We start from the raw sequence: 143867 nt of genomic DNA, 5'->3' as shown, positions 1-143867 counted from the left end.
ACTACATCAACCAGGTGACCTTGAACTCACAGTGATCCACCCACCTCTGCCTCCTGAGTGCTCAGATTAAAAGTATGCACTACAATGATAGGGGTGTGTGTGTGTGTGTGTGTGTGTGTATGTGTGTAGCACCTGACACTTAATACCAATTTTTATCTCAAGTCATAAAGTTTCTGGGTGGGGTTTTACACAGCAATAGATTAAACAGCATTGTCACTGGTATCAGAAGTCATAGCCTGATGCTGAGGATGTAAACATCGGGCCAGTGAGATGACCGAGATCGGAAGGGCACTTACCATCAAAGCCTGATGACCGGAGTTCAACTCCTGGGAGCATTCGTGGTGGAAGAGGAGACCTGACTTCCACTCCGTGTCCTTTGACCTTCATGTGTATTCACCTAGTTACACACACAAGACAGACCTACATGTGTGAGCTCTAAAGCAGGCCAGGCTCGCAGTGTCTCCAGTGTTACAGATCACTAAAAGAACAGTGACGAAAGCTATGGACTGAAAGCTGAAGAAAGGATTTGCACAAGGAGGTGTGGAGATCTCAGCAAAGCTTTGGCGAACAGGAACTAGGAATGCAGACAAAATCTGGTGAGCGGTGGGTTTGGCTAATGAGTTTTGGGGGGAAAATGTTAGGAAGTATTAACTGCTGCATTTCATATTAAAGGATGGGTAGAAACAAGTGGACAACATTATAAATAGGTCTGCTTGGGGCTGGAGAGCTGGCTCAGCAGTTAAGAGCACTGACTTCTCTTCCACAGGTCCTGAGTTCAATTCCCAGCAACCACACAGTGGCTCACAACCATCTGTAATGAGATCTGATGTTCTCTTCTGGTGTGTCTGAAGACAGTTACAGTGGACTCATATAAATAAAATAAATAAATCTTTAAAAAAATTAAGTAGTTCTGCTTTCCAACACACTTTAAAGAAAATATCCACAATGGAGACACCACTTTAAAGTTTGCAGGCTCCATACCGTCAGCCTCCCAACGGAGCAACTTGTCCTCAGCATAGAAGGCCTGAAAAGCAAAAAGGACTCTCTCAAGATGCAGCTCTATTTTAAGGCTTCCGAGAATTTGAAGACAACCTCCACGGGCCTCTCAGCAGGTCAGAAGACTTCTCAGACCCTTAAGGCTGTCATTACAGCATCTTCTGATCTCAAGCCAGTAAGACAGGGCCCTTGTCTCAGAAGTGCTCGAGGGCGTGGCTTCTGTTAGCTCCAGATTGATGCCCTAGGAATCCGAGAGTGTATGAAATTTGAGCAGGTGCACCCTCAGCCTGCTGTGAGACGGGTGGTTCAGAAACAGGGAGAAACACTTGTGACTCTTAAGTTTTTATGGGTGGAAGGCAAGACAAAGAAGTTATTCACCAGCATGCATGAGCTGCTCTTATAACAGGGCAGAGCCAAGGACAACAGAGATGAACTCCCTAGAGCAAGATGCTCCCCGACTTGGAGCTCAAGCACATGCCTGACTGGATTTCAGGCTTGCTATGAGGAATGACTGCTGTGTGCCTCCCGCACTGCCTCCCCCAGCCCCATGAATGGGAAATGTCTGTTATGGTTACCCTGCATACCACCCCCCCCCCCGCCCCCGAGTGTGTTGGGTGCAGATGGAGAGAGAGGGCCAGGTAGCCGGTCCTTTTCATTTCCATTCCACACAGCGAAGGGAAGCCCTCTGAGGAGACTCATTTGCATCTTGGCCAGCTTTAGAAGACAAGATCCTGGCCTTCCAACCTCATTCCCATAAGGCTTTGGAAATATGACAAGATGTGACTTAATCATGCCCAGAGGGCAGACTGTGATAGTTTGTATTTTCCAAATATAACCATCACAGTATGGTTATCTCTGATGCTTCTGCATTGTCCCCCCCCCCCCGCCCCCCGCCTCTCCTTCATCACAAGGCGGTTCGTAAGCTCAGTAAGCTAATAATATCAGGGTGAGCATGTTTTTCAAACCCCCTCCTCCTTTCTGCTCCATTATTCCTGATTGTGTGTGTGTGTGTGTGTGTGTGTGTGTGTTTAATTTTCTCTTTGCTTTCAGGGCAATCTTCTCACGGTTCTAGGATGGCGGGCATCTGCAGCTCCAGACTTCATATCTAGCAGCCATAGGTCGGGCATGGAGAGAGTACCGCTTTTCAGTTTTACTTTTAAAGTGGTCAAGATGCCTCCAGCAGACCACTGCCTCCTTGAGGAGAAGAGCATCTCAGCTCCATTCATAACCCAGAGCTTGCCGCAGGGGTCTCAACCTCGGACTCCAGCCTTGCCCATGGGAAAACATCTCTGGATACAGAAACAAACTGGGCTTTCTTTAAACTGGGAGGTTAGCAACGAAAAGAGGTGACCAACAACCAGGAGAAACCACCACGTGGAAAGAAAGTAAGGAGTAAGCGTTAGGTTCTAGCTTGTCAGTCAGGAACGTTCCTTCCCATTATATTTTTTTTCCCAACTAAAACTTTATGACAAAAAGCTTCTTGTCCGCCATCTTTACCAAGCAAGCCTAGCATGCCCAGAGGTGCGGCTGCCTGTCTTATCTTAACCCTTTGTATGCATGCTCTATGACCTCGAGCTAAGCATGTTCCAGAAATGTATCTCTCTGATTCCCTTCTTCTACCTTAAACCTCCGTCTTTGCTCAGGAGTGTCCCTGCCCCTGGAGTGCTCTCTGATGTGAGCACAGAGAGTCCAAGCCAAATACCAATAGTCCCCGTGTGTTGTTGAGAACGACGCTCTAGAAACAGCTATCACACCTCTCTTCTCACGGGTTGGAGCAATGGCTCTTTCTCCACTGGTCTTTCTTGGTATTGTGCTTGTCTTGACATTTTATTCACAGGAACAAGACCTCATTGCATTAGGTTACAGCAGAGTATGTGTGGTGGTGGTGGCTTTAATCCCAGCACTAGGGAGGCAGGGGCAGGTGGATCTCTGTAAGTTTGAGGCTAGCCTGGTCTACAAAGCAAGTTCCAGGACAGCCAGGGATACACAGAGAAACCCTGCCTCAACTAACCAATAAATAAAATAAAATAAATAACACCAGAGTTTTGTGGTAGACTGGGCCAAGAACTGCTGTCAGTCTCCAAACGGAGCAGGGAGGAGAAAGTGCTAGAGTATGCACTTCCTGTGACTTGGTGTCTCCTCCCAAAGCTGAGAGGAGAAAGCCTTTTGCCTGAGGAACAATAGTAACCTTAAGATGCAAGCCTTTAGGGAACCTGCGGCTGAAATAAATTTACATTTTCTTTCATTGAGCCCCAGGCATTCTGGGACTCAGAGAGGCCAGGGTAGCATCTGGGGAGGTGGCAACTGTAGCCCCAGGGAGGTCAAACACTGAGGCTCTTTCTAGCTGACTGGGAATTGGCGCAGCTGGATCCCACCCTCAGGATATTGGAGGAGGTTGGGCCTCCGTCCAATCTGCAGGAAGGACTGGTTTTTCTCAGATGAACACAGGTGTGTGGAATTTTTTGTGCAAATGATACCAGGCGGTTGCTGTGGGCGTGGTTCGTCCCTGGTGGCCTTTGAAGTCCATGCTAAACCCACAAATGCAGGGAGCGTTGGCCTTGCTCACAGCAGGTATCGCTAAGGGCACTGCTTGAGGTCACTTTCTTCTCAGAGACTGGGCCACCTCTCTTCAGACTACTTGCTCTTTTGGTCTCCTCCTTTGGGGCACCATTGGCCTGCATTCACAACCAAGCTCTGACTTCCTCTGGGCGACATTGTCAGTAGCCATTTGTTTCCAGTTCTCCAAAAGCTCACGCCTGAATTCAGTCGGTCCCAGGATGAGGCAAAGTCAGCCATCCCGTGAGGGCGCTGTTTTTACTGTGCCGCTTTTGCTGAGCGGCGTCCTAAAGATGGCGCATGTGTGTCCTAGAAGCCGAGGAAGGTCAGGTTGCTGCTTTTATGCCAACCGAGGTCAAAGTGGAACAGTGTGTATTGCTGGACTTTCGTGGACCAGTCAACATTTGAATAAAGACACAGAGACATTATGGTTAAAAAAAGCTTAAACACTATAGCAAGGTTACCTCCCAGCTAGCTCTAACAAACCATGTTTATTTTAGTCCATGTCTGCTACGTGGCCTCTCTCACAGGAGGCATGTCCCATCTCCTCCGTGTGACACTGGTAAATCCTCCTGCCTCAGCTTCTTCTCCCAGAGAGCCTCTCTTAGACCAGAACTCCCGTCTTCCCTATCCTGCCCAGCTATTGGCCGTCAACTCTTTGTTGAAGCCAATCAGAGAATTCCTTAGACAGAGACACACCTTCACACAGTGTTCCCCCAACAAGAGTCATTGCCCTAGCTCTTAGCTCCTCCTACCTTCCTTCTCACTGACTAGAATTCACACATCCTTGGTCTATGGTTCTTCAGACTGCTTCTTGATTGGCATCCATCATTCTGCGCTTGCTGTGCCCAGCTAGTTCTGTCTCCTCACTCTGAGATGTCACAAGTACTCCCGGAATAAATTCTAAATCTGTTACCCGGGAGAGCACAGCTTTAGTGAACAGAGAGATGCTGGTGGTACAGATATTATACACACATGCCTGCAGGAACACACAGTTTAGTGGCTCCAAGATCAGCTTGTTGGATAATGTTGGAGTCTCTATTCTCTAGGCTTAATGTCTTCCCAGATCCTCCTGAAACTTCCAAAATCTGTTCCAGCACAGCTTGGAACCCTTGCCAGTTTCTGCCTTTGTATCCATCTTGGTGGCTCCGGAGCCTGGTTGGCTTGCGCCTCTGTCTGCATGTCTATGTCCCACTGAAGACCTCTCTGGGGGCAGAAAACAATTGCACCTTTCTCCATGATCCTGGCTTTGCTGATACCCCTACCAAACCCATTCCATGGAGGCTCTATCACCAAGGCCTTAGTGAATAAGCCCCTGGTCTCTGTGGCTCCAACATCACTAACACACTGGACCAGCCAAGTGTCATTGACTCTCTCCACTTCCTTTTTAGGTAAACAACATTTCATGGTTCCCTCCAAGATACACAGTTCTGGGCCCAGTGCCTAAGTGGTTTTGTGTGGCAGACAGATGAGGTCCTGAGTGAGAGAATATTGACTGGAGCCCAGCCATGTCAAGGACTCCAGTGCCTCAGACCCCTGGGGGTGACTAGGTCTTCTCCTGGTCCAGTACAGATGTGGACAGCATGCACCATACACATCAACCGCAGCTTCTTTCTCCAGAATGACTGCAGCCTGAGGCTACTCCCTACGGAGACCTCTACAGAGATTAGCTAACCTGCTCCTCAGGATATATAAGAAACATACTGGGTTTCCTGGCCATTGATACAGCTCTGTTAGTGCCCAGCACCCACCCGATCTCAGTGTGGCTTCGTTCCCTGTCACCCCTATAAAGGCGATCCGAAAGCCCTGCATGTTGTAGCAGTCCTGGGCAGGTTCTTCACTCTCCGGTGGTCCGTACTCTCTCCTTAGAGAACTAGGGAAGGCAACACTGGTTTATATGAGAAACATGTTGTATACCCCCAGCATGGACCAATCACTGCCACCCACCTCTCCCCAGGCCAAAGGAGCGGTTGTCATAGAGGTGTGTGCTGGGTGGCTCCCATGGCGCTGACAACCTGGCCAGCACGTGCACCACACAGCAGTGCTTGCTTTCCAGTGTCAGCCTGGGAGTTTGAGTGTGTAAGATTTATTTGTGTTCCTTTATACTGTAGCCCCTGACATTTGGGTCTTGGGGTATTATTAGCAAAGAACATGATTTCCTCATTCCATCTGAATCATGAAGGAAGCATTTCTCTGGGTCTGTCCCTACTAGGCTCTGCTGATCCTGTAGATTTGACTAGTCACGGAAATAAAACTATCTACCCAACATCAGCCCAGGACGATAAATCTTTCCAGAGGGCATTTTTTTTTCCTCAGTGGAAAATTTCAGAGGAATCCATCTGTGCTGCAGGGTACTCACACCATCTCCCCCCACTGAGGTCACACCTCCCCATGCCCAGCCACGGTCCCCCTGTGGTTTAGGCCCCACTCTGTGCAATTACAATGCTTATCTTTATGGTCCGTGCATGTGTTGTATTGATGCTCTGGGCCCATGATTCCCAACTCTCCTGCAAGCCCATTAAGGACCAAACTTTCATCCTTTTTGCATCCCTAGAATTTAGTATCTGGAACTGTTTGTGACTGAGTTTCTATGTGGAGACAGGCACAGCGTATTTACTCATATGACCCAGCTGCTAGCTTGTCATGTGACTTCTAGGAAACCATGCAAGCTTATTCTGCCAACTCTAAGATGAGGTGAATAAGCTTCACCTCCCAAAGAAAGCTATTGCATGGTAGATGTAGCTGTGAGCCCTCTGAGATGTACAAAGTCACTGATGAATTCTTTCCAAACTGAGCAGTCTGCATGCATTCACACTATAGGAATAGCCCGAATGCAAAACAAGCCAGAAATAGCCTGAATGGGAAGCTGGTTAAATAAGCTGTGCTGTATCTATACAGCAAAGAGGAGGAACGAATTATGGATATCCATACAACATGGGTGGAAATCCAACTGCTGAATAAAAAACTGCTCTTGAAAGATAGCACTGAGACAATGTGGATGCAGGAAAGGCAACACTAGTGAGGAGTTTCTGGGGATTCCTGAAAAGGTGGGACGCTAAAGGACAGTGGGAGGGATCCTGGATGCTGGGATACTAACTGTACAATGAATGGTAATATCTGGTTGTGGACGGCAATATATGGGTTATCAATAGCAATATCCCAGGCATTGTGACATTGATCCCTCGGTATTATTTCTTGCAGATTGCAAATTTGTTTTTTAAGCTTTTTAAAAATAGGTTTATTTATTATTATATCTAAGTACACTGTATCTGTCTTCAGACGCACCAGAAGAGGGCATCAGATCTCATTGTGGATGGTTATAAGCTACCATGTGGTTGCTGGGATTTGAACTCAGGTCCTTTGGAAGAACAGTCAGTGCTCTTAACTGCTGAGCCATCTCTCCAGCCCCAGATTGCAAATCTGTACAAGTTTCAGAACTGAAACTTTAATTCAAAGAGACACAGAGGAGTTATCTGATCAGAGCAGAAGTTATAAATCACCAATTTAAGCTTATTGATTCCCCAATCATACCAGCTCATCTATCTGCTTTAGTTTAGTTGCTTTTACATGTCACAGTTCTCATCTATGACTGAACTGGACACTGGGAATCTCAAGACCACAAAATGGGAGGTAAAAGAACTGAGGTTTGGATTCTGAGGCACAATCTACTCCAGTGTGACAGTCAGGATTTGGATGGAGACTCCTCTGGACATGATACACTACTAAGTATCAAGAGCATACACTGTCTAGGGTTCCTTTGGGGGCAAGGGAAATGTTCTGGAATTAGATATTGGTTATTGTTGAAAAGGATCTGTGGCTATTCAGCCATCCCTCCACATCCACAGATTCAACCAACCACTGTGCAAACATTTGTATCGAGCATTTGCAGACGTTTCTCTTGTTATTAGTCCACGAACAAAAGACTGTACGCTTAGTAGTCCCGCTTCATTAGGCAGTGTGTGTAATCTGCAGATGATTTAAGATCTAGGAGGGTATGTGTGCATCAGCTCTACGCAAAGAGCTGGCTGTTTTTTAATAAGGAGCCTCACTTTATTGGATTTGGGTACCATAAAAGTTCTAGAACCAATCTCCTGAAAATAGCAAGGTACAATTGTACTATTAAAAAAATGCATTGGAAGGATGAATCTCATAGTGGGTAACTTCCATCTCTGTCCCCCCCCCCCACTTTGGAGGGGGTGTGATTTCGGGGCATGGTTTCTCTGTATAGCCTCTGCTTCCTGGAACTCACTCTGTAGACCAGGCTGGCCTTGAACTCATAGAGGTCCACCTGCCTCTACCTCTCAAGTGCTGGGATTAAAGGCGTGCGCCACCACCCAGCCCACCTCCATTTTTAAAATCCCTCCTTCTCCCATGGTCTGGAAGTAAGCAATGGACCTCTGACTGGGGCAAGAAAGCCTTTAAAGAAGAGTTGGCTAAATAAAAGTGGGGATGATGATAAGGATGCCAGGTGACAGGATGGTCACTCAGGAGAGGACTGTCATAGGCGTTGAACCTGCTGTCACCGAACCTGAGGTGACAGCAGCTCACAGGGAAAGATGGATTTCATGCTGGAGGCAGGGCCACAGGAGACGAGCTAGCTCAGGCCACAGGATAGAGGCATGCCACTCATTAGCCAGGGACAACGGGAGGCTGGTAATACGGCTGTCACCCCTGGTACACTGATCCTACAAGCTGCCTTTTCTCCTTCCAAGGGTGAAAGGATGATAGAAGAAGAAGATTTTTTTAAATGTGCCCAGGGAATTACACAGCCTACTTCCCTCTCTCTGCCTTTGTCATATAACACTCCTCTCCTGACCTAAAAGCACAGAGAAGATGACTTTGGTGTAAAAATTAAACTTCAAAAACTTTAAAGCCATGTAGCCTAAAATCCAAATTTTGAAAAGTTTTAAAGTTAAACCATGAAGATGTGGCCCATAGGAAAATGGCAGTTTATAAAGGCAAAGGGGGAAACCCCATGTGTCTTCTTAGGTTTTCCATTGCTGTGAACAGACACCACAACCAAGGCAACTCTTATAAAGAGTTTAATTGGGGCTGGCTTACAGGTTCTGAGGTTCAGTCCATTATCATCAAGGTGGGAGCATGGGCAGCATCCAGACAGGCATGGCGCAGGAGATGCTAAGAGTTCTACACCTTGTTTCAAAGGTAAACAGATGACTGTCCCCAGGAAGCTAGGAGGAGCTTCTCAAAGCCCACCCCACAGTGACACACTTCCTCCAAGAAATTCACACCAACAAGGCCACACCTCCTAATAGTGCCAGTCTCTGGGCCAAGCATATTCAAACCACTGTACTGTGTTAGAATGAGGTGTTTAATTTTAATTGGGCATGCTAATCAGGTGAGCCAAAGGGGCTTTTGATTGCTGGACTCCAATACTTTGATAGCTGGACCTCGGTGGTCAGCCTCAAGAGGAGGAAGTGGTCAAATAAGGGAATAGGCCTTGGGGGCTAGCTTTAGGAATATGATCTAATGGTTTCTAGCAAGGCAGAGGGAATAGGGGAGAGTGTGGGGGCAAGGCCTTTGAGAACCATGTCTTCAGTGCTTAGGCTGGTTGGGGTCCCTTCAAAACCTAATAAATATTATTTTGCTTGCAAATCTATTCATGGTGGTGTGAAGGAGAATGTCCCCCATAGGCTTTTATATTTGACCAGGTTGTCTCCAGTAGGTGGCACTGTTTCAGGGGGATGCGGAACTTTAGGAGGTGGAGCCTTGCTGGAGGAAGTGTGTTCCTTGGGGGTGGGCTTTGGCCACTTATAGTCTTGTCCCACTTCCTGTTGGCTCTCTGCTTCAGGCTTGTGGCTGAGTAGGTGAGCAGTTTCCTGCTTGCTACCGTGCAGCTGGAGTCACGAGTCAACTAAACTCTTCCTCCTCTCGGTTGGTTTAGACGGTCTATCTTTATCGCAGCAACAGGAAAGTAACCAACATCCCTGTGTAAACCCAGACAATCATTTGTCAGAGGGCTTTAGAACATAGCTAATTAGCTTCCCTCGAGCATTCCAAAGCACATTTATAATTAAAACATGTTTAATTCTCCTCTTAAGCAGTTTGGCTATCCAATGAGCATGAACTCCTCAAGTGCTGAAATAATGTCCCCAAGATGAATAGATTAACCCTTTCACAAACAGTGAGTCTCAAACGCCTCTTTCCAGCAGCCACTGCCTTCATCCAATGATCTCCTAGCGTCCGGCAGGTTGTCACATCACATGCATTTTGATTCCCATGAAAAGCAGAACAGAAGCCAGGTAGTGGTGGCACACACCTTTGATCCCAACAGTCGGGAGGCAGAAGGAGGCAGATCTCAGTTCCAGAGTGAGTTATAGGATAGCCAGGGCTACACAGAGAAACTCTGTCTTGAAAAAACAAACAGCAAAACCAAACCCAAAAAGGCAGAACAGGCCTGATGGACCAAAGGCATCATACACAATGTGGGGAGATTCCAAGCAGAACCCGTGTTTGCTACATTTGATCCATTTCAAACCTTAGCAGCAGGATGCTGAGCAGAGCAGACCTCCTGCTCAGTTCATCCTTCCATCACTGTGGGGTTGACTGCTGCAGCAAGCGGTGGCAGGGGACAGCAACATCTGCAAAGCCAAATCCTAGAAATCACTTTTAAAAGAAGATATGGTTTTTTATTTTATGTATATGGGTGTTTTGCCTGTATATATGTGTACTGGCTGGTTTTGTGTGTCAACTTGACACAAGCTGGAGTTATCACAGAGAAAGGAGCTTCAGTTGAGGAAATGCCTCCATGAGATCCAGCTGTAAGGCATTTTCTCAATTAGTGATCAAGGGGGAGAGGACCCCTTGTGGGTGTTGCTATCCTTGGGCTGGTAGTCTTGGGTTCTATAAGAAAGCAAGATGAGCAAGCCAGGGGAAGCAAGCCAGTAAGTAACATCCCTCCATGGCCTCTGCATCAGCTCCTGCTTCTTGACCTGCTTGAGTTCCAGTCCTGACTTCCTTTGGTGATATGTGTCTTAGGGTTTTACTGCTGTGAACAGATACCATGACCAAGTCAAGTCTTATAAAGGACAACATTTAATTGGGGCTGACTTACAGGTTCAGAGGTTCAGTCCATTATCAACAAGGCAGGAACATGGCAGTATCCAAGCAGGCATGGTGCAGGCAGAGCTGAGAGTTCTACATCTTCATCTTAAGGCTGCTAGCAGAATACTGGCCTCCAGCTAGCCAGAGTAGGATCTTAAAGCCCATGCCAACAGTGACACATCTACTCCAACAAGGCCACACCTCCAAATAGTGCCACTCCCTGGGCCAATCATATACAAACCATCATATTCCACTCCCTGACCCCCATTGGCTTGTTCAAACACTTGAGTCTATGAGGGCCATATGTAGCCATAGCATAATAAAAAAGTACATTTAGTCCAACTTCCAAAGTCTCCATAGTCTATAGCAGTCTTAACAATGTTAAAAGTCCAAAGTTCAAAGTCTCTTCCGAGATTCATCCAATCACTTAACTGTAATCCCCAGGCAAAACAGAAAACCAGCTGGGCAAACTCCAAACTCTGCATCTCCATGTCTGATTTCAAGGTGATCTTCAGATCTCCAGCTCCTTTTTCATCTTTGTTGACTGCAACAAACTTCTTTCTACTAGGCTGGTTCCACTCCCTGTTAGCAACTTCCTTGGCAGGTATCCCACAGCTCTGGCATCTTTAACATCTTTGGGTCTCCAATACAACTTCAGTGTTACAGCTTCTTGTTTCAATATCTGGGATCCACACACGAACTTCTGGGCTCCTCCATAGGGCTGGCATCACTTCTCCAGCTCCGTCCTCTGTAGCACTCTAAGCTCAGTTTGATCTACTTCACTGCTGCTGCTGTTCTTGGTGATTTTCCCATGGTACTGGCATCTCCAATATGCTGGGGTCTTCTGCTTTATCAATAGCCTCTCATATGCTCTCTTCATGGTGCTAAGCCTCAACTTCTTTGCATGACCCCTTCAGTTCTGGGTCATCAACTACAATTGAGGCTATACCTTCACCATTGGCCTTCCATGGTCTCTCACAGTGCCAAGCCTCAGGTGCTCTTCATGACACCTTCATGCCTTCAAAACCAGTTCCACCTGGGTAACTCTTACACATTACCAAGTATGGCTGCAGCATGAGGTACAATCTTGGGTATTTCTGGAAGACAGCTTCTTTGTGCCCTCAGAAAACACTTCCCAGAAGATTTCACCTCAGCAATGCTGGTCTCTTCTTAATCACCACTAATTTCTTAACTCCAGCTAACCAGCATCAATTGTCCCAGCACTCCCTTCTTTTATTGACTCTTGAGCAAGAGGCACATGGCCAAAGATGATGAGTTCTCCTCCTTGCAGGAGCTGAAACATGGCCCCCTTGTTCTATTACATTATCATTAGCTTTCTGTTTTCTAACTCCTTCACTGCCTAAGCTTGGCTGCCCTGGATCTTGCTCTGTAGATTGACCTTGAACAGAGATCTGCATTGCTTTGTCTCCTGGGACTCAAGGTGTGTACCACCGTACCTGAGCCTAAATTTAGCTTGGTAGGATCTTACCCCAAAGTCTCTTAATCTGTTATCTCCTAGAACACAGTATTCAGTTCCATTTCACTTCCTGGTGTCCCTTTAATACTTGAGTCATGAATTTTATATATTTCCTTTTTAAGCTTGCTACTCTTGTTCAAATGCTCTTCATGAGACTTAACCAGAGAACAAAGTCTATGATGGACTTTTTTTTTTTTTTTTTTTTGAGATTTCCTTTGTTAATGCAATTAATATTACTCTCTTTACCTTAGCCTCAGGTAGACTCTTCAGACAAGGACAGAAAACAGCCACATTCTCCACCAAAATACCACAAAAATAGTCTCTACACCACATACTGAAATTCTCTTCTGAGACCTCTTGGGCCAGGTCTGCATAGTTGAAATCACTCACAGTAACAGAGTCTTTCATATTCACTAGGGTAGCTCATTAAGCCCCCACTTAAAAATTTCACTTCTTTTCAAATCCAAAGTCCCAAAATACACATTATTCCAGACAAAAGCATGATCAGGCCTTTCACAGCAATACCCCACTCCTGGTACCAGCTTCTGTCTTAGAGTTTACTGACTCCCAGGCAGCTAGGATGAGGGTCTTAAAGCCTATACCCACAGTGCCACACCAACTCCAATAAAGCCATACCTCCTAATAATGCCACTCTCTGGGCCAAGCATATACAAACCATCACAATGTCTGTGTGCCACATGAATACAGCATCCACGAAGGCCAGAAGAGGGCAACAGATCTCTTCAAACTCGAGTTACAGAAGGTTGTGAGTTACCCTAGGGCAGAATCAATAGTAGGGATCACAAACATTATTTTGAGTGGCTCACAAGCCTGATCAGTAAAACCTAAAAAACAGGAAGTGTTACACAAGTTGCAAATAAAGCCTCCTGGAGTTCATTGGCATGATAGCAGTGTAAGGACGGTAGATGCAACAGGTGTTAACATCTCACACAGGACTTGGAACCTGCTCACTTCTGGACAATTCTGGGACCCTTGTTGCAAAGCCTGCAGATACCAATGCTGATTTTCTTTGATATGAAATATGACATTACACAACTCTTCCTAGGCCTTGCTCTTGCTGTACTTGAGTGGTTCCTATTCCTACGGCGCTGGCGTACGCAGTCAGGATCTCCACTATCTGCTTAGTTTCTAGGGTCATACAGGCCTCCTTCAGCCAGTCCTGTGCCACTCTTCTGGACTCCCCTTTGAGCTGATTGACAAACTTTGCTGCCAGCTCCAGGTCACCATGCTCAAATACAATAGGAGGCATATGAGAACAATTTAAATGCATTTATATCTTCAGGGTAGAGCTCCACCGGGGGCTTCAGTTGCTTAGGTGGGAACAGGAGTAGGGACTGTAAGTAGGAAAGGAAATATTGGTACAGGCTTCTGGAAGAATAGTCAGTGCCCTTAGCCTCCAATTTACCTCTTCAACCCACTTTTAAAATCTCTCTCTCTCTCTCTCTCTCTCTCTCTCTCTCTCTCTCTCTCTCTCTCTCTCTCTCTCATGTGTGTATGTGTGTGTTAAAACAAACCAAATCAACCCCTGCACTTGGTCTTTATAGTAAAAGGTTCATACTGAGGCACATATACCTAACAAGAAAGGGCTCTGATTAAAGCAATGGCCCTCTGTTCTAGAATCAAATCCCATTGCTTCTGCGTTCTCTTATGCAGCGTTACAAGCAAGTTCTCTGAGCTCTTGAAGCTTAGGGAATTCTAGCTCATGGCGTTTGTTAGGAGCAGAATAGAACCTCTAGAATAGTCTTGATATTTATATGGGCCTAAATCATAAGAGCATCTTGTTAGAGGGCAGGGTGCTTTCCGAGGTGTGGGTGGAGCCTGGGAGCCTGCATTTCTAACCCTTCACAGAGCCATTGACGTAACACATACATGGATCTCACTTTGAGAAACTGATACACAGAGATCTGCCTTATGTGTCTTCATAGATGCTGCTCCCCGATGCAGGAAGCACCTCATGGCTCAGAACAATACCAGGTGTGTGTGTGTGTGTGTGTATGTGTGTGGTGCCTGTGTACAAGCATACACATGCAGACATACGTGTAATGTGTGTAATATATTTCTTGAAATGTTGATCAGGGTGCACAGGAGCTAGTCGGAGTTAGGAGGCTTGATCCTTGGGTTTATCCTACAGTCAGCGATTCTGCATTCTTCTCCTTCAGATATCCTTGCACCAACAACTCCTGGAGTGACCTGGGTCAGTACTGGACCAGATCCTTCCTGCCTTTGGGCTTGACCAGAGGTCTTCGTGCTGCCCATAGGTGTGACAGGATATTTGAACCTGCTTCTACTTAGGGTGTGGCTCAACTCTTAGCACACATCTTTAATCCCAAACACTGAAGCTAAAGTCAGTTTGTAGAAGGAAGCACCCATGTTTGAAAGAGATGTCTGAGTGGCAGACAATGTGATGAATCAGAGAAAGATCTGACAGAATAGGATATGCCCAACTCTCAGGAGAAGAGAGGAAAGGGAAGCTACTTAAAGGAGAGACAGACAGGACAGGAGTAAGACAGTACAAAGCAGGAAGTCACTAGAATCGGTGGAGAATAGTGCAGTAGAGTTGAGAAGGAAAGTGGAGCAGCACTGAGAGGGAGGAGGAGGCAGTGTTACTGGGAGAGTTTTACAGAGACAGATTGAAGAGAACAAGCTAAACACAGATAAAGACAGAAGGAGCAAGAGAATGAGAAGGAGCCCAAAGATTAGAACAGATTGCTAAAGTTAGTTCAAGGCCAAGCAGAGCAATTCAGAGACTAAGAGAAAAGCCAGATTGAATAAGTCAGCTGGGAGAGGAGTTTGAGCCAGAATAGCCAGAGCTCAGAAACAACAAGAAAGGGTGAGCTTATTTAGCAGCAGGTCTCAGAGGCTGAAAACCTTCCAGGCCTAGATAAGATTGTACAGAGGCTAGAAGCTTCCAGGACTAGGCCTAGGTTAGCAGAAGGAGGCAGGAACCATAGAAGACAACAATTACATCGGGCACATAATAGATACTTTTACATATAAGTAGCTTGTAGGTATTCCATCTGGTCCCAGGCATAATGGTCCCCTTCTGCTGTGGTGCCTTAGACTTGGTTTCCCATACCTGGAGACAGGTGGGACATTCTGCATGTGCTCCCCTAGCAGCTTGAAGAGCAACCATCTGGGGAGCAGGGAATGTCAGAGGACAAAGGGAGACCATGCTCTGCTCCAGAGTGGGTGGCAGCTGCGTGGGGTCATTCCTTGCATGGAATTGAGCAGGGCACAGATGCCTAGGACCTGATAGAATTAATTTTCACGGTGGATTTGTTGTTGTTGTTTGTTTGTTTGTGAGACAGGGTTTCTCTGTGTAGCCCTGGCTGTCCTGGGACTCACTTTGTAGACCAGGCTGGCCTCGAACTCAGAAATCCGCCTGCATCTGCCTTCAAAGTGCTGGGATTAAACGCGTGCGCCACTACTGCCCGGCTGCACGGTGGATTTTGGGGCTTACTCCTCTGTGGGGAGTCGGGGATCTTTGTGTGCATGGATGGCTCTGAAAGGAATATGCAGCTCTCCTATGAACAAGCCATCCTGGAGCATGAGGCCCCTACCCTGTCAGAACTCTTCTAGACCCGTCTTGGGACAGTGATGGAGGGGGCTTCTCCTCCTTGGAACATCACACCCATTTCAAAGGACCCCTTTTTCTAGACCTCGAAGATGATGGCAAAGATGCTCCTGTCTTAAGCATGCTTGAAAACACAAAGGCATTTGCACAAACAGCACCCGGAATAAGCGCCAACAGCTCGTGACCTTGAGGGCGGGGCCCAGCTCTTCCTGCAAGGCGCCATCAGTGGTCAGTGGCTCCTTGTTCTCAGAAGGCGTGGCCAAACTCTTGCAGAGTACAGTATCAGGAAAGACCTGCTCCAAGTGGGTCTAGTCCTCTCATTTTTTGGCTGCACAACCCTTGGGGCCTCTAGCTGGCATCCATATCTTTATACTCTTGGAAAATCAATACCCCCCTTTTTTCTTTGTTCCCAATGAATGAATTTGGGGGAAAGCACCAGAATCAGAAAAGTTTCTGTGAATTTCTTCCAGACTCCGAGTCTGGGAATCCTCGTGGGTGGCCGGGGGCCTGCTCTGAGTATTTTTCAATGCAGAAAAGGGCGTATTTGAGCAGCTGGCTCAGAAATAGACTAAATCTGTCTATAGCGTAATTGGTGCAGAAAGAGCTGGAAGACAAATTGAGAATGGTGGGTGTAAACAGAAGGGAAAGGTGGCAGAAGGGGAGCCAGATGGATGAGCCCAGACACAAAACACACACAAACAAAGGCTGCTAGGGACACCAGGAGGGCGCGTTCGCATGTGGGGACCAGAACTGGACTCCTTGGTTTGGAGGTTTGCGGTCCTAAGTCTTCTCCTGGAACCCTGCGAAGTCAGGCTCTGCAGAGGGCGATCGCTACGGCAGGTGGTCCAAATGGCCTCATTAGTGAATTCAGAATCTTGGTCTAATTATTCAATTCCTTAAAGAATTTAGTCTGCTAAGAGCCTAGGGTGCATGTGCGCGCGCGCGTGTGTGTGTGTGTGTGTGTGTGTGTGTGTGTGTGTGTGTGTGTGTGTGTGAGAGAGAGAGAGAGAGAGAGAGAGAGAGAGAGAGAGAGAGAGAGATTTTGGTTACAATGTACAATTTTTTTCCCTTTACATAGCTGCATTCCATGGCAGCCTGTATCTGCTTTGCAGTGTGACAGAGGACAAGGGCACCTTTCTTGTGATAGAATATATTACACATGTGACACCCACCCACCCCCAGTGCCAACTCTGTTGACAAATTTTGCTGCTTGACCAAACCCTCTCGAAGCAAGGAAGAATGGGTAGTCAGAGTGTCTGCTGCAAAAGACTTTAGCTATCTTGTCAGCAGCAGATGGACCCGCTGTCACCAAGCAAGCGACAGGTCAACGTCTGTGCAACTTCTGTGTCGGCTCAATACATACTTATAATTAAAGAATAATAAAATTTGCATTTGCTTACAAACAGGGAGGATCTTCTGTACAGCAGAGACCATCACAGTGAGAGATGCCAGTGAGCCAGGTGCACGTAACAACGTAACAACAAGTAATTACATTGCCCTTTTCAGAGGCGCCATGCATGGCCCACCCAATTAAGCCTCCCAGAGTAACTTCCTGATGGCCCATCGTTCCTAACATCCCTTCCCCATTTATCATATCAGTGTTGCTTTCTGCATCTGCTTTCTTTCCTAGTCTGCGCCCCCCCTCCCCCACCTCTGCCGCCACCGTCAAATTTCACGGTTCCCCAAAACGAAAAACAAAACTGCCGGTTCTCATTTCTTTGGGGGAAATTAGTCTTGTTTCTTCCCATAAATCATAAGCATACTTCAGCTGTAAACAGCATTAGCAACCGTGGAAGTAAATTGACTGCAGTGCTCCGAGAGACCGGAGGGTGCTGAACAGACTGTTTGGTGATTGTGACTTAGGGAGGGGTGGTGGCCAGCTGGGGGACTGGGGAGAATCGTGGGTGACTCTGTTCTTCTCTTTGAATGTGGGGATGGCCTCCCTGGCTGGACATGGGTAGCCCTAGGCCGTGGCATAACAATTATGAATAGCATCTTTCTGGAAATGTTGCACTTTGGGTGATAAATTATTTGGTAATTCAAATTAAGGTGTAAACAAGATAGAAACAAAAGCTTGTTTCGTAAAAGAAGCCAGACCAAAAGGCCACCTATTATACAGAATGTCTAGAAAAGACAAGTCCATAGGAAAAAACATATTAATGGTTATAAGAGGTCAGAGATAGGGGATTCCCATTAATCGGTAGAATTTCTTTTTTGGGGTGTGTGTGTTAGGATTTATTTAGGGAAGAGGGCAATGGTCTTACAATGGTGGTATGCCTATGCCAATACCTACATTGTGCACTTTAAGTGAGTAAATTAGGGTTCAACAAAAGTGTTCTGTTAAAACAGAAGTTTAAAAATAATTAGGACGGGCTGGAGAGATGGCTCAGAGGTTAAGAGCACTGACTACTCTTCCAGAGGTTCTGAGTTCAAATCCCAGCAACCACATCCATCTCACACAACCACAACCAGCTCACAATCATCTGTAATGGGATCCAATGCCCTCTTCTGGTGTACTCATATAAATAAAATAAATAAATCTTTTAAAAATAATTAGGACACAGAAATCCTGCAAAGAAAAAAACTAAAAAGTTTGCTTTCCATCTTTCTAACGGTGAGCACTGCTTCTCATACCCTTACGAATTGGCTTGGTGAAGGGGTTGTAGTGACACCTGTTGGCCTCCAGAGGGCGCCTCGAACACAACCCGGTTTTTATGAACTTGGTTGGGGCAAGAAAAAGCAATGTTTCTCTATGGTCATTGCTAGGAATCAAAGGTGGGTTTGCAGTTTGGGAGGGGAAGAAAAGAGCGGTAGGACAAGGGAAGAGAAAGGTAGCGAGCTTAGGGTATTTGCTCCCACCCCCCACGCCCGAGGAGCTAAACCCATTGTGTAGCACTGCATTAGAGTCCAGCCACTGGAAAGCAAAATATGACCCCCAAAGTGAATACTTGACACTCAGACCCCTTGTCCTTATTCTTCAGAAATTTCTTAAAATGAGACTCATTCCAATCCAGACACCAACCAGCACTGGTATCACCTTTTAAAGAAAAGGAGTTGACCAGAATTCAGTTTCCAGCAGCCACACCAGGTGGCTCACAACTATGTGTGACTCCAATTCCAGGGGATCTGTGTTCATATGCGCAGACCCACACATAGACATACACAAACACAGATAATTAAAAATAAAACAATTTTTTTTGGGTTTGGGTTTTTTTTTGTTTGTTTGTTTGTTTTTTTTTTTGGTTTGGGTTTTTTTTTTTTTTTTTTTTTTGAGACAGGGTTTCTCTGTGTAGCCCTGGCTGTCTCGGAACTCACTTTGTAGACCAGGCTGGCCTCGAACTCAGAAATCCGCCTGCTTCTGCCTCCCAAGTGCTGGGATCAAAGGCGTGCGCCACCACCGCCCGGCTAGAACACATCTTTAAAAAATACTCAACAGTGAAATATATATATATATTTTTAAAAAGCATTTCATTTTGTGCGTTCTTATATCTTGAACTTCCAGACAGATAGAGCCTGGCACTTAGCAATGGGCAATTGGGTGAATGGGTGAAAGGTTAACACATACACCTGGGGCATTTAGCCTGGGTAGCCAACAGAGGGCGCTATATACCTAGAGGAGCAAGGCGAGCGCCCAGCGCAGGACCTTTCCGGGAGACAAACTCAGATTTCTTCTGCTCTGCTTGTAACAAAGGCAGAGATCCGCGCAATTCAACCTGGAGCTGCGGCCAGCGCAGAATCCCAACATCCACATGCAGGCGGCAGGGAAGAGTCAGGCATTTCCCTTGCTTAGCCGTCCCCTCAGCATCAAGAAAGGAAAACCAGACGGACTGAGTTTTTGTACAGAGATGATATTCAAGAAAAGGAATGATTCTGGGAAAGCCCACTGTGAGCTAGACCTTAAGCTCCATCTCCAGCCTTTGCCTGGCGTGTCTCAGAAGCCAGAGTTAGACATAAATCCCTGTAAACTCTCCAGCAGAGTCTATAATGGTGCTGCTGCCCAAATGGACAGAGCTGAGCGCTCTCAAGGATTAGCCTTGCACGGAACAGTATTTCTGGCAAATCAATGCTCTACCCACTCCCTAAACAGAGTCCACAAACACCAGGATAGGTAAGGAAATAAGAGTGCTCTCCCGACCACTGGGCTGCACTGCCTGCAGGCGTGAGTGAGCTTACCCTGATACCCTAGGAGTCTCAGACCAGACTGTTGGGTTTAGAAGCAATAGGAGGAATGGAGTGGTGCCAGACACACCTGCCGTGGAACCATTTTATCTGATTCTTTTCCAGCTGTACGTCTGTTCCTTTCATTAGTTCTTGAACTTGTGTGTCTCTCTGCTGTGATCAGAAAGTCTTCCCAAAGAGAATGGCAGGCAGGAATCGATGGGAATGGAGGGCAGAAAGGGAGGTTCTTCTTCAAAGCCCCCAAAGAAGCTCTTGCCCTGAGTCCAAGAGGGAAGCACAAATCCACCCTCAGGCACGACCTCGGTGTGTGGCCATCTTGGCATCTAGAAGGCTGCTTAAGGACAAATCAAGAAAACTAGCCAGGCAGTGGTGGCGCACGCCTTTAATCCCAACACTTGGGAGGCAGAGGCAGGTGCATTTCTGAGTTTGAGGTCTACAGCCTGGTCTACAGAGTGAGTTTCAAAACAGCCAGGGAAACCCTGATTCGAAAAACAACAAAACAAACAAACAAAACAAAGAAAAAGAGAAAGGAAGGAAGGAAGGAAGGAAGGAAGGAAGGAAGGAAGAGAGAGAGAAGGAAGGAAGGAAAGAAGGAAAGAAAGAAAAGGAAAGAGAGAGAAGGAAAGAAAGAAAACGAGTCATTTGGTCGGTGTGGGATTGAGTTGTTCGTGTGGTGAGTTCCATGGGAAGGATTAGGGGAGGGAGCCTGAGAATTAATGAAGAGAAAGCTCAGAAAAGTTTCTTATTTGCCGTGGTGATCACCTGCTGTAGTCATGCGTAGCCTTTGTGTCTGGCTATGAGTGAAATGTTTCAGCAAAGCTTTTGCTATGTTGGGGGTTAATCAGGAGAGGCTGAGAAATTGTTCTGAGTCTGTTTGAACCTCGAGGAAATGTTTTCTTCCTGGAGAATCCACACTTGGTGCTACACAAGAGCTTGTAGCTGCACCAACCTTTGTCCTAAGACACTCCTGGCAAACCTAGAGTTCTTCCTTCTGATTCTGGCTCGCCATGGTCGGAAGGGACTGAGCTTTGCACGGGCGGTCTGCACTCTCTCCGACAGCAAGGGAGAGATGACTTTGATACTTGCAACCTTTCCCAGTCCAAATTAATTTTGTGTGATTAGTGAATAAAAGTAACTGGAGTGAGCCAGTCTTTTCCAAGAAGGCTTAGCATCCTGGTGAGCTCTCTCTACTGAGGCACCCATGACCACCACCTACCATCACCCATAGACGGTATAGTGGGATCTCTGAGCCAAGGGAGGGTTGAAAATAAGATCCAGGATGAAAGGCACACATAATCTTTGTATCTATCATAAGCCTTACACAGCACAAAAGCTAGGCAGATACCTACCCTCTATGCTGCTAGAATCTACTTTCCTATTGATAGTTATTGCTCACTATGTTCCATCTGGGCTGTTCTTAACTTCCATTGGCCAGCCTCCAGGGCCACAGTTTCTTTTCTCGTAATCCACTGTAGCTTCTCCCTCTTTCTCCTGCACTCTTGCCCCCTCCTGGTTCTTCTCTGAACACCAAGCCTGGGAAACCTAAATTCTGCCTATGTGTCTTCTGCCCACCTATTAGCTGTCCACATCTTTATTTACTGGTCAGAAATAACCTGGGGGCAGGGTCCTTAGCGTCTTACGTGTGGATTCTCGGCTCTGAGGCAACCAGCCTTGGGACTCAATTATTAGCATTAGAGTACAAGCAGCATTGGGCCAACCCACCACACTGCTTCATAAAAACGGTACAGGCTACATGATGTAAAGTTGGCTACCTCATCACCCCAGCCCTCTCAGGGGAGAGACAAACCCTTTCTCCTTTCCCTGAGATAGAGCATTTAAAACGGTCATGTGTCAGTTGGCCATTGCTGTCTGCCTGATCCTTCTGGCATAAATAAATCTCCTTTGTGCTGAGGGTTTGGTGTCTGGGTGTGTTCTGTGCCAACTCCTAGGACCCTTCAAAATCTCTCTCCAGAGGTAAGCTACCCACTGGCTAGTGCCTTATATTCTCCCAGTATGAGATCTCTGGGGAAATTCCCATTTTTCAGGGGTCCACTGTGTCAACAATCTGACAGATCGAGACACATAAGTGACTCTTTAGAATTTTTATGGTTGCTGGGCCAGTTACACCACCACAGGGGCCCTGTCAAGCGTCCTGCTAGTGGGTGTGGAGTCCCAACCGTGGGATGCTTATTCTGCTGGATATGGTAGAATGGTGGCTCGTGTCCAGACAGACCACACCAGAACAAAGCAGTTCCACATAGCAGAGGTTTATTGGAGACAAAGAGGGGAAAGAGAGAAAAACAAAGGAAAAAAAAGGGTCGAAGGCGAGGATGGGTCTGTCTTTTCTTTAGGCTGTGATGTAAGTAACCTGTTTGCAGGTAAGTGTGGAAAGTGGATTCTGGGAAGGTATGTGGTTGCCCTGGCAACAGATGCCACCTATGTGCGACATCCCTGAGTTTGGAGCAGATCTGCCAAGCTGGTTCTTGATACCAACACACTGATCATTGAAAACTTGAACATTCTTCTTAGAGGAAAAACTAGAGAGTTCTAACCATAAAGCTGGGATTGGTCACGTTGGGCATTGTGAAGAATGGTTGGTAAGCAGGTGACTAAAGAGATCAGAATCATCTAAACCCAAGGGGGCTCAAGAAGGTAAAGTGGTCTGTGGGAATAATGTGGTGTGTGGAGTCCTGAGGTCATGTCCTGTTTAGAGAATGGTACCCTATAAGCCCAAGATGCAGCGATAAGAGAGGGCTTGTGCAAACCAACTGGCAAGGAATGGGGGCACAGACTTTGCCCAGCACATCCCCAGGGTGAGCAGGACTCCTTCTCCCACCCTAAGACTTTCTGAATATCTCTACATTACTGCTTGCAAAGAGAGCCTCTCTGGGCCCATTATTCATGTCCAGAGACCCCTGCACCTATCTGACCCTAAGTTCATAATGGCCAATTCTAGGTTGGGAACAGAGAAGTAGGTGTAGCAGACAGAACAATGGCCCCCTCTGCTCCCCCTGGGGACACTGTAATGAATGATAACACACTGGTAGCTTCAAACAATAGAAGTAAGTTTTTCCTACGCCTCTGGAGGCCACAAGTCAGAAATCATCAGAGCTACTTTCTCTTGAAAGGTTCCAGAGAGAATCAGTCCGTTTGCCTCTTCCAGCTTCTGGTGTCTCTAGATGTCCTTGACTCTGTTCAATGCTTTGACTCTGACTTTCCATGACTGCCTTCAGGGTGTCCACTCTTGAAATGTTTTGGGGTATCCATCAGAGAAGACTACCTGCAAACAGTCTTAAGCCAATAGAAGTCATTATTAGCCAGCCAGTGACTATACTGGGTCCCAAAACAGTGTAGCCCTGAGCCTTTCTCAGGATGAGCTTATTTTAAGCACAAAACCCACACCCTGGGCTGACACACTTCAGATAGCAAGAACAGTTAGCCAGGATCAGGACTGCGGAAGCCAAAAAGCAAGGCTAGTACATTCAGGGGCTTTCACAGAACTGTGGATGTTGATGGATTCGGTCTTTGCTCTCATTTGGCAGGTGTTGCTGCATGAACACTGAATTCTGTGCCCTGAATGAAACTCCCATCATGGCGTCAGCTGTGTTACGGTCTGGGACCTGTAATAAAGCCTCCCCTTTTCCCTGGTAAGGGCCACTTGCCACACATGTCCCTCGCTGTCACAGCTTGCTCTTCTGTGAAGAAAAGCTGATCACTTTGTCCAGTTGATGACTCTCAGTCGCCTGTCTGCACCAGGTCTTGCCTGCCAGCTAGGTACTTGCAGCCTTGAGCTGGGCATCACCCAGCAGGCGGAGATGACTTAAGAACAAGTGTGGTTTGAGGCCAGAGTAGTCAACAATTTGAGTTCCAGGACAGCCAGGGCTACATAGAAAAAAAACCACAAAACCTGTCTTAAAAAAAAAAAAATGCCAAGCCAAGCCAAACCAAACTAAACCAACAAAAACAAAAAGCTAAAAACAAAAACAAACAAAAAGTTTGGGAAATCCCCCTTCTGAAGTTGTTATCTCTTATCAACCTAGAAAGAATATCCCAGAGAAGTTGGGCACACACAGGCATGAGTCAAAAGCAGGCTGGGCTACACACATTTTGCCCAATGTACAACTTTCTCATCTTTTTCCCCTAAAGGGAACCCGTGGCAGATTTAGCCTGGGTCAGCTCATCCTGCATCTGCTGTCTGCTTGGCTTTCATTCTCTGTTTTTGTTTCATTTCGGGTCTACTGAGTGCTGAGATTAAAGGCCTGCTCCACTCTCATTTCACTCAAAACAGATTGCGCTCTTGCTTAGGCAGGCCTCAGCCTAGAACAGCTAACTGCCAGGCTGGGAAAAGCTCAAAAAAAGCAGTAGCCAGCTTTGGAGCACCTGGGAACTTTGGAGTGAGCAAGGAAAGGGAAGTTATCCAAGGGTTTAGACCAGAGATGCTAGAGTCTGATGAGGTCTGAACCTTAGCTCTCCCTCTGGGCATGCACATAATTAATGGTGGGTGTGATAGTTGGAATGAGAACGGCTCCCATGGTTCATGTGTTTGAATGCTTGGTTCCCAGTTGGTGGAACTGTTTGAGAAGGATTAGGAGGCGTGGCCTTGCTGGAGGAGCTGAGTCACTGGGGTGAGTTTTGAGGTTTCAAAAGCCCAAGCCATTCCCCATAAGCCCTTTTGATCTGCCTCCTACCTGTGGATCAGATGTAAGCTCTCAAGCTGATGCTTCAGCGCTCCTGCCTGCTGCCCTGCTTCCTGCCTTGCTGACCATAGACTCTGCTACACCGTCCTCTAAATTAAATGGTTTCTTTTACAAGTTGCCTTGGTCATGGTGTTTCTCTGCAGAAGAGGAGAAGTAACCAGGGCAGTGGCTAAATTGCTAACCTCCTCCAACTTCCTTTGAAAGACTCCCCTAGCATCCATCAGTGGCTGGGTTTGTTCTCCAGCACTGTAAACAAACAAACAAAAATAGATACAGGGACTGAACAAGTATCTGGGTGAACTGTAACATTCTGAGTTGGGCTCACAGTGTATGCTCTGAAGTGTTCATTGTCAAGGAAACTCGTTAAGATGATGTTGTAGAGGCTAGAGAGATGGCTCAGCCGTTGGGAACACTGGCTGCTTTTCCAAAGGACCTGGGTTAGATTCCCGACAACCTACATGGCAGATCACAACTCCAGGTGATCTGATGCCCTCTTCTGGCCTCCACAGGTACTGCACACACACATGGCACGCTGACATGCATGCTTGTAGAACACCAATACACATAAAATAAAGAAAATACTGGCTTTTCACACCCATGATCTGACCCCACAATACTCAGCACGAATGAACCATAACCAGGACTGTGAACTATTCGCCTCTATGGGATCGACGTTTCCACTTTTTACCCTATATGTCATCCCAAAGGCCTTTTAATGCCCAGTGAAGACTTTCTCCCGATGATCTAATTAATGCAAAACGCAAGGTTGGGTTTCTAGACAATAGGAACTGAGCAGAAGGAATTTATTACCATGCTCCCTGCCATTGTCTCTAGACAGTCATTCTGGGCCGTGGAAGGATTTCCCACATAGTACCTCAATGTGCAGCTATCCACACTGTGTCCTGTGAACAGGAACTCATTTTCCTTGCAACAAAAATTTCCAGTAAGGTCCATGGAACATTGGCTGGCTTTAAGGCTGTGGTCGAGAAGTCTGACTGGCTCTTGCAAGTGACTTCCCAATGACTTCAGCAGGATAACCTGGCACACAACGCATCTGCTCCCATCCCTATTCGGTCTGCAAAAAGGAAAGCCATTAATGACACTTGTCCCTTTCACCTCCCACACTGACCTGGGACCTTGGCCATTTTCTTGTGCTCCCCCCACCCCCACTCCCGATAACACCATGCCACCTAGCTGACTCAGAAAACCAAGGGTATATAGTGTTAATGGTGCACACAGCAGTTCACCGAATGCCGAGGTGGGAGACAGAGTGGGAGAGATTTCAGGGGTGCCGTGCTTGTTAGATCATGGGCAGTGCTTGCCTAGCCGAGGCTGGAAAGAGTATTTAGAAGAGGCAGCCAGCAGCACTGTAGGTACTGAGAGTTCTGCCAGTGCTTAGCAAAGGAAATTTGCTCTTTGGCTCCAGAACCTTCCTTCCCGAGTTGTCTGCCAAAGGGCAATGGGAACAAACTCGAGGAATGTGCTCCGCAAACCTGGGAGAGGCCAAGGAATAGCACCTGGAAGGAGAAGAGCCCCTGGGGTCATGGCTGCGTGTCCCAGCACAAACCCAGGAGCAGGAAGTGAATCAATGGAGGCTCCCAGGGATGGTGGGCAGGAGGTGCCCGGGGTGGTGGATGGATGGGGCAGCCTCTGAAGTGATGGCCTGCAGCAAAGCTGCAAGCCCTGACTTCAGACAGGCAGGCAGCATTTAATAACCGCCTGCTGACAGGCCAGTGAGTCAGTCTAAAGGCACGGGAGGGCGAGCATTGCAGCTTCAAGGCCCAGCCCACAAGCTTCGCTTTGCTTGCCCCATCTGCCAGGAGCCTAGGGCCTGGGGTGCCTGCTGGCTTTCTGCTGCAGCTCAGAGCACAGGCATTCCACTCTTCAGGAAGCTGCAAGGGTTATCTTTAACCTGAGCTCTTGGGCCATCCGTGCAAGAATGTGGCTTTCTGGGTTAGCGCTATTACACTTCACATTGACATGGTGATCGATGCTCTTTTGAAACCCTTAAGGACTAGCAATGAAGATGGGGAGGGTTTTCTACTCTATAGAACAAATTTTTTCCATTTAAAGTTTATTGGTTGATTGATTGAGCGTGAGTATTGTGTTTACACACACACACACACACCACACTCACCCTACTGAGCCTGTTTAGTGTTGCTCAGATATACATAGGCTTAGAGCTAACCACTGGGCTTGGATAACCTGGGGGGGGGGGCTCTTCCCTGGAGAAGACTGACCTTCCCTCTTTCAGCAGCCATTAACCATTTATTGGTTGTAGCTGTTCATCTAGGGGCAGAGTTTGTAACATGTCCCCCATCCGCACTGGCACTCACCCGTCAATGCTTCATTGTGCAAAATCTTGTGTATGCAGCCATATTGTTGAGATTTCATGAGTACATTCTCCTTCCAAGCAGACTTCTTGGTCCGTTGACTTTTAAAGTCTTCCTGCACCCTCTTCTGCAATGTTCTCTAAGCCATGGATTGTGTTGTCGATGCATTAATCAGGGTTGGGACAACTTTTATTTCTTATTCCTCCAAACACAAAAGGTGAGCCAGAACCTTGGTTAGGTCTTAAATCTGGGACAAATGGCTGATGTACCCATTTAACACTTCCAAGTGGATGCTGGCTGCCAGGTTCTCTCTGTACCCCTCAGTCCCCTGTTACAGGGACCTCCTGGCTGGCATACCCTGGCCTCTACCCCAAGCTTTTCCAACAAAAGGGCTGTAGAGTCCAGCCATTGAGATTATCTGGCCCTTCCATCTACTCTCCTGGCCAGGCTCGTGGCCCAAGCTGCCCCTCTCAGTCGGTGGGGCTCTCCCCTCTCTTTCTCCCCTCTCCTCACATGGCTCAGGGTCATGTCCACTCTCCCAGATGTCCCTCTGTCTGTGTTCTTTCTTTTACCTACAGCTTTGTCCTCCACCATACCTGGGAGCAGCCAGGTCCTTTCCTTTCTTAGTTCTTTTTTTTTTTTTTTTAATTCATCAACGATGCTCACTTATCAGTTGTTAATCTTTTTTTTTTAAAGATTTATTTATTTATTATATGTAAGTACACTGTAGCTGTCTTCAGACACTCCAGAAGAGGGCGCCAGATCTCGCTACGGATGGTTGTGAGCCACCATGTGGTTGCTGGGATTAGAACTCTGGACCTTCGGAAGAGCAGTCGGGTGCTCTTACCCACTGAGCCATCTCACCAGCCCAAATCACAACATTCTTGATATATTCTAAAGATAGATTATAGATAGATAAATAGATAGATGATAGGTATATATATATGTGTATATATATATACATATAGTGCTTGTGCACATATATAGTGTTTTCTCAATCTATAACTTATATTCATTTTCCTAGCTCTTTTTATTGACAAGCAGAGTGTTTAAGTCCAGTTTATTACTGTTTTGGTTTTGTTTCACTTGTGGTCCAGGAGCTTAGTTACAGGGCCTCATAATGCTTGGCAAGTGCTCTTCTGGGATCTATGAATGCCCTTCAGATGGTTAACAGTCTTCCTGTCCTACTGGAGTGAATGCTTTCTACTCTAGCTTTATAAAGGAGACCTTCTCTGGTGCACACTTTAGAGTTTTAGCTTTATAGTTACATTTATAATCTATGCAGAATTAATTATAGCATACAGGATGAGGTAAGGGATCAAGATGCACGTTTTTCTATATAGAGATCCAGATGATCTAGTAATAGCTGTTCCGATGTCTTCGTTTACCCTGTTGAATGGCTGAAGCAGAGCTACTGGGCATAAACTGATCGTGTAAGTATGGATCTGTATCTGGAGTTGTATCCCAGACTCCTGAGCTAGAAGGATTTGCTTAGGTCAATATTATGCTTGCTTACTTACTTGCTTGGCTTGCTTGCTTGCTTGTTTGCTTCCTTCCTTTTGTTTTTGTTTTTGTTTTTGTTTTGAGACAGAGGCTGACTATGGCTGGCATGGAATCCGAGATGAAAATCAGGCTGGCCTCAAAATCAACAGCAATCCTCTGCCTTCCAAAATTCTGGTATTAAAGATGTGTGCCACCACACCCAACTGATATCATCCTTTCTTAATTACCTTAGTAGTGGCCCTCAAAATGTATTATTACTCTAGAGTTGATTTATATATTTTGAATCTAGTTAAAACTGCTTAGTAGAAGCCGGGCGTGGTGGCACACGCCTTTAATCCCAGCACTCGGGAGGCAGAGGCAGGTGGATTTCTGAGTTCGAGGCCAGCCTGGTCTACAGAGTGAGTTCCAGGACAGCCTGGGCTCTACAGAGAAACCCTGTCTTGAAAAACAAACAAAAACAAAAACAAAACAAACAAACAAAAAACTGCTTAGTGCTTCTTAATTCTTTGTCATTCCCTATCTTTTGGTTTTTTTTTTTTTTTTAAAGTTTATTTTACGTATCTGCATGTATACCCACGTGCCAGAAGAGGGCGTCAGATCCCATTACAGATGGTTGTGAGCCACCATGAGGTTGCTGGGAATTGAACTCAGGACTTCAGGAAGAGCAGTCATTCTCTATCTTAAGGCCAGCCTGTTGGTTTCTATAATAGGTTGTACTTTGAATGGGACTGCATGGACTGTGTATGACAGGAGGAAGAACCACTTGACAGAATTATCTTCTAACACATAGATCTGCCCCACTCTTTTATTCACTTAAACCCTTTTAAATCCTCTCAGAAGTTTTTGGGCCTCTCAGTATAGACATCTTGAACACTCTTTTTAAATTAATTTTGATTTTTAGGCAATCCTAAATGGTTTCATTGAACCTTAATTTCCAACTCTGCATTTTTACTTTAGAAAATACATTTGATTTTGTTGTTAATTTTGCATCCCACAAATTTAGTAAATTTGTTTATGAGTATGAAAGATGTTTTTTTAGGTAGGTGCTTTGTCAATTCTGGGGGGGAGGGGGGGTTCTGTGTGCGCAGTCATGCTGGCCTGGAGGAAAGGCAGTTTTACTTGTTCCCACACTGTGTTTTCTCGTGTGCTGTCCACATCCTTCGTCACAGCACTGAACAAAAACAGCAAGCCCAGATTCCCATCTTAGGGAAAAAGCATTCAGTTTTGCCTGGCAAGTACAATAGTGAGTAACTTTTCATACGTAACTTTTCATTTCCCATACTGGGGAAAGTCGTTCATGTTTCCTTCCCCCAGTTTAGAGACAAATTATCTTTACCTTTACTGTATGTGTGTGGGAGTTGCGCCTGCATGTACGTCTGTGCACTGCATGCACATGGTACCCATGGAGGCCAGAAAGACATGAGACACCCCCCCCCCCAACAGGAGTTACAGGTGGTTGAAAGTCACCATAGAGGCTCTGGGAACCAGATCTGGGTCCTCTGCAAGAGCAGCCAGTGCTCTAACCACTGAACCATCTCTCCTGCCCCAAATTTGTGTATGTTTTTCTTTTAAATTCATCAATATTTTGTTTGTTTGTTTGTTTGGTTGGTTGGTTGGTTTGGTTTGGTTTTGTAGTCCTGGCTGTCCTGGAACTCCCTCTGTAGACCAGGCTGGCCTCAAATTCAGAGATTCCCCTCCTCTCGCCTCTGTTTCCCAAATGCTGGGATTAAAAGAGTGCATCACCACCACCACCCAGCTCAAATTTTGTCACTATTAGAATTTGAGGGGAGTCTATCCAAACGCTGGCCTCTTTCTCTTTTGTGAATGAGGGGATTATAATGCCCACTCTCCTCATCCTTCCTGGGCTAAGCTTCAATCACCATCCTTTTGTAGATGACTTAAGCCTCTTTCCTATTACACTGCCCTGAGGTTTGTGTGTGTGTGTGTGTGTGTGTTTATAGTGGCTATAGGTCTGTCATGTATTTCTCAGTAACATTATAATCTTATCTTAATAATAGTATATACTCTCAGGCTTGGATTCGAAAGGTTTAGCCAACTGGAGCTATTTAAAAGGACTAATTGGAGGCAGTGAGGCTGCTTAGGACGGAGGCCCGAGGAAGTGCAGATGGGACTCTTGAGCAAGACTGAAGCTGCTGTGTGTGCATAGGTGGAGTTCTTCAGAGGAGCAAAGCTAAGTCTGGAGTTTCTACACCATGTCCCTTCCTTAATGTCAAGCATCTGCCCCGAGGGTGTGGCCCAGCACACACAAGGCCCAGATTAGATCCCCAGCCATGGAAATGAAAAATGCTGAATGTATGTAAGTAGATGTGTGCACTGCACATGTTCCTATGTGCACATGTAAATGCGTGTGCATGGATGTGAGCATTCATGTGGAAGCCAGAGGTCAGCCTTTCAGAGCGTTCCTTAGAGGCCGTCTGCCTTGTCATTTGAAGCAGAATCTGTTACTGGAATGTGACACTCCTTGGCTAGCTAGGCTGGCTGGCCTGTGAGTTCCAGGTATGCACTTATCACTGGTTGACCAGCGCTGAGATTGCAGGTATGCACAACACCTGGCTGTCCACACAGATGCTTGGGACCTGAGTTTAAGCCTTTATGTGTCCGTAGTGAGCCATCTCCCTAGCCCCAAATTCACCATCTAAACTCACTGATTTACCAAAGATGTGTACACACTTGTGCGCTCCATCGCCATTACTAATTCTACAACTCTGTAAGGATTTATTTTGTTATTTTAAATTATGGGTCTCTGTGTGGGTATGTGTGTATGTGTGTACAGGTGCCTAGGAAGACCAGAAAGGGACATCAGATCCCTTGAGCTAGAGTTACATGGTAGTAAACTCCAGTGACCTGGGCGCTGGGAACTGAACTCAGGTCCTCTGGAAGAACAGCAAGAGCTCATAACTGCCGAGCCCTTTCACCCCTCCCCTGGTTCTTGGCAACCGCCAATCTATTTTCTCTCTATATGGATTTGTCTGTCCTGAATGCTTTAAAGAAATAAAATTATGGGATGGATAGCCTTTGGCTTGGGTCTTTTTTGTTTGTTGCTTGTTTATTTTGTTTTTTTAGAGACGGTTTCTCTGTGTAGCAATGGCTGTCCTGGGACTCACTCTGTAGACCAGGCTGGCCTTGAACTCATGAATATCTGCCTGCCTCTGCCTCCCAAGTACTGGCATTAAAGGTGCGCACCATGCAACTGCCCAGCTGACTTTGGCCTTTACTTGACCAATCATGATGTCGTCAAGGTTAGTCCACCTTGTAACAGACTTTCCAAACCTTCTATGGCCTAACAACACTTTATGGTTATGCCAGTTTTGGTTTTCCCAGTGACCAGCTGATAAACACTTGGGTTCTTTCTAATTAAATAAATTATGGTATTGGGAATATCTGTGTGCCATACATGTGTGAACCTAAAATCAAAACCTTCATGAGTCAAAGTCTGATGGAGAAATTGGCAGATATATAATTATAGTTGGAGACTTGAGCATGCTTGTTTATGTAAACCTTAGAGCAAGTCAGCAAAGATAAGGATCTGAGTATCTACCAACCAATTAAAGTTCAACAAGGAACTCATCCCTGAAATATTCAGAGTATATGTTATTTTTAGGTGTATATGAACAGTCACAAAGACAGACAAAAAACAAGTCTCAGCAAATTTCAAGGCATTGATGCCAGATATAGTCAACGCTGTGTGTGAGGTCTGTTCCTTAGTATATAGAACTAAAGGATTATCAATAAGTTAGCTAAAAAAAAAAAAACCCAGATACTCGAGAATTGAATAACATTCTTAAACAGAACTCATGAGCCAAAGAAAAATAACAGGAGAAATTTTCATTTGTTCGTTTTGGTTTTGGTTTTTCGAGACAGGGTTTCTCTGTGTAGCCCTGGCTGTCCTGGAACTCACTCTGTAGACCAGGCTGGCCTCAAACTTAGAAATCCACCTGCCACTTCCTCCCCAAGTGCTGGGACTGAAGGTGTGCACCACCACTGCCTGACTTGCAACTCATTCTTTAGACCAGGCTAGCCACAAACTCACAGAGATCTGCCTGCCTCTGCCTTCCAAGTGCTGGGATTAAAAGCGTGGGTGTGCCACCATGCCAGGCGAAATGTCTTAATTAAATGATAATGACTGCAATAAAAACTAGTTACTATATAATATCAGAACTTAAGCTCTTATCCCTCCCTCCCTCCCTCCCTTCCTCCCTCCCTCCCCCTATCCCCTCCCCCCTCTCCAGTGTATCTCTCTCTCTCTCTCTCTCTCTCTCTCTCTCTCTCTCTGTTGCCTTGGCTGTGCTGTAACCCATAGAGCTTTCCCTGCCACAGAAAGCAAACTTGGACAGTAGAAAGCAAATGAACAGCAAAGTGGGAGCACAAAAAGAAACAAAGCCATACTCCTTAGAAACAGGAAGACTGATATGTCTCTGGCTACTTTGTGTTACAAGGAAACGAGCCGATAGCACAGCTGCAGCAGGGAACAGTGCATTCCCATTGCCAGTCTCGTATTAGGAGGAAGACAACCAGAAAAGGCCAGGAAGAAGTACCTACTTAGGGTTCAAGTCTTGTCAGGTACCTCCACCAGGCAGTCTCTCCCTCTTTCCTTGACAGTTTTGACCACCTCTGCTCAGATATTTGATAGAACATCCCTCAGTTTGGCTTTCCTCAGGGTTAGACTGAGATTCGGCTTCAGCCTCATCCTATTTTCTAATCAGACATCTGCCCGAGTTCACCCTCAGTGTTTCAAAGCTGCGTCAGAGGTGGAATCTCCTTGCCTGGCTTCCTTAGCCGAGCACTTCTGTTGGCTCCGAGCAAGGCAAGGGCTTAAAGCCACCCAGGGGAAAGACACAGGGCTCCCACTGGTCAGCTTCCTGATAATTGGAGCCTCGTAAAGGGATTCATATGGCTAAAAGAATGTCATTTGGCTTCATGGTTGCCAAATTGTTTTTGCTGAAGGGTAACGGCTTTAAGTGACTGGAGGGACTAGCTGTGAGCTAGCCTGGCACGTGTGTGAAGCCTGGGTTCCTTTCTCAGCCTTGCCAAAAAAGTAAGTAAAGAAGTGAGAGACAGGGTAGGGGAGAAGAGGAAGAAAGAGGGAGGCAGAAGGAGGGAGAGAGAGGGGGACAGAGAGAAGGAGAGAGAAACTTACTCTTTGTCTGCCTCAGGAATCAACAAACAGGTAAAAAGTCTGTTCTGTGACTTGGGTGAGGTCTACATTGTATCTTCTCTCAGACTTTCCGCTAATGGAGAAGCATCCCTAAAAGCAGGGAGGACCACCGAGACAGCAGAGAAAGGCAGAGAAGACTGGCTACAGGGGTTGCTTAAAGTCACCCACTGCCTGTGGGGCACCAGTGGTGGAGATGCAGGTTGGAAAGGGCTGAGCTGTGGATCCTGAAGGCCACACCAAGCTGGGGAGTGTGGCATTGACCTGTGGGAGATTTTAAGAAGCATCTTAAAAAGCAAGGTCATCTTGATATTTTTTGAGTAACTCTGGAGACCTTACAGAGGAAAAGTGAAATCGGGGAGGGACTGGAATCAGGGTGACCAGCCAAGACTCTCTGTCACTCAGCAGCTTGGTGAAGAATTAGCAGGAAAGAGGCCTTTCTCAAGTGTAGCAGCAGCATCGGGCATCAGATGCTACACTAGAAAACCCCAGACTGACCATGCGATGCTCAATTACGTTTGAATTTTTATAAATGCAGCGTGCTTTTTTAGTGTACGCCCCATGCAAGGTTTCATTTGTTAAATCTAGCATCCTCAGGCCCCCAAAGGGCTCAGGGGTCATAGCCAAACTGCAGGATGAATGTTGGGCTTAGCTTTGCCCCTGCCTGGGCTTTGCAACGGATGCAGGTTTGAGCAGGTAGGATTTCAGTCATCAGAGAGAACATTCCGAGGAAGGACCATCTCAATGAAACTCATGGAGCCTTGCAGGCCGTCTGAGGTGTACTTAAAACAGGCCTGCTAGCCTCCTAGATGCAGGTTAACACTCAGAGCAAATTCCATGCCCATGACTCAGTTAACAAAATCCTCTGGACTGTGAAGCTTTTTCTGCCCTGAGGGGTCAGAGCCGTTGTAACAGTTTCCAGCCCCCCAGCCGCTGTCCAATGGGACTCTGTAATTAGGTACTTATTCAGGTTGTATGTGCAGATAGTGCCTGCCTGTTGCTACTGGCCTGGAATATAAAACTCCACCGAAACAGAACCATTTGAACAGGTTTCATGAGATTTTGCCCGAGATACAAAGTACTACTGAGCTTGCAACGAGCACGCGGTTCAGATGCTCAACAAGTGCATGCTAGAGTCGGGCAGCACAATGGGCGACTGATGAGGACTGTATTTAAAAGACAAGCGTTGAAAAAAATAGACCCAGAATGATGCGTGGATGCTTTGCAGAAGGGGCGCGGTGGAATCAGCCGGCTGAGGGCTGGAACTGTCGCGGATGTAGAGAAAGGGAAACACTTATTTACTGTTGGTGGGAGTGCAAACTGTGTAGTCACTGTAGAAATCAGTGTAGTGGTTCCTCAAAGAGCTAGACATATATCTACCGCATGAGCCAGCTACACCACTCCCAGCAGACTCCAAGAGGACTCGATATCCCACTACATGCAGAGAGAATTGCCCGTTCATATTCATTCACAGTAGACAGTAGTTGGAAACAGCCAAGTGTCCATTCACTGATGAATGGACAACAAGAATATGTTGCATACACATAATGGAATATTATTGAGCTATAAAGAAAAGAAAGTGAGATTCGCAGATAAATGGATAGAAGTGGAAATAATCGTTCTGAGGGAGGTAACCCTGCTCTGGAAAGAGAAACACTTTGTGTTCTCTCAAGTATGCAGGTGCTAGCTGTTAACCTTTAGATAAATGTGTTTAAATCGATAACAGAAGGCAGGTAAGTCATAAGTAGCCAAGGAAAGGGGCATGGGATGCAGGTGGTATGTAACTTTAATTTTTTCCAAACCCATTTTTTTTTTTTTTTTTTTTTTTGGTTTTTCAAGACAGGGTTTCTCTGTGTAGTTCTGGCTGCTGGAACTCACTTTGTAGACCAGGCTGGCCTCGAACTCAGAAATCCGCCTGCCTCTGCCTCCCGAGTGCTGGGATTAAAGGCGTGCGCCACCACGCCCGGCTCCAAACCCATTTTTAATGATGGTTCTTAAACGCTTTACCCTCCCTTGTAGCCCACCACCCACCAGAGGTAGTGGGAAAGAAAGAATATGGGGGTGGGGTGGGGTGGGGGAAGTGAACTTGTTTAGAAAGGTTCTTTGGAGCAACTCCTGTCTGTGTTGTCTGGAATCAGCAGTCCAGTTCACAGTTTAGCAGGCAGCTCGGTCCACTTACCTTCCGCTAAAACATTCCTTTAGGAGTCAGCCTTAGTCTTTCACCTTTGTCCACTTCGGCTAAATGTTTCTTCACCTGTTTGCCCCAGCAAAATGCCATCCAACACATCCAACTTTCCAAAGAACCCTGAAGTTTCCACTTCAGTGGTATGAAGGGGGATATAAAATAATGGAAAAGGAAGGGTTAAAAGAGGTAGTTAGCAGATAGAAGAAGGAGTGTGGAGATGGACAAAGAACATGGAAGACCTTCTGAAAAGCCATTTCAAACCTACAAACGGAGACTAAAATTTGTGGGATTTCTGTTTGTTTGTTTGTTTGTTTGTTTGTTCTTTAATAAAAAAGCTATGACTCCATAAATCCACATCACTGACTTGGCACAAGCATTTTAGGGTAAAATTCAAAGCATTTTGCTTCTAGTAAGACTGTATTATTTCAACTAGAAAGGGTGCCATTGTTTTTGGACCTCTAGTCCCGCTGCATGCATGGATATACTTCCAGCTTCCAATATAAATATAGAATCTATTTCTTACTGTCAGTTGTGCTACGAAGGGAAAAAAAAATAGCAAACAACTGTAGAACTGTCATGATGGCCTCCTAATTGGTCCTTTGCCTGCAGGCTCCTCAATCCATCTTCCTTCTCGATGCCAAAAAGTTCTTGGTAAAAATAAAACAGACATACCATGGTGCTTACAAACCTCTAATGGCTGTCGGTGGCTGAGCTACATACTCAGTTTGCCCTTCCAAATTTAAGTCCACCTTCCCACCCACAACTGTCCATTATGCAGAGCCTCAGCCAGGCTCCTAGACTATGCTACTTCATTGCATAGGTTATGGGAGGCAGAAAGAGATGGGGATGGCTTAGAGCTATTTTCCCGTAGTTTCTTTACCAGACCAGGCCAGGCCCATCGGTGTCTAACCTGCATAAAGGTCTGTGCCTCCCTTTCGGGTACTCACTGCTCAGAAAGGCTCTGAGCTTAATGCGCTGCCTCCTGCTCTCTTGAATCCTCTCTAGTTTCTTAACAGAGAGGCCACTTTTCCTTCTGTGCAGTGGGCCTGGTAAATCATGTCACCAAATCTGCTGTCCAGGGATGGTGGCTCTCTGCAGTTGTTGGCTCAGGATGTTTCACCATCCTGTGTTATTCCTCTCAGTACTGCCCAATTTTAAATTTTTATTGTAAATGAAACTAATTTCATTCATTTTAAGAGTGTACCTGTGCTGGGCAGTGGTGGCGCACGCTTTTAATCCCAGCACTTGGGAGGCAGAGGCAGGTGGATTTCTGAGTTCGAGGCCAGCCTGGTCTATAGAGTGAGTTCCAGGACAGCCAGGGCTACACAGAGAAACCCTGTCTAGGAAAACAAAAAACAAACAAAAAAGAGTGTACCTGTTTCCTCTGTGGGGCCTTGAACAGTAGTAGTAAGGCTAGCCTGCAGGATACATAGTATCCAAACTCACATTGTACCAACATCTACCCCTCCAGATCTTTCACCCACCATGTGACCCTGTTCTTATTGTAGTCCAGGCTCCCTACTGTTTCCACAAGTATACTGTACCTCTCATCTATTCAAATAGTCTGCCATTTCTCAGGATGATGGGATATATGTGTTCCTCTTCTTCTGTGGTGTACTGGTTAGTTTTTGTCAACCCGACACAAGCTGGAGTCACTTAGGAAGAGGGAAGCTCAGTTGAGAGAATGCCTCTGTCTGAATGGCCTGTGGGCAAGTCTGATAATTGATGTGGGAGGCCCACCTGACCACTGCAGTGCCACCTTGGAGCAGGTAGGTCCTAGGTTGCATAAGAAAACAGGCTGAGAAAACCATGCGGAGCCAGCCAGCACTCCTCCACAGCTTCTGCTTCAGTTCCTGCCTCCAGGTTCCTGCACTGAGTTCCTGCCATCTGTACCCTCGGCAATGAGCTCAGAACATGTGAGCTTGTTAAACCCTTTCCTTCCCTGAGTCTCTTTTGTCCACGGTGTTTATCACGGCAATAGAAAGAAAGCGAGGACACAGAGTAAGAACATATTTGCTGGACACTTTGCTACTGTTAAAATCAACCTGTTAACCAGGAGACCTTGAAGTTAGGGTAGGGGCTGGGGTGGGGTTGGGAGAATTCTAGTGAGCTGTCACAGCTGCTAGCCAGAAATAAAACACTGGCCCTGAGACAAATTCTCTAAGCCACCAGCCGTGCAACTAGGCAACAAACTGATCAAAACACTTGTTGAGTGTAATAAGTTAGAGGAGTTTATCATGAAAGTTTGGGAAGAACGGCTTATATGAAAACTGAACTGACGCAGATAAGGGGGGAGGGAACAGTGTGAAGTTCTTGGCTCTGGTTGGTTGATTCTGCAAGTTCAGTGGGGTAGAGGACAGATAGCTAATCCGCACACAGGAAAGGAATGTGTGGCCAGGAACCTCTTCTCTCTGTTGGTTTAGCCTAAAGCCATCAGTTAAAGGGGCTCTTTTTGGCCTCTGGTTTCCATCCTATGACACAATACACCTCACAGTTTTTTTTTCTAAGCATTGCTTTGATGAGGTCAGCCTATCCCAGATTTCCCTGTGGGAAGTATGGCGGGGTGGCTGAGATCTGGCTAATGATACACACTTAGAAGTGCTGTATACAGAGTGCATGTCAGGGCCTTCCTTAGAGAACTGCTTCCTAGATAAAGCATGACATCTTCTCTGTCCCTTCCTCCCTTATGTAGCTGGAGACTGAGCCATCCTGGACCAGGCACATGAGGTGTTTACCCTAGGGATGGTGATTGTATGGAGCCAACTATAGACTGGAAGCCTAAAAGCTCTGGGGCACGTCCAGTGGAGTTTTTGAACTACCAGTTTAAGCCTTTGATATCTGGGTTTTATTTACTTATTTAGTGGAAATGGGCATCACAGCACACGCGTGGAGGTCAGAGGACAACTTGTCTCAGTCACTTCTCTCCTTCTGCCATATGGGTTTCCACAGACTGTATTCATTACATCCAGCGTAATAGTAAGCACCGTTACCCAGGGGTTCTTTGCCAGATGTATGGTACCAGGCGTGTGTTTCCTCCTCTGAAATCCAATCAGAAAGTGGCTGGTTACCCACATAACATTTTCACACTATTACACATGAGCATATCTTGCCACAATGCTTATTATTGTAGCTCCCAGGGTTCATAGCTGTGTGAGACTCTTCCTCAGTGTCCTTCGTAACACACACACACACACACACACACACACACAGTACTACAAGAGCTACACAGTAGGAAGGAAGCTGCCTGATCAGTACCAACTTGATTTCCCCATGGTCACAACGTGTGGTGTCTTTAGAAATAGGGCTTTACCGTCAAGTACTGGTGGGCAACTTGTATTGTTTTAGGTGGATTCTGGGACACCTCTTGACCAACACCTGGCCTTGGGCTTTTTATTTGACCACCTATGGCTTCTGTGATGAAGATATCCCTGTGGAGGATAATTCCAATTAAGCACTTTATTTGAAGTATGGGACTATGCAATATCTACCTATCTACTTTATCTATCTATCTATCTATCTATCTATCTATCTATCTATCTATCTATCTACTTTATCTGTCTATCTACTACCTATCTGTCTGTCTATCTATCCATCTATGTATCTGATAGGATAAGGGAAACAGGGTCTCTGATGGGATAGTTAATGTTAAAGGGTGGGGTCACAAGATGAGGTGGCCAATAGAATTGGATCCTTTCAAGGATGACTGTGGGCAGAGGGACTGTCACCCAAGGACAGCCATGAAGTAGCCACCAGCAAGCCAAGGCTAGAACCCTCAGGAGCAAGCTTGCCCCAACCACAGCTTTGACTCCCAGCTTTTAGAATGAAGAAAGTTAAGCTGTCCCATGCTGTGGTGCTTTGTTGTAGCAACCCTACCTGATAGATACAGGAAGTCACAGTATTCTCCACTCACCAGGTGGAAGGCCTGGAGGATAATACTTAGCTCCTGTCACTCAGGCATCCTAGAAGACTCACCCATACCCCACAAGGTAAGCAAGTTAAGAAAAAGTTCATAGAAGCAACATGTTCAAGGTTCTACGACACAGGACTCTTGACTCAGAGACCTCCAACGCAATGGCAGAACCCCCAAAGTTTTCAGTTAGATCAATGGCTCTCAACCCTCCTAATGCTGTGAGCCTTTCATATGGTTGACCCCCACAACCACAAAACTACTTCCGTTGCTACTTCCTAACTGTAATGTTGATACTGTTATCAATTGTAATGTGTATTTCTGTGTTATATGATGGCTTTAGATGACTCTTGTGAAGAGATTATTTAACTCTTCTGAGGGGTTGTGACCCCACAGGTTGAGAAGATAATTCACTGCAGAATCTTCAGAGCTTAGGAAAGTTTTAAAGGTCTCTCTACCCTACTCAGGAGCTGGTGAGAGCAGGATCCACCGTCTTCGTTTTCCCAAAGCTCCCGGACATGCTGAGTCCTGATACTGCAGTCGTCCTTGGGGCTGCAGGAAGAACGTTTTTTCTCCTGTTTGGTTGATTTTTCACTATCTGTGAGGAGACAAGTAGCTGTCTGGGATTAGAAAAGCAATTTATCGTCTGTCTTAACCTCTCAGCTGTACGGGGATTCCGGAGAGATAGTTTTCCTCCACTGTCATGACGACGTTTCCAGCCATGTCCATTTCAAATACAAAAACATCAGTTCTGATCATGGGGCGTCACCGGCCCATGATGCCCTCTGTTCCAGAGTGCACCTTGCCTCACACATAGAGATATCTGTCCTTGAAAAAATTAAAATTCATAGCCTGGAAGCCTCTACCCTTTCCAGTGTATTCCTCATGAGCTCCACCCAATGTGACATTTCAGCAATATAGAGAAAGCACAGGTGCTTTGGAATATGAATCTGCATTCCTTTGTAATGCTTTATTAATTTGGAATTAATTGTGTTTACTTTTTTTCTCATTTCTCTATGATCATCCATAGAGGTTTTGTTAGTTTGTTTATATTTGCTTTTCTCTCCCTCCATTCAATTACCAGTCTTAATAGGAAATCAGACAAACACCAATCCCTGTTTCCTGAACTGTCGGATAATCTTAGGGAAAGGGGATACTTGCATGAGCCATTCATTCATTATCTTCGTGGCATCAGAAAAGATCCTTTTTCAGCATGTGTCTTACCCTGGAGATGCAGATCTGTCCAGTGTTTCAAGAGCAGGCGGGAACACAATTTGCTTCTCTTGTGATGGTTTTATTTATTTATTTATTTATTTATTGCTCCATTTAATAAAAAACCCAAACCAACTTTCTTCTATTTTAAGAATGCAATAAACTCAAGAGCTTAGCGGAGCTTTAAGGATTGTTTGCTAGTTTTCTACCTGTTTCCCCAGGGGAAGAAGAAGAAGCAAGAAGATGTCAAAAGTCAGTACAGGTTGCATGAGTTAGCTCCTGCCCACATCCTGTCCCACACCAGGAGGCTAGAGTGTACTTTCTGAATAGAGGAGCCTAGAGGCTGGGAGTACCAGCTCCACTCCCGCATCCATCCCAGGCAAGAGATGGTTATCAGCTGGAGGTTGGGACAGAGGCTGCTGTGGAATAAAGAGGTCATTCTGGTGTGTTCCGGTTCTTCTGTGCCATCAGGAAACAAGGAGAAGAAGGACCCTGCTCTCCCAGAACCTTGATGGTAAATAGTCTGCAAGCCCGAGAAGGAAGGGAGCTGGCAATTAAGGGACAGCCCCAGAATGCACTCCTTAAAAGGGTGGATCTTATGACACGACAATTATTTTATTCCCATTCTTTCCCCCATTGAGGTCTCCCTGTCCTTTAAATCAATGAAGTTTCATTTTAAATGCTTCTATCTCACCCAGACAGTAGTGGTACATGCCTTTAATTTCAGGCAGAGGCAGGCAGACCTCTGAGTTCCAGGACAGCCTGGTCTACAGAGTGAGTTCCAGGACAGACAGAGCTACAGACAGATAGAAAACAAAAACAAATTTCTGTCTCTTATGACTTACGACACCAGTCTTCACTCCCATGACTGGTTCTCATCCCTTGCTGACCTTCAAAGTGATCAACACCAGGAAAGATGTCAAGGGTATGACTGACTTTGCATTCAGCCCTAGACAGCACAAGGTAAACATATGCTTGTCAGAACACAGAGAACTGTCGGTAAAGGTGTTCACTACCCCAGACTGATCGTCTCTGGGACGGAAGTTGGAGGAGGGCACCCACAAGGAAATGAGGATTGAACCTTACAAGTTTTTTAATGAATGTCTTTACAATCTTTGAAATACCAAGAACTATTTCTTAAGTGGAATAAAAAAAATAATCAAAGCAGGGCTTCTCTGTGTAGTTCTGGAACTCACTCCGTAGACCAGGCTTGCCTCAAACTTACAGAGATTTGCCAGCCTCTGCCTCCCAAGGGTTGGGATTAATGGCATGTGCCACCGCTGCCTGGCTAGAAATGTTTAATTGCCTGAAATAACTCTAGCATGGAGATTTTTAAAAAGTACGGAGCCACAGATCATTCAAGAGGCTTGAATTCATCTGAAAAGCTCTTATATCCGAGTCTACTTTTCTCAAAAATTAGTACTCTATGCAATAATTAAGATTCTTTTACAGGAGGAGTAAAGAAAATACAATGGCATTGTCACCTGCCACCCCATCAGCTCCCTTAAAACTATCATTGCCAGGCATCCTTTCATTCAGAAGGCAGGTATATTTCTGTGAGTTCAAGGCCAGCCTGGTCTACAATAGTGAGTTCCAAGCCAGCCAGAGCTACAGAGTGAGACCTTGTTGATTGATACTGATAGGTTATTTTCCCCCCTGGTGGAATGAGCCCTTTCAAGCCAGATTAGAATATATTAAAGGCAGGTTTATTGGGAAGATGCTCTCGAGTGAGTTCACTGACCCAAAGGAAGGAGGCCGGGGAAGTCGCTACGGGGAAAGTGGGGAAAGAGTAGGGGAGAGAAAGGGCACACACATGCAGAGAAATGAGGAAAAGAAGAGAGAGAGAGAGAGAAGAGAGAGAATACAAAATGCCTTTATTATATAGGGAGGAGCCTCTAGGGGAATGACAGCCCAGTCCCTGGGCTGGAAAGTTCAGTGTTGAGGGAAGGAGTATGCCAGGGAGGGACTGAGGGGTGCTGAGAAGGAGCTGGAGGTCAGATCTGCTTTGATTATGTAAAAATCTGCATCTCAGTCCCTTGCCCTGGTCTAAAACAAAACAAGTAGCTAGGTAGGTAGGTAAATGATAGCCAGATAGACAGACAGACAGATAGATCACAATGGGCCTAGAAAGATGGCTTGGCGGTTAAGAGCACTTGTTGCTCTTACAGAGGACCAGTGTTCAGTTCCTAGCACCATATGGTAGCTAATAACTGTCCACCACTCCAATTCCAGAGAACCTGATGCCCTCTTTCGGCCTCTCCAGTAACTACATATGCATGATGCACAGATACATGCAAGGAAAAAAAAAACTTTACACATACATAAAAATAAAGACATCTCTGTAATTTCTAAAGATTGGTCATATCAAAGTTCCTGGTTCACGCCTTCCAGCTGGCCCCTGATTGGTTGGTTCTCCTCAGTAACTACCAGGGAAACCATGATTGCTCCTCATCCCATGGTCCACAGTCAAGGATGGAGTCCTCTAAGATTCTCTAGATGTGAGTTCCAGAAAATGCCTCTCAGGAAGCAGGAGCTTGAGAAGTACTGCACTGATGGTTGGGCATCTTGATTTCTCAGTAGGAAAGTCCCTGCCAATCACATAGCCGTGTGTAAGGAACTAGATTGGAAAACTTGTGGTCCGATCAGGTTTACAGGCGTACCAGGCTTGTCTTCAGGACCCACTCCTGGCAGCAGCAGGTCTGAAAAGATGTCCATGAGAAACGACGTACCTCCTCCGTCCTCACTAGAGAGAGTAGTGCTCACATCAGGACACAGGATAGGCCTTTGATGGAAACGTCAGGGAGTGGATTTCACAAGAGAAGTTCTTTTCCCTTAATGCTGTCCCGTAGCAGGGAGTTTACCTTGGAAGGTTGAGAAGACAGAGGAAGGGAGACGGAGAGCTGGCTCAGTGGTTAAAAACACCAGCTGCTCTTCTAGAGGACCCTCAGTACCTAGCACTCACATGGCAATTCACACCATGTGGAACTCCAGTTCTGGAAGATCTGCCACCCACTTCTAGCCTCCATGGGTGCTGCATACACGTAGTACATATACACATGCAGGCAAAACACCCATATACATAAAATAAAATAAAAAGGAATTTATAAAATCATAATACATGCATATAGGATTATATATCATTAATATATTGTGTAACATGCCAAAATTCAATGTAGATATAACCAAATATGTTTTAAATCTCAAGTGACAGTTATGGTTTCAAAATGGCTCCTTTACCACCCTCAGATCCCCAGCTCCAGCAACCAGGGATGAGCAGGAATGATGTCCCCACACAATTATAACCATTTCCCTCTTTCATCGTGCTTACTGAGTGTCTTTGATCTCTTTCTCAGTCACAACTTCAACTACATTTTATCCTGATGTAGTCATGGCATGTGTCCTAACACATCAGGCATATAATCCACAATGCCTTTGGTCTCATTTTACAGATCGAAGGGAAAAAAACCAACAAGGCCAGGGTTGCTAGGACATGCTTAGGAATTGTTAAGTCACTGGCGGAGTCAGGTTTGGGATTCAGAAATCTGTCTCCAGGGCACGGCTCTCCTCTTGTAGAGCATGCTGTCTATTACAAAGGAAGGAAGAAGGATGCTAATTATGATGATGCTGTGGACCCAGAGCAGTGAGAAGACCTTGGCATTAAACAGGAAGTGCTAAGAGGAGACAGGCCCTTCATAGGTCTCTTGTCTGACTTCAAGCATCAGTCAAGCCATGTTCTTGCTTTTAGTAATATTCAGGGTTTTTTTCATTTTTTTCATCTTCTTGCTTTTTGCATGGTCAGGTTTTGGTAACATACAAGGATTGGCACTTGCCGCAATGCCTGTTTTAAAGAAGCCCAGGTAACCTGAAGTCTTAGGGATGTGCCATCAGTTTCTCGGCATGTCAAGCCATGTGGTGATCAGCCAAAAGGAGGGAGATGCTCTGGCAGAATCCAATGCCCTTGGCTTAAGTCCTATTTCCTGGGAGTTAATATCAGACTCCTTTTCTTCCTGGCCAGGCATGATTAATTCTTGTAATGATTCAGAGTGCTTTTGCCACAGCTTGTCGAAAATACCTTTCGTGCATATTCTTCTGTCAAAACCCTTCGAGTTGAAATGCATACAAAGACAGCATGTGAGCATAAGTGGAATATTTCATTGTTTCCACAGATTCCAGGACCCAGTTCGTCTCCCCATAAATTATCGAGGTAAAACTTCGAGCAAAGCAGGGCTGTCTTGTTTCTCCAGGAGGGTCTGTTCCTTTCTGTTTGCAGACAGCAGTAGGAAGCAGCGGCTGTACTCTATGCTTGATGTTCGCCACATGCAATGGGACGATTGATGTCAGGAAGACTCATAGCTCCTACTTGGATAGAGCCACTCCAAGCTGCACTGTGGAAGATAGCTCATGAGTTGGGCACGTGATTCCTCGGCTTTAAGAAATGATGGGAGGAGAAGGGTCTGCATTCTTGTCAGGTCTAACTCATCTGGTCCAAATAACATCCGACGGTAGGGAGGGGTCAGGGCAATGCCTTTTGTCACTGGAAGACTTGCAGAGCTCCTAGTGACCCTTGGGAGGCCAGGTTCTGAACTCTGTGGTGCCTTCCCTGGACTACAGTGTGGATGTGGGGCGTTCCTTTGTGAAGGTTCCTTTGGTGCAGAGACAACAAACACAATATGTCCTCAAAACAAACAAGCAAACAAACAAAGAAACAAAGTCTGAGGCTCCAAGGATGTCAGTTAGTGGCAGGTCTCCTGTCTAGCTTGTGTGGGGTCCTAGGTTTGGTCCTCAACATTATACCTCTGTATCTAAAAGGAAGATGCGGGGAAGGAGAAGAAGAAAAGGAAGAGGAAGAGGAGGAGGAAGGAGGGACCACCACCAGCAGCAATAGTGGTGTGGATGGTTTTGGCTGAGAAATGGAGAAAGGCCATGAGTTTACAGATTGCTATTCTACCCCAGTTATCTAGATGATGGGGCTTAAGGAAATACACACACACACACACAATGTTTAATTATGTATGTGCGTGCTGGCCTATGTACATGTGCATGTGCTTGCACATGCACTTGAGTGTGGATCCCAGACAGAAAGCAGAATGTGGCAACAGATTCCCTGAGCTGAGGTCTCTGGTGATTTTGAGGCACCTGACATGGGTGCTGGGAACGGAATCTGGGCTAGCGAGCGAGTGAGTGCTCAGTGAGTTCAGCAAGCGCTCGTAACTCCTGAGCATCTCTCCAGACCCCTTCAGGAAACGTCTCACACCGGGTACAGCAGAATACTTTGTGATAATGAAAAAGGAAATCTGTTCGCAGCCACCACGGCTTGTTTTGCTCTCTAGCTTCATATCTATAAAAGATTGATTGCAAGGTGGAAATGTGGCTTCATGGTAAAGAACATGCTAGACATAGGATGTCTTCAGTTTGGTCCCCAGCCCCAAGAAGAGCAGGAGGAGGAGGAGGAGGAGGAGGAGGAGGAGGAGGAGGAGGAAGACACCAGGCGGTTGGACACTCTCCCTTGGGACCCAGGCTACCACTGCAGCCTCTGCTGAGAGATTGCTGGCTATCCAGCAAATGGGGGAAAAAGAAATCACACATGGGTTCTGAGAGCACCTACCTGGGCACTTCTGCTCATGTTTCACAATCCGAAGCAGCACACGTTGCCCCTGTGGGGATCGGTTAAGTGGGAAAACATAAGCATTCTCCAAATAAGGTTAGTGGATATGTGTAGACATTAAAACCACCAGTAATGATAAATCAGATGCTTTCACCACCATTTTAAAGCTCTGGTTGTCCTGGAACTTCACCACCATTTTAAAGCCCTGGCTGTCCTGGAAGTCTCTTTGTAGACCAGGCTGGCCTCGAATTTAGAGATTTGCCTGCCTCTGCCTCATGAGTGCTGGGATTAAAGGCCTGCACCACCAGGTTTGGCCTGCTTTAGTTACTTTTTCTGTGTCTCTTTCGGACAGTATCTATGTATACTTAGTTTCCATTTGCTCTTAGTTTACAAATGATACATACAGTGCATTCTTGTTGCAAAATAGTCCAACAACAGAAACAAACCCAGCTCGCAAAGAATTAAAAATAGAACTAAACCTCTAACCAACCTAGCGCTGCCATCTCCCCAGTGGCATTAAAGCGACATCTCTGTGCCTGGGTCCACAACAGCAGTGATCCTCAGGAGCGGAAGGAAGGTTGCTGCATCCTGCATGGCTTGGTCCTGGGAACTTGATTAGCGAGAGGAATGAAAGACATTGAAGAAATGGCAGATGTGCATGCAGAAAGGCTGGTATCAGGTGGGCTGTGCTTGCACTGGTGGAGGCTATGCAACTTGGAGACTTGGTGAATTTGCTACCTACAGCACAGGGAGAATGGGTTAGCGGGGCTCACTGGGTGTCTCTTTAGGGGAGCAGTTTCAGGCTGTGAGCAATGAGGGGAGGAAGCTGTGGTTGATACTCTCTGTGTGTACTGGTAACATTCATACCTGGACCAGGGGAAGGCCTTACCATTTCCATGGGTCTGAAGCATTAGGGGTCCTTGGCATGGCCGTTCGTATCAATAATACACATTTACTCAGAAACTTCATCTATTTCTTACACCTCCACTCAGGGCACACTCTGCTTCCCACACAGAGGATGCAACCCAGGTGTCTAGATCCGTGAGTAAACAGACTGTGATGTCAGCACGCGATGCACACTCCTCGCTAACACATGCCACCATACCGGTGAACCTCCGCAACAGCAACATAGGCCAGATGTTATATCCAAAGCTGCAGAATGAATCTGCTTGTACGGGCATTAAGAGGGTCAGGTGATAGAACACAAAATAGAGTGGGGGTCAGCAGGGCACGGGACGGTGGGAAATTAGATGTTGCTTAATGGCTACAGAGTTACTGCTGTAGAACAAGGAGATCTGGTGATAGGTACCAAGATTGAGCCCCCGCAAACGCCAGGTCCAACAGAGGAGTTAAGTGGGCATTGAAGGAGGAATGAGTCAGGCATAGTGGGGGGGGGGATCTTGTAGTCTGCCTGACTGGCCATCAGGGCATGTCTTAGTTAGGGTTTCCATTGCTGTGAGGAGATATCGTGACCCCAAGTCTGCCTGCCTTTCTTTCTTTCTTTCTTTCTTTCTTTCTTTCTTTCTTTCTTTCTTTCTTTCTTTCTTTCTTTCTTTCTTTCTTTCTTTCCTTCCTTCTCTCTCTCTCTCTCTCTCCTCTCTCTCTCTCTCTCTCCTCCCTCTCTCTCTCTCCCTCCCTCCCTCCCTCCCTCTTTCTCTCTCTCTCTTTCCTTCCTTCCTTCCTTCCTTCCTTCCTTCCTTCCTTCCTTCCTTCCTTTCTTTCTTTCTTTCTTTCTTTCTTTCTTTCTTCCTTTCTTCCAAAGATTTATTTATTATATGTAAGTACACTGTACACTGTAGATGTCTTCAGACACCCCAGAAGAGGGCATCAGATCTCATTACGGATGGTTGTGAGCCACCATGTGGTTGCTGGGATTTGAACTCAGGACCTTCGGAAGAGCAGTCAGTGCTCTTAACTGCTCTTAACTCCAGCCCCCAGGCAATTCTTATAAAGGACAACATTTAAATTGGGGCTGGCTTACAGTTCAGGGGATGGCTTCAGAGGGTCAGTCCATTATCATCGTGGCAGGAAGCACGGCAGTTTGCTGGAGGAGCTGAGAGTTCTACATCTCGGTCTACAGGCAGCTAGAAGACTGGAATTACACATTGGGTGGAGAGTGAGCATAGGAATCCTCAAAGCCCACCCTCATAGTGACACACTTCCTCCTATCAGTGCTACTACCCCCTGTGGGCCAAGCATTCAAACACGTGAGTCTATGGGGCCATATCTATTCAAACTTCTACAGGGTTTATTTGTTTCTTCTTTATTTATACAGAACTCATTAGGCAGGGATGGATTCCTGTTCCAAAACATCGATCTTAACCATTTTTGTCTCTGGGCATGTGTTTTAACTTCCTCTTGGTCATAAGTTTAGTCCTCATTGATAAACCACGACAGAACAGTTACAATCATTTTCCCTCATCCACTCCATAATCCAACTTTTAAGAATCTTGCCGTTTCAACGGCACTGGACAGAAAGAACATCTCCAAGCCAGCCTGAGCAGATTGCCAGGTCCTCAGTATATATACTATCAACTTTCAATGATCCGAGTGTTAATTATCATTGGGCCCAAGAAAAATCATCAGGCCAAAGCTGCTGTGGTTATTATTCAATTTCTGCCATAAGGCGATGTTTATACCTTTGTAGAATTATTTATGTGTCTGATCTTGGTATTCTTTTGTTCCTTGGTCATAGAACACCACAGTGGACCTGCACAAGCTCATTTTACTAAGGACTGTCCTGACACCTTATTATTTTATCATCCTCCTGCACCATTCTTTGTCCATCTATGTGTAGCCCCTGTGTAAGACAGAGATACTTTGTTGCTGTACCACATACAGCCTCCAGCCTTATATGCCACATATATGCCTGAGTGTAGAGTAAAATGAGGGCTTTCGTCTGATCTGCTGCCAACTCCTCTAGACCTCTGAATCTTTGATTACCTTTTTAAAGTTCACTTTGTTCTGATTTTCTGGTTCCTGAGTAAGGACAAGGGCAGAGGTTCCAAGAGTATCACGGAGCCAGAGCCTCACAAGATCTCTGGCGTCTTTATGAGTCACAACCTTCAGGGCACAAGGAAGGCCTTCAAGTAGAGCCAGGTAAGAATACTTCCCTAAAAGCTTCGAAGGGGAGCATGCTCGGGACTTTCCTGGTGAAGCTGAGAAGCAGCACTCCTGGGAGAAGGCATAAGTAATTCATAAGAATTTTCCCTCATCAATCTAGTAGCTCCAAGTTGTACAACAATTAAACCCCCACTCCAAGCATGCAACATGTGGAGATCAAGACTGAAAGTGAAAGACACAACAGCAATTGCATCATGCAACTCAGCTTGGATCCTTGCCAAGTTGCTTAGGACTTTCGCTGTTCCCATTAGATGGCGTGCCAGAAAGGTTTACAATAGAGTGAAGACTGAACTGGCGTGTATGCCTGACAGGATGGTGACAATGGCTGCGTTTGTCTTTTTGCACCTATGTGACAAAGTTTTTGAGGGGTGGAGTTTTGTCTGCCTTCAAAGAGTTCAGGCTCCATTGCCTCTGGGGCAGCGAGGAGGCAGGTGTCATGGCAGATTACCGTTGCTCAGTTCAGGCAACACAAAGGTAGGGTGAACAGAGAGGAAGGGGACTGGGGACAAAATGTATCTTTCCAGAGGCACACTCTTATCATGCTGCTCCATCCAGTCTCTCCCCATCATCTCCCAGCAAGACGTCAGATCAGGGCTGCATCAGTGGATGAATCTATTGATTAAGCCATGGCCCTCATGGTCCAATAAATGATCCATTTCACCAGCCAGGGGACCCTCAGGATATGTTTGGTTGTTGGAGATTGGTTCTAAGGCTTTGATTCATTCTGGAATCTGCATGTCCAGACGTTGAAGGTCCTTGGACCCAATTGGATTTTGATCCATCAATAAAGATGCTAACAGCCAATGGCTGGGCTCAGGGTGGGACACTTAGCGTTGCAAGGGTGAGACTGCAGAGAGGAACAGGAGAGAATAGCCAGGATTCGGGGAAGAAGGCTGGGATGCAGGAGTGGCAGGAGATAAAGCCAACCAGCCATGTGTGACTTCTGGTAAGTGGCCACTGGCCACTTCCCCGATTGGGCCTGGGGTAGCAGGAGAAGGTTTAGGACTGCCCAGCCTTTGAGATAGCCAAGACATTTTAAAAATAAGCTAATGTGTGTGTGCACATTTTATTCCCAGATCCAAAGATAGCTCCTGAACGGTGTGCATGTGCAATCTGCCAGGAGGCAAAGCTATGTAGCCGAAACTCACCGATACATTTTAGCAGATACTAAATTTAGGTTAGCAATTTTGTGGTGTTTCTTTAGAATATATCATCCTGAGGCTGGAAGTGTAGCCCAATGTAAAACAAGAGCGTAGTATCGTAGTATCCTGTGGGAGGCTCTGAGTTTGATCAGCATTCCCCCCCCCCAAAAAAATTGTCATGACCCAATGTTTTCTATGGAAATCTGGAAATGCTTCTGTAAAACAAATTATGTGCACAAGTGTTTGCACGTATGTATGTGTACCGTGTGCATGCAGTGCCCATGGAGACCAGAAGAGGGCATCCGATTCCCCTAGAACTGGAGTTACAGTGGTTGTGAGCTACCATGTGGGTGCTGGGAAGCAAACTCAAGTCCTCCACAAGAGCAGCCAGTGCTCTTAACCACCGAGCCACCTCTCCAGCCCCTAGAACACCTTCTTAATGTAGTTTCCCCCTGTAATATGTTTTTTTTTTTCTTCCCCAGCTACTTCACAGATTTTTTTTCTTTTGACTTCCTGCAGTCTGACTAGTGTGTAGTTTGGTTTTCTGAGCGTCTTGGATCTGTATGTAGTTCTTTTTCATCATCCTTAGGAAGGTTGGCGATGACTTCTGCCGATGTCTTTTCTGCAGTGTGTGACTTTTGGATAGAAGCAAGTTTATCTTCCAGAAGCACATAGCTCTGGAGGACCTGGGCTGTGGGACCTTCTCTGGGTGGCTAAGGCCCTTTGGACAAATCCTTTAAGTGTTTACACTTTCCATTTGCAGTTCTACATGAGGAGAAATTATAATGTCCTCCATTGACAATGAAGTAACATGGTGCTTACAAAGGATTTTGAAATACATGGTGGGCACTGTTTTATTTAAAACATTTTCCCAGGAAGTTTCTGTTAAAATGTACCTCAAAACACTGATTGGCCATTGAGGGCTCTAAAGTCTCACTTATCGTGTTACATGGCAAAGAGCAAAGTCCCAAAGGAAGATGGATAGATAGGTAGATAGATAGATAGACAGACAGACAGACAGGCAGACAGGCAGATATATGGCTGATGGTGGGTAAGTAGTTTTGCCCCTGTTGTACTTAGAAGTAAAGAAAAAGAAGGAGGCCAACTCCTTCCGTTTGTTCTGAGCGGTGGATGAGGGTATGGGACAGAATGACTGGCAAATCTGAGCCCACACAGTTTTGCTAGCCAGTATTGATCAGCCGCATGCCCCTCCCAACTGCCAGACAGTGTTCATCTTATTTTCAAATGTGAACCATACACAACAGAAGGTGGCACTAGCAAGGCTGACACTATAGGATCGTCTCTGCAGGAACCCCAAAGTATCAGGTCTCGCTGTTAGAATCCTGGCCTAACAGCGGTGTGCTCCACCACTGTGACGCTCTACCCTGATCGGACAGCCTTTTGTGTATTTTCACACACATGTGTGGATCTTCAGCAGAATGGAGATTGAATCAAACCCGCGATCCCACATATATTAGGCAAACAGTCACCTGCCAAGCTATGTCCCCAGCCGCTTTAAAACTTTTAGTTGGAAACAAGTTCTCTCCGTGTAGCCCAGGCTTGCCTTGAACTCACGTTCTGCCTGCCTCGGCTCTCATTGATGAGATTACAGAAATGGTGTTGAGATGGCTGCGGATAGCTTCACACGCCTGTGAGAGATAACTGAGGTTGTCAAATGACCTTCGTCCTTCCTTGCACTAGTCAAAGAGCTTCTGGCTAAAGACAAGGCTCCTGGGTGGCTTCCCAGGAGTCATTGCATGGGGCTGGAAGCCCGCAGGCTCCTCAGCTCCTCACAGGTGAGCAAGGCCAAGCTGGGAAGCTGCCCACAGTTTATAGCCCACAGGGTGTTGCTTTTGATTAGGGATACATCCCAAGTATGGGAAAAATGTCGGGGCAGCACTGCAAACACACTTTAGGTTACAGTAGCCTAGGCTGAGGTCTCGATCCCTCGAGGTTTAAGGTTCTAACTGTAGTCAGCCAGCGTGATAACAGATACACACAGAGTGACTTATTTCAAGCTTTCAGAAGAAAACTGAAGATTTCTTTGCTTCTGTTTCCTTTTCTTTTCTTTTTTTTAATATTGGTTGCTATGTGTTAGGTCTCAGGCAGTCCGAATATCCAGAAATGAGCTCAAAAGCCAGTATTCCTCAGGAATTTGTGAAACTGTTTCCTATCTTCCAAAAGGAATCATTTTCCTTACCTCTGACAGAAAAGACACATGTCCCCCACTGATATACACCTGCATCTGCATATCAAAACCCACGGGGACCCCAGGCTCCCCAGTCCCTGCTCATAAGTGCCTGTCACACATCTTCCTCCCAGATACCCATTGCCTCCTGCTCCTCCCTGTGCAGGCATGAGCGCATCCTCTCTCTCTCCCCCTCTCTCTCTTCCCTCCCTCCCTCCCTCCCTCCCTCCCTTCATCTCTCTCTCTCTTGTCCCTCTCTCTTCTCTCCCCTCCATCTCTCTTCCCTCCCTCTCTCTCTCCCCCTTCCTTTTATTCCCCTCTCCCTCTCTTCCCCCCTCTCTCACTCCCTCTTTCTTCCCCCCCTTTCCCTCCCCTCTCCCTTCCCCCCTCTCTCTCCCTTCTCCTCTTTCTCCCCTCTCCCTCCCTCTCTCTTGTTATGCACTATTTGCTTTTCTTATGCTGTTCTCCCTTTCCTTGTAGATAACCCTGGCCATGCCCAGTCTGCTTTCTCTTTCTGCTCTAGACTCTTCCAGTTGCCTCTGATTATATCTTCTTGTTTACGTACAATAAAAAGCTTCCCCTTAACCATATCGCTGATTGCCAATACCCTTTGCAAACAGTGTGGGTGTGGGGATTCTTAGCCCCAGCCCACCTCCAGGGGCTGAGTGACAGCAACTATGCCATCACCAGCCACTAAGTGTGAAGCCTGTGCCCTTTAAAAGGTGCCTGCCATCAAGGCCTGATCTCTCGCTCTCTGTCTTTCTAACTCCCGATCTCTTGCGCTCTTTCTATCTCTCTGTCTCTTGCTCTCTCTGTCTCTGCGCCCCACCCCCAATAAATTTCTTGTGTGAGATCTGTTGTATGGTGTGATTTCTGCAGCACTCCTTGGCTCTGATCACCAATGTAGTCCACCGCTAAACCTTAATAGCGATGTTGTGATGTGTGGTGTATACACTTGCTTACACGGCTGTGTGTATGTATGGAGCTCATGCGCACACGTGTGTATATCTCTGAGAAGGCCAGAGGTCAGTGTTTGGGGGGGGGGGTCTTTCCTTGATTGCTCTCTACCTTTATTGTATTTAAAAAGGCTTTAAAAACACATTTATCTGTTTATTTATACGTGTGTGGATGTGAATGTATGTGGATGAATGCGTGCTGGCCACAGTGTGCACGTAGAAGTCAGAAGATAACCTGTGGGAGTCACTTTCTCCTTCTGCCCTCTGGGTGCTGGGGATTAACCTCAGGTCATTAGGCTTCCCAGCAAGGGTCCTTCCCCCCCCCCCCCCCGCCCCCCCCCCCTGCTGAGCCTTATCTCAGCCAGCCCCTCCTCACATTATTTTGTGGAATCTGGCTCTCTCAATGACTTTAGCTAGTCTGGCTGAACAATGGGCTTCAGGGATCTGCATCTCTACCTGGCACCACCAGCCTTGATGTTAGAGGTGTGTGCCCCTGGGTGTGTCTTTCCGCCTGTGATGTCATCTTTGTACTGTTTGTACAGATGATGGAGGCAGGAACAACGCGATAGACCCGAGGGTTAACAAGCTTTTCTGGACAACTAACTGAGAATTCTAGCCAGGGAAAACTCATCCAGGAACTCTAGCCAAGAGTAAATTAATCCTCCTGAAAGCCACACAGCAGCAAGTTCAGTCTGTATGTCAATGAGTTGTCTTGCTTAACCCGGTAGGGGCGTTTAAAGAGCGTGGGGTTGGCCTTGCCTAAAGTGTGGTGGCATGAAAGACAAGGGAATTTTCCAAGAAGGAACTCAACACGCAGGATGGGTCAAGGCCAGCATTAAAGGGGAATGAGGGTATTTTGAGACCTAGCTCTGCAGATCATACGGAGTCCGCCCATCTTGTTTCCAGGATCCCATGGAAGAGGAGGCAAGAAGAAGAGAGGGGAAAACATGTCTTTATATGGTAAAAGGCCAGGGCAGTGAAGTGTGAGCTTCTGTATCATGCATTAAGTGTATTTGCTGTTTATGAGCAACACTACCCACAACGAGAAGCAACTGGAGAGATCACAGAAGCTGGATGGGATTGTAACACAGACCCCCTGGGCCCACCCTGTCCGAGCAGGTAACTAGACACAGAGGGAGGTAAGGATGTGTAGTCCTTAGGGGTCCCCCACATGTCTTTCCTCTGGGAGCTGCCTCTGCCTCTGTGATGCTGGAGGACCCACCATTCCACTCCTTTAGATAGGGGATGGGATGGGGGAGACCCTGAAGAGGTGAGCCTGTGACTCCGAGTAGAGAATACCCTTCTATGGCATCATCCAGGGGCACAGAGGTGAGCAGGGATGGCCAGGCTTTCCGCCGCGGTGAAATCCTGCCTGGGAATGGGTTTCTTCTGGGTTGTAATACACAGACACAGTCATTTCTACCAACGGAGAGACACAGAGCACAACAGACTCAGGAGAGCCGTGAGGTGGATTCTGAGGACCCGGCTCCGGCTGCATGTCCACCTGCCCCAAACATGACAGTGAGATTTGAAAATGTCCAAACCGGGCTGGAGAGATGGTTCAGTAAGGTTAAGAGCATTGGTCTTCCAAAGGGCCTGAATTCAATTCCCAGCAACCACATGGTGGCTCACAAACATTTGTAATGGGATCAGATGCCCCCTTCTGGTGTGACTGAAGACAGCTACAGTGTACTCATAAAATAAATCATGGAAAGAAAGAAAGAAAGAAAGAAAGAAAGAAAGAAAGAAAGAAAGAAAGAAACAAAGAAAGAAACAAAGAAAGAAACAAAGAAAGAAACAAAGAAAGAAACAAAGAAAGAAACAAAGAAAGAAAGCAAGCTTCCAAACCTATGCCTCCCCAGGAAACACTTCATCAGCTTAGCCATTACCCCAGCCCAAAGAATGGAGTTATTTCTATTACAGAGATATTTGAGGGGATGGGAGAGATATCCTGAAAACCCACTTTGTGAAAGCCAAGAGTTCTGTTTTCATCTCCAGTAGAGTGGAACCTTCTGAAATATGACTGGGGAAGTGGGGGAGGGGTAGTCATGTGTAAAAGGACCGCAAACTCTCCAAGGCTGCGGGTGAAACACATCACCAACTAACACAACAGACGCAGCACCTTTGGACTAACCATCTTGGACAGTAACTATCACCTGGTTTCTTTCAGCTGCAACCATGCATTTTGCTGTCTCAGAGTTAACCTTCCATTTCCACGGCTTCAAAGACCCTTCACCCAAAGGCTCACCACAACACACACAGGACCATGGTCTAGTATGGTGGTTTGAATGCTTGACCCACAGGCAAGGCATTACTTGGAGGTGTGGCCTTGTTGGAGGAAGTGTGTCACTGTGGGGCTGGGCTTTGAGGTCTCCTATGTCTAAGCTCTACCCAGTGTGGAATTCCAGTCTCCTGGCTGTCTTCAGAAGACAATCCCCTTCTTCTGCCCGTGGATTAAGATGTAGAACTCTTGGCTCCTTCTCCAGCACCATGTCTGCCTGCACTCGGCCATGCTTCCTGCCATGATGATAATGGCAGGAACCTATGAGACTATGAGACTGTAAGCCAGATCTAATGAAATGTTTTCCTTTATAAGAATTGCCTTGACCATGGCATCTCTTCACAGCAATAAAATCCTAAGACACCAATCAATCCAGACATATGGCCTATGGACAATGGTTCCATTAACCTGGTGGCATCCCACAGACTCAGTCACTAACTCAGCCCTGCCTGAAGAGCTTACTTTTTTTTTTCTCTCTCTCTTATAACCGATACCCAATGTTTATGACAAGACAATCAGGTATTCCTCCAGTCCAGTGGCTCTCCATTAGGGGTGACCTAGTTTGCTTCTCTGTTGCTCTGATAAACACCATGACCAAAAGCAGCTTTAGGGAAGAGGAGATCTCTTTGACTTCTGAGTTGCAGCCCATCACTGAGTGAAACCAAGGGACTCGGCAGGAACAGAAGCAGAGGCCATGAGGGAACACTGCTCACTGGCTTGTTCCCCATGACTTGCTCAGCTCCCTTCCTTACACAGCCCAGACCCCATCTGCCCAAGGCTGACACTGTCCAATGCGTTGGACTCTCCTGTATCAATAGCAATCAAGAAAATGCCTCACAGTCATGCCCACAGGCCAATCTGAGGGAGGTCATTCTTCAGTTGAGCTTCTGTCTTCCTAGACATGTCTACATTTGTGTCACGCTGGCAAAGGTAACCAAGACGGAGGGAGGCATCCTTTCAAAGCGATATTAGCAACACCCCCCTTTTAGTTGTGGTGGGTACATGCGGTACCCATGGACTAAGACCCAAAGTCCTGCAAAGGATCCTACGAAGCTCAGGGCAATTACCTCCAAAAGAGGCTTCTTCAGCCCAAATGTGGATGTTGGCCCGTCTGAGGAGCCCTGCTACAGGTGACCCCTGGTCTAAGCCCCAGTGGCTGTGATGGCTATTCTTGGCTGTCAGCTTCACTACATCTGGAACTAAACCCCAAAAATGTAGGGCACGCTTGTGAGGGATTTTTGCTTAATTTGAAGCAGGAAGATCCACTTCTAATTTGGATCTCTGAGGTAGGAAGAGCTTCAATCCAGATCGAATCTGACTCATGCCTTCTGCTGGAAGCCTACGTAAGGGCATGGAAGAGGGAAGGCTTGTGCTCTTTGTCTGCTTGCTCTCACCTTGTGTTCTTCACTGGCATCAGAGCCCATTTCTTTGAGATTCCAGCATACACTGAAGACCAGCTGAGACATCCAGCCTCTTGTATTGAGCAACCACTAGATTCTTGGACTTTCCATTCATAGACTGCCATTGGTAAACCAGCTGAACCTCAGCCCATAAGTCATTATAATAAATCACATATAGAGAGACACACAGACACAGACACACAGATACACAGACATATTGAGAGAGAGAGAGAGAAGGAGAGAGAGAGAAGGAGAGAGAGAGAAGGAGAGAGAGAGAAGGAGAGAGAGAGAGAGAGAGAGAGAGAGAGAGAGAGAGAGATTGAGAGATTCATTCTATAAGTTGTTACTCTAAAGAACCCTGACTAACATCGTGGCCCATGCTTTGAATTATAAGCAGCCACTTGTAGATGGCTGCGGTGGTCTGCTGGTCAGTGGTGGACTAGCTGTTCATTTACAGTGGAAAGCTGGTTACAAAGTCCAGCACCCCATGATTGCTTCTGCACGACACACTAGCAGCTGAAGGATGAATACTCTAATCCCCGGCAGTTTACTGGTATTTGCTCATAGCAGAGGAGTATACATTAGGAGAAAGGTTTTTTTTTATGACTGCGATAATAATAAACGGTAACTTTTATAGACTCATTATTATTCTGGCTGGGCAATGCACATGGCGCCTGCTGGCTTTACCTCAGTCCCAACGGCAGCTCATTAATCGTCACATGTGTGTTGTAGATGAGGCTGAGAGGGGCTGGTCACCTGTTGAGAGCCACACACTTGGCCGTCTCTACCATCCGTGTTCTCAGCCATGGCGCTGCACGGTCCCGCTTGTCCACACTTGCAGCAGGGATGTTTGATGTAAGAAACAAAGACAAGGGACTTCATTCTGAGGCTGAGACACAAGACCAGCTTAGAGCAGAAACGAGTTGTCTAGGCCTGGGCACAAACTGGAGAAATCTGCAATGGTTATTGCATAAAGATTATAGTGTTGAACTGAGTGTAATCCCAGACTTGCAAGGCAGGAGAATGCTGGATTTGATGTTAGTCTGTGGTGTATAGTAAAGATCCTGCCCTGTTGGGGGGACGAGGGAAGGGAGAGAGAGGAGATTGGGGGATTGATTTTTTTCACCAAGTGAATCTGGAGTTTTAAAAAGAACTGAAATACCTATTTTATTTTATTTACTATAGAATAAGTTGATTAGAATTTAAGTTTTTTGTGTGTGTGCTTCAGTGTGTGTGTGCACACGCCAGTGTGTATGCATGTATGTATGCATGCCTTGTGTGTGTGTGTGTGTGTGTGTGTGTGTGTGTGTATAAGATAAGCATATGTTGGGGGAGACAAATGTAGAAGTCAGAGAACTTTTGGCGTGGGTTCTCTTCTTCCACTGTGAGACAGCCGTCAGCCTCAGACCCTCTCAGGCTTGTTTGCTTCCTGAGTTCTCTCAGCCTGAGAGCTGAACTCTTGAATGCTTTGTCTGTCTTCACGCAGCCTTGTGGCCGGGTGTAGCTGCAGCTGACACACTTGCTAGAGAGCCCAAGAAGAGAATGGCTTCTGTCAAGGCACCCACCTGCAGATATTAACTAAGCCCCACAAAAAGAATACAAGCTGGTGAGTTAGTCCCAGGTGCCAGGCAGAAGGCTGAGAAGGGCCACAGGCAAACGTCCCTGGCTCAGTCATTTCAGTGAAGACAGAGGTGGAGCCCAGGGCCTGCTACCTTGTCTTCTGGCAAAGAAGAGAGGAATGATGCCAGAAAGAGGGTGGGTCAGAGCTCCTAAAACTGACCCTGAGTTGTGCACATTATCTAATCGTCAAAAAGAGTCAAACGGGAATATTGTTGTCTTCCTTTATGACTTAAGTAACTTGACCAAGGTTCACCATTTGATTGCTACTGACGTCCAGGTTCACACCCACGCCTGCCTGATGCCAAAAGTTCCACTTCCCCCACTCTGCTGTTGAGGGGAGACAACAGCGGCTGGGCTGATAGCATTGTGCTCCTGTCTGTCCGGGGCAGGACCAATGCTTGGCTTGGCAATGCATCTATGCAGTGACAAGTGATGCTGGCCAGGCTGATGGGCAGCTTCTCCATGGCTTTCCCAGATTTCCTGTTAAGTATGCGGGCCAAGAAGGGAATGGTGGCTGTAGGAAATCCCTGAAGATCCACCAACTGATTTAAAATAATCCTGAGTGGAGCTGGGCAGTGATGGCGCACGCCTTTAATCTCGACATTCAGGGAGGCAGAGGCAGGCCGTTCTCTGTGAGTTCGAGGCCAGCCTGGTCTACATAGTGAGTTCCAGGACAGCCAGGGAGAGAGAGGGAGAGAGGGAGAGAGGGAGGGAGGGAGGGAGGGAGGGAGAGGGAGAGAAACCTTGTCTCCAAAAATAACAACGAAAAAATATAAATGAATGAATGAATGAATGAATGAGTAGAGAGACTAATTTTCAGTCTGAGGACTTGGCTCTCTCTGTGACCTTGACTGTTTACATCTGCTTCAGCTTCCACTGTCGACACTCTTCTTAAATATTTCCACCAAGTTAACTTCCTTGGGCTATCACAAAAACCCCATGGACCCTGGGGCCGGGGGGAGGGGAGTAAACATACAGATGTTGGTGGTCTCAGGGGCCTAGAGGGTGAGCATTCAAGGTCAAAGGGTGAGTGGAGTTGGTTCCTTTGCAGCCTTCTCTCATTGATTCCAAGGCAGCTGCTCTCCCTCTGTTGTGTCACGCGGAAAGGAAACACCGACCCTGCCTCCTCTCCTCATTATGTCCTCATCTCTTCTAAGAGCATCAGTAAGATTGGTTAGGGTCTTCCATAGCAGATGTCCTTACTTTACTAAGTATTCCAGAATGTTCTCCTATGTTTCCCCCTCCATTTTAAATTATGTATACGTGTCTAGGTGTCTGTGTGTGGGTATGTATACATGAGTGTGGGACCCACTGAAGGTGGAGTTCCGACATGGGTGCTGAGAACGAGCTCAGGTCTTCTGCACGGGCTCCATCTTAACGGATGGGTCATCTCTCCAGGGCCGTCTCTCCAGGGCCTTGTTTGTTTGCCTCCTTGATTGCTTTTCTCGAGACAGGGTCTCACTGTGTAGCCCAGGTTAGTCCCGAAATCACCAAAATTAGTCTTCCTCTGCTTCCAACTGCTGGGATTAAAGGCATGGCTCACCAGGCCTGGCCAATTCTCCTTTTCTTGGACGTAAATGCCAATGGGCATAGTATTAATGTGTTGAAGAAGACAGACGGGGCTGAGAGATGGCTCAGCAGTTAAGAGCACTGACTGCTCTTCTGAAGGTCCTGAGTTTAAATCCCAGCAACCACATGGTGGCTCACAACCATCCATAATGAGATCTGATGCCCTCTTCTAGTGTGTCAGAAGACAACTACAGTGTACTTACGCACAATAATAAATCGAAGAAGAAGAAGAAGAAGAAGAAGAGGAAGAGGAAGAGGAAGAGGAAGAAGGAGACAGGTGACGCTATTGAAAAATTAAAGACTCATATAGGACACAAAAAGTCTTGTAAGCATCATGAAATGACCTTCAAGTTTAGAAGAGAGTTAAGCTGAAAACAGAGAGGAGGAGGCAGGGGGAGGAATCTTCTCCAGCCATGACCTGGGACAGGGTTCAGGTTCTGAATTATCTGCAATCAGTGCCTAAGGTGCTGTTTGAAAAATAGGCTGTTAAAGAGAAAAAAAAAAAACCCAAAACCCTAAAAACAAAACACAACAACAACAGCAACAACAACAGCAACAACACCACCCAAACCAAACCTAACCCCTAAGAGCACACAGAGGGGACTCATGGCAGCTTGTTGAAGGAAGCACACAGCTCTCCCTTCCCATGCTGACTTTAGTGTGTTTTCCTTTAATTACTTCCTGGTAAGATGAGAGGCGCAGGCTATCTTCTCAGCACTCCTGGCCCTGGTTAGCTGGTGCTGATTAGCCTAAAGGCCGAGTCCGTTTCATACCCCAGGTTAGAAATCTTCTTTACTGACAAACAGAGCTGACACCGGGAACTAGGTGAAAGCTCAGAACATACTCCCTCTCTCTTCAAAATAGAATCGCTGGACATTGACATTTAAAGTAAGGAGACAAGCAGCCTGGTGTGGGGCTGCACACCTTTAATCCCAGCACTCTGAGGCAGGTGGATTTCTGTGAGTTCAAGGACAGCCAGGGATACACACCAAGACCCTGTCTCCACCCTCCTGTCTGAAGAATTAAGAATCATTAGAATGAGTGTTCTAAGATATGTGGTGTGCAGATAGTACCCTCCCACCTCCTGCTAATTGTGAGTAACAGTCTGGATATAGATTTAGGGGGCAAGGAAGAAGTTGACATAAGATCTAATATTTTGGTATGATTCTGATTGTCTATGAGCTCTATTGAGTTTGTTATGAATTTTCAGTGTAAGAAGTTGAGAGTAAGAATTAAAACTCAGGGGCGGAGAAAGGACTCAGCAAAGCTAAGTCTGCTTCTGCGCACTCTACTGGCCGCTACGGGTACTGCATGCATGTAGTGTACATACATACATACATACATACAGGCAAACACTCCTATATAGAAAAATCTTTTTTCTCCTATATGTATAAAAAAGATTTAGGGCTCCCTTTAAGGACAGGCCTGGCTGTCCTGGAACACGCTCTGTAGACTAGGCTAGCCTTGAACTCAGAGATCTGCTGGCCTCTGCCTTCCAAAGGTTGAGATTAATGCCATGTGTCATCTCCGCTTGTCTTGGCTTAGCATTTTAAAAGTATTTATATCCTGGCTACACCCAACATTTATGCATATACAAACGTAAGTAAACATGTACACGTGGGTATGTTCGTGAACATTTGAGAACATACAGTCACGTGTGGTGTAAGGACACTTGGACTACATATATGATAGTGGTCCCTCAGGAGTATATTATCTGGTGAGTCTGTTAGTGGGCTCAGTCTGTGCGCGGTTCACACAGTGCAAGCTGAAGGACATCTTTCTGAGAAGGTAGTGAGTTCTTTAGGTTAGTGGTTCTCAACCTGTGGGTCCTGACCCCCTGGGGGGTGTTGACTGACCCTTTCACAGGGGTCACCTAAGACCATTGGAAAACACAGATATTTACATTACAATTCTTAACAGTCGCAAACTTACAGTTACGAAGTAGCAATGTGCTATGAAAATTAACCACACACAGCTCACATAAACCTCTCTCAGCTTCCCTCTTGGTTTCTGCATAGCTGGATTTTCTTTCGTGGGTTGTGAGAAGGACCCTTCCTCTTGACAGTTGGCACGTTGCTTTTGTGGAGAGAGGGGACTCTACCAGGACACATGCTGGTGGCTGTTTTTAAAGTCTCTGGATCTGGGCAGCGGTGGCGGACACCTTTAATCCCAACAGGCAGATCTCAGTGAGTTTGAGAGCATCCTCATCTACAGAGTGAGTTCCTGGGCTACACACACACACACACACACACACACACACACACACACACACAGAATCCCTGCCTAGGCCCTTCGTTTAACAACCAGCACCACAAGAAAGTCGCCATCAAACCCAAAGTCACCTAGATTTTAGCACGTGCTGTCTCCTGGGAGTTTTAAGGTTTTGTGTTTGAAGCTTAGTGTGCTATTGATTTTTCTGTGCATTGGTGTTTTGCCTGCATGGATGTCTGTGCTGGGTGTCTGTGTGAGAGGGTTGGATAGCCTGGAACTGGAGGCACAGTCAGTTGTGAGCTGCCATGTGGGTGCTTTGAGAGATCAGCCAAATCTCTCCAGCCCCATTAGCTCATTAGTCAGTCTCTCTCTCTCTCTCTCTCTCTCTCCTCCTCCTCCTCCTCTTCCTTCTCCTCCTCCTCCTCCTTCTCCTCCTCCTCTTCTGCTTCCTTTTCCTCCTCCTCCTTTGTTGCTGTTTTTAAAACAAGGTTTCTCTGTGTAGCCCTGGATGTTCTGGAGCTTGTTCTGTAGACCAGGCTGGCCTCGAACTCAGAGACTTGCCTGCCTCCTGAGTGCAGGAAGCAAAGGTGTACACCACCACCACCACCCATTAGTTACTTCTCTATTGCTGCGATGAAACACTGTGGCCAGAACAATTTATAGAAATTATAAAACGCCCGTCCTGACATACTTCCTCTTTCAAGGCCACAGCTCCCACATCTACCCAGAGAGTGAAGCCACCTGGGGACCAAATATTAAACTGTCTGTGCCTACGGATGTTCTCATTCAAACCACCGCAGTTTGTTTGAATTTTTTAATGGAAGGTGGTTATGTTCTGTTTCTTTTCCTTATGTTATTTATTTATTTTCCCACGTGGAGAGCCATTATTCTAATAGTACTCATTGAAGAGACTTTGCACTTAAAACATGATTTTCCTCTGGGCTGAAGAGATGTCTCAGCACAGATGTTGCTTTTCCAGAGGATCTGAGTTCAATTCCCAGCACCCATGTTGGGTAGCTGAACTGCCTCTAGCTACAACTTCAGGGGACCTGTCATACTCCATGGGCACCTGTACATGTGGTACCCACTCACAAAGACACACACACATGATTTTTTAAAAAAGCAATGAATTTAAAAACTGTATGTGTATTGGTGCTCAGCCTGCATGAATGTCTGTGTGCTAAGTACACACCTGGCGCTTGAAGAAGCCAGAAGGGGGCATCAGATCCCAAGAGACTGGAGTTACAGACCATTCTGAGCCTCCATGTGGGTGCTAGGAACTGAACCCAGGTCCTCTGGAAGTGCAGTCAGTGCTCTTAACTGCTGAGCCATCTCTCCAGTCATATCTGCACCTTTATCGAGGATCGGTGGACATGTGTGTAAGCCTGTTTATAGGTTGTCTAATCTGTCCATCTTTGGATCTGTCTCTCATATGTGCCATGAACTTTGTAACGCTATGCAACTAGCGTGATCCCTACTGGAAATCAAAGGAACCAAGGATTACAGTAAGGCAGTACATTCTCCTCAGCTGTTAGGGGGTGGGTCTGAACCAGCCTGCATCTGCCTTACTGATTCAAGGTCCTTTTAATGCCTTGTGCTGCCTGATGGTCCTAGACAAGGATGTGACTTACAAGACGTCCGACAGGGGCTAAGACCAGCAACCTCTTTCCGTGAGGGTTTTTGGAATCTTGGCTCAGCTCTCGATGATGGAGACCTCTCAGTCACGGTGCCTCAGGACCTTTGCTGTTTGTCATGGTATTGAGCCAGGGCTACCAGCATCTTCTGTGTGACCTTGACCACAACTGGGTTTCTCTGTTTCAAATTGATTTTTCCCCCCTCTGAAGTCACTTCATTTTAGTTTAGAATTTTATCGCTATAATACCACATCCATGGCAACTTTTTCTACCCTGAGACAGGGATAGCTTTGGCTATCCTGAAATTGACTCTGTAGACCAGGCTGGCCTCAAATTCATAGAGATTTACACATCTCTGCCTCCCGAGTGCTGGGATGATACGTGTGTGCCATCTTGCCTAGCAAATAACAGAATTATTATAAAAGAAAACATTGAATTGGGGGTGGCTTAGAGTTTAGAAGTTTTTAGTTCATTGTCATCATGGCAGGAAGCATGGCAGCCTACAGGCAGAAGGAGCTGAGAATTCTACATCTGGGGGCTGGAGAGATGGCTCAGCTGTTTCCAGAGGATCCGAGTTCAATTCCCAGCAACCACATGGTGGCTCACAACCAACAGTAATGAGATCTGATGCCCTCTTCTGGTGTGTCTGAAGACAGCTACAGTGTACTCATACACATTAGATAAATAAATAAATCTTTAAAAAGAGAGAATTCTACATCTGGATCAATAGGCTGCAGAGAGAGGGGGGAGGGATGGAAGGAGAGAGAGAGAGAGAGAGAGAGAGAGAGAGAGAGAGAGAGAGAGAAACACTGGGCCTGGCTTGAGTGTCTGAAACCTCAAGGCCCACCCCCAGTGACACACTTTCTCCAACAAGGCCACACCTAATCCAACAGGCCACAGCTTCTAATAGTGCCCCTCCCTAGGAGGGGCATTTTCATTCAAAGCACCGAATACTTTTCATGGGCCCTGATTCTGAGGGATTCCTCTTGTCAATCTGAAGGCCAGCTGCTTCGTGGGAGGCCAGCTGCCTAATGGGGTCGCTGAACTGGAAACTGTGCTAAAAAATCTCCTAGGAAAGATGGAATCTAGGTTGGCTCTTCATGTGGAATATCTTTAAGGTTTGGAAGCTAAGAGCCAGTTTGAAAAAAACAAAACAAAACAGGGCCTGGAGAGATGGCTCAGTGGTTAAGAGAACTGGTTGTTCTTCCTGGGTTCAGTCCTCAGCACCCACATGGTGGCTCACAATCACCTGTAACTCTAGCTGATGCTCTTTTCTAGCCTCCCTGGTCTCTGGCACACATGTGGTGCTCCTAAAGTCATGCAGGCTCACACACATATACATTTAACAAACCCACAATTGTGTTTCAGACATGAAAGGGTTGAACCTTTTCCTGAGACAGGATTTCTCTGTGTAGACACGGCTGTCCTGGAAATCTCTTCATAAACTAGGCTGGCCTCAAACTCAGAAATCTGAGTGTTGGGATTAGAGGGACGTACCACCATTGCCCAGCTCAAAGGGTTGTCTTTCGATCAAAATCACAGGGGCTGGGGAGATGGTTCCATGGGTAAGAGTGCATCGCATGAAGACCCGTTTGAATCTCACACCCACTTTACAAGCTGGGAATGGCTGCATGTGCCTTTAACCCCCAAACTGGGAGGCAGAAATGAGCAGATTGCAAGCATTCGATGACCAGGTAGCCTTACCAAAAAGTGATGAGTTTGGGGGCTCATTGAGAAATCCTGCTTTATGTCAGTAAGGCAGACAGTGATAGAAGGATACACTTGATATCATGCTTTGGCTTCTGCATGTCTGAACACTGACATGTGATATGTGTGCAACACACACACACACACACACAAATTGTCAAATAACAAAACTATGGTTTAAAGATCTTAATTGTAGCCAGGCTTGGTGGCGCACACGTTTAACCCCAGCACTGGGGGAGACAGAGGCAAATGTGTCTCTGAGTTCGAGGCCATACTGGTCCATAGAGAGTGAGTTCCAGGAGAGCCAGGGCTGCATAGTGAGATCCTGTCTCAAAAAACAAAGCAAAACTAAAGGAGTAAAGCTGAAGTTGGTCTTCTAGATAGGAAAGAGTTGAAGAAAGCAGGTAGAAGTTACTGTCTCTGCATAGTAGAGGCAGGGAGAAGGGGCAATAGAGAAAAAGCTGCCTGACATCTGGTCGATCCAGCTTGCTCTTTTTGTTTAAGGGTTTATGCACAGAGAATCATTACATAAACTGGCCATCCCTAATTTCTTGAAAGGTCAGTTTAGCTTCAGCTTATTGGCATGGGATTTTATTACCCGTGACTCCGTTTTTGATTTTCAGCTTGTTTGGTGGGACCTGTATCACACGAAAATCCCAGACAAGGACGGGGCAAGCAGTTTTTAAGAGAACGTAAATTTTCATAAGCAGTGGTGTGCCGATTTGTGGAGGACACACAGTGAATAGCAGTCATAAGCAGTGGTGTGCCGATTTGTGGAGGACACACAGTGAATAGCGATCGAATATGGAGTCAGATACTCATCTGGTGCTGAAGGCAAAGCTGGTGGGCACAGAAAGATGGGAGGTTCCTCTCTGTGAGAAGGGGGCACCTGGTAAAGATTCAGGAGAACTCCCTACTAGATTGGCAGGAGTCAGTTCATCACTGCATGATTGACACTTACTTCTGTTGGCTGTTTGAAAACAAAGCATGTTGGATGCCTTGCTATTATCCCAAACGCTGTTAGAAGTGCTTTAATGTTATCTTAGAAGTGTTAGAAGTGCTTTAATGCTATCCACCTCCCTCTACGTATTCATTAAGACTTTTTGGCTGGGCAATATAAATTAATACATCGTTAGTTTAATTCTACGGGAGTATCAACAGCTGTGGCTGTCAATGAATCCCTTTACTGATAAGGCACACTTGAGAACACGCATAGCATCCACCTTCTCTTTTCTCTTTCTTTCTTTCTTTCTTCCTTCCTTCCTTGTTTAAAAAAAAAAAAAAGCAAAAAAAAAAAAAAAACAACTCAAAAAAAACCAAACCAAACCAAACCAAAACAAACAAACAAACAAAAAAATCAAAAACAGGGTTTCTCTGTATAGCCCTGGCTGTACTGGAACTCACTCTGTAGACCAGGCTGGCCTCAAACTCAGAAATCCACCTGCCTCTGCCTCCCAAGTGCTGGGACTAAAGGTGTGTGCCACCACTACCCGGCTTCGATATAATTCTTTATAAAAACTTTTATCTTATGCATATTTGTGGTTTACCTGTGTATGTCTGTGCATCACATTCAAGACTTACAAATTAGTTATGAGCCCCCATGTGGGGAATCAGAACTGGGTCCTCTGAAAGGGTTGTCAGTGTTAACCGTTGAGCCATCCCTCAGCCCTATAGATTGTAGTTCTTGATTTTGGAGCAGACATCAGAAGGAACCCTGAAGACTAGATTTGGGTCCTAAACTTGGGGAGAGTCCCTCGGGTGTGAACTGCCTGAACTGTCCTGTTGGCCATGTGGAGGAAGTACCTTGTATCAAAGGGAGGCTTGCAGGTTCTGGGGCCCTTCCTGACCAAGGCGGAGGCTAAGGCATTAGCTAGGGCTCAGCCGTAAAGTAAAGTAGTCCAATGTCAAAAGAAGATTTACAACTAAGTCCAAAAAAAAAAAAAAAAAAAAAGTCTTTAAAGTGTGTCTTACATCCAGTTTGGAGCAAGAAACCTGGTTGTCAGCTGTCCGTGGTTCCCCAGGAGGGGGCTCGCACCCCTCAGCCTGTGTCATCAGCTCTGACTCAAGCTCAGTTGCGGCTGCGGAGGACCAAGGGCGCGCGCGGGAGGCGCCCAAACCGGCGGGGAAGCCCGGTCTCGGGTGTCCCCGCCCACAGGGGCGCGGCCGCGCGGCGCTGTCATTGGTGCCCGGGAAGCTGACGCGCAGCACTGGCCGTGGCCGTGGGGCCCGCGGAGGGCGGCGCGCGGCTGATGAAACCGGCTCGGATTCCGCCCGCGTGCGCCATCCCCTCGGCTAGCAGGTGTGAGCGGCTTTCTACCCGCGGTCTCCACACAGCTCAACATCTTGCAGCCTCCTCCGTGAGTACGCGATCCTTGTGATTGCCCAGGAAGCTCTGAAAGCCTGAGTCACCTCGGTGTGCGTGTGTGTCTGTGTGTGTGGCCTCGGGTGGCGGCTCAGGCAGGGCGAGGGTTCTTCTTATCCTCTCCATCTCCGGGGGATGGGTGCGTGGGGCGGGCACCAGTGCTCCGGTCGCCTCCTCCGAGTCCATCTTGGTCCTTTGCAGGCGCGGCGTGGTGCATGATGCAACAGCGGGAGGGAGTGAACACGGGCGACCCGAGTGACGCCCGCCACGCGTGGCCGTGTGTAGGCTCCACGTGGGCGCGGGGACTCGTCTACGCAGGCAGCCCCGGGTGGCATCCGGAGTCACGGCTGTCTGGGAGACCTTCCCTTACATGGCGCGGTGCGCGGCACCCCGCCCCGCCACGCGGTCCCGGGCAGTGTCGTCAGCCGAGCCGCGCGCAGGATGGACTCTGTCAGGTTTCACCGGCATGACCGGAGACCTGAGATTCCCGTCCTCCGGGTCGCCTCATAGTCTCCAGAGGTCCCTTTGGAGGGACTCCCTCTTGGGTGGGTTTTCCTTGTGACCCGATTCGGCCTGCACAGACTGTTCTTCCAGATGGTGTGGAGTGGGAGGAAGTTCTTCCGGCTCCGTAGACAACCTGTGCTCCGTGTGTTTCTCTCTGTCTTGTGGAAGACTTCCTGGGCACGATCAGGTCACCAGCCAAGGGTGTCCGCAGAGCAGTCCAGTGTCGCTCGCTCCAGCCCACTGCTGTGTGGACTTATGTGTTAAGATAAGATAGCCAGACATGTGCTGGGATAGGCAGACATGTGCTGTCAGGAAAACAAAACAAACTAAAAAACTACATTTCCCAGCACCCACAGTTATACTCTCACGTGCAGGAGGACAGGGTTTCAACCATAGGTGTATTTCTTCAAAAGGTAAGTAAACTTTCACTAGAACCCCGAGCGTTATCTTCTGCGTTATCTTTTGGTTGACTGTCTTAGCTGTGATGGAGTCAGCTGGTAATTGGGATTTTTATAACATTTCTTGCCCTTCGTGTGTGGTTGAGATAATAGGAAACCTCGTTACAGTCATCCCCCCTGGTATTTTTAGTTGGTCTCAATGGAAATTATTATTTTGACTCGAGCACACCCTTCTGCCACTAAAACAAAAGGGCGTGAGTCACGGGGTCAGAATAGACATTTAGAGGGGGAGAGTCACCCCATGAATTGAAACAGCTCTGAAAAGTTTAGCGTTTTGAGATCATGTTTTACTTAAGGGTGAAATTTAGAGGGTATATAAGGGAGGGTGGGGGTGAATAAACAAAAGGAACTAGTTAAGTAGAGATAAGAGATACCCCAGTGGCTAGGGCTGAATCTCACAGCCCCGGGGCTCTTTCTTGGCCCATAATTACAGGTTTTAGATTATTATTATTTTTTAAAGGTATGAAGACAAGCTGGCTCCCTTCGGGATTTCTCTTCTAAGACACATGGCCATTATTATATTTGGTAGATTAGTTTCTTCCCACCCCCACCTCACCCTGTGCTCCACCCACAACCCCTGCTTCACGCTGGCCAGAATGGCCTCAAACTTGCTACTTTGCCAAAGATGACCTTGATCCTTTGGCCTCCCACTGCGTCCCAGGGATTACAGGCATGTGCGCGGATCCCAGTTCATGCAGAGCTGGAGAGCGTACCCAGGGTCTCCCGCACACTCAGCTGCAGATTTGCACAGTGGGCACCTGACAGGCTGGGTTATTTTTTCACAGGCCCCAGGTCACGGTTTTTTTTTTTTTTTTTTTGGATGTAATTAAATGCATTTATTGCTGTTTAAGCCTGCGTTCTTTTCATTAGACCCGCCCGGCAAAAATAAGTAACTACATACATGGTCGCATTATGCTCAGGAAATTATGCCTTTCTCCAGAGTTAGAGGTATTTACTAATCCTAGGGGGGGAGTATGAAGAAGGAAGACATGGTTAGGGGAAGAAATATCCGGTAACCTGGTGCTGTCTGGATATCTGTGCTGTGTTACCTACAGGCATCTCCTGAAATGTCTTGGTATTTCATCTGGCTCTTAGTCATCACTCCAGGCAGGACCTATAGATAAGACCTTTGAGCGGTGGCTCTCAACCTTTCTAGTGCTGCGACCCTTTAATATAGCTCCTCTTGCTGTGGGGACCGCCAACCATAAAATGATTTTGTTACTACTTCACAAGTGTAAATTTGCCACTGTTATGAATCATAATGTAAATATCTGATATGCAGGGTATCTGATATGGGACCCCTGTGAAAGGGTTGTTCACTCCCCAAAGGGTTGGGGAACCACTGCCCTAGTGTTTTCTTCATAGTTGGCCCCTTGGGGGTTGGGTGGGGCTGGGGACATAGGGAGTGGGTATTTGAGATGCGTGTGTGTGCTTGGGATTAATACCAGGGCCTCCAACATGCTAAGCATATGCTAGGGACTGTGTCCCCTGGCCCACTGCCTGGATACATTTTAACAATCCATCCAGTTAGATTGGCTAGAGTTTCTGTGTGAGGAGAGAGCAAGATGCTGTACTGAGGGAAATGGGTAGGCTGGTCAAGAAGCCTGTTGGGTGGAAGAGGGACATTCACACTATTCATTTATATCTAGTCTAAAGGTTTACTTTTATTTATGTGGATGTGTACCCCTAGAAGCCAGAGAGTGTTGAATCCCTCGGAGCTTGGGTTACAAGCGGTTGTTGACGTCTGCTATGGGTGCTGCTTATAAACTTGGGTCCTCTGGAGGAACAATAGTCTCTCTTAAATGCTGAGCCATCTTTCCAGTCCCGGGAGAAAAAGATTTTGGCAGACACAAAATAAAATGGCTAGTATATTCTCACTCACTCATTCATTCATTCATTCATTCAAAGTCTTGCTGTATAGACCAAACATGAGATCCTGCTGGCTCAGCCTCCAGAATGCTGGGGTTATATGTACACACTACCATGCCTGTCACTGCAAATAACCTTTCAAAAAATTTCATTTATTTAGAGACACTGTCTCAGTGTTTAGCTCTTAGCTTCCCTGGCTGGGACTCACTATCTAGGCCAGGCTTGCCTGGAATTCACAGAGATTTACCTGCCTCTGCCTCCCGGGTACTGAGATTCAAGGTGTGCACCACCATGCCTGGCTTCATGTTTATTTAAAATTTTTACATATGTGTATGTATGTATGTATATCTCTTTCTCTGTATGTGCACCATATATGTTCATTGCCCCCCCAGCGACCAGAAGAGGGTGTCTGATCCCTTGGAGCTGGAGTTACAGTTAGCTGTGAGCCCCCATGTGGATACTGGAAACCATCATCAGGCCCTCCTTAAGTGTTCTTAACCACTGAGAATTTCTCCGAGTAAATGTTTGGATACCTTCACCACCAAAGGACAGGCTTGTTCTGATGGGCTCTCTTGGGGCCATTGAAGCTACCTGTTCTGGGGTTTGTGCAGGCCAACCCAAAGCTGGGGTCACTTTCTCCTCCAGGTGTTAGTCTGGTGTTGAGGTTGCCCTGTGGGTTAGGGACCCTCTGAAGTAGAATCCTAAGGCCTTAGGGTTCTCTGGACCTTGAGCCAGCAGCACGAGACCCCAGGTGTGATGGCTATTCCTGGTTGTCAACTTGACTACATCTGGAATGAACTACAATCCAGAAATGGAGGGCACACCTGTGATCTAGATCTTGCATCTGGAAGACAACAGCTTCTGACCTGGAACTTGACACGGAGTAACGCACGCTTTTGATCCTTTGTGGGTTTTGAGGCATAGTGGTCATGAAAAGCTTAGACCCAAGCAAAGGCGGTGCTCACTTTTAATATCAGGAGACAGAGGCAGGCAGATCTCTTGAGTTCAAGGCCAGCCTGGGTTCAGAGCAAGTTTCAAGTCAAGCTTACGTTCAAACACAGCGGTACACGCCTTTAATCTGGGCCACAACTGCTGCTGGAGGCCTTCGTAAGGACAGTGGAAGAAGGAAGATTCAGTCTTTGCCTGCTTGCGCTTACTTGCCAGCACGTCTGTTGGAACCCACTTCTTCAGGATCCCAGCTTATCCAGAAGCCCAGCCGACACACCCAGCCTCGTGAGTCTGATCAACTTCTAGATTCTTGGATTTTCTATTCACAGCTGCCCATTGTTGGGTTAGTTGGACTACAGACTGTAAGTCATTCCAATAACTTCCCTTAATATATGGAGACATTCCATAAGTTCTGTGACTCCAGAGAACCCTGACTAATAAACCAGGTCAAGGTGTAGGCATCCTCCTTCTAGAACATGGACACCCCAACCTCCACTGCCCCCCCCCCCCCCCAGACAGGGTTTCTCTGTGTAACCCTGGCTGTCCTGGAACTCATGCTATAGACCAGGCTGGTCTCAAACCATGTTCTGTCTGCATGTATGTCTGCACATCAGTAGAGGGCACCAGATCCCATTGCAGATGGTTGTGAGCCACCATGTGGTTGCTGGGAATTGAACTCAGGACCTCTGGAAGAGCAGTCAGTGAGTGTCCTTAACCTCTGAGCCATCTCTCCAGCCCAGGACCTTTTGTTTTGAAGTACATGGAGTAGTGTTCAGGGGGCCATCCCACCACCAAGCTGCACACTTCCTGCCTTGACCTGCTCCAGTTTCTTGCCAGCCTGGGACTGCAGTCTTCCTGGCACAGCTGGAGCTGGGGTTTCCGAGGCAGCTATGCAGGGGCTGGGGGGCCCTAGAGTTGACATGAGTGGCAGAGACTGGGCCATACGCTTCCTACGTTAGTAGCTGAGCATTCTTTCATGTCACCAGTGTCTGTATGGACACCTGCCCCAGACCCAGGGGTACATGTGTGCTCTGTCCCACATCGTGTCTCTGCAGGGGGTTCCTGGGATCAGAGGCCAGTGACAACTGTGATCCTGACCCCACCCCTGCTCCTGGCCTTCCTTTACTGCCTTCTATCATGTGGTGACATGGGAAGTGTCCCCTTCCTTTGAGGCCTTTGATGCCCCCAGAAAGCCTGGAACAGGAGCTGGTGGCCAGGGCTTGCAGAAACCTTCTTGACCCTCCGAGCGAGCAACTCTTAGGGTCACAGCATACACGTCCTTCCTGGGAGGGATGGAGCCAGGGAAACTGGGTACCCTTGGGGCTTCTGGGAAGAACCACTAGTCAGGAGAGTCAGAAAGATGTGGTCCCCACATTTCTCCATGTTTCTTTCAGGTTTTTTTGAGGAACACTTGAAATTTAATGTTGTAAGAGTTGCGGGAGTGCCTAGGCTGTCTTTGCTTCAGCCCTCTGGTGGGTTGGGTTTCCTTGACTTCTTTCCTCCATCCCTGCTCAGCCCTCTGAGGTGCCCATAGGTACATTTACTCCTTGTTATTCAAATGTAGTTCCCACAACAAATATGGCCTCCTCTGCACCCTTGGCTTGCTATCTTTGTTTCAGGTTTGTTTGATTTTGACTTTTTTTTTTTTTTTTTTTCTGGGGTTGAGCTAAGGGTCTCAGGCAGACTATGTCAGCACTCTGTTAAGGAGTCACACCTCAGCCTAACGGTATAATACCCAAATCAGGATGGCATTACTGCAGACCTGTTATTACCTAGCCTAGAGACCACATGCAGCTCTGGATTTTCTACACAGCATCCCCTAGAGCTGTCTAAAACCCTTCTGGAGAGCTCAAGGTAAAAGCTCCTATTGAATGCACTACCTCTAGGCCCTTTTAAAACATGTTTCTCTAAGTACGAATGTTCCTCTGCAGTAAAGTGAGCCAGGTGGCAATTCCCACGCAAAGGCTTGGCAGTCACACCAAGAAGGGACCTCTGAGAGGCTCTTTAGCCCTGGCTCACCTGACCACCCAGACCTGTTTCCCAGCATCCTCACACGAAGAAGTCACGTGTGGTCCAGTCTTCAGGCTATCTTTTATGACTTCGCCCACCCCTTGGGTGGCTGCCCACCTGTGTGGGCAGCCTTCACCACCTTTGATGGTGCATGTGTCATCCGTATGTATCCTCGGGGCAGGGGATGTCTAATGAGTGTCTAGAACGTATCTGAGACCTGTGGTGTTGCCAGCCCTCTCTCTTCAGCACTGAAGAAACCCTTGCTTTCTAGAGCTAGCAAGAGTTAAGGATGCCGCATGCCGCTTGGCTGGGGGCCATGGCCTTGGCCTTTTGCTGGTTATATATCTTGGCTGTTTCATACGGCATTTAGGGTTGCCTTTGAGTGACCCCCTTGCATCTTTTAGATGTCCCCCACCCCCATCCCCCAAGCAGTAATAGACACAGTTCTAAACTGAAGTTCCAAAGGCTGATGACTGCTACGCAGACTCAGTTGGCAAACAGTTTCAAAACGTTCGGCCATCCTGAAGTGCGAGTCTTACTGTTGATTCGTGCTGGGTGAGCATCCCGGTGTCCTGACCTAGAAGGAGGATTCGGGAATAATGCTTTTTTTTTTCCCCATTGTCTGAAATTTGTACCTCAGTTTCCCCAGATGTAAGCCCACAGCTGTGTGTGAATCGACCTCTGAAGGTCATGATCAAAAGCTTCTAGTATTTTTCCATGTGTTTGTTTGTTCTTCTCCAGCCCCAGACCCTCTCCTTGAAGGAGCTGGCCTTGACAGTGACTCTAGTGGGCAGCCGCCCAGAGTCGGGGTACCCTGCTGAGCCCAGTAACTCTAACCTGGCCGGGCCAGCACCAGAGGGCCACTCTTCAAAGAAGCCCTTTGAAGCGCAAACATTTCCTTTCCTGAAAAGAAGGGAAATTGCAACCAAAAACGTATTGTTCTGTGCGGACAATGTTCCCTTCGATCAAAGAGGGAGTGGGGCTTATAAAGGTAGATTCACAAATTAGACCTGGGCGCCATCCTGCGTGTGTGACTGTCACCGTGGAAGGGCTCGTTGTGGATCTCTCAGGTTGGTAAGACTCCATTTTCCCTTTTTCCTTAGGATCCTGGGTCTAGGTCTACTAATATATTGGACTGTGTCTCTAGCATGTTCCTGACAATGTCTACTGATAAATTACAATAGTTTCAAGTTAGACTATTACTTAGCCACTAGAAATGGTGTTTTCCAAGAATATTTGATATTAGGGGAAATGTTTAACATTAAAGGTGAAAAAAATCTGGATATATTGCACAGAAAAAGAAAAAAGATGCTAAAATTAGATTTTAGGATCTGGGTGGGAGTGGATCCCAGTGGTTAGGACGTGTGCTCATTAGCATGTGAGAGGCTCTAGGCTCTCAATAGCAATATAAATAAACACTGTTCTGATTGCTGCTTATAGATCCTAAAATACTGTTCAACAAATACTTACTGAATGTTTATGTAATTGGTAAAATATGTTTAAAGGAATCATGTCTCTGAGGTGAACAGTAATGCTCTGGCAGGTGGGCGCAGCCATAAATTAATTTTAATTTCTCAGTGATCCTGCCCTGGCCTCTCAGAATGGGGTCTGTTTTGTTCTTCGCTGCACACACACCCTGTGTTTGGTTCCTGGGTGCAGACCACACAGGTGTGGGTGGTTCAGCTTTCCCAGTTAGTGTCACAGGATGTTTGAGTTTTTGCTAGATTTGCTCATTGTTGTCAGAAAGGGTCAAGCAGCAGCTGGGTTCTCCTAGCAACTCCCCACCTCAGTGGAGAACTTGACCTGCCCTCCATTTGTCACCTCTGAGCACCGGTTCTAGCAAGATCCTCTGGCCACGTTCCGAGTGAATAGTTTTCTGAGAGGGACCTTTGTCTACCTGCAGCATCTGCTGGCTCTGAGGTGTATGTCCCTTGGTCAGGGAAGGCGCCCAGTGCCATCCCCTTCATCCTGTTAGCCACTCTATCCCTTTGCCTGATGGTGCAGGTCTGCAGTGGGTGTGACCTTCTCGAAGGCTGGTCTCAGAGAATTTTTCTCTGGTCTGATAGTACCCATTCACTGGACAGAGTCTTTAAGCTTCTTTGACTACAAATTGAAGTAAGAACTAAATTTACTTGGGACCAAGTCCACACAGGGACACACTGACTCATAGATTGGTATAAAGTCTGTGGACTTTTCTTCAGCTCTACCCACGGGGCGCACTATGGGTGTGTGTTTCCTAGAAATGGATGTGTATTTATTCACTTCAGTGCTTCGAGTTGTTCTTGGGTTCATTTCCTTCAGTGGGATTTGAGGAAGAGCCCATCTAAAAGGTTAGAGACCTTGTCTTTCAGAGTTAAGGACTGTGGGAGGAACTGGGAAAAGTTGCTCACAGAAAGATAAATTTGAAGTTGTGGAGTCTGATGGCTTGAAATCGGAATACAGGAAAAAAAAACCAAACAAACTGCTAACTAACATTAGCAGCGGCAGCCATGCCCTGAATTCTAGGGTTTTGCTTAAAGGGTTAAAGTTTTCCTTGCACCTTACTTAGCAAATAAATACCTTGTCTGCATACACCATTCTTAAAATAATCCTAACTGGTGGAATCTGTTGTCTCTAAGAAGGCACACAGGCTAGTAGACATAGACAGGACAGCCCAGCTTAATGAAACAATGTACAATTATCTGTCCTTGTTCATTGGAGGCTTAAAACAGAAACATGTTTCTCAAGAAATGTCGTTTTGGTAGGAATTCAATGTAGTTTATTTACAGTGTCCTAAGGGCGGTGTGTAGAAGTTCTAAGTATTGCCAACACTGTGGGCCTTGAAAAGAAAGTCAGGGATTTGTTGTTGTTGTTGTTTTGTTGTTGTTGTGTGTGTGTTTACATGGTTCTCTCTCTCTCTCTATACACACACACACATATGGGATAATATATAAATTAGAACACTTTTCCATATATTTATTACCTCATATTAAAATACACACTCATTTTTTTAAAACATTTATTTAGTGTGTAGGAAGGCACTCACATACAACATTCCTGTGGAGGTCAGAAGAAAACTTTCTGGAGTTGGTTCTCTCCTGCTATGTGGGTACTGAGCCTCGAACTCAGGTCAGCAGGCTTGGCAGCAAGCACCTTCATCCCCTGAGCCATCTCACTAGCCATGACCTCAAAGTCTTAGCATCGTGTTTGGTTTTGTTGAATAAACTTTTGCTAGCAGACACTTCTTTTTTACTTTCCCCCTAAAGGGCCATCTTGAGAGGTCCTAAGCAAGAGACCTGGTGGATCCTTTGAATAATTGTGTTGAGCTGGAAGGAAAGGATGCCTCATTGGCAGCAGAATTTGATGAAATCGGAATTTTACAAAGTCCGTGTCTAATTTGTCTGTAGTGGCTTCATGCCTAATTGCTAACGGCTTTTTTTGGGTTTGTTCTAGCCAGCAAAGTGTAGTGCCTTGCCTTTTCCGGATGATTTATGTAGGGGACGGTGTTAGGGGGAGCAACACTCCATACAATTCCCTTTCCAAGCTCCGACATTTGTCCCTTTCTGTCCTGTAGTGAATGTCTTCCGGGAAGACTTCTAGAGTTACTCTGAGCAGCCTCTGAGTTAGTGAGAGTGTTCGGGGAGGGTCTTCAGACTTCTGTGAGCCTCCTTTATCCAGCCAGGTGTCCAGAGATGACGAGGAAGTGGCATTTTATTCTGAGAAGCCCTGGGAACTGAACAGTGGTGGACAGATCCTCTGCACAGCCGCATTGGAGGAGTACAGACCCAGGGTCCAGCATTTTAGTATGTCCCTTCTAGCAGAGTCTATGTGACTTTGCTGTGGGTATGTCATGAACCCTTGCCTACAGCACATGGACAGTTTCATCCTTGCTGGCTCAAGTCCCCAGGAAGAGCCTATGCCTACAGGTACAGCAGTGTGCTAGTGAACATGAGTGCCCAGGGACAAGACAGACTTTATAGAAGTGTAAGGAACATCACGGAAGCGTTTCCACCATCAAGACCACATGGTTCACTCCTTCAGTATTTCTGCTGATTTTCCTCTATCTAAAAAGAATACGAACAGGGTCATACAGAGCAATTGGATGGCTCACTGTGCCAACGGGGGCCAGCAATAAAAAGGGAAGAAGTCTACAAACATGAACTAAGAATTTTGCATAAAGTGCTTGAACCTTTTATATCTGGGAAGTCCTGTTCTGAGTATCTTTAGCCGTGCAGGCATCTGTGTGAACACACAAACCCTTCCCTGGGGACCTTGTGAACATCATCCCATTCCGGAGGTCCTGGGTGGGTCTGCAAGGTTGCATTTCTAACCAGTTTTTACTAATACTTGGAGGAGCAAGCCCCCTAGAAGGTGCTGGATCCTGGATGATTGCAGGAGCTCTGTTGTGAAAAGCTCACTGGTACAGAGTCAAGGCTTCAAAGGAGACCTTTTCCCTGAACTGGAGGCTTGCTTGCCTTACCCTCACTGACTGGAGGCTCCTAGCCTGGGCTGTGCAGTCATTTCTATTCCGGGTGGTTATCTATTCTCAGCTGATGTGCAGATGGGACAGAACTTCTGCAGAGGTGGGGCTCCTGGCAGCGTAACCAAAATGATAGCTAAGGGCCTGAAGGGCAGGAGGCGACAGAAATATATAGGAGATGCAAGAACTTAGTCACTGAAGGAGGGCCCATTTAGCTGAGGGGCAAGCGGCCCTCCTCATTGCCGGAAATCTGTGTGGCCTGACCAGCTACAACTCTGCCTTGGTTTCTACCTTTGAAGTCACAAATCCAAAGTGTAGGGTCTGGCTGGGGGAGGCTCAATAAAGACAAGCCGTCCTCGGTTGTTGAGAGAGTATACAGAGTTAAAACTTTGATCTCCAGGAATCCCATTCCCAGATGCCGCATATATGTGTTCTTGCTTTGCTGATAAAAGCCTAGGGGTGGGTTATCATGCATAGAGAAGTTTGCAGAAGACTGAATGGAAGAGATGGGCCGAGGCTTGCTCCCTCTTCACCAGGAAATTCTCCACTGCAGAGGCGGATGTCAGCTTTCTCATTAAGAACAGGCACGGGGAAGATGAACCAAACTTGGAGAGGGATTAGAGTGGTGGACTCGGCACTGTCAGAGCTGGCATGGGCTACCGAGTGCCAAGGCCCCCTGCTCAGAGGGCCTTAAGCCAGGGTGCCACTTAGAATATCTGGAGTATGCTTGAATGATTAGATCGCCTTTCAGTTTTCGTATGCTTGAGTTTTAAGGTCTCAGGAAGGGTGGCGAGGGAAGGGGTGTTCAAACATGGGTCCCACCCACCACTACCTCCCCAGGGGTGTTGAAACCCTGCCAAGAGGAAGGATTTGACTCCGGTGCGGCAGACTAAACCTTGGCTGTGTTTGCCTGTTATCGAGTTCAAAGCTGTCTGGCTGGTGCAGGATGTGGCAGAGGGGAACTGAATGTGAGAAAGGCAGCTCCCAGAGCCACATCACGGCCCTCTGCGCCTCCCCAGGGGTTTTGCTGCTCACTGTGCAGTGTCCCCAGTAGATGGGATCCCCTCATTAAAATGGTTTTCTTTTACCTCCTCATAGAAAAGGAATGGGGGGATCACAGTAGGGATGGGGTACTGTCAAACGGAAGGTATTATATGATTTTTCTTTTTTTTTTTTCTTAAGTTTAATTTCATCCTTTTAAATGTGCCTGTGTGGGTGGGTACGTGGATGTGAGTGCATTACCCTCAGAAGCCAGTAGAGGGCATCAGGCTGCAGGTGGTTGTGAGCTGCAGCTGCCTGGCCTGGGTGCTGGAAACTGAACCCTGGTCCTTCGGGGGCAAGAATGGTATGTGTTCTTAACTACAGAGCCATCCCTCTGGCACCACATGATTAAAACAAACAAAAGAAAACAATAAAGCAGGGTGGGTTAGAACTCACTTTGTAGATCAGTCTGCCCTTGAACTCACAGAGGTCCACCTGTCTCTGCCTCTTATGAGCTAGGATTAAAGTTATGTACCACAATGGCTGTCTTATGCCTTTCTCCCTCCTTCCCCCTCCCCCTTCCCCTTCCCTCCCCTCTCCCTCTCCCTCCTTCTCTCCCTCCTCCTCTCCCTCCCCCTCTCCCTCCCCCTCCCTTATTTTATTTTTCAAGACAGGGTTTCTCTGTGTAGACTGGGCTGTCCTGGAGCTAACTCTTTTAGATCAGGCTGGCCTCGAACTCAGAGATCCACCAGCCTCTGCCTTCTGAATGCCAGGACTAAAGGTGTGTGCCACCACACCTGGCTGTGTCTCACAAATTCATTAATTCCTATGCTTGTCACCAGGATTCCTTTAAAGACATAGAAAATGGTCATTTATAAAGCCAAAAACCAATCATCGGTAAAGCAGATGTCATTCACACCCCGCACCTCCAGTCTGGGACGTGTGGTCACCTCTGCAGCTGAGATGAATGGCCCTGGGTGGTGGCCGTGGTTTTGTTGGGCGGCAGATTATCAAGACTTAGCTTGCCCTGTTCCCCCTGGGTAGTTTGTAAATTTTGTCCTGTGTGTTGGCTTTGGGCTTTGGTGGTGGTGGTGGGGGTGTCCAATCATTGATTGTTTTGAGAGAAACCAGGTTGGTTTATGGTCCCTCTTGCCAGGACCTAGGGGTTGTTTATAGTCATCTCACGTGATGTGGTCACTTGGAAATATGCAAAGCCTTCATTTGCCTCCAGAGGCATTATGGCTGACAACGCATTATGCCAGCAAGTCTACAGCCGTGCTAAGAACACTCACCCCTTTCAGAGGATGAAAAGAGGTGGTGTGTCCTGATGGGTCACAGCCAGGTGAAAGTATTCATATGTGACCAGGGGGGTGTCTTTATATGGTTTCTACTGCTCTGATAAAGACCAGGACCAAAAAGCAACTTGGGGGAGCAAGGGTTTATATCAGCTTAATTATAGTCCGCCTGGAAGTGAAGGCAGGGCAGGAGTTCAGGCAGGAACCTGGAGGCAGGAGTAGAAACAGACTGTGAAGGAACACTACTCACCAGCTTGCTCAGTTACTTTGTCTGACATCCCAAGACCACTTGCCCAGGAGTGACATCATCGCCTACGTAGAGGTGGGTTCTTTTATAGTTTTCATTAATCAAGGCAGCGCCCCCTACAGGCCAGCCTAATGGATGCAGTCATTCTCTCAGTTGAGGCTCCTCTTCCCAGAAGACTCTAGCTTGTGTCATGTTAACAGAAGATCAAGCAAGACAGAGAGAGGTATAAGAAGATTCCGTGACAGATGGTGCGTGCCGCCTGTTAGCAGTATTACGGGGATGGGACTGTTTCAAGTGTGGGCATCCTGGGCTCTCACATGCCTTGAAATGGCCGGCCTTCGAACCCAAAGATCCAGGAAGGGCCCCTTGCTGCCCACACAGAAGCAATTCCTGCTGGTGATTCATCCCACCCTCCCCTGCAGGTTAGGTAGACTCAGTGTGTGTCTACCTAAGACTTGGCTGTCTCTCAGTGCAGACCCTGGGCCAGTGTCTCTGCTCTGGGATTTGGAAGGACTCGCAATGAGCGTTCCTTTTGTGAGGATTTCCAGCTCTGATCAGAAAATGGTGACAGTTTGACTATGGAACCACCAAAGAGCACTGTGCAGTTAGGTGAGACTGAGAAATCGTGTGTCAGACAAGAACAGTGATGAGCCTGTGTGGTAGGGAGAGACAGGGTGTCTGGGGTGAGGACAATGACAGAGGTGGCTCTCTAGAAACCGTCCATCCCCTGCCTGTTTCAGTTCAGAAATGACCAGCAGGCATGACTGTAAGGGGCAAAATGCGCTCCACCATCCTTCTCCACGTGGTCCACCAGATCTGTGCTTCTCAAATTAATATAGTCCAGAAGTGGTTCTGCCAGTTAGAGCAATCTCTTTATCCCAGTTGTGGAAAGATTGAGTGAGAAGCTATGGGCCCAGCATTCCATGCCCAACCAAACACCATTGGATGCTTATCCAGTCACGGCAGGGCCAGGCACTTCCTGGTGTCAGGCCGGTGGCAGCCATGTCCTGTTGTGTGGGGTGTCTCTGGGGGGGAGATTGGAATGTCGGGGTAGGCCATGAGAATTCTAGGTCCCCAGCTATCTCACTGGGGAGGAAGCCTGGGGTTATTTTTCAAAAGGTTATTAGCTAACCATACATGACAAATATATACAGCTCCCATCAAAGGGAAATGAAAGGATTTTTTAATATATATTTTTGCCTGTACAAACACACCCTGTTTGGATTTAGGGGGATAGCATTTGGGCAATGAACAGTAGCCAAGGCCAGCTGAGAGGCTCTAGAAGAGATCTGGGAAAACCGTCTCTGTGGGAGCGGTGTGTTTGGGTTAGCTCTCCACTGTGTTCTTCCCATTTCCTGTGCTCCTGAGTTGTAGGCTTGCCATAGCAGACTTAAGCAAAGGGCAGCGTGAAGAGCCGAGGGGAGGTTCTTGTCTGCAAGACAGGACGAGCAGAGAGGTGGGCTGGATCTGGAACTAAGAAGGAGAGGATGCTAGAAAGGGCAGGGAAGAAGGCTCACTGTCCAGCCCTTGTCTGCCTCAGGGAACAAAGGATGGGAACCTGCCTGGGATGCCTACTGTTGACTCCCTGTGCCCCATACATTGTTCCCAATTCACCTCTGCACCTGCTTCACCTCGCTTTTGCTGGACACTGGGTCTGCTAACTGGAGAGCAGTGTGCATAGCCTGGAAGCAGAGTGCAAGCGAGCGAGCGCTCACTCATTCCCGTGTTTCCTCAGGATCCTTTTCAATTTGCCCGAGCAGGTGTGATCTGGTTAAGACAGGCATCCCGGTTTACACTGTGGTGTGGGTATCAAAATAGCATATATCCTTTGGCCCTTGGATTGAGCAGCGGGCTCTTCAGTGCCCTTCTGCCCCCCTCGACACACCTTGCCCTTGAAGCATGTCCCTGGTTCACAGGGTTCACAGCAGGACAGGGTGTGGCAGAGAGCCAGATTTGCAGAAATAAGGCTTTAGAGCAGTCCATGTTCAGATGTCTTCAATATCTGCTCCCTGGACAGAAATCCGATAAGGATGGCAGTACAGAAGGACGAAAGTTCTAGGTTGCTGGCTCCAAAGAAGCCTTTTTCTTTTGTGTGGGGATGGCAGGGTGTATGCCCAGGAAGGCTGGCTGCAACAAGGGTCAGAGATGTGAGCAGGGTTTCAGAGAGTCACAGCCCCCAGTGAAGCGAGCCACGGAGTCCCCAGGAGCTGCAGAAGTCAGCGTTCCTATCAGGCCGGACCGTGCTTTGAAATAAATTAAAAAAAAAAAAAAAAAGCAAAGAAAAGCAAAATAAGACTTTGCATGACTGATTGTGTGGGAAGGAAAGTGGGAGTGGCCCTGATGATTGGCAGATCTCTGGCCCGCAAGGACCAAGGTATTTTGGAGTTTGTCAGGAGTCTTTGGACAAGGCTGTCATGAGACCCGCCTGCTCACAAAGGTTGCTTTGTGAGCCTCTCCCAAAGCAGGACACTTGGCTGGAGTAGACTTCATTTCCCTGGGGTAGTATTTCTGATGGTCTTGGCTCCCCACACGCAGGCTGCATGGCGGGTGTCGGCAGGGAGGAACTGGGTATGCTCGGGTCCCAGCTGTTGTCTGATTTAGAGATGCCTCCTGGGAAAATCCGTACTCTAGAGTATTTCCTTCTTCCATGAGTGACCTTCATCAAGATGGTGCAGAGTCATGCCTTAGGGGACATCCCTAGGCTACAGTTGGTGTCCCCGTTCTGTAGGTTCCTCCAGAAAGATGCTTTGGTTCCCACGATGGAAGCCTGTAGAAATGGTGCCTTGACCCTGACGGGAGGAAGTACAGAAGGGCCTGGATTCCAGCCAGACCCTCAGATGCAGTTGCAGACAAGAAGCCTGAGGCTCAGCCCAGAGCCAAGTCCGCTGGAGGGAAGGTGACCCCTGAGCCGCAGGACCAAGGAACCTTCAGCCCACTTGGCTGTCCATACGCCATGCAGCTAGACACGTCACACCCCCTATGGAGACTTTTATTCATGTTTATTTGTTTGTTTGCTCATGTTTATATAGAGAGATAGTTACCCGTCCGTGTGCTCTGGTTGGATAGTCTTGTAATCTTTCATGCTGATGCTTAAATCGAGGGTGATTCAAAGAGCAGCGGTGTGACCGGCCAACGGGAAAGTGTGAGGTCACCTTTGACTTGGAGCTACCTGGAGAGGAGGACGTAAGGGGACATGGGGTTCTGGCATCAGAGTGACAGAGTTCCAGCTTTGGCCTTGATGTAGATAGAGCACAGGGGTTTGCTTCTTGACCTCTCACACTGTTTTAGTCAGGGTTCCTATTCCTGCACAAACATCATGACCAAGAAGCAAGTTGGGGAGGAAAGGGTTTATTCGGCTTACACTTCCGTACTGCTGTTCATCACCAAAGGAAGTCAGGACTGGAACTCAAGCAGGTCAGAAAGCAGGAGCTGATGCAGAAGCCATGGAGGGATGTTCTTTACTGGCTTGCCTCCTCTGGCTTCCTCAGCCTACTCTCTTATAGAACCCAAGACTGCCAGCCCAGGGATGGTCCCACCCACAAGGGGCCTTTCCCCCTTGATCACTAATTGAGAAAATGCCTTACAGTTGGATCTCATGGAGGCATTTCCTCAACTGAAGCTCCTTTCTCTGTGATAACTCCAGCTGTGTCAAGTTGACACAAAAATAGCCAGTACACACACCATCTTTGGGGTCCTAAGTATAGAGAGGATTTGTAGTAAAAAAAAATATTTTAAAATCCCATCATGGGGTTTCTACCAGCCTTTGGCCATTTATATACCTGAATGAGAGACACACAGCCTTTATATTTTAAAATACGTCTTATGCAGCACAATGGCTGGGTGACTGCCTACCCTCCATGCCCAACCTTAACCCCACCTATGTCTCTTCTGCCCAGCTAATGGCTCTTGGCATCTTTATTCACCAATCATGGTTAACTGGGGGCAGGGTTACTCTCTGGTCTCTGGGGCAACAGTCTTGGGGACCCCAAATTAACATTAGAGTACAAGTAGCATTAGGCCAACCCACTACAGGGATTGCTTTCCAGTTCTTAGCCCATTGCTGTGTGTTTAGCAACTGGACGGACAGACAGGCCATGACCTCCTCTCTCCTGTTTCTCACATCCCTTTTAAAAAGTATCTTTTTTTTAAAAAAATACTTTTAAAATTCATTTTATGTGCAAGTGTTTTGTATGAGTGTGTGTGTGTGTGCATGTGCGCTCTTGGGCACACACATAACAAGTTCATGCTTGGTGCCCTCAGAAGTCAGAGGCAGGCATCAGATCCTCTGGACCTGGAGTTACAGATGACCGTGAGCCACCATGTGGATGCTGGGAATTGAACCCGAGTCCTCTGGAAGGGCAACCAGTGCTCTTGATGGCTGCGCCATCTCTCCAGCGCCTCTATTTCAGTTTGAATGGTGCTTTGGTTGTTTTGAAAGCCTTCCAGGCGCTCTTCCCTCTCCTAGGTTCCCCTGCTAGGGCAGAGACAGGCCTATCTATTTAAAGGGGCAACAAACGGGCCTTCAGAACATTTGCTCCCAGTGTCAACCCTGGTGTCAGAGACAAGGGGCGAATCTGCGGCCCTGAGAAGCAGTGACAGAGGACAAGTGACAGTCCCCAGTTTGGAGAGCGTGCTGCTTGCGTTAACTAGGTCCCCGCTGTTAGAAAATGTCTCGTCTTCACCTGCAGAAAGCTGTGTCCTGCAAGTCCAGGTGCATTCATGCGAGTACAGTGTAAGCTAAGCTTTAATAGCTGGTGAAAATTATTAATAGACATGGGGCCCTGTCTCCGGCCTCACAGCGTAGGCGTGTTGGTATAGGCCGAGAGGAGAGAGGTGGCGGGCAGCTCCTGACTGTGAGCATAGAGATGCATTTGGGATGTCAGCTTTCCAGGCCACCATATGAAAACCTCACTCATTAGTCTGCATGGAGACTCACCTGTCCAGCACGAAACAGCTGTCACAGACACCCGAGAACATAGGACGCAGATTGTGGCTGGTTAGTTTTGTGCCAGCTGGTGTTTGCCAAATCTTTGCTTCATCGTCCTCAGCTCTGTTTGTTCCTATATTCTAAATTCTTTAGGAGACTACACAGTTCATAGTAAGGAAACATGCAGGGGTTGGTGTGGTGGCTCAGCAGGTAAGAGCACTGACTGCTCTTTCAAAGGTCCTGAGTTCAAGATCCAGCAACCACATGGTGGCTCACAACCATCTGTAATGGGATCTGATGCCCTCTTCTGGTGTGTCTAAAGACAGCTACAGTGTACTTAAGTATAATAATGGATGAATCTTTGGGCTGGAGCGATCAGGGACTACGCAAGCAGAGTTGACCAGAGCGAGCTGGGCCAACCCCGGAGTGAGCAGAGAGGTCCTAAAAATTCAATTCCCAGCAACCACCTGAAGGCTCACAACCATCTGTACAGCTACAGTGTGCTCACATACATAAAATAAATAAATAAATCTTTAAAAAAAAAAAAAAGAAACACGCAAAGGTGTCTTTTCTTTTGTCTTTTTGAGACAGGGGGTCTCTCTATTGTGTAGCTCTGGCTGTCTTGGAACTTGCTGTGTAGATCAGACTGGCTTTGAACTCACAGAGATCTGTCTGCCTCTCTGCCTCTCCAATGCTGGCGAGCTAAAGATGTCTTATCTATCTATCTATCTATCTATTTATATATAAATTGAGAGGTGGAACACACCTTTAATCCCAGAACTTCTGGAGAAGCCCCATTTCTGTGAGTTCAAGGCTAGCCTGGTCTACATAGAGAGTTGTCAGGGCTGTACTCTGAGATGTTGTCTCCAGAGAAGAAGGAAAGCAAAACAAATGGAGAATACTCTGGGGCTTGACCACGGTATAAAGCATTATCTCACTTAAAACTCCGTCCTCCTCTAGCCCCCTCCCCCTTTCTCCCCTTCCTCCTTTCCCCTTCGGCACATCACTGTCTCCGTGAGGCGTTGCTGGGAATCCTTCCAACGGAAGATCAAGAGATCTTGGCGTGGGCTGAATAAAAACATAAATACAAAGAAAAATTGAAGTGTCCTTTGATGTTTACTTGGTTGGACACACCTGCTGCCCCAACTTAAAAACCACTGTGCCCTTCAGGTAAAGAGGAAGAGGAGGCAGCTATGACCAGCTTGGGTGGGGGTGGGGATGAGGGGGATGGGGCTGGCCTCCTGCTTTGCTCTTCCTTTATCTCCGAGGATCTTACTCCTCAGGTATGGTGAGCAGGAGTTCTGTTTGTTTGGTTTTTTTATTTATAGGTGCTTGGGGTTTGTACTGCAGATAAACCTTAGCAAGAACGTAATTCTTCCAGGAGTCCTTGGAGGTGGGTTAACTTATAGTTTGTCAGGTGTCGTGTTTCCAGACCTCCCCTCCTAAGGAGCCCAGCATCCATTCCTGTGTTCATTACGGCAGCAGGTGTTGGTGAAGAGTCTGTGACTGTTGGTCACCACCAGCTTGACTGGACCTCGAATCACCTAAGAGACATGTACTCGTGAAGGGCATTTATTTCTGGGAAGGTTTAGCTGCTGAGGGAAGACTCACCCTAGATGTGGGTGGCAGCATCCTGTGACCTGGGGTCCTGACTGAATAACTGGGAAAGAAAGGACGAGGTAGCTCTGAGATTAAGGACACTGTTGGTGGTGCCTGCACTCAGGAGGCAGAGGCAGGTGGATATCCGTGGGTTCGAGGCCAGCCTGGTCTTCAAACTTGAGTTCCAGGACAGCCAGAGCTGCTACACACAGAGAAACCCTGTCTTGAAAAACCACCAAAAAAAAAAAAAAAAAAAAGCACTGGTCGCTTGCTCTTGCAGAGGACCTGGGTTCAATTCCCAGCTCCTACACAGCAGTTCATAAAGGTCTGTAACTCCAGTTCCAGTGGTCCAACACCCTCTGCTGGCCTCCACAGGCATTGCATGCACAGGGTGCCCAGACATACTCAGGCCAAACACATAAAATACAATTAAAATGCTCTTTGCCTCCCAGCTATGGACTCTGACCCTCACCTTCCATTCTTGCCACCATGGCTTCCCCACTATGATGAACTGCACCCCCAAGTCATGTGCCAAAAAACCATTCATCCTTAAATTGCTTCCATTAGGGGATTTTTGTCAGTGATGAGGAAAAATCAGCGATACAGTGCCCCAAGGTGACGCTCTTAGCTAGCAAATGTCTGCCCCTGGTGGCCATACGTCCTTCTCGGGGGTTCTGTGGATAACTGTGATAACACAAGCAGTTGGTGTGCACCCCATTTCCGTAGATCAAGTGAGCTCTCGGGAGTGACACATTGTGGCAATGACTTTCATCCCTTTAAACACGCAGCCGATGCATGGTGGCAACCTTTCTTAGCTCCTTTTTCTGATCCACCCTCCTTTGCTTTGCCCCTACCCTCCTTTGTGTTTCTGAAGTAATTTGTGTGATTGGCTATTCCTTCCTGGGCTGATTCGCTAGGCTCCTCTACCAGGTGTGTAGCGCCTCCCTCCAGCCCCACCAGTTAAAAGAGGAAGCTGTTGGTCACTCTCTTGATCTGGGGAACGTGCCTTTGCAGGAGGCAGCTGCCACCGCCGGCTCAGGGTCTAGGCCTCGCAAGGTGGAGTGAGACCAGGGCTGCCAACAACATACATCAAGTTAAAATACTAGGTGCCCAGTTAAATTTGTGGTGACTATATTTTTCATATCTCCCCCAACCCCTCCTTGACAACAGTTGGTTAAGTAAAGCCCAGTATGCTTACTACCACCTAGAACCTAGAATAACTTTAGTGATTTGGGAGTTTTCTTTTTAGTTACACTTGGAACATAATGATGCTACATTCAGGGCATAGTTACCTTAGACTTATGCTTAAAAAAAAAAAATCCCATTACAGATGGTTGTGAGCCACCACGTGGTTGCTGAGAATTGAACTCAGGACCTCTGGAAGAGCAGTTGGTGCTCTTAACCACTGAGCCATCTCTCCAGCGCCTCTCCTCTGGAAGATCTCTTGGTGTTCAAACTCAGAGGAACAGTGTTTTGAAAGACAGGTCCAAAATACATGGGTGCCTGAGCAGAGTGTGGGGTGTTTACATTAGTGAGGGATTTAGAGCTTGTTGCCTGGTAACGTCTTTCCAGGAAAGGCTCAGCAGCACCTTCCAGATACCACAGGATGTGTGTGGACCATGGTCAAAGTCATGGACCATGGTCAAGGGCATGGAGCATCCTGGAAGCACTGCCAGGGTGAATGTCACTGTTGGGGGTGGAAGGCGGGCACAAAGTGGCTGTCTTAGTCAGGGTTTCTATTCCTGCATAAACATCATGACCAAGAAGCAAGTTGGGGAGGAAAGGGTTTATTCAGCTTACACTTCCACATTGCTGTTCATCACCAAAGGAAGTCAGGACTGAGGTCAGGAAGCAGGAGCTGATGCAGAGGCCATGGAGGGATGTTACTTACTGGCTTGCCTCCCCTGGCTTGCTCAGCTTGCTCTCTTATAGAACCCAGGACTGCCAGCCCAGGGATGGCACCACCCACAAGGGGCCCTCCCTGCTTGATCACTAATAGAGAAAATGCCCCACAGCTGGATCTCATGGAGGCATTTCCTCAAGGGAGGCTCCTTTCTCTGTGATAACTCCAGCTGTGTCAAGTTGACACACGAAACCAGCCAGCACAGTGGCATTACCTCTGTTATTTCAGTAGAAAAGCCTTTAGTGGACTTCCAGCTTTGTCCTCTGAGGATTTCGTTGGCCAGTGTCTCACTTGGAGCAGTCCTTTGGCTTGGGTCTTTTGCTCTGCTTGATGGTCTGGAAGTGCCGAGAGCAGCCTCCTCCGGTTGCCAGGTCAAGGATTTAGCGTGTTTGATCTCCTCGGTAGCTTTTATTACTATCTTTCCATCGATCTCTAGATTATAATCCAGAACAAAGAGGGTTGTGGAAGGAGTCCAGATGGCAGAACCACATGTTTTACTTAGGTATTGCATCAGTTCAAAACGCAGTACTTCCTGACTGGCCTGGAACTTGAAATATAGACCAGGCTGGTCTTGAACTCAGAGATTCACCTGCCTCTGCCTCCAGTACACTGGGATTAAAGGTATGCGCTAGTATGCCCCGCAAACATAATTGTTTCTACATCCAAATTTAGAATTCCTATCAGCCATCCAGACTAGCGCTCTGAGGGATTAATCTATAACTCATCTCTGCTTTCTGTGCGTCACACGCAGTAACTGCTCACATGTATTGTGGAGAGGACCTCCCTCTTGGGGTTTGCACCTCTTATTCTATTGGTGAAGAAAATCTAGTAAGTTATCATGGGTGAAGGTTCCTGGCTCTTCTTGTGTGGACCCCAGGACCTACGCTGGCTCACTGGGACAGGTGTGACGGAGGTAGGGTTGGGTGCCAGATGGCAGGCTTAGGCACGTTCTGGAGTCTGCAGGCAGCTGCCGTGCCTGGTCCACCCACCTGAGCCTAGGTCCAGACCTGTCACAGCCTCCGGGCTGAGCCGTGGGTGCCTTCCTGGCTGTTGGCCACCTGTCGTCTTTTCTGGTGACATTTCACTTTGACTTTTCCTTTGAAGAGGTTTCTGAAGCAAGATTGCCCCATGTAAAGGTCAGAAAAAAAAAAAAAAAGATCCGTTAACAGAAATATAAGTTAAAAGGCAGGAAGTGAAGTGGCTTTATACAATTAGGTTGGAGAGGATGGGTTTTTTTTTTAAAGTGTCCTTGAAATGATTCTTTAATTCTTTAGTCATTTTTCTTTAGACTCATAAAGCAGGATGTGGAAAACAAACATTTCTATTCAGTGTATACACACTTTGGCAAAACAAATAACGAGGCTTTTGAGCATCCAGACCTCCTGGGCAGAGGAAAGTCGAATCTCTTGGTTGGGCATTTTTTTTTAATTATTTTTTTTTTATTTTTATTTTTTTGCCTAAGTTCAGACCAGAAAAATGGCCTCATGGTGGAGTAGGCAGAGCCCAGGCACTTTGCAGGTTTGTGTGAATCTGGGGTGTGTGCACATGCGTGTAGAAATGTAGCTGTTGGCCACCTTCCTCAGCCACTCTCTATCCTTTTATTTTCTTGAGACAGAGTCTTACCACATAGCCCTGGCTGGCCTGAGACTTTACCATAGACCAGGCTGATTGCAAGCAGGGAGGTCGGCATGTCCCTACCTCCTCAGTGCTGGGACTAAAGGTGTGTGTTACCGCTGTCCAGCTCCACCCAATGAGGCTGCCTGACCAGTGAGCTCCTGGGTCTTCCTGTCTCTCCAGCATTGGCTTTTACAGATTGGGGGTTGAGCTCAGTTCCATGAGCTTGTGTGACAAGCTGAGATTCACGATGGCAAGAGCCATGCCTTCTTGAACACAGACCAGGCCTCTGTTTTACTCTGTAGAGACGGGGCACCCGAATGTTTAAATATTTTAAAATGAAAATTTGGACCAGGCTGGCCTCAAATTCACAGAGGTCCTCCTGCCTCTGGCTAAAGGCATGTGCCATGATGCTTGCTTGGTTTTATGTGTATGGGGGTTTTGCCTGCATGTGTGCCTCCGCTGCATTTGTTCAGTGCCCCCAGTGGCCAGAAGAGGGCGTCATATTCCCTGGAAGTGGAGTTACAGATGATTGTGAGCCACCATGTGGGTGCTGCGAACCGAACCCAGGTCCTCTGCGAGAGCGGCCAGAGCTCTAACCACTTAGCCATCTCTTCAGTTCCAGGAGTTTAGTTTTTAAGCTTTATATTTGTATAGTGACACTACAACTACAAAATACTCTTGTGCTACAGAAGTAATGTGGGCTACTCAGTCATCACAGCACGTTATAAGTTGGCTGTTAATCAGGTCCCCCACAAGTTAAGGAGTGAGTGACATGGTAAAGGACGGCGCTGATGTCATGCAGAGCATACTCTGGCGTGGAAACCTCTTCAAATGGGGAAGAGAACTAGGAACCCGGAGGATTCCCGCAGATTTTGACTTCCACTCAATCCTTGTTATTATTATGTCAAGATATATGGGTTTGAATATCTTGCCAGCATGGGGGTCTGGAGAGATGGCGCCGTGGTTTGGAACAATTACCGTTCTTCTAGAGGACCTGTGTTGAGTTCCCAGCACCCACACCGCATGCTATACAACAGTCTGCAACTCCAGCCTTGGTGGAGATCCAGCCAACACCTTCGCTCTCTCCCCAAGGGCACCTGTACTCACGCGGGACATCCATGTAACTAATTATTTGTTTTGCTAGCTAACTTGTAGCACTTGGTTGTAACCGCTAGGCAGCCCAGGTATCTGGGGACCTCGTTAGTAGTCTGGTGGAATTTGGAAGTGACCTCCTGGAGGAAGGCTGTTGGGGTTGTCTGAGCCCAGTGGGTGGCGCTGTTCCTCGGGCAGCAGCCGGCATCATTCAGATGAAGGTTTGGGGACTTAGTTTGCTTTGTTGCTGTGAGGAAATGCTGACTTAGGAGAAAAGGGTTTATTTCAATTTACAGGTTGTAATCCATGACTTTAGCTGCTCAGGTGGAGGAGGCGCCGGCTGGCTCCGACCTGAGCAGCTGGCTTCTGAAGGGGCGCCAGAGTGTACCTTAAACACTTTAGTCCTGTGGGCCCTGCCTTTGCCTCCTCTTCCTCTCTTCATGCGTGCTTGCCTGTGCATGTGCGTGTGCGTGTGTGTGTGTGTGTGTGTGTGTGCCCTGGCTGTGAGGGGTGCCCACGGAGGCCAGATGGAGTTGTCAGATTTCCGAAAGCTGGAGTTACAAGGACTGGGAACTTAACTTGGGCCCTCTGGAAGAACAATGTGTGCTCTTAACCACTGTGCCATGACTTCAGCCCCCAAGGTACTCTTTCTTGTCAACTCCTGGAGCAGATCACGGTTAGCATGGATTCTCTAAGTGTTCTGACTGTTGTTCTCCCCCCAAGATGCCCTTAAGCAAGTATTTTTCTTATAACTGATAAGTTCCAAAGTAAATTAGAAAGTAGGCATTGGAGTTTCCAGAGCCCTACCTAAAGGCTCAGCTTTCAGTGTCTCACAGCGAGGAGCTATCTGGCTCCTAGATTGGGTGAGTTCAGTGTCTGACTTCCAGGAATTTAGATACGAATCTCTTGAGCGTTATCCATAGATTTGAGAACATTATTTAAATGATAACAAAAGTCAGATTCCTTTCAGGAGACCTCAGTGATTGCCCGGGAGACGCAGATTGTGTTTTGGGATAGATTAGCTTGGCTTCCACCCTTCCAGGCACTGCATTCTTTATTTCTTGTGTAGCTTTTCGGGACCTTCTCACAATCCCCAACAGCCCGGCACGTGGAATGTCCCTTTTAGGGAGGACTATCCTGTGTGCGGGGTAGCGGTGAGGCACGTGGCTCACGGGGTGCTCACCCCACATCCTTTCTTTGCATTTAGGATTTGTAACAGCCACCCAGCAATTTAACTCCAGGAGAACAAATTACTCGGCAGATCTGTAAAAAGCACAGCAAGGCCTAGGCTTGTCAATGCTTGTCTGATTTCCTGTGGTAATTGCAGGACCAGTACAGACAGACTTCTTAAAGGGCTTCTTAATTCAGACCTGTGGGCTCCAGGCTGCATCCCAAATTCATTTGTCTTTAGGGGTGGTTCCAGACACACCTGTGGGAAGGAACAGACACAGACAGCTGATGCCTCCTGCCAGGATCCATTCCTTAGTATCATATGCACATCCCATAGTATCACAGGAAGTCACCTGGCTTGTGTCTTGTCGGCTGAAAGCCAATGACCATGCCATTTGTGAACATCCTGAACACGCTGTTGTTGTGCAGTTCGCCTCTGCCTCCCTGAGCTGGGCTTGCCTCCAGAGCTTTGCTGTTAAACTTTAAAAAGAAAAGAAAAGAAAAAAAATCTTCCTCACGGTTGCTTCCCCAAGTCATCCCATTTTCTCAGGTCCTGGACCACACACACATACACACCCTAAGAAGAAAGGCTTCCTGCTCTGCCCTCGGTTTGGAGCTGAAGGCCTAGAAACGGTGTATGCGGCTGTATTTAGCAAATGTCTTAGTCTTCCTTAACCTTATTCTGTGCCCTGACGTTTCTCTCTATGCAAGCTGCGAGCTGAGACTGGGTTTTGTATTCCCACCGTAAGAGAACAGCCCAAGCTGCCATGTACGGAGTTCATTTCTTGTTCCTGACTCTCTCAGAGCAGAGTGGCCATTCCGTGTAATAAATGGCCCTGTGAACATGGCATGAGTGCCTACTGGGCTGCAGCAGGAGTCCGCTCATTGATCTGGAGGGGTGGAGGTAGAGTTTAGACTCACAGCAGAACTGAAGTCAGTGGCAGAGGGGCTGCTATTGTGAGCATTTCCAGTTCTCTGCCGGCAGGAGCATTATCTGGCATTATCTGGTTCTCTTATGATGGGATGGATCACTCATAGCCATTCTCTCAGGGTTTTTTTTTTTTTTTCCCAATAGCATCTTAAAATGTCACCCATGTGCTGTGATGTTCATCAGTTTGAGTGAAACTTGGTGTTTTCCAGTGAATACAAGGCTTATCCGCCCATCACAGCGATTCTACAATTTCCATTACTCAACCCTACGTCACCTGCTCGTGTTTGCTCCTCATTCCTCCCCCCTCCCCCCACTCCCCCAGTTCCAGGCAAGCAGTCTGCTCTTTCCGTCTGAATTCCAGACATTTCATACAAACGGACCCGCCCAGGTGTTACCCAAGCCTATCTGTGTTGTTGCCCAGGTCAGTGCCTCATAACTTTTTATAGATGGATAACAGTCCACAGCATGGGACATTTGGGTTGTTTCCACCTTTTGCTATTATAAATTTTGGGGTATACTCCTGTTAGGACACCCTGCACAGTGGGGTTTCCCTTTCGACCCAGGATTAGGCACAAGCCATACCCAAACACCTATTTCCTTTTTAAAATATTATTTATTTATATTTACATGACTACACTGTAGCTGTCTTCAGACACACCAGAAGAGGGCATCAGATCTCATTACAGATGACTGTGAGCCACCATGTGGTTGCTGGGAATTGAACTCAGGACCTCTGGAAGAGCAGTCAGTGCTCTTGACCGCTGAGCCATCTCTCCAGCCCCCACACACCTATTTTCACAGAGATCCTTTACGAAGCAGGAAGGAAGAAAGTCAAGTGGCTGCCCTCTGGCTCAGGAGGAAGCAGCAGCAGCAGACCTCGCAGGTGTCATTGTCAGGGGCGGAGAGGGGAGGGCTGTGCTAGAATGGGCTGGCATGTGGTGGTGTGTTCTGATTGGGCATGTTAATTAGGTGAACCAAAGGGGGCTCTTGATTGCTGGACTCGGATACTTTGATAGCTGGACCTTTGTGGTCAGCCTTGGGAAGAGGAAATGGCCAAATAAGGGAGTAGAAATTCAGTGATTCGGTGACTAGCTTCAGGAATGTAATTTTATCTTTTTTTTTTTTTTTTTTTTTTTTTTTTTTTTTTAGCAAGGAAGAGGGAGTCAGGAAAAGGGCAAGGCCTGCTAGAGCCATCCATGCTGGCTGGAGTCCCTCAATATCTTTGAGTGGAGTTGCTAAGTCATGAGCCAGTTTTGAATTAAACTTCTGTTTAACTGTTTACATCTTCTTTAGGCAGGTGTTCAGATCCCTGCAAGTCTCAAGGCCATCAGGGAAATGATCGGAGCCACCCGAGTGGGGCGAAGAATGAAATGTGGGTCAGCTCCACTTTAGCAGGCACTGGGTCAAAGGTGCACAGAAAGGCCCAGGAAGGGGTGTGGCAAGGCCTGGGAGGATGCTCGGTTTCAAGGCAAGGGATGGTAAGATGATGGGAGATAGCGCGTGATCTGCCTGCAACCTGCCAGGAGAGCCACTGAGCATGTCCCTAGGCCACTGTCCTTCCCAGGCACCACCCCAGGTCACATGCATATGTTGCAGGGAAATATTTAAAAAAAAAAAAATGGAGCCTGCCAACTCTCTGACCCCCGCCAGGCTACGTTCCCACTCCAGTACCGGAACTGGAGGGTCACAGCACTATGTCCCAGCGGAGTCCCGCCAGCTCTGTCTCACATTCCAATAACCAAATAGATCCGTCATCCTTGCGGTTTGATAACACAATACCCAGTACCCTGGTAGAATCATGACTCTTAAAGCTCAGTTAACCAATCAGATTTATGTATCAATAATATCACAATTTACAAGATGCCAATACAATAATTTCAGAGCCAATTGATAATGATAAAAGCTTTATCCCAATATTTCTAACCTTGAGAAATCATAGCTACTTGTGGCTGGTAAATGCCACCCGGGCGCATGTCCAAAACCATCTTGGTTCTTCTCCTCCTACCCAGCCATGCTCCTTCTCTCTGTAACTCTTAGCCCCGCCTCCCTTTTCCCTGTCCAATCAAGGCCTCCCAGTGCCTTAATGTGATTGGACAGGGAAAATCCTGCCCCGCACACTCACAAAAGAGCCCTGTTTTCATCTGCTTGGTTTTCTACCGGTGTATGTGGGTCCTGGCAGTTGGCATCAGCAGATCGTGGGGATAAAGGGCAGTGGAAGGTGATTACTGAGCTGTGTGAGAACATGCAGGTGTAGGGTCAGAGCGTGCCTCTGTTGTTAGGAGAAGCCACATGCAGCTTGAAGACATCCATAAGAGTAGCATAGGGCCTCCAGAGCCGGGCTTCGGCCGCCACACTGCACTCTGCTGGGAGACGCATGCTCTGCCTTTGTCAGGCCTTTTGAGCTGCTCCAGGTTGGATCTTTGAGTCTACCTTTAATTTCCCCCATGTCCTTTCCTTTGCTGATTTGTGTGTGGTTTGTTTTGTTTTGTTTTGTTGTTGTTGGTTTTTTTTTTTTTTTTTTTTGAGACAAGGGTCTAGCATTGTAGCCCAGACTGTCCTCAAACTCTCCATCCTCCTGTCTCAGACTCCTGAGTGCTGGGGTGAGAGGCGTGAGTCATAAAACCTGGTTTTCCAGGCTTACTTCCTTTTACCTGCTCATTTTATTGGTAACTTGTAGTGTGTGTATTGCATCTGTGTGTCCCTCAGTGTGTGTTTTGTATTTGCGGGTGTCAAGACTGGCCCTCTTGGAACTGGAGATGGCTCAGGTTAAGAGCACTGGCTGCTCTTTCAGAGGACCTTGATTCCCAGCAGCTCATAACGGGCTGCAACTCCAGGTCCATGGGATGCAACGCCCTCTTCTGGCCTCTGTGGGTACTGCATGCATGTGGTGCAGAGGCACATGCAGGCAACACACACATAATATAAGGCACAGAGGCAAAATACACACATAAAATGAAAAGAAGAGGAAAGAAAAGAAAACCCACAATAGCAACAACAAAAGAATAGCCTTTTTCTCATCAGACTCTTACCTCTTCGCTGGCCAGGGCTGTATTTTGCAGGCTGGCCAACAGATATGTTGCACGTTCAAATTCAGGGTGGGTGCCACTGTCCCCTCGAGTGCCTCATTAATGAGACAATTCTTTATTTTTTAAAAGACAAATTGTGTAATTAAAAGCTGATTATTCACCCATCAAATGGTTCTTCAGTCAGACTGCAGTATCCCTTTAAATAGTGGCTTCCCCTTGGCTGCATTTATCTGTGTAGCTCATCAGCCGTTTGGCAGAGAGAGCACTGTGCTTGCTGAGTGGGCACTCAGGGCTGAAGGACAGAATGACATGGAGAGAAAGCATTTGTGGGCCCGTGACATTTACTCCAAGAAATCCTCCAAGAATGAATGCATTTATTAAATTAAAAAAAAAAAAAACCTAACAAACTTAACAGATTTCTGTCTATCAGTCAGTCAATCCAGACCGTTATAGGGAGTCCTTGTGTAGCTCTGGCTGGCTTCTGCCTCTGTCTGCTATCTATCAGTCAATCAATCATCTGTCGTGACAGGATCTCACTGTGTAACACAGGCTGGCTTTGAACCTGAGTCTCTTACTGTAGTTGCCGTAGTGCTCAGAGCTTATGGACATGCTCTTTGATTTTTAACCATCTCTTTGTGCTCTGGAGGAGGGAAGATGTTGGGGTTGGAAACATTGTGGCTAAGCTCATTCTGCCTCCCTGGTCATCAGAAGTTGGGACCAGAATTCTCCTCAAATCTCTGCCTCGTCATCCCGTCCCATCATTCTGTATCCGCAGGAGGATTGTCTGTGGGGCTCAGATGAGGGCCTGGTGCATCTTACAGACTTAATATATTGGCTAGCCTATTATTATTATCAGTGGGACCATCACTGATTTAGTTTTGCTGGGCCAGATGTAGAATTAAGAGGTAGCAGAGAGAGAGAGTGTACCAGTGTGGGGAAGGAAGCCCCTGAATGTGAAGTCTGTGTGTCTGTCCTTCCATGTCTCCCCATGCTATGCCCTGGCTCTCTCTTCTGTTATCCCCATGCTTTTGGCTCTGAGTCTGAGCGTTGCTGTTTTTTTAGGAGGCAAGTTAGTTCCTTTACTCTTAAGGGTTCCTGATCTTGTTTTCTTAAAATTATTGGGTGGTAGGTTTATGCTTGTTAGCCAGGAGAGAGGGCTAAGCTTGCCCTCCCCATTCAAACATACCTGATTCCTTGCAGGTAAAAGATGGCTGCCTTGGAAATACTCAGACTCATGGTGAGAAGCATATGAGTGTGGATGTAGTACCTGCAGAAACCAGAAGAGGGCACCAGATCTCCGGGACTGGAGTTACAATTGTGAGAGAGCCACCATGTGGGTGCTGGGAACTGAAGCCAGGTCCTCTGCAAGAGCAGCCAGTGCGCATTACCTCTGAGCCATCTCTCCAGCCCCATAAGAGGACTTTTAAATACTATGTCAGTGGAGCCCGAACTTAATATGGAGTCACTTTTTGTGAGCCTCGTACATCTATGACATAGAAACCATATACCCAGCCAGGAACTTAGAAGCCACCTGGCAGACCTGTAGGGCAGAGTGGGCACCTAGCAATCTTAATTCTACAGACCTTGCCCAATGTCTGTCTACAGAGAGACTCATTACTGAGCTGGCACCTCTGTTCACACTTCATCTTTCTATGCTTCGAGATGTTTGCTTCCTCCCTCCCTCCCTCCCTCCCTCCCTCTCTCTCTCTCTCTTTCTTTCTTTCTTTCTTTCTTTCTTTCTTTCTTTCTTTCTTTCTTTCTTTCTTTCTTTCTTAAGATTTATTTATTTTATGTATGCAAGTACACTGTAGCTGTCTTCAGACACACCAGAAGAGGGCATCAGAACCCGTTACAGATGGTTGCGATCCACCATGTGGTTGCTGGGACTTGAACTCAGGACCTCTAGAAGAGCAGCCAGTGCTCTTAACCGCCGAGCCATTTCGCCAGCCTTGTTTCCTCTTTCATGGTTTAGGGACAGCCAGGTTTCTCACTGGATGCAGCGACGAGGTTTTGGATTCCTGGGAATACAAGCTCTCTTGCAGATCTTATCTGTACTTTCCTTGTCTTGGAATTTAGGTGATAGAGCACTTCTCCAACCGCGTGGTTTCTCCACTGCCCAGTGTACGTTGTAGGTTGCTTAGTAACAACATCCTTGGCCTCCCAGCTACTTAACTGATATTCCTTAGTGTGGCAACTGAAGAGGTCTACAGACCAGTGGTTCTCAACCTGTGGGCTGAGACCTGGTGTGTGTGTGTGTGTGTGTGTGTTTGTATGTGTGTAAGCACCCTTTCACAGGGGTTGCCTAAGACCATCTGAAAACACAAATATATTTACATTTTAATTCATAACAATAGCAAAAATCACAGTTATGAAGAAGCAAATGATATAAATTTAATGGTTGGGGGTTCACCACATCATGAGGAACTATATTTAAGGGTCACAGTATTTGGGAGGTTGCTCTAGACATCTCCAGATGTATGGCGGGGGTGGGTGGGTAGGGGGTACAGATCAACGCCTCCACCCCTACCCCAGCTTCTTCAGTTTGGAGCCGTCATTTGCTTTCTGTCCATGGGTAAGACCTTCATTGGCCTTCTTCAGTGTTCAGCGTTGAGGGGCGAGGTAGCCTTTGTCTCAAGGTTTTTGTTCCTTGAAGGATGAATCATCGAATTTTGAGCCCAGTGATCTTGGCACAGAATGGGTGGGGTGATTTAATGAATGAAAGGCTAAGGCTAGACAGAGTCAATTAACCTGGACCCATGGGGGTTCTCAAGAGAGTCTGGGGGTTCTCAGAGAGACTGAACCACCAACCAAAGAGCATGCATGGGCTGGACTGAGGCCCCCAGCACACAGGGCTGCCTTGTCTGGCCACAGTGGGAGAGGATGCATCTAACCCCACAGAGACTTGATGTGCTAGGGTGGAGGGATATCTAGGGGAGGACCCACCCTCTCAGAGGAGAAAAGGAGGGGGCATGGGAGGGGGGACTGGGAGAGAGGACAGCATTTGGGATGTAAATAAGTAAATAAAGAAATAATATATAGAAAGGCTGAGGCTAGGGCATGTATCTAACCATTCTTTGTTGACCATGTTTCCTTTTGAGATTTTAAATTTCAACCCCACCCACCCACCCACCCGCCCATCCATCCATCCAAATTTGCTCTTGTAGAACCTCTGGATGTATTTGTCTAGGTAGTGTCTCTGAGAGAACTTTTTTATTTCAATTTTACTGCAGCCAAAGGGGAGTGGATAGAAACACGTAGCTGTCCTTGTTTGAGGTGAGTAGATAGAAACACGTAGCTGTCCTTGTTTGCTTTCTGTTGCTGTGAAGAAACACGGGTCACGAGCAACTGTGGGAGGACACAGGTCTGTTTCATCTTACTGGTTACAGTCCGTCCTCGAGAGAAGCCCAGGCAGGGACTGAAGTAGAAACCAGGGGACACTGCGTCCTGGCTTAGCTCCTGGCTTGATCAGCTAGCTTTCTTCTACAGCAGAAACAGGAGAGGAGCTAAACTCCCCACTCCTGGCTCCACAGCACAAGAGAGAGGAAGGGCTTGCATCTGCTGTCTTCTTCAAGGATCTGCCTTCGATGGCCGTTTGTATCCCACTGTCTCCCTCAAAGACCTGCTCAGTGGCCTAACCTCCCCTCACTAGACCCCACCCCTTAAAAGTTCTACAAGCTCCCAGTAGCCTATAGGATGAGGAATGACCCTTACCATAGGGTCCCCTGGGGGACATTTAAGGTGGAAACTATAGCATAAGGTGTCAAGAAGGGTGGAGGGGATTCTGCTAGGTTTTGTGATCCACCAGACACTTTCAGGATGGCCACCTCTGGGCAGGAAGGTCGTGAGAGTCAGTGGTGAGAGAGGACCAGAGTGAGCGACACGCAGGGGACACGCAGGACAATTGTATTCACAGACTCAAAGGCTGCTGTGGCTGCCTGCACAAGATCTAGCCAAGCATCACTGAAGGGGTTGGGTTCACCAGCCCTTACCTCGACCTGGGGAACCACATGGGCAGTTGATGGCTTCTGAGGGAGGGTGAATCAGGTTTCATTTAGGGTGTGGCCCATCCTAGGTCAGCCACCCTCTAATGGATGGCCCCACGCCCAGGAGTATATGGGAAGCAAAACTTGGGGTTGGTGGGTTCTTTTTAAAAATGGGTGTGTGGGGTAATGGAGGAGTTGGGTATGAAATTCTCAAGAAATGTTTAAAAGAAAAAGAATGGAATCTTTGGCGTGCCTGTCAGCATAGTCTCAAAATGGCTAATGGTCAGCATAGCTCTGTGTGTTTGTGTGTGTGTGTGTGTGTGTGTGTGTGTCTGTACTCTAGGTGCTTTTGCTGAGTTCCTGTCTCTATTCAATGTAACTTCTGACTTCTTTTGACTTATACATTGGGCAGGGGGGCAAGCTTGCTAATACTTGCAGAGCATACTCCCCCTGGGCGGGCCAGGCGTCTACTGTTGATAGAACACAGCCTCAGGTACAACCTCACAGGTCCACAGGCCTCCTCACCCCTGAAGGCCTTGAAGGGTGGAGATTTCATGCTGCCTGCTTTACTATGAGATAATTGGTGCTGAGTTCCTCATGGATTAGGTGTATGGGATTTTCATTATTCTGCTTTTAACGAAGGAATTTGCAAGTCTGGCAAGTTAGAATGAGTCCGCTGGAGCCTTCCTTGGATTAGGGAAAAGCGGTCCTAATGAATTTACTCTCTATGCATTCCAGGCCACTAATCCCAATAGGTTCACCTTGGATTAATGGATAGCATGCGGATTTTTCCTTCTCTTCCATTTAGCATTAAATGTTTTACATTCTACAGCAGGAATGTGTGACCAAAGCAAGCGCCCCCAAACAGCTACTTAAGAGTCCCGTGCTCAACCTTGTCTCTTCTCAGTCTTGGGGGTTGACCCCAGGGCCGTTTGCATGCTTGGTGGGTACAACCCCACACTCCACAGTCACCTACCTTCCTTAGCGTTTGCATCCGTTGCGTTTGGATATGACGCCATTGGTGGGATCTGAAATCATCTTGTGAGGGCTTTTAAATCCTGAGACTCGGGGTGTTTTACATTTTGACTCCAGTGCAGTCCTGTTCCACGGATATCTGCAGACAGTGTTGGCATGTTGCAATGTGCCATTTAAAAAAAAAAAAAAAGTCGTGAGGCCAGAGAGATGTCTCAGCAGTCACAGGCATGAGATGCCCTGGCAGAAAATGGAGAGTGACTCCCAAACCTCCCTGCCACCCCATGCTTAGCCCCATCAGTGCCCACCCGTGGACTCCTTCAGTGATGGCGACCTGCTTCCTGCAGCAGGGTTAAGTGGAATCATTCCTCCCCTGACAGCTCCGATGTGGAGGCTCTGATGTCCAAACACAGTGTGACAGCCCTCTCTCTCTGCCTTGCAGGAGCCTGAAGCTACTGTGGACTCTGCTGTGGCATCTTGGTCCCCAGGTGCGGATCTTTCTCAGTGAGAAGTCCCACAAGTCTTACAGCAGGTACTGTACGCCCGTTGGCACCCCAGGACATTTTTGCATTAGAACATTATCATTCATTTCAACCTTACCTAACCGATAGCCTTAGCCCTCCGTGCTCTTGGTGGACGTGGTAAGCAAGTGCTCTGCCTAAGCCGAGCCTTGCGCTCTTTTTAAAATTCCCAGCGCTTGTTCTTTTTTAGACTCGACAGTTCTAAACAGAGCGTGTGATGGGGGTGTGGGAGGGGAGAGGTCAAGGCTGGCCAGTGAGATTGTTTGGCTTTTTCTTTTTAAATAAAAGTAGCTCACTTAAAAAAAACAAAACAAAACAAAACAAAAAAACCCATCTGATTCTTTTTTTTTTTTTAAGATTTATTTATTTATTTATTACATGTAAGTACACCGTAGCTGTCTTCAGACACTCCAGAAGAGGGAGTCAGATCTCGTTACGGATGGTTGTGAGCCACCATGTGGTTGCTGGGATTTGAACTCCAGACCTTCGGAAGAGCAGTCGGGTGCTCTTACCCACTGAGCCATCTCACCAGCCCCCCATCTGATTCTTATGTTTGGGTTCTGCATAGGAAATGATGTCATGGAGAATATACTTTTAAAATCTCTTGTTGTAGCTGAGTGTGGTGATGCACTTGGGAGGCAGAGACAGGCGGTCTATGTAGTGGGGCCAGTCTGGTCTACATATTGAGTCTAGCCTGGTTTACATATTGAGCCTAGCCTGGTCTATATAACAAGTTCCAGGACAGCCTGGGCTACATAGATCCTGTCTTTAATAATTTATAAAATAAATACATTAGTTAATAAAACAAAATATAAATACGTGTGGGAAAGTCACTGCTTTAGCTATTGTCTATGAAGTTAAAAAGGATCACTGGCTGTGGAGAGTCCATTGTTATGGTGTGTTATCATCAGAAAACACTGAAGGGTAAAGCTTTCAGTATGGCTAGCGAGCAGGTGGTGCACAGGTTGGGGGGTGAGGAGGTGTGTGTGCATGTGTGTGTGTGTGTGTGTGTGTGTGTGTGCAGTGAACCTCACACATTCTTACAGTCATTTATGGCTGTTCACAGCCTTGGTTCTGTCTGTGCTGTGTTAAGAAAGCCCACATGATCGGGTTCGGCAGACCACACGCGTCCTTAGTCAGAAGGCCACTCGTGGGAGCCACAGCCTGGGACCTATGTCACATGTGAGTGACTGTGCAAGCGGCCTTTCAGTGAGAATTAAGAGGGAAGGAGGAAGGGGCCAGGGAGGGCAGCTCTGCAGGGAGGATCAGGCTACACGAAGTACCTGTTGATGAAGTCCCTGCTGTGGCCTCCGTGATGTCAGGGGACAGGGATGGAGGTGCAGAATGTCCAGGTGTTCCTTCCTGAAGCCTAGAGAGATTAAACGAGGAGATAGGGATGGTGTTCTGCCTGGGTCTGAGCTGGGGCAACCCTGGTCTCAGTGCTTACGTAATCAAACGAGAAGCAGCTCCTTCGGGAGCTTTATCTGCTGGCCCCAGTCACACGTGTTTCTGCTTCCCTAATGGCCCAGTGGCCAGCAGCCTCCTCATTACCCAACAGGAGGGTGTTGACAGCCAGAGGAGCCCTGGGCTTGGGAAATGCTGTGCCAAAGTATAGGGCAGTCATCGTTTGATCCTCAGTCCCACGTCCTGAGCAACGCCTCTACTCGGAATTCACAGCTAAAACCAACAGGCCAGCTCGCCACCATCCTTTCTCAGGATAAGAGAGACAGGCCAGGTGATAGTGTCTGTGGCACATCGCCAGGAGGCCTTCCTGTCTTGGCCAGCCATGTTTATGCCTCTTATTTCGTCATATCCAGCATGGGGTGTCTTCATGGAGTCTGATTGTTATAAAGTATAGCGCTGTGGCAGCAGAGGGGTGTGTGTGTGTGTGTGTGTGTGCGCGCGCGTGCGCGCACACGCGCCTGGTGGGCCTGTGCCAAGGAGTCCCCCGAAGAAATCATGCATGCTATGCAACAGACCTAATACAAAGGAGGTTTATTTGGGGGAAAGGGAGGGAGTGAGGGTCTGGAGGAGAGGTAGAGGCAGACAGAGCCATGCCATGAGGGCAGAGGAGGAGGGGCAGAAAAGGGGGGAGAGAAAGGGGGGAGAATGAACAAACACAAGAACTAGGGTGATGCCACTCCTGGTGGAGGCAGGTCATGGTGGCAGGTGATGACGTACGGCTGTTGCTGGGTCCCTGGGAGGAGCCTAGCACAATGGCCTGTAAGCTAACATTGCCTCGTCTCCATCCACAGGGCAGGGTTTGTAGTATACAGCAGGCACTCAATAAGTACTTGTGCAGGTGGTTGGATCTGAGCAGTTACTTGCTTTCTTCTTGCCATGGAGATAGAAGCACTGCGTGGCCAGGGCAGTGAGCGGCTCATCTTTTGTGGGATCTGAAATCCTACCTTGACGATGGCCCATCATGGAGACCTTTTTTTTGGAGACAGGGCCTTATTATATAGTCCCGGGTGGCCTGCAGCTCCATCCATATGTAGAGCGGGCTGGCCCCAGACTCAAAGGGATCAACTCAACTCTGCTTCTCAAGTGTTGGGATTAAAGTTTCATTCCTCAATACTTGGCCAGAGACATAATTTTTTGATGTTACTATAGGTAGCGTTTTGTTTTGCTTTTTAAATTTCAGTTTTTATTTATTTATTTATTGCTAGTATCATATGTGTGTGTGTATATATATATATATATATATATATATATACATATATGTGTGTGTGTGTGTGTATAATGTATTGTGATCCATTTCCTTGAGGTGTAGGACTGGGCAGAGCTGCTGGCCAGGAAGTGTGAGTCTACTCAGCCTGGCAATCTGAGGCTTGTTGTCAAGGGGCCTGTCCCAGCATGGCTGCTTGCTCCTACAAACCAGTATGGAGGGGCTACAAACAAGATACAGCCCTGTATGGCTGACCTCCCTGCGGGAGTGACACCCAGCCCATCACCTTGCATATTCTCTGGGTTCCAAGGATGCTTCAAGTCATCCAAGTGGGTGTGGTGGACAACCTCTGGCTGTGTCAGGGTCTCTGGGCCCTGTGTGTGTGGTGGCTGGAGTACACAGCCTTACGGGGAGCATGGTGGCTTCAGCTACTCTTCGGAGTTTGGTTGTATAGAAGAATGTGTTCTAGACTCTTGAAGGACTTCTTCTTTGCTGTAGCAAGCAAGGCGACCTTGAAATAGGTTGTCAGGTGACAGGGGTGGGGGAGAGGGACTATGGTGGATCTTGCTTAAGACATAAGCTGAAATGTCTGGATTCAGCTTTTAGGCGTTCTTTAAAAGGCTAGACATGTAGCTCAGCAGTGGGCGTGTGCTGAGCTCATTCCATCCGTCTCCAGCAACACACACACACACACACACACACACAGCTTTCAAAATAGTAGACAGGACCTATGGCCTTCTTCTCAGATGTAGAACAGACTGTCAGGAAGAAGGAAGCAGGTTCAGCTATTTGGGTCTAAAGCATTTGAGGCAGTGGGTCAAGTTCAGATGCCGGGGTGATGTGACCTTATCACATTAGAATAATTAAAGCGAGCAGTCGACACAGCCACTAACCTATGATAACTAGAATTCACTGCTTATGGACACTGTGCTCTCCCACGGGGCAGGTAGCCTCATTCCTTTAGAATTACTCCAGCGTTCCGGGTGGCTTTCCCTCCCTCCACCTGTCCTGTGGGCTGCTTGGATCTTTGATCGGACAGATAAACATTCCGATCTCCAAAGACCTTTCTGTAACTGGACATTTTCTTCCTGTTCCTGCCTCCCAACGTGTCCACTTATTTATATGCATGTTACACAGGAGGAAACCTTGTGGCAGGGACAAATATGACTACTCGTTTTAAAGACGAGGGCCTGAATGAGTATCTCAGATTATAAGCACTTTCCTTCTGGAGCAAGCCTCTGAGATTCTGGCCGCCAGTGAACTGTGACTTGGAATAGACCAGGTAGACTGACCACAAAATGTGGCATTTCCTGTATAGGGATTACTTGTGCATGACCTCGTCTGCCTAGATAATACCCATGGCAACCAGGGGCGTGGGTTCTGTGTGCCTGAGGGCTCTTTGAAAAGACAGAGCCAGAACAGACAGGTTCTGACATTTGTTTATGCAAAGCTACCTTCGCCAATCAGATTAAAACACTGTACAAGAAGGTGCCAAAGCTGGAGCCTATATACGCCCCAGCCACGGAAGTCACCAGTGGCCAGCCTAGACCCCTCGAGATGTGGTTCCTCCCAGCCCTCCAGCTTATTCTCCTTGGCCTCTGACCAGCAGCGTGGTTTCAATTGTCTGTTGCCCCGTGTGCCAACCGCAGCTGCAGGTGTGCGCTGTTTCTACCCAGTACCTGCTGGAAAGTAAGCCTCACCATGTCCCTTATAGTATACGTATGCAGAAATGTGTGATTGGAAATGCCCTACCTCTCACCCCACCCCTAATGCTCTCCCCGTCTCTAAATTATTCCTTTTCCCCACATCTAATCTTTAGAGTTCATGTTGGCTCTTCCAGCATGGGTTAGAGTGAAGCCCCAGAGAAAAATACCTGAAATCCCAGCTGGTCTATTTTTTTTAAGCTGTTGGCTATATTTTTATAAAACCAATAAAAATGGTTCAATATTAATAATTCCACATCGTTCAACTTGATTCTATAGAAAAAGACTATTTCACCCAGCCCATCGTTACAGTGGTTGATAACATTTAAAGTTGTGCAGGTCCTGGGCGTGCCCCGGGGCCTGGTGTAGGGCACACAAACATTTCCCAGTCAGTTGTAGGTGAATTTGTTTCTTTTCGCCTTTAATTTTGGAAATTTCCAGACAGACCCGCACGGAGACAGCGGAAAACATAACAAATCCCATGGACCTAATTACCACCATTTCCTACGTAGACACAAGGTGGGCCGACCTTGCAGGGAGCCTCTTATCTTCTTTATGCCCCTGTGCTGTTTGTTGGTTTCATTAGAGATTTTTCTTCCTCTAATTCAAAGGCATTGTGTGCTCAATATAGGTGGGAAGACAGTAAAAGTTCAGGAAATAAAAGAGCCCTATTATCCTCTAAGAGAGGCTATGGTCTCAGTCACCCTGCCCTGAAATTTTTTCTTTTCTTTCTTTTCTTTCTTTCTTTCTTTCTTTCTTTCTTTCTTTCTTTCTTTCTTTCTTTCTTTCTTTCTTTCTTTCTTTCTTTTTTTTCTTTTTTTTTTTTTGTTTTTTTTTTTTTTTTGTTTTTCGAGATAGGGTTTCTCTGTGTATCCCTGGCTGTCCTGGAACTCACTCTGTAGACCAGGCTGGCCTCGAATTCAGAAACCCACCTGCCTCTGCCTCCCAAGTGCTGGGATAAAAGCCATGTGCCACCACTCCCTGGCTGAAAATTCTTTATATACTGTTTTTGATACTTTTGCAGATATATAATATTTCCACCATCATATTTAATCTCTCTGACACGTCTAGAGTTCCCTCTACATATGTTTTTCAAGCCTGCTGTCTGTATGACCTCTAAAACCTTCCTACCACAGCCCTGGGTGGTTCATACAACTGAAATGACCCACTTTTACCTCCACCCTCTGGTTTCCTATAGTTCAAAGCTAGCAGCAGTGGGTGAGTAGTGTGTATGTGTGTGTGTGTGTGTTACTTTGAGTCACTCCCTTTGTGTTAGGAGTGACCAGTTAAGTTGTCATTAAATGCGAGTCAATCATCTTGTACTTGTGGATGTCAGATGGAATGACAAAGTGAGTTGTCAGGTGACGGGAGGCATGTTTGGACAATGTTGTGTCCTTTGAGCCAGAAATGAGAAAAGCTGCACATGATTACCCTGGCTGCTTGGCTGGGATTCTTAAGCTGGCTGAGGGCGAGACCCAGGTCAGTTAGGGTCTGTGGCCTGACTCTGTTACAGGACAGTTAGGTGGCTGGGGGTGTGACTACTGTGCTTGAGGCTGTGGATTTGACCCTCAGCACACACACACAAAAACAAACAAATGATAATACCAAAACAAACGAACAAAAATCCAACCCGAAATTGAGTCATTTTAGCCCAGTTGGCAGAGAACACCACTTTTGATACTAGGTGACCTGAGTTCAGATCCTGTCCTTGCTTCTTTTGAGTTATGTGAGTTGAGCAATCCACCATCAAACTCCACCCTTCTCTCCTTGTAAGAGCTCAGAAAGTTGCAACTTGCCTGACTTCGGGGATGATTAAGGAGACAAGGCTGTGCCGGCCTGGCCTGGCTCTGATATCTCTCTCATCTTTTGCCTAACGGGCCCAGCTCATCGGTTGGTTTTATCCCACACCCCGGTTCCCTTGTCTGCCCCTCGTTTTCCATAGCTTCTTTCCTTTGTCTACTTTCGAATCATTGGAGTTCGTAGGAATTGCGTGTGTTGGTCACCAAGTGGAGGACTGAGACATTGCTAGAAGTCTGGAAGGTAAGGTGTGGTCCCTGGCTCAGGTGGATGTTGGTGACCAGCCCAGGTTTGTTAAAGGTTCTGTTGACTGAACAAATGAATGAGCTGGGGATGTGTTAGCTGATCAGTTAACCGGAAGTGAAATTAGCTTTTGCACGGAATCCTCTGCCTCATCCTTGGTCGAAGAAGATGTTTCTAGAAGGAGCCAAAGAAGTCAGCATTCCATCTCAGGGGAACACGAGTAAAGCCTATTTTATGGACACCCTGGTTCCTTGGGCCCAGACCCCAGTTAGCCCTGCTCCACTGGGGACTGTCCCTGGGAAGCTTGGGAGCTCCTGTACCCACTTGTACATGCCTTTGAAAGGTATCTGGGGTGTCCCTGAGAGGAATCATTGTCCGGGTTGGTTCCTTCCCACACCCAGGGTGGGTGGTCTGTGGTTTGGGTAAGGAGCTTTGAAAGAGCATGTGTATGGTAAAGCAGACAGAATCAGTGGTGTCTATATCAAAGCAGGTTCAAAACTCAGTGCGAACTTGGTGGCTTGCTTTGTAATTAAGATTTAAAAGGAAAAGAAGGGGGTGAGGCAGAGGAGAAGGATTAGTTAGTTGGATTTTCATCCTGTCTCCCCATGCTTTATCCCACTGGGGTCTCACAAGATCTGCTCTAGTAAGACTAGTTTCTGTGTGTGTGTGTGTGTGTGTGTGTGTGTGTATGTGTGTGTGTGTGTGTGTGCACACGTGTGTGCATGCCATGTGTGTGCCAGTGCCTGTGCAGCCAGAAGAGGGCATTGGATCTTCACGGGCAGGCTTGGTGTCCCATGAGTCCACTACAGCCGGCATTCACTCCCAAGCTTATTTGTTTGAGCCTCTACAAGGTATGTATAGGGTATGTAGACCCTGCTCAATCATGTTGGAGCCTTGAGTAACCCGAGGTCCTTAGCTGCTTACCACGTGGTTGAGGGCTGAGGCTCTGTTGGTGCTTTTTCCCCTCCACTTCCCATCTTTGGATTACAGCCTGTGGGTATGAAGTGTCTTCAAAGGTCCAAGTGTTGAAGGTTTATCCCTAGCTGGTGGGTCTTATCATTAATCGCAAAGCCTCTACTTATTCAATGGATCCATCCACTAATGTATCATAATTCAGTGGCTTGCAGTACTTGGGGGAGACATGAGGCTAGGGGGCATGTTCTTGGCTGTATCTTTGCCTAGGCCCCATCTTTTGTCTCTCTGGCCATGAGATGAGCCTTTTTGATCTAGCACATGTGCAAGAGACTATGAGATTCTGCCTCAGGCCTCCAAGCGGTAAAGCCAGCTGATCATGAATGGTAATATCTGAGCCAAAAGAAATCTTTCTTCCCTCCGGTTGTTTCTCCCGGGTATTTTGCCACTGGTGGATACCCTGTGGGTTTTGGAAGTCATCCAGAGCCATGCCAGGCCCTCAGCTCTGAAGTGTCCTTCCTGCAGTTCTCCCACATGATGAGGGTTTTGTCTCAGGATGGATCTTCGCTCTCTGGGAGCTCTGCCTTTGGCCCCTCTTGGATCATAAGGAATATAATGAGGGCTGTGGGCTTTCTGATTGTGTAAAGGGGAGTTGAAGTTAAAGTTACCAAGACCTGGACACCTGGTGGGTGCTTTAGTTTGGCGGTCACACTGGCCCGAGGGCTTCCTGTGATAGGCTTGAGAGACCCATTCTGGACATTCTGTGAGTGTTAGGAGAGGGCTGCAGTGTGAAGTGAAGGCTCTGGATGAGCTACTTTGAGCCTCTGTTGTGGGTGGGATGGCATGATCTTGGTTCTTCAGGAAAACTGTGACTCTTAAGCCACAGTTCAGCCACCCTATGAACCCAAGTCTCCTGTCTTGGGACCCCTTACCCTGGTGGAAGTTGTTGGAGTCATTATGTATTTTTTAAAGATTTAATCCTCTGTAACTGGAGATACAGATGGGTTTGAACTGCCATATGGGTGCTGAGAACCGAACCCCAGTCCTCTGGAAAACAGCCAATGCTCGTCTCTGCTGAGCCATCTCTCCAGCCTCTGTGTGGTTGTTTTGAATGGCTAAATTGTTTTGTCAGACGTTATTATAAATTATTCATAGTTCTTATTAAACAGGAGGGACTCTTTCTTCTGCCTCTTTTACTTAGTGACATCCAGAATGAAGTGAAATTTCACTCAGTATTCGAGACAGCTTCTTGTATTGGACAGTGAGGACTTTCTCTACGTTATGGACTGGGTTTTTGTGAATGGAGGTTCTGAGATGCATATTAAATTGCTGACACTTCTCCTCGTACTGCTTCTCCTCTTCATACCGCTTCTCCCCCTCACACTGCTTCTCCCCCTCACACTGCTTTTCCCCCTCACACAGCTTCTCCTCCTCACTCTGCTTCTCCTCCTCCTTGCACCACTTCTCCTCCTCACTCTGCTTCTCCTCCTCACACTGCTTCTCCTCCTTCTTACTCCACTTCTCCTCACACTGCTTCTCCTCCTCCTCACTCCGCTTCTCCTCCTCACACTGCTTCTCCTCCTCCTCATACCGCTTCTCCCCAGGTTAGCAGTGTGTCTGTCCTCCTATGCTTTGTTTCCTTGGGAACATGTCCATTCAGACCGGAAGTGAGTCCACTAGGTCAGTTCTCTGGTCGCCTTGTCCGTGACCCTGGTGGCTCTTCTTACCCTTTCCTTTCCGCCCACTGTGTCACCTTGATCACTGCTAACTGGATCTTGTTCTGTTCTGGCCTGGTGCTCCGTGCAGAACTCCGTGGCTTCTCCCACTGTAAATGCCTCCACCCTTAGTTGTATATTGGTCCTGCCTGTTCCCTGATTTTATTCTCTCTTAATTCAAGTTCTTACACCTGGCTGTCTGTTATCTGCAGGGGAAGTGGAAGTGGGTCCTGCTTTGAAATCACTTCCTTCCACTTATGTCATCAAGTCTCCTGCTCCACAGTGGCCGGTATCCTAGAATGTTCCTTTTGGATCTCTGCTGGCAGGGCCCTGTGTCTTGGGCACCCTGCCCTTCCTTATGAAAACTCCATGCACCGAGATGCCACAGCCCACCAGGTGCAGGGGTTGGTCACCTACCATGTTGTCTCTAGTGACTGTGCTGTGGCTTCTTGAACCCCTTACAAATGCAGACTGTTTTCTGTCCCTACAGTGCTTCACACCGGTCTGTAGGCAGGAGCTGGCCATTAGGGGACAGACCTTTCTGAAAACCCAGGAAAAGTTCCAGCGTGTTAAGGTTTTAAAGAATGGTGTTTGGGACGATGGTGTCTAATAGCCACTTTCTGGCCCATATCTCCCTTAATCCTTTAAACTGGAGGGAATAGATGATTAAATCTTGAGACTGAAAAAGTCCCATCATCCAAATTTCTAAAGGCTTTCTGAACCTCTGACTTATTGGATTGTTTTAATTTTTTTTAAAATTATTTTTATTTATTACTTTTGTTTTCTTGTTTTGTTTTTGTTTGTTGTTTTAGACAGGGTTTCTCTGTGTATCCCTGTCTGTCCTGAAACTCACTCAGGCTGGTCTCGAACTCAAAGATCCTCCTGGCTCTGTCTCCCAAGTGCTGGGATTAAAGGCATGTACCACCACACCTGGCCATTTCTATTTCTTTTAAAGATATATTTCTATTGTTTTTAATTGTGTATCACACACACACATACACACAGACACACAGACCAGACACACACACACAGAGACACACAGACACACACACACACAGACACACAGACACACAGATATAGACACACACACAGAGGTACACAGATATAGACACACACACAGAGGCACACACACAGATATAGACACACATACACACACTCACACAGTGCCCACGGAGGCCAGAGGGTTCAAATCTCCCAAGCATGGACTAGTTACAAGCAGTTGTGAGCAGCTAAATGTGGGGAATGGGAATTGAACTTGGGTCTTATCAATACCTTAATACAAATCAGTGAGAACTGTGTACATAATCAGCCTAGTCCCTAGATCCTGTCTTCCACACCTGGTGGCTTCAGTCTCAGGAAGTTGGCCTCCGTCTGCTGCTGGGATGGGTAGATTCATTTCGGATAGAGAAACATCATCTTTTGTATTACTGCTGGTTGAAAGTCCTGTTTGGAGTCCTGGCCTGAGTGGAAGAAGTGGAAGCTATAGAAACCACAGAGGGCACCTTTCTGAGAGTTTTAAAATCCCTCTGCAGAGATGCATGGGGTATTTTCTTAAAATAAACCCTGGGTGTCCTGAATGAATGTCACGTTTCCTGTCACCCCACGAAGCAGAAATGGACACCCGACTGAAACATGATCCCGTCAGGAGCTCACAGCACCCGGCAGCACTCCATTCCGGTGCCTTGGTCCCAGCTTTGCCCCCTCTCACTTCCCTGTCACCGAGGGCTACGCCAGTGACAGAGAGTCTCTTTTTTTGTGCCTGTGTTTGGGGGAACTGTGAGCCGCAACCCCGAGGCTACACTGCCTTAACCTCTTCATTTGATGCCTGCAAACCAAGATCTCCTGCCTATATTTGTACTTCATGAAGCCCCTTCAACATCTGGGAGTTGTTCTTGGAGTGGGTATTATTCATTGGTGTCCTGTCTGTGCTGGTGGTGACCCAGGTATGTCTGTGCCTAAGTATTCTGCACCCAGGCATAGCCAAGAGAGCCATTTTGTCCCATCCTGAGGTCTCAGAGTTCACTTTCTGCCTTATGGAGGTTCAGAAATCTATTTCTTGGGTGTGGCTCTCAAGAGTGTGACCACGTAGAGAAGTTACTGTACTTTTTAAAACATGCCGGGGCTGGACACGGCAAGAACTCTAGCTCTGCATCCTATTCTCAGGCCTGCAACTTCTTTTTATAAAAAGAACATTCTCACTGGAGAGGTGGCTCAATGGTTAAGAGCACTGACTGCTCTCCCAGAGGTCCTGAGTTCAAATCCCAGCAAACACATGATGGCTCACAACCAGCTGTCATGGGGTCTGATGCCCTCTTCTGTCACATATACATAAAAAGAGCATTCTCTAGCACAGCCCTCTGTTCCCAGGCTGGCTAAACCTTCTCTGTGAAGAACATCTTAACTCAAGTGTCTGTTTACTGTTGTTTTGGTCCATGTGCCCCTGGTGTCCAACAGTAGCAGGCCTCTGTAGTTCCTGCTTCTCCTGGCCACCCAGAGCCTTGCCCCAACACTCAGGAAGCTTTCTACTTCCCAGGCGCACTGCCTGTTTTGCAGAAACACTCCAGCATCTGTACCTGGCTTGGGTACTTGCAAACATCGTCCCTCCTTTGTACAGTGTACGACACTGGAAAGCCGTTACACGCTCTTCCTGGGATCTTCAAATTCTAGGGTTCTGGGACTTCCCCTCTCAGTGACAGGCCCGTGTTTCTCATTTCCTTGAGATTCCACCCCCCCAGCTTGGTGTCAGCTTGGGGCCACATTTCCTTCCCACCTGCAGGGCTGTCAGGATTCCAGATGAGGAGAAGGGCAGAGCGTTGTGACCCTGTTTGACCGTGGCTATGAGTTTCTAGTCCGCATCTGTGTGGAACGACAGGGGATTCCCAGGTCTCACAAACATTTGCTCGGATCTTGATAATACCATTTTCTATAGGGCCGGCAGATAAAACACAGGAAGAAGGGTCCACAGTTCCTTAGTGACTCCGGGGCCTGCAGTGATGGAAGGCCCGTGGGAGGGGTGGGGACAGAGACCTGACAGTATTACCGTGTTTTGGATAGTTAGGAATAGACTTTTTCAGGTCAGTGACTATTTTCCAGACTGGGACTATTTCGTTTATCAGCGACTTCATTGTTGATCTAAGTTAGGTCGATACAGGTGAACCACTGAGTGGTGATAGCCCAAAGTCATCCTGGTGCGCTGGCTGCTGCTGACCTAGACTCTTCATCTGAGAACAGCTTTATGTTTAGAAATATGGTGAGGATAGTTGAAAGACCCCCTCTTAAATCCCGTGCCTGGTTTCTTCTCTTGTATGTATGTATGTATGTATGTATTCTAAGGATGGATCTGATGGTCTAGAGCCTTCCTAATGCTGCGACCCTTTAATACAGTTCCTCATGTTGCGGCGACCCCCAACCATAAAATTATTTCCTTGCTACTTCGTAATTGTGATTTTCCTAGCGTTCTAGATTGTAATGTAAGTATCTGACGTGCAGGGTGTCTGACGTGTGACCTGCAAAGGGGCCATGACCCACAGGTTGAGAACCGCTGAGCTAGCTCGTAGGTTTATGTGTTTTAATAATCACGATACCATTTGGTTTGCCCTTCATCTTGTGTGTCCTGCTCAGTCACAGCTGAGGCTGGGAACAGTGTCAGTCACTGTGTTCCCGGTAGCTAGCTATGAGTTGTATCCATAGGCGGTTTATCAGCCAAGATCTTAAATGAGTGTGGAAACGAGACCCTGGCAGGGCCGCTCTGTGTCTCTTTCTGCATGTCCTGGAGAGCCCCAAGACTGGGAACCACAGAATCTGACAGTTGCTGCTGAATACTTCAACGGAAATATTTTAGCAGTAGATGAATTTATGAAGGGCCTCATGCCCGTGTTTCAGTCCTGTGACAAAGTGAGGATTGTAGGAGAAACTGTGGCAGTCACTGAACGGAACACTTCTTTCTCTTTTCTGACAGATTCGCTCAGCACAATGGGCTGCAAAAACCTGCTCGGTCTGGGCCAGCAGATGCTGCGCCGGAAGGTGGTGGACTGCAGCCGGGAGGAGAGCCGGCTGTCCCGCTGCCTCAACACCTATGACCTGGTAGCTCTTGGGGTGGGCAGCACCTTGGGCGCTGGTGTCTACGTCCTAGCCGGTGCCGTGGCCCGTGAAAATGCCGGCCCCGCCATCGTCATCTCCTTCCTGATCGCCGCTCTTGCCTCCGTGCTGGCCGGCCTGTGCTACGGCGAGTTTGGTGCCCGTGTCCCCAAGACGGGCTCAGCCTACCTCTACAGCTACGTGACGGTGGGGGAGCTTTGGGCCTTCATCACTGGCTGGAACCTGATTCTCTCCTACATCATCGGTAAGTCCTCTGGTCCTCTTCAGCCTGCAGCCTTTGTCCTCTGACCCATTTGTTAGGGACACTCTGCTCTCTTCTCTCCAAAGACTAATTTAGTTCCCCAGCTTGACCACTCTTGCCCCTCACTTTTAACGGGGATTAAGCTGCCTTGAGGAGTCCCTGTTGTGACTTTTCTCATTTTGTATCTGTTTTAGTTTGCTTTCTATAGCCGAGATAAACACCAAGACTAAAAGCAACTTGGGGAGGGGAGGGTTTATTTCAGTTTACAGGTTACGCTCCACTAGGGAGGGAAGCCAGGGCGGGAACCTGGAGGCAGGAACTGAAACAGAGAACGTGGCAGACCACTTCTTACTGGCTTTCTCTCCTGGCTTACTGAGCCTGCTTCCTTATGTAACCGGGACTTCCGACACAGGGGAAGCTCAGTCTTCCCATGTCAACCATTCATCAAGAAGACGCTGCCGCAGACCTGCCTACCGGCCATTCTGGTGGAGATGATCTTTAGGCTAAGGTTCCCTCCTCCCAGATGACTCCATCTTGGATGAGTGAGAAAAAGTTAGCCAGTGTGTGGCACCTGTGACGAGGACCAAGCCGGGCCAACTGGGACCATTCTTGTTAACGGATACATGGGTGTTAGGATAATTCTAATTTAAAAAAAAATAGTTTCATTTCTGTTAGTCTGTTCCCGCCTTAACTTAGGTGGGGTTTTACTGCTGTGAACAGACACCATAACTCTTATAAGGACAACATTTAGTTGGGGCTGGCTTACAGGTTCGGTCATCAAGGTGGGAACATGGCTGTTTCCAGGCAGGCATGGTGCAGGAGGAGCTGAGAGTTCTACCTCTTCATCTGAAGGCTGCTAGGAGAAGACTGACTTCCAGGAAGCTAGGATGAGGGTCTTAAAAGCCCACACCCACAGTGACACACCTACTCCAACAAGGCCACACCCAATAGTGCCACTCCCTATGCTGAGCATATGCAAACCATCACACACCTATTATTACAGTCAACTTATAGGTAACACTTCAGGAAACACAGAAAAGCTTAAAGGGAAGAGAAACACCCAAGCTGATAACTATTATAAATAGTATTTTCCGAATTTTGGACTAGCCATCTTACTGGAGATGTGTGACATTGTCTGAACAGTTAGGGATGCCCCATCGGTTAACAGGGTTGGGTAGAGATGCAGGGGGTTCGAGCTCAGGGCTCTGCATTTATGTCCTTCCACTGGGTCATACTCACAACCCCTGAGTATATTGATTTTTAATCTTTTTATAACGCAAAATATCATAGTGGTTTCTCCATGATAATATTGCTACTGACTGTCGCCGCGTATAGAGGTTTATAAATTCAGGATAACTTACTGCATGTCCTGGCTGCACGTTGGGATCACGAATCTGCTGTCTTCCTAAATAATTACTTTGTGTAGTTATAGTATAGGCCAGAGCCACACTTTCTTCCCCCGGAAACTACTTCCGAGGCAGAACGTCTAGGTCAAAATTCCTGCCTGTTTTAAAACCATTGTTCACTCTGGTCCTCCATGCCCCCCCCCCAACCCCTTTCTTCACGCACTTCACTGACTGAACACAGCATTCAACATGGCCACCCATGACATCTAAGGTCCTGTGAGCCACCTTCAGGAACCTCTCGGTTGTGGCAGACTTGCGCCTGCGTGGAGGATGTGTAGCCACCTCAAGCTATTAGGCAGAGACAGAGACCGGATGCTCAGGGGTCCAGTAGGCAGGTGGCCTCTCTCTTTCAGCGGCCATGGCGTCTGGGAGTCCGCAGAGCTTGTTCTAACGGTTCTAATGTAAAATTCATAACGATCTTTCCTTTCCGTTCAGCCTGCAGACGTGTGACCACAGATGACTTCTCGGTGGGGATGTAGCTTTTGTAAATGGGCTGTTACGTTGCCAGTGGGTTTACCTAGGCGTCAAATACAGTGAGCTTGAACTGTTGGCTGCTGTTAGACCAACAAAATAATAGTCTTGTTCCGGAGCGCTGCGTGCCTGGCTAAGATGCATGAAATCTGTCTGGAAACCTCCACTCAGCCTTTGCTACTGAGGGAGGAGAGTTTTTCAGTTTTAAACATATGTCCATGTTTGTGCAGTTTTTAAAGCCATGATTCTGAAATGGGAGCAGGGTGTGGCCTTGGAAGAAAGGCTGGGGTATCCAGCAGGGTGGGGTTTGGAACATCACTGCAGCAAGCTGGCATCTTGAAGCATGCATGCAGGCAGGCAGGCAGGCAGGCCATTTTTCTTCATTAGGCTCGTGGCCTTCCTGGACAGAACTTCTAATAGCTGGATGAAAAATGAGGTGAAATGTCTAAGTTGTCGGGAAAACAATTAGCATGAGAGCAAATAATGAAATTGAATCCTTGTATGGATCCCTCTGGTGTTCTGTGGAGAATTCAGACCACAGTTGCGGATGGGGCCTTCTGAAATGCAAGGAACATGCCAGATGCGAACACTGGATCTCCAGGGTCATTTCCTGACAAACGGCCCTGGAAAGGCAGCCGGTGTCTTCAGAAGGGAAGGAGAAAGGGCGGGCGAGGGCAGCCAGGACTGTCAGCAGTTGTCGAACAGCCCCATCTTGTGTTCTGTGCAACTGCGGGACTTGGGATTGTTGCATGGAGGTGAGTGAGGCAGGGCCTTCACTGTGGACCTGCCCTCTGTGGGTGCCATGGCCTCTGGGTTCAGGTACAAAGTGGCAAGCTGACTGATCAGGGTTGACCTGAACAGGGTTTGGCCCTGAGATGGGGTTGCCAAGGTTTTGTGTGAGAGTGGGACTTCCCCAAGCAGTGCTTCCCAGATGGACCAGTTAGTTACCCATCTTAGCAATGCGTTCTGAAGTCAGGTTCTGGACTTGTCCTGATGAGTAGATCTGACTAAAGGCGTCAGAAGGCATCAGTTCATAAGGGCAGTTTATGTGTAAGTTTTTATTGTGATAACACACAGTGCATGTGTGTGTGTATGGACATGTATGCTCACACGTGTATGTCGTGTTTTAAGTGCATATCCAGATGCTTCCAAAACTCCTCAGAGTCACATAGTAATAAACACCTTGCAAGACAAAAATCTCAAAATGATGGGGTGGCGCATGCCTGTCATCTTAGCCCTTGGGAAGCAAAGACAAGAGGATGGCAAGTTCAAGGCCGGGCCAGGCTGTAGACCTCGCTTCAGAAAATCCACACCCGCTCCCCCTCTGTCTTAGTCAGGGTTTCTATTCCTACACAAACACCATGACCAAGAAGCAAGTTGGGGAGGAAAGGGTTTATTCAGTTTACACTTCCACACTGCTGTTCATCACTGAAGGAAGTCAGGACTGGAACTCAAGCAGGTCAGGAAGCAGGAGCTGATGCAGAAGCCGTGGAGGGATGTTCTTTACTGGCTTGCTTCCCCTGGCTTGCTCAGCCTGCTCTCTTATAGAACCAAGACTACCAGCCCAGAGATGGTCCCACCCACAAGGGGCCTTTCCCCCTTGATCACTAATTGAGAAAATGCCTTACAGTTGGATCTCATGGAGGCATTTCCTCAACTGAAGCTCCTTTTTCTCTGTGATAACTCCAGCTGTGTCAAGTTGACACAAAACCAGCCAGTACACCCTCCATGCCCCAAAATACAAAAACAATTAAAATACGGTCAGGTCGGTCCAAAGTGCAGGTGATCTACCACAGCCTCGAATGCCCGAGCCCGGGAGCAGAGCAGTCTCCCCCATGGTCATGGGCAGGGATGACTGGTCATTGAAGCTCTCCAGCATTGCTGAATGTTTGTCCTGAAAAGATAAAAATTTGAAGTGCAGTTTCTGCTGAGTGCATATTGCTATTGCTGCTAACAGAGTTGAAAATTTTTCAATTTTTCAATTTGTGGTCAAGATTTACTCTTCTATACCAGTTAAGACACACACACACACACACACACACACACACACACCCCTCTGAAACACACACTATAGATATTGGCTATGGATAAGATATACTTCTCTCCAAGTCCTAGCAGCCCCAGGGAACCTTGGCTTCACCCCATCCACTGTCCAGCTGCCCCTTCTGTTCATAGCTGACTGTGGTTCAGCTGCTGCCACCCGTGACATTGTGGGGCTGCTATGACATTGGGGGCGGGGACCTGTCTGTTAAGTGGCACTCTCTGATTGTCACCACGTGTTTTGTGGCAGGTACTTCAAGCGTGGCAAGAGCCTGGAGTGCGACTTTTGACGAGCTGATAGGCAAGCCCATAGGAGAGTTCTCACGTCAGCACATGGCCCTGAATGCTCCTGGCGTGCTGGCCCAAACCCCGGACATATTTGCTGTGATTATAATTATCATCTTAACAGGTAAGGCCCCATTTTGACAGAAACACTGTGTTGGGGCGATGGGCAAAGCTCCTGTGTGTGTGTGTGTGTGGGGGGGTGTTACATTGTTTCTTACATTTATCCATTTGTTTGTTCGTTTATTGGTGGTAGGTGGAGCCCAGAGCCTCACTGTGCCTGGCCAGTGCTTTTACTGCCAAGCAAATCCCCAGCTGCTCTTGCTTTCTGGCTTCTTTGGTGCCTCCCCCCATTTCTTTGGTTTATTTTATAAATATATAAACAATTTTATTTTCTCCCTGTCCCAGTGGTTGCTTCCAGATCATTCCAGCCTTGGCTTGTGTAATAGCTGCTGAGGTCTGTTCATAGAGAGAGCCTCAGACGTCAGGATATCTCCTGTCCCTGGAGTGAGGTTTTGTAGCTCTGAACTCCCTTTGTCCGACTCCGTGGATGGTCATTCATTCGGGTAGGAACCTAGAGGTTTGTCTGCCAGGAAATTGTGGAGCAGTGAGCTCCTCTCTAGAAAAGGATTGTGTATCTCAGGCAACTTGGGTAGTTTTACTTAAACTTCATAGCCATGGAAACACTCCTTCAATACATAAGTAACAGGGAATTTGAAAATCCCAGATACCGCAGGACACAGCCAATGGTAGCTTCTCGTTAGCGACATTCATCTGTGCCTCGGATGCTCAGGCGGGCATCTTTCTCCACGGAGCATTTACCAGGAACACATAAAGCGTCAACACAGATAGTTCTCACCAAACATTAGAAGTTAGAAAGTCTTGGATGAACCTTGACAGCCCCATACCCCTATTTCTGTGTAATTTAAGTCATCCCACCGGGACCAGACTTGGCAGTATTTTTGGTCCTGCTAACAGAAACCTGTATCAGGAGATAAGTTCATATAACTGTTGTTAGATTTTTATCTTCTTAAACACGAACAGAAGGGACACTAAATCAAACAGTGCTCTGTAGCTTAGTGAAATCTTCCCCTCTGGTTAATTATTCATTATCTTATAATTTACCTCATATATGCAGTGTTTCTATTTATAGATATGTAGAAGCTGCCCACGGAAAAATCATTTCTCCAGCTATACTGGTTCCTGGGTGACACTGGGCCCCTTTTCAGATCCATCATGATATGTTAACCTTCTTTCCATCACTATAACAAATGCCTGGACTCACGTGGTATCAAGAAAAAAAAAAAAAGGCTTATTTAGGCTTACACTATTTGAGGCTTTCTGCCCTGTTACTTTGGGCCTGTGGGCTGGCAGAATTTTGTGATGGTAACATGGATCTGAGCCAAACTGTTCATTCATGGCTGGAAAGAGAAAGAAAGGGCCCAGTCCTGGTCTACAGTTCCTTTCAAGAGCAGCCCCAGTGACCTATAACCACCTGAATGCTCTCTGCTTCCCTATAGCACCACCTAGTGGAATAAACCTTTACTACATGAACGCCACCCCAGCCCCTCTCCGTGTGTGTGTGTGTGTGTGTGTGTGTGTGTGTGTGTGTGTGTGTGTGTGTGGCGTGCACTTAAATTCCAAACTGTGTGGGAGTCCCCAGACTGGGAGAATGCCTTTTGGGGTTCCTTGTCACTTGATCTGTTTTTGTTTGTTTGTTTTTGTTTTGTTTTGTTTTTTTTAATGTGAGTTTATGAGCTAGAATTGGTCAAACTTAAATACTCTCTTATACATACTAAGTTTGAGGAGGCACCGTGTATGCTAGCATTTCCTAGAACACTAATAATTGCTCCTAGCAACATGACCAATATCTCTTAAGTTAACCTGCCTCATTCCCTCACCTAAAACTTCCCAGCCTACCAGGAAGCTGAGCCACGTGCCATGTCCTCAGAGAGAATCATCTCTTTTTAACTTCCTTGTAATATCTTTCCCCTGCTTGGTGCGTGGACCAAGACTCTGGGCATCCTCAACCAAGGGGATGCTCTTTGTGGAAAACTGACTGCCAGGGTCCAGACTTCTGCAGGCCTCCATTGCCCTGTGGTGGCATCTCTGACCCCTAGGAATCCAGAATGAGCTCCCCCTGTCTGTGGCTGCCTTGATCTTTGCTCTAGAGCAACAGCCAGTTCAGCCATGTTTCCTGAGGCTCACAGAGAACCTGGGGTTCCCATGCCCATTGGTTTCTCTCTCCCCTCCACCTTTTTGCCCCCCCCGCCCCCCCCCCCCCCCCCGTCTCAGAGTGAACTAAACCGGTAAGTGGCTGAACCATCTACATGGTTTTCTGTTTGTGCCTTTTCTTAGGACTGTTAACTCTTGGCGTGAAGGAGTCAGCCATGGTCAACAAAATCTTCACCTGTATCAATGTCCTGGTCTTGTGCTTCGTCGTGGTGTCGGGATTCGTGAAAGGCTCCATTAAAAACTGGCAGCTCACGGAGAAAAATTTCTCCTGTAGCAGCAAGTGAGTTTATTTCGAGTGTCTCATCAGCCTGTGGCAGTTATCCATATTTGCTCTTTTAGCTCACAGATAATACCGTTCATAGGATAACACATAGCTTTAAATATTACATGCTTTTAATTTATGTTGTAAAGGTGCCTTGTTTTGCCCCACCTCCACCCCCACCCCCCCCCCCCACCCCCGGTGAAGTAGCTAAAGAGTTTTTCTTTTTAAAACGAATTGGTTAATGTATTTACTGTGCAGACCTGGCTGGCCTCTCATTCATAGACATCCACCTGCCTCTGTGCACCACGACATTCTCCTGCAGCGTCTTCAATGTGTTCTAATTACAACGTGTTCTAATTATTTAGGAAACAAAGGCAAATCATTGCAATGTCATTTTAATCTTCTTGGTCAGATTTTCAGGTGAATCTTGACGTCCCAGGACATACATGCACATTGTCCGTGAGTCTATCCTCATTAAGGCTAATGCTTGAGTCCCCGTGAGGAAGAGACCTTTGTCAGACACCATGGCTTTTTAATGGTGGCAGCTGGCCACTTTGGAATCGCAGGTGTCTTCCTTTTGTTCTGTCCTGCCTGACGAGAACGTCTGTTGGCCTCTTGTCTAGTTAGTGCTGGACTGGGTGTGGGGCACACCCCAATTTTTGCAGAGCGGGGGAAATAAAATAAGGTACAGGGTATGCCCAGGATATCTGAAGATTGGCCTGGAACACCTCTTCCACACACCCGCCCTGACTTGACCGCACCCCTCTGCCTCCGTCTTCATTCCTTTTACCAGAGTCCAGAGAGTAACCACGTGTATGACCTACAAGGGAAGTCCTAGGCTAGCGATCTGGACAATGCAGTCACCAAAACCACATTTGTCGCTGGTGACAGACCAGATGCCAAGCCTGTCCTATCACTACAGTGGGAATGGGAAGATGTTGAATTAGATACATAAGACTTCGCTGATACTACCCTCCTAGAATTATCAGTTTAAATAAAAGTATCATTTACTTCCCTAAATCCAACTATGGAGAAATAAGGACTTTGACTGGCTCACTCTCAAACGTTCTGGAGTTAGTTATATTTATGCCAAATGCATTAGTCCCCATGAGTGTAAGGTGGAGTGGAGCCAGCTTCAAGTACGTTTTGAAGTCCACAGTAGGGTTTGGAGACTCAAGAGAACACGTTTTCACTGGTTGCTATTTACAGGCAGGAGTGAAACACAGAGGCCGCTCTTGTTTCCTGGTGGTCAGCTGAGATTTAATTTTGTTAGCGCAGGTTGCTTGGGCCAGCAACAGTAATTCCCTAGTCATCCCCACACTGGCCGTCATAAGGGACAGTTTATACAGCACTGGTCTCCTAGACAAGGTGGCATTTGTTGCCCAGGTGGAGCCTTTAAGTCTGTCTGAAGACTAGAGACACTGCTGCTGGGCCACAAGGGACTCTGCCACTTTAGGAGCCAAGTTCTGCCGGCCTGGAACCTGTTTGTTTTATTCAAGTCTATAAATGGCCTTGTTTTACTTATTCATTTTCCTTTTTCCAGCTGTAGATATCTATTTCTCCCGATAGCCCTGTGTACACATGTATGATGTTGCTTGTCTGTCAGCGACAAGCCCACACTCCCCCCGCCCCAAACCCCATCCATCACGTGGAGGACCTCTGGTAACGATCTTAGGATGTCCTGAGTGCTTCTCTGTGGCTATGGGAACACACTGACAAGGAAAGGATTAGTTTAGTTTATACTTCCAGGTCACAGTTCATCATTGGTGGAAGTCATTGGTGGAAGTCAGGCAGGAGCCTGGAGGCCTGACAGCACATGTTGGGGAGCAGAGGTCTGAGGAGAAGTGGGGCAAGGTCTCTGTGGAAGGTTTATCCTTGCTCTTGGGTGCTGCACCTATTCCATCGGTTGGAGAAGGCTGTGTGAGCCCCTTGTCGGAGTCAGAGCATCTGTCGTCAGCAAGGCACCCAAGCTTCTGTTTCTGGTCCGCTGTCCACATGGCAAGCTCCGTCTTCTCCACCTTCATTTAATAACTCGACTTTGCTTGTCTTTTTTTTTTAAAGATTTTATTTATTTATTTTATGTATGCAAGTACACTGTAGCTGTACAGATGGTTGTGAGCCTTCATGTGGTTGTTGGGGATTGAAGTTTTAAGACCTCTGCTTGTCCCCTAAGAAGAAAAGGAAATTTTCTGAGGAGCCTGAAGTTGCTGCTAGCTTCACAAAGAGCAGCACAAAGAAAAAGAAAAAGTCCCAGAAAGCACAGGAGGATTAGAACGGACCTGATTGGTGGGAGGGGCATACCTTGTGGTGGCAGCTCCTGCCCATAATAAAACCCCAATAAAAACAAAAACAAAAAAGACCTCTGCTCGTTCTGGTCGGCTCGCTCAGGCCCAAAGATTTATTTATTTATTATACATAAGTACACTGTAGCCGACTTCAGACGCACCATAAGAGGGCGTCAGATCTCATTACAGATGGTTGTGAGCCACCATGTGGTTGCTGGGATTTGAACTCAGGAAGAGCAGTCAGTGCTCTTAACCGCTGAGCCATCTTGCCAGCCCTACCTTGCTCATCTTTGTAGGCCCAGACTCTCACTCCACAGGGGCTGCCGCCCAATGTTTCTTCAAAGCAAACCTTCAGTGGAGGCACCCCCACTTTTGCCTACAGCCATATCTCCCTCCTGTATACCAGTGCTTAAGGGATCTAGCGGTTGAGTATAAACAGTCTGCCTCTGTAATTCCTGAACTTGTTTGGAATTTCTGGCTTTAGACTTAAGCTCCTGGTACATACACGACCTGGGGAGGAGGGTGAGCAAAGAGCCTTCCCACCTGTGTCCTGTGTCCCCGAAGACTCCTTCCTCTCCCTACCGTTCTCTACATACAAAATACTTCTGGAAGGGCTAATCATGAGTGCCATCAGGGCTCCGGCCCCGGAGCAGAGGCCTGACACTCACTCAGAGTCCTCACTGGAAGACTAGGGACATCGGCCAGAGAGACTGAAGCCCTGTCCTTCTCTTCCGAGCTGTGATGTCTCCAAAAATGGAACCGTGCAGCAGGTGTTCTAATCTCTGCTGTTTTGTTTTGTTTCTCCTAGCGACACATACTTGAAATACGGTGAGGGAGGGTTTATGCCCTTTGGATTCTCTGGTGTCCTGTCAGGGGCAGCGACCTGCTTTTATGCCTTCGTGGGCTTTGACTGCATCGCCACCACAGGTCCGTGGACTCTCGCACCCGTGGGGCCCTGCTTCTTTGCAACCACCTCCAGTAATGCCTTTTCCTCTTGGCACAGGCCACTTGCAGCTCTGGGTCTGTGGGAGTAACTGCAGAGATTTGTCACTTCCTGCTGATCGCTTCTCACCCCCCAACACCCCCTAGGAGCAGTGCCTGGCAGGAAATTACATCATTAACATAATGAGGGCTCTGCTGCTAGACTGGGACAATGACAGCGTGGCTGTAGCCTGATTTCATATCTGCACGCGCAGGCCTTTGTAATAACAACAGCCGGGCAGGTTGGATAGATCAGGCTCCCTTAAGCCTTTCAGCCTTTCTCAGCCAAAAGAAACAAACCTCTCCCTTAGCTGAGCCGCCATAGAAGGGTCGGGAACACCCTCCCGGGCTGTGGTTATGCGGTGGGCGTTACTGAGGGCGTTACTGTCACAGGAGGGCAGAAGACCCCCATGGGGCGTGGCTTAGCGAGGTTGACCATGCGGAGGATGTGATAATATTGCTACTCCTCCCCCTTCCCTCATTGGCTGACACCCTGTTGCTTCTAGGGGAAGAAGTCAAGAACCCCCAGAAGGCCATTCCTGTGGGCATCGTGGCGTCCCTCCTCATCTGCTTCATAGCGTACTTTGGCGTGTCCGCCGCTCTCACACTCATGATGCCTTACTTCTGCCTGGACATCGACAGCCCGCTGCCTGGTGCCTTCAAGCACCAGGGCTGGGAAGAAGCTAAGTACGCAGTGGCCATTGGCTCTCTCTGCGCACTTTCCACCAGGTGAGATCAGCTTCAGCTTCCGAGTGCTCCCAAGCCCAGCACCCCAGCGTCAGTGGCGTGTCTCGTTGTGTTTTAGCCCAGTGGAATGTTATACAGCTGTGTTGTGTTATAAAACGTGCTCCCTTTTATCCATGGTGAGCATGGATACACTGGATGCCTGAAGCAAAAGATTATTTCAAACCCCATATACACAGTATTTCCTTTTACACACACACATACACACACACACGTGTAATGTATAGCATTTGGCACAGTAAGATTGACACCAATAGCTAAGGGTACAATGGAGGCACTATTATGTACTGACATTTTAAAGATTTACTTGTTTATTTTATGTTTATGAGCACTCTGTCTGCATGCCAGAAGAGGGCATCAGATCCCCGTGTAGACCGTTGTGAGCCACCATGTGGTTGCTCGGAATTGAACTCAGGACCTCTGAAAGAGCAGCCAGTGCTCTTAACCGCTGAGCCATCTCTCCAGCCCATGTACTGACCATTTTAAAAAGTAGAATGATCAATTGCTTATTTCTGGAATTTTCTATCTAATATTTCCATACAGTAGTTGACACGGGTTACAAACTACAGAATGTGAGGGTCGGTAAGGGGAAACCACCACAATATTGTGAAGAACTTGAGCCGATGTCTGTACATGATACTTGGCAAGAAAATTGTTTTCTGCTCATGACTTTGGCCTCTGAACCAGGCCCCCTCTTTGATCACTGTATTTTGGTTTTTAGTTTGGTGTAAGGCAGTAGCTCCTTTGGATAAAGGAGCAGGTGTCTTTTAATGAGACATATACCCCCCCACCACACACACACACACACACACACACACCCTGTGCTTCCCCACCAGCTTGTGTAAACAGGAGCCATTTGCTAACGATCAGCCTCAGCTAGGAATATTTGCAGACACAAATGTGAAATCTCCCTTTATGGAGGTGGCTCCTGGATCACATCTCTTCTCTGTCAGGGGCCCCTGTTCTTACCATTGGTCTTAGCTCTGTGATGTTAACTTTGTGAAGTGCCGCACCTTGTAGCCCTGGGTGCCGGGCAGTACGGAGGGGAGTTGATCTTGGTGAGAGCAGACGCCCCTCCTTGGAGGCAGCCTTGATTGGTTCCCTGAGGCCTTGTCTGCCAATGACCTGGTTTTTGCCTGTTTTGCCTTCCTCTCACCCAGTCTCCTAGGCTCCATGTTTCCCATGCCCCGAGTTATCTATGCCATGGCTGAAGATGGATTACTGTTTAAATTTTTGGCCAAAATCAACGATAGGACCAAAACACCGGTAATCGCCACTGTGACCTCAGGCGCCATTGCTGGTAAGTGTGCACTTACCGTTACAACTCGTTTCCCGGGCTGTTACTAAATCAGCACACGGAGGGGAGCAGATCTCAAATCTTCGTCGTCTGTGAACTGTGAAAAGCTGCAGCTTGTCTATTAGAACTTTATCAGACTGCCCCTGTTCACATTCAGGACTGGGCTCACCAAAAGATAACTGCGTTAATTTTTTTAAAAAAAAAGATTTTTATTTTATGTGTATGTATGTTTGGCCCTGCATGTGTGTGTGTGTGCACCAAGTGTGCGCCTGGTATCTATGGAGGCCAGAAGAGGGAGCCAGGTTTCCCAAAACTAGAGTTACAGATGGTTGTGAGCCAACAACACGTGGCTGTTGGTAACCGAGCTCAAGTCCCCTGAAAGAGCAGCCAATGCTCTTAACTGCTGAGCCATCTCTCCAGTTCTAGATACCTATACTTTGATAAAAGACAAAGAAACCAGATTTACAGAGGGTAAGATGCAATTATTCTTAGAGTTTAACTCTTATTGTCAGCCAGGCAGTGGTGGCACACGCCTGTAATCCTAGCACTTGGGAGGCAGAGGCAGGTGGATTTCTGTGTTCGAGGCCAGCCTGGTCTACAGAATGAGTTCTAGGACAGCCAGGGCTACACAGAGAAACCCTGTCTCAAAAAAACAAAAACCAAACCAAAACAAAATAAAACAAAACCTCTTATAGTCATCTCCATGGGCAGGGCGTGTACGCATGCACACACACACACACACACACACACACACACGTGTACGCACTCCTATTCCTTCAGAGCCACCCATCTTCCCTGTCCGTTGAAGGTTTCCTGGTGTAGAATTTGGTAGGCTGATCTCTTGCATAATCCAAGCCAAGGGGACTTTCAGGTAATCATCTGCAAGTCCAGTATCCATGTGTCTTACCTCATAGATTCCCCAGAAAAATGAACATCTCCCAATCAGTTGAGAACAAAATCCATGTACCATCTCTTCCTGGGGGCATATTACAGGTGTTCTTGTTTGTGCTCAAACAGTGGTAGACCCAGAGCAGGGGAGGTTATTTTTATGTGATCATGTTCATCCCCAAGAAGACAGCTGTGCTAGAAGATTTTGGTAAACTAAAGGACCATTTAGGGGGCTGGAGAGATGGCTCAGTGTTTAAGAGCACTGACTGCTCTTCTGAAGGTCGAGTTCAATTCCCAGCAACCACATGGTGACTCACAATCATTTGTAATGCGGTCTCATGCCTTCTTCTGATCTGTCTGAAAATAGCTACAGAGTACTCATACACACAATAAATAAATCTTTTTAAAAAATGTAAAAGAACCATATAATAGTACTGGAGACCCCGAAGGACACTGAGGTGCACACAGCCCACTGTCCAGCTGGAGTAGTAGGGGCCTGGAGAGTCCCAAGGGTCACATCTAGGGGGGCTGAGCCACTCTTGATTGATTCGTTAGTGTTCCTGCCAGAGTCAGTTCCTTGCAGCATCCGACTGGCGCCAGGGGTCTTGTGTGAGCCAGGTACCATACAACTTGTATCTCGGTGATTTCTTGAATGGCCACTCGTAAGAAAATGGGCCATTTACTAGTTGTATTAGTATTTTTGCTTTATTAGTGTTTTGGCTTTGTGACTATTATATTAAAGAAAAGAAAACCAGTTTCAGTATTGCTGCCTGTAATTAGTGATTATAGCAGTGAGGTTACAATATGATGAGTAGAATTAGGCCACTGAAGAATTTGCTCAGTGTTTCCACATAATTTGATTTAGTATTTCCTGCCCGTGATCACAAAAGGAGGTCCAATCATCTTTCAGGTGTCTATCAAGCACATGCCTCTTGCCAAACCACGTGTTTGGTTTATTTCCCCGCTTTGGTAGGATTTAGAGTTGGTATTCTAAGATCGTCTCCGGGGAAGAAGTTTGTCTGGGTTTCTCTGTGAGCAGGGATAGAGGCAAGCGTGGCATGTGGGGTTGGTAGGTGTTCCAATGATCCGGAAGGCCTTCGCTGCTCTCTAACCATATTATTCATCATCAGTTTAAATCTGTTTGGCTGGCATCGATCTGATGGGGCTGCAGAGATGTTTGTGGACCGTCTCGTGATCATGCTCTAATTTGTATTGATTTGCATGTGATTTGAAAATATCCCAGAGTAGATCTTGCCAAATTATTTTTTTAAAGTGGGAAAATTGGTATTACACGGACATAAATAGACAGCACAGGGAATTTTTAAACAAACACATGTTTATCGTACTACTGGGGATCGAACCTAGACATTACATATGTCTACCGCTACCGCTATGTCTACTGCATTGTCTGTCTCTACCGCTGACCCGGACCTCCTAAGCATGTGTGTTCTACTGGGTGGCAGGATGGGAGGGTTGGCTTGGTAATGGGGATGCCATCATTTAGAAATAACTTTGAACTTTTCATATGTGAGGAACAACCTTTCCCTACTTATCTGTCTAGAGTAGGAGCCCCTGTGTCTTCCCAGAGCAGCCAGTCTCCCCATCACTGTTATCTCTAGATAGATGTGTCATTAGATCATAGTCTAGGAGTCCAGACACTGGCCTGCCTGCTTCAGGGCTGAGTACCTAGAACTTAGTGACTGGCATACTCTCAAGTAGTGATACCTGTCTGGATGAGTGAAGGTGGATGGAGGAGAGATGGGTGGATGGAAGAGGAATGGGAAGATGGAGGAAGGTTGGATGGGTGGAGGAGGGATGGGTGGGTGGAGGAGGGATGAATGGTGGGTGGAGGAGGGATGGGTGGGTGGAGGAGGGATGAGTGGATGGAGGAAGGATGTATGGTGGATGGAGGAGGGATGGGAGGGTGGAGGAGGATGAATGGTGGGTGGAGGAGGTAAGGGTGGGAGGACGATCAGATGAAGGATGATATAGAGACAAAGGTGTGTGAGGAGATGGACAGATGGAGCACAGATGGGTGAATATGGATAGATATAGACAGAGGAAGATGAAATGGGTGAAAAGATGGATGTGTGGATGTGGCTGTCTGAGCACCACTAACATGTGGCAGAAGTCCCAGTGGGGTCAGAATTACAAGAACCTGATCCCGGCTCTTCCATTCACTACTAGCTGTATAACCTTAGCTGAACTTGATAACTTAAAACAGTATTCATCTGTAGTGTTAGCTTAGAAGATCATTTTATACACACACACACACACACACACACACACACACACACACACACACACACGGCATTCTATGCAAATTTTAACGTTATTTCTTGAGAACTCTCTTCCAACCTTGAGCCTGACTTCAATTGAGCAATGCCTCTCATGGATAGGCTGAGTGAGGGTGGGGCTGGAAGTACCCAGATTACAGGTAGGTGGCAGTCCTGACCATAGGACGGCCAGAGGGCCACTCACAGCCCCGATGTCTGTCTTCTCCCCAGCTGTGATGGCCTTCCTCTTTGAACTGAAGGACCTGGTGGACCTCATGTCCATTGGCACACTCCTGGCTTACTCTTTGGTGGCTGCCTGTGTTTTGGTCTTACGGTACGTATGGCATCCCTGAGGTCAATGACAAATGGTAAACAAAAGCTTATGGCTGTTTTAACAGTGCTGAGGAGGGGGATTGTGAGTTCATAGTTTTCAGGCCATACTAGATGAATTGGAGAATGCCGGGTAGATGGAATGTGGTCAGTGGTACACCCAGCCCCCACCCTGTCCACTGGGGTCCCTATCATGTCCCCTATCTTTCTGGCTAAGTGTCCCCAGCACCAGCATTGGTCTGAATCTGGGATCAGAAACGTAGAAGGCGTAGGGCAGTGACTTCAGTCGGCCCGATTGTTGGGGTACATGATTCCCAGGACTGCATTAGAAGAACCTCGGGCCTATGTATACTGTAGCTTCTGAGTGTCTGTAGCTCTCAGGGACACTGGATTCTCATTGTTTTTATTTTAACGACAACAGCATTAAAGTGGCTTTAGGGCCACTGAAGCTGGGTGCTCTAGCGCCTCACCCACGCAGAGCCTTCCCAAAGCATAGGCCTGCACCCCATCTTTGCTTGGACATGGAAGAACAGGCCTCTGCTCTAGAGATGTCCTGAGGTGGCATTTGTCATGAGAACATGCATTCACAGTGACTTTTTGTGACACAACCATAGCTTCCTTTCCTCCTTCAGGCGTGTGTTAGAAAGCAAAAAGCCATTTCCATAAAGCCAGGTCTGATCCCTGCTAGCGACTGCAAATTCAGCCTAAACTAGTTCATAGGCCTCTTCAATTCTAGAGGCTCAACCCTAACATGTTCTTTGAGTCCCACCTACTTTCTTTCTTTTTTTTAAATTTATTTATTTTATGTATGCAAGTACACTGTAGCTGTGTTCAGACACACCAGAAGAGGGCATCAGATCCTATTACAGATGTTTGTGAGCTACCATGTGGTTGCTGGGAATTGAACTCAGGACCTCTGGAAGAGCAGTCAGTGCTCTTAACCGCTGAGCCATCTCTCCAGCCCCCACCTACTTTCTTAATTGGCTAAAATACAATGCCTTCGTGAGTCTGTAGGAAGAACAGTTAACTAGCTTGATACCCTTGATACGCACGCTTCTTGCGCTTGGACTTGATTGTCCTCAAAACAATTCAAAAGAGACTCTGCTTTTCAAAGCTGTTGAGGATGGACGGTCTGGTTGGGAAGGCAAGGACCTGCCCTCATGTAATCACATGCTTCATCTGCAGGTAGCCTGGGTCATTCCGCAGGGTCCATTCTTCACCAGCTCTGTCGGTTCGCACTCCAAGGAACTTAGCGTTTTAGAATAGCTTTATCCATTTACGGCATGCAGACAGAGCTTACCAGTCCTCCATTGGTCTGTCCTTTGTTCTTGTATTGCTAGAGACTGCACCGTTCTACTGGTTTATGACCTGTGTCCCAGGCACCTTACCTTTGAATGCACACTGAGAACTCAGACTGATGTGTGTGTCCTTTCTTAGCAAAAGCCGCTAGCAGCACTCATGCAGTGGGCATGTCTTTACAGGTACCAGCCAGAACAACCTAATCTGGTATACCAGATGGCCAGAACCACCGAGGAGCTAGATCGAGTAGATCAGAACGAGCTGGTCAGTGCCAGTGAGTCACAGACAGGCTTTTTACCGGTAGCCGAGAAGTTTTCTCTGAAATCCATCCTCTCACCCAAGAACGTGGAGCCCTCCAAATTCTCAGGGCTAATTGTGAACATTTCAGCCGGCCTCCTAGGTAAGAGCTCCCGTTTTCCTGGGAAGGGGTTTGGAGTCTACGTCTGTGGTGCTGTGTGGCTTCTGCTCCACAGGCATGAGAGTTGGGTAGGGATGCAGGATGGTGGGAAAGATGAGGGTCTGGTTTGATACCCAGCTATGACACCAGCTTTTCATTCCTATGGAATTTATGACACAGATGCAGTCTCCTTTTGGAGGATTTGAATATATATATATATATATACATATATATATATATATACACACACATTATGTATATATGTGTGTCTATATCTTCAAATATATATCTTCAAATACATATACATATTATGTGAGTGTGTATGCATATATACATATATATATACATTTTATGTATGTATATATACATATAATATGTGTGTATATATGTATATATGTGTGTGTGTGTATATATATATATATGGAGATTTCCCCAATTCTAATTCTTTTCCTCTCTCACAGCCGCTCTTATCATCACCGTGTGCATTGTGGTCGTGCTTGGAAGAGATGCCCTGGCGGAAGGGACACTGTGGGCAGTCTTTGTAATGACAGGGTCAGTCCTCCTCTGCATGCTGGTGACAGGCATCATCTGGAGACAGCCTGAGAGCAAGACCAAGCTCTCATTTAAGGTGAGCAGCTTGGCAGGCCTGCAGGAAAAAATACCGATGGGTCGAGAGCATGGTTTTTCTGCAAGAAAGCTGAACCTTTGTGGCTCGGCCAGACTTGGGAGCTTCGGGAGGCCAGTCTGGCCAGCTCACCTCAGGGACCCGCAGAGCACAAAATGTCTTGTTAAGCAGGAGCCCCTATGTCTCCCCAGTCCTCAGTTAGTAGGGCATACCCTGTCTCTAAGGGCCTCTTGTTAAATATCCTGATGAATTGCCTGACATTGTTTGGCCTTGGACTCAAGGTATCTGCAGTTTTAATAATTTAATATAATAAGAATAACAACAACAACATCAACATAGTTTAACCTTGGGGATAAAATGGATAGCCCTCTTCTAGTCTCTTTACGAGGAATGTTTGGGCAATTCTGTTTGGAGTGGGCTGTTGAGTTTGCCACCTCCCATCAGATCTGATGGCGCCTCGTGTCTCTGCAGGTACCCTTTGTCCCCGTACTTCCCATCTTGAGCATCTTCGTGAACATCTATCTCATGATGCAGCTGGACCAGGGCACGTGGGTGCGGTTTGCGGTGTGGATGCTGATAGGTATGTATGTATGTATGGGATGGTGTGTGCTTTGCTGGGTGAACCCGCATTCGATACCCAGCTTCTCTCTGTAAGGCCTGAGTGTTTTCCCCTCCTGCTTCCTGACTGGCTAGTTCATGTAGCAGAACCTGCCTCCTTTCACCTTAGACAACATGGAGGAACACGAGTTGTCAGCGGCTTACTCTAAAACTCCTGACGTGTTATGGAATCTCCTCCTTCAGATACCTTTCATGGGCGGCTGCCCAAGATAGTTCTCTCTCCAGGCATATCTTGAAGTTAAAAAAGCATGAGGTGAGAGAGATAGTTATTAAGAAAGTACCAGTCACTCTGAATAGGAAGTCTGGGTTGTACCTACTTGCCCAGTACCTGGCTCTGGGCTCTTCCGAGTACCTCTGCCAGAAGGACCACGAGCGTGTGGGAGGTGCTGGGAAGCTCTTGATGGAACGGCAGCTCTCGAGACAATCAGGGCTTGAGCAACTTGGGGATTGTGTATGGTTTAGTCCGGGGTTGTCTGCCTGGGTGCTGGCCACCCCTCACTAGGGCTGATGTTGTGTCTCTCCCTACCGAGAGCGTGCCACTCTCTTCCCAATCTCCACCCCAGGCATCTGACCTTGGGGCTGTAGAAGCTGGTTTCAGTCCTTCTCATTCTGTCTGATGGCCTAGGAGACCCTGGGCCTTCTCCTCGTGAGAAGCACCTTGCCTTATTTCTTTGTACGTTCCAGAGGCCTGTCTTCATTTGGCTTCAAAGTCTAGAGAGGTGCCCACTGCTCACTGTGATCCATTTCTTGGTGGTGGAGGTATGGGGTCTTCTCCTAAACTCCCCCTGCCTTGGGCTGGTGAGCCCTCGGGACTGTATTCCTGTGTGGGTTGCACAGGTGACCCTGAGCCATGTGTTCACAGTCCCTTGTGGGTCAGTCCTTTTAAAGCATCACTGCAAATGTAGAGAGCCCTGGATGCTGGGTCAATACTGTACACAGCCCTTGTTGTTGACTGTCTCCTTCAGTCTAATGGGTTACTTAGAAAAAAAAAAATCAGAGCTACTAAGCCAGTCTAGGCAGAGTATCTGCTGGAAGTCCCAACCTGGGAAGGAACAGTGTCTCTCTGGTACTCTGATGTCACCTAGTGGTGGCCAACAGCTCAACATCTTCTGTGACCTTCTACCTAGCCTGCTGCTCAGGGAGGCCCCTGTGCACTGCCCAGGATATACACAGGTTTTCCACAGTGCAACCAGGACAGTAACTTTGGCTAATCCCATCCGGGGCAGGGGCCGTGTGTCGCCTCTCTGGATGTTGAAGTCTACCTGGGCTGCCCCCTGCGGGTCTGGCAGCCCTGCCTGCACTCTTCACCCTTCTGTCCCCTTTTCCCTGTAGGTTTCACCATCTACTTCGGTTATGGGATCTGGCACAGTGAGGAAGCGTCCCTGGCTGCTGGCCAGGCAAAGACTCCTGACAGCAACTTGGACCAGTGCAAATGACGTGCAGCCCCACCCACCAGGGTGACAGCGGTTGACGGGTGCCCGTAGAAGCCTGGGACCCTCACAATCTCTCCACTCATGCCTCAGGATCAGCTCACACCCCCAATGTCACCAAACCTGGTTTGCTGCCAGCTCGTGAGATCCTGGTCACTTCTGGACAGTCCCTTGGTTTACTCATCTCCCTCTGAACAAAGAAAGCAGCCCTTCTCCCTGCTGGCTGGCCGGGTGCTTCGCTGCTGCGGCCCCAGCAGAAGGGAGGCCCCCTTCTCCTCTTACTTGGGAAGCAGGCCTCCCTCCCTCCCTGGGACCACCCTGGCATCGCCCATGTGCACACTCCAGATGGCTAGTGAGCCTCTCCCTGTCAGTCCAGGACAGTCTCCTGACCACAAGATGCAAGACTATCCCAGCGAGGAAGCATGCGCCCCAACAGTGCTACCTGACAGCCCATCAGCTACAGAATACCTAAAGAGGAGGAACAGGCCCACATCTTACTGCTTTCTGGCTGGGGAAGTAGGATGGGGTCCGCGTTCTGCACAGAACGCAGCACGGTGTGAGCCGTTCAGGTGTGAGCCGCTCATCTCGAGCACAGAAGACGGGAGATCCCTGGAGTGACCAGTAGTGTCGAGATGGGACAGCCAGCTCGGCCCGCGTGGACTAGGGCGACATTCTCTGGTCTCATTCCTAGCAGGCCTGGGTCGGCTTCTGCTGCTCTTGGCGCCTTGTCCCCACTGTCCTGAGTCACTGGAACACGAGGCTGTATCCGTAGGGTTATGTCATTCTCTTGGGTCTTCTAAAGTTCTTCAGACAGGTGGCACTCAATGTGGGGTGGTGACGCCTTCCTGGCCACTGACGTGATCTGTGTGGCCTTTTACATCTAAGGAGTGCTGCGGAGTCCTCCCCTGCTGCTTGCTGTGAATCACTCCACTGGATTAACTTGGGGCTTAATGTTACCTTGGAAGATAGCCAAATCATTACCGAACTGCCATATCAGCTTGCGGTTCAAGATGTGTGGCCTGCGCAGGAGATGGCTTGGGGTCCTATTACTATTCCTCTGGTAGCTGTGGTGCCTTTGCCTGCTGCTGGTGAGATTTCCACCCTGGCCTGGACCTTATTCCCCTTCATTTCCCCTCCCCCACCCCACGCTCCATATCTCTCGGGGTGCGGGCCCGAGGGCCGACACCTCTTCATTTACTCTTTGTAGATAGAAACTGCTTGAGAGTGCTGGTGGATTCTCAGAACCAGCAGGGTGCCCTTCCCCCACCCCACATCCCTCTTCCACACCATATTGGGGTGGGGAAGGCTAGTGTCTTAGTCTAATGTTAATGCTGTTTATAAAGCCAAGCTTTCTTTTCTGTCTGGCCTTTGACCCAAGTCTGGTGGAACAGGCTGGGTAGGTAGACTGATGGCCCTGTCTTCCCTCTGCTCTGGAAGATTCTTGAGAATGGAAGAGTTAGTGGGGCTGGACCGGCTCGTAGCCTAATGGTAGCGCACTTCCCCAGCCTACACAGGGCCTCAGCTTCCACCCCCAGCACTATGTATGGAAAATTAGGGAGATTAGAGAAACCACCTGGTTGCTGGGTCAGCCAGTGGAGGACAGCGAGCATCCAAGAGCCAGGCCCTGACCACCATCCAGGCAGTTTGTCTCCGAGGCTGCCTGAGAACACTGCAAAAGGAGTATTATAAGACCCTACATGTTGAGTTTCTAAAGGTATTTAAAGTTATGTAGATTGGTGCTGTAAAATATTTTGATAAATATTAACTTATTTTATTTGGGTCTTGATTACCTATTGTCTTCTTAGGGTCTGTTAAGTATCTGTCTGGGTTTTTTTTTTTTCCTTGTTACTTGCAGAGAGAGAGAGAGAGAGAGAGAGAGAGAGAGAGAGAGAGCCCAGTGAGGTGTTGGAAGAATCTTTTAAAGTTTAGTGTCTTTGGCTTCTTTTTTGAGACAAGGTTTCACTCTCTAGCTGGCCTGGAATAGGATTATCGTTGCCCAGTCTGGCCTCTGCCTCAGGCTCCCGAGTGCTAAGAGCATAGTCGTGAGCCTCCGCTCCTCCTGCTGAACTGTCTCTTGCTTTCTGGGTAAAACCTCCCTGTCTAAGGCAGCCTAACCATGTGTTTACAGTTGACGTTTCAGCCAGCAGCTTGTATCCCACCAAGGGGAAAGGTGTGTATCCAGGGGTTTGATCTGTCACCATCCCTCCTGAGGACCGCAAGCAATGGTCTATATATACATCTGTTCTATATGTTTCCCTGTGTGACACAGGAGCAAACACAGGCCCTGGTGGGGTGGGGTGGGGTCGGGGCAGGGGGTGGGCATCCTGAACCCACTTCCTAGTCAGGAAAAGATGCTTGAAGGGGGCATGCCTAGTTAGTTGATCAGCCATTGAGCTTTTACTAAGAGTGGACAGTTACTGGGGAAGCTTTTGGGGGTACACAGGAACAATGATGTATATAGTTATGCCTGGAGTGAACCTCTAATGTGCTTTTTATTACGCCCCCAGTTCCTTCTGAAAGGAAAACACAAGCCCCAAACCCAAACAACACACACACACACATATCCCTCCAGACCAACAGCAGGTATAATCCTGTCTCCTAGCCTCCTGCCCAAAGAAGAGTCCCATTGGGTTTCAAAGCATGGCCAGCATTTCCTACCTAGCTGGAACTTAGACATTCTAAAGACACATTCCCATGCCTTGTTTACCTGCAGCTAGTATATTCACATTGGAAAGACCCATTTTCCCAGGAGCCTGTGCTCTTCCTGTCTCTGGGTCTAAGTTCATGAAGAAGCCAATACCCAGGGAGCTGTGCTTAGGAGTGGGGCACAAGATGTCTCCACCTTTCAGAAGGTGGCCCTGGTCATGGTGGTAGTGGTAGGTGGTGTCTATAGAGACATTACCCCTCCCACCCCACACCCCTGTGTATATTTGTGGAAGGGTAGGTGCACACCTATGCCCATCCCCCATCCCTGCCCATCCCCCATCCCTGCCCATCCCCTACAGCCATGCCTTTGTGGATTTATTTTGCAAACAAAGAAAAAATGAGAGTCTGACCTGGGCAGTTTCTGGAAGATTACTGGCTTTATTCTGTTCTCAGTTGTTCACAGTTTGGTTTTACAGTATGCAAATTCTGCCTGTCATCTGATATCCCTCTGCTGGTGACTTGACATGGGAACCACATACCAAGCACCTGCTCGAGGCTTGATGGTCAGAAGTGTCTGCAGGTTTCTCCACCTGCCCCTAGCAGCCAAGGGTTGGACATACCCCACCCCTGGGCCCCACTCCTGAGCACATCTGGCACAGCCAGTGTGTGCACAAGCTAAGGGAATATGTACCCTGCTCCGCCTGTCTACTGCCCGATGCTCTCATGCATAGGGCTGGGATTACCAGTGGCCGTGTTTGTACCTTGGCCCTAACCCCACGCAGACATTCTGAATCTCGGAGTGTGTTCATAGTCTCCTCTAGCAAGGAACTTGCCCAGCACTGGTAGAAGCTTGGCAACAGCAGTGTGAGAGACCGGGTTCCTAGGATAAGCATGGACCCGCCCCATGGGCCCACTCATGTCTACCGGCAAAGCCATGGCTACTGCTGGTCTGTGTACCTCCCTGCAATAGAAACATGGCTGGCTTCCGCCAAGGCCCATCCTTTCTGACTTGAGCATCTCATGTCCCCACAGATAGTTATTTCATCCTAATAAAAGCTTACTGTTTTGTTGGCTCCCAAGCATTAAGGAATCTTAAGTGGGGAATCTAAGTGCCAGGGTGCCCACCCCTTGGGGTGTTGGTGGGTGATGCAAACAGGAATGTTTGAGTCCAGGTATGGTTGGGCTAGCGAAGGGAGTGGCCAGACAGAGAACACATGGCCCATGGAACTGTGAGAGAACTCGGAGTCAGCGCTGAATGTATGTCATGTTATATAATTCAAACCGTGTCTGTTTGCCTTCATCATGAGACGATTGTATATAAGGTTCCTGGGGGGAGAGCGAGCGGTCCGTTTCTTTAGGCTGGTTTTGGTTTGTGAAATGTTTTGATTGTCACAGTGGTGCAAGTGAAACGTGCTACACTCCAATGTGGTTAGGATGAAAATTTTAGGGGAAAAAAGAAATCTACCAGCGGGTTTTCACCTCCGTTACGCTCGCCTGGTCTTTCTGTGTCCACTGCTCCACTGAGCCGGGCAATATGGTGTGGCCAAGGGTCTTGAGACACGGTGATGACCAAGGAGCCTTCCTGGGCCATCCTGTTACACATGCTGAATGGCTAGCTCAAAAGCCCAGGAGAGACGAAAGGCAGTGTCCAAAGATGTTCTCAGGGCGCTGGCACGTCCAGCAGCGTGAGGAAGCAAGGTTTAGGAAGCTACATCATGCACGCTAGTTTATTGACAAGTGTCACCTTTCGTGCTCTGTGACAAGCTTTTTGAGTTCGGGACTTATTTTCCAAGTTATAATATATCTTTGTATTTAAGATATTTACTGCTTTGCTTGTGCCTTGAAGCTTCGATGGGTTTAAGGATCACAGAGGGGCCAGGATGCTAACATGGGCTGGTTTATTAGCAAACCTGAATACTTGTGTTGTGGTTTCTCCAGGACAATTTTTTTTATTATTATTTCTACTGAACATGGAGCCATTATTAAAAAGAGTTATGTGTGGTTTTTCATTATGTAAATTGTATATATATTTTTTTGCTTGTTTGAGGTTCTATTTTTCTAATAGTCTTCTTACAGTTTCTTATAATGATGACATTAGATTAAGTCCGATACTAACTGTAAATCAAGCTGGTTTCTGCTGGATTCCCGTGGATTAATTATATTTTATTTTAAGGCCAAGTGCAGGTGTCATCCACCACCCTTTGGGAAAAAAAATGTGAAATTTATGTTTCCCCTCGTTGCTGAATACATTGTACACTGGCAAGGCCCCTCCCATACTTATGTGTTGTAAAATCAAAGCTGTTTTGTGGTACATTGTGTCATGCTCCTGCAGATGCCAATAAACCCTGTCTGGCTTCCACAACTCACCGTGTGGTCTCAAGCAGGCTAGCAGCTCTTGCCTAGTTCCCGAGCGAGTCCATTCTGGAGGGTAAAGGGTCCGTTTGTCATCTTTAGCATCTTTCTGCTGCGTAGGACGAAGTCGGTGGCTTTATTTCTATGGCATGGATTTTTCTAGAAGCCATTTGGGAAAGGCTGAGGCCTGCACTTCTAGATCCTTGCTGACTCCCTACCTCACCCCTCCAGACTCACCTGGGGTTAGGGCTACAGACTTCATCAACCATCGGACTTAAGTAAACCGTGAATCCCCTCAGTCCACAGACACCAGAGGCTTGCCCTTGCTGTCACACGCACCATCTTGGAGGAAACAAGCTTTACTGCAGAGCACAGGCTGGGAATGAGATTGCATTTTATCTAAAAATGATTGATAGCACATTCCCATGTACTCCATGGAAGGGCACACTCATTCATTCATTCATTCACTTATAGCACAGGAGACAAGTTCAGCTGACTTGATAGTGGTGGTGGCAGACACTCAGGAGTATGATTCTGGCCCCTGGCAGGTGGCAGATCAGAAATAAGTGTCAGGAATCAGGGCACACGTCACACGCCTGACCCCCTGGGGGTACAGATCCCCGAGCTTGGGTGTCAAAACAGTGATGTGCATTGTTGGGTGTATGTAGGAGCAATTTGGGGATTTTGGTTTCTTTTAAAAACATAGGAATATTATAAGAATACGTTTCCATTTTAATCCCAGGTGTGGGATATGGGGCTGCCCCAGACCATCCACAGCAGCTGACTTTGATTTGCCTCGTGCTCTAGCAGGGACGTGATTTTGCCAGCTGCTCAGTTTCTGACATTATGTGACGTTTGGAATTCTGGGGACTCCCAGTGTGGGTTGGTGGTTGGTTGTGGTGTGTTAAGCAGTCATGCTTAAAGGAGCAAGAAGAAATCAGATATCTTGACAGTGGAGATCAAACTTGCCCCAAGGAACTTGATGTCCCTAATCAACAGGAAGTAGTCCATGATAAAACCGCCCCTTTCCTTCCTATACTTTCCCCCCTCTCCTATCTAGTGTTAGGGGTTGAAAGGGTGGGAAGGGATGGAAGAAAAGAACCCACAGAGTAGCCAAAGTCCAGCTACAGTTGGGGAAATGTAAGGCACCTCTACTGTGGTGTAGTTACCACTGAATACAGTCTACAGGGGGCAGGGATTAATTCAGTCCCAGCTCACAGAAGTCACACAGAGAATACCCCTGTGCATCCTGGAACTGGAAAATGGGCACAGGTCCTATGGTGGTGGTGGTGGTGGTGGTGCACGCCTTTAATCTCAGCCCTCCATAGGCAGAGGCAGAAAGATCTTTGTGAGTTTGAGGCTAGCTGTTCTACAGAGTGGGTTCCAGGACAGCCAAGGCTACACAGAGAAACCCTGTCTGGAAAAATAAAAAGACCAGGCTAACACTTCTGTCCAGATTACATTGAGGCTAAGTGCAAGATGGAGAATGGTTCCTGCAGCTCCACTGTGCCATCTAGTGGGTGACACTGGGTACTACGCTCTTAGCCTTTAAAAGGTATGCCAAGGCATCAGCAATTTCCAGAAAACTCTTTCCATTGTGGGGATCTGAGGGGGCCTCCTGTGGTGCAAACCTCCTCTCACCCTGATCTTCTATGAAACGCTTCCAGTGTCCTCTTGTGGCTCAGTATTCTAGGAATTGAAGAATTCGTATGTCCCCATAGCCTTGTCTTTCAGCTACATCTGTCATCTGCCAATGGCCAGAGCCAGGCAGAATATGAGGCTGCAGTCAGGAGGACTGGAAATGGCGTGTAACCTGTCAGCCCCTGCTCAAAAGGAGCCATTCTGTCTCACTGAGTGAAGCTTGCCCACCAGGCTAGAACAGAGTGTAAACAGACATGTGGACGCATGCGCAGTCAATGCCCACCCTAGGCAGGGCGGACTCTGGACCTGACCACCATTCATGAAAGTGCAGGGAGACAGAAGACACCACAGTTGTTCACTGATACCACACACTAACGTAGCATCTGCTTTGAGAGTGACTGTGAAGGCAAACTATAGGTAGGGTGCCATCCGGTGCCTGGGTTCCTACATGAGATGATATAGGTCTCCCGTACAGGTGTGCTGGGATCCTCAAGGCTCCTTGGTGCAGAGGTGGAGATGGAGGGTTGGATTTCTAAGTTTCCTCTGCCTGCATTGAATCCCCTGTGGGAGGGAACATAGTTCCTTTCGGGTTCTCACAGCTGGTGTCGATCTCGTTTCCTGAACGCAACGTTCCAGGGGCTGGGTCAGCATCCAACTCCGTTATAAATGATAGTGCTGGCATCAGGCCTGTTTATCACATGGGTTGGGGTTGAGGACGATGCTCGATGGCTACCATACTGTGAGGAAACTCGATATCCCAAGGAAAAACTAAGGCTAGGATTTATGGTCCAGTGATGCAT

General features: G+C 47.4%; 1 protein-coding gene across 1 annotated transcript; it reads left to right on the top strand.

The window, feature by feature from the left end:
• Positions 1-68523: 68523 nt before the first annotated feature.
• Slc7a1 (solute carrier family 7 member 1) lies at positions 68524-141426 on the top strand. Its single transcript, XM_021162329.3, has 13 exons — positions 68524-68668; positions 103107-103196; positions 116182-116565; positions 120730-120888; positions 123120-123276; positions 126352-126470; positions 127031-127253; positions 128429-128568; positions 131961-132063; positions 133541-133758; positions 134217-134383; positions 134852-134960; positions 136331-141426. The coding sequence occupies exons 3-13, from the start codon at positions 116196-116198 to the stop codon at positions 136432-136434; spliced, it is 1869 nt and encodes a 622-aa protein (XP_021017988.1). The 5' UTR covers positions 68524-68668; positions 103107-103196; positions 116182-116195; the 3' UTR covers positions 136435-141426.
• The last annotated feature ends 2441 nt before the right edge of the window (positions 141427-143867 follow it).

The sequence above is a fragment of the Mus caroli genome, unplaced genomic scaffold (assembly GCF_978045245.1).
Source record: "Mus caroli unplaced genomic scaffold, Mus_caroli_1 scaffold_4, whole genome shotgun sequence".
Classification (NCBI taxonomy): domain Eukaryota; kingdom Metazoa; phylum Chordata; class Mammalia; order Rodentia; family Muridae; genus Mus; species Mus caroli.
Note: the sequence above shows the minus strand (reverse complement) of the source record. Positions and strands in the feature narration are given on the sequence as shown.

Bases quoted from the DNA above. Each gene is read 5' to 3' on its own strand.
- Slc7a1 (XM_021162329.3), top strand. From the start codon at position 116,196: ATGGGCTGCAAAAACCTGCTCGGTCTGGGCCAGCAGATGCTGCGCCGG. The intron at 127,254-128,428 runs GTGAGATCAGCT...CCTCTCACCCAG, and splicing joins CTCTGCGCACTTTCCACCAG to TCTCCTAGGCTCCATGTTTC. The intron at 134,384-134,851 runs GTGAGCAGCTTG...GTGTCTCTGCAG, and splicing joins AGACCAAGCTCTCATTTAAG to GTACCCTTTGTCCCCGTACT.